Source organism: Labrus mixtus, chromosome 1 (assembly GCF_963584025.1).
Source record: "Labrus mixtus chromosome 1, fLabMix1.1, whole genome shotgun sequence".
In the NCBI taxonomy this organism is placed as follows: Eukaryota; Metazoa; Chordata; class Actinopteri; order Labriformes; family Labridae; genus Labrus; species Labrus mixtus.
This window is the reverse complement of record NC_083612.1, coordinates 9,877,917-10,022,095: the sequence shown is the minus strand read 5'-3', so window position 1 is coordinate 10,022,095 and position 144,179 is coordinate 9,877,917. Positions and strand designations below refer to the sequence as shown.

Below are 144,179 nucleotides of genomic sequence, written 5' to 3'. Positions count from 1 at the left end.
AAAGTTTGACTTAAATGTGGCATTTGTTGGTGCCACAGTTTGTATGATATTAAGGCAATTATTTCTGAAAGTGCTGTGAGGTTAAGCATCATAAAGTTTTAACAGACTGCCCTAAAAGCACGCCACACGAGCGAGCGCCAGCGACAAAATCAGCCTGATTCTATTATTTCCTATTTGAGTGTCCTGACTCCCCGTGAGTGACCACGTGAAGCAGAACAATGCGGAAGCCCCCTTTTCTCTTTTCCTCTCTCCGTCGCTCACAAGAAACCGACAAAGAACGAGGAAGGCGGGGGCTCTACAAGGCACTGGCACTCGCTTTTCTCAGTCAAAAGAGTTTGTTAGCGTGACGTAGAAAGGGGCGATAACGGTATATAAATATTTTCCACATCTCACACACGTTTGAGTGTTGTGATTTTGAGTCATCAGCTCCACAATACAAAGCACCCACACTTCAGTTTGTCCACCTTCAATACAAAAGCACTAGATCGCATGTTGTTTGCAAGAGGCAACTGAAATTCACAGAGCAGAGAATTGTATCTCAGCAGATGCGGTGTGGACAGCGAGCGTGTGATCATGCGGGACGCAACGTCCAGCGCTCGCGTGCTGTTGGGACACGGTGTGAGGGGCTTGACAAGAGAGAAACTGTCTGAAAGTTTTCAAATAGAAGCTAATGTGAGAGTTGAATTATAGGAGGATCATCTCCAGAGCTTTTGGGCACAATTTTGAAGTAAAAAGAATTCAGTCCCCTCATCCATCTCCTCCATATGGATAAGCCTGAATACTTCAACATTTCAGGATCCTTTGTGACAGTCCAACTCCCAGAGCATGCACTTAGAATGAAAGGGTGCTCTTAACATTCATAAAAGTGCACTCACAGTGGACAATCCATCATAATCATGGGGGCATACTGTACATAGCTCAGTGGGCACAGCGGTCTCTTTCTATCTCTGCCGCTGACATTCAAACAAAGCGCCTCCACTCCTCTGCAGGGTCCCGATGAACAACAACAACAACAAATGAATCACAGGCAACAGCAGCCCACTTTGCTCCCTTCACAGCATATAAAATGTCAACGCGCACAACAATCCCTTACAGTGATGGATGGCTTCGAGTCAGAGCTCTGTTCAGAACACAAAGCGGCGACTCCGCCTCGCACTACCTACACGTTTCACACTTCTTTGTAAATGTCACACACAGGTTTCATAAACACACGTGCTTTCATTGTTTGGAAAGTGACCCAAACTAAAAAGGTAACTGCACGCTTTGCAAACAGAAGGCCTTCTCTTTGTAGGATACAGAAAGTTCTGTTGTGATTTAATATTCATATGTTTTCTCTTTTAAATAGTCAAACCCTAACAAAAAGCACAATGAGTTAATAGACTGTAAATATGAATGAACGAAGCCTGAGCGACGTCACCCATCTGTTACTGCAGGGGGCTAAGGAGGCTCATCAGCGGCAGCCGCCATGCTGGAAATGTTGTCCAAGCCGATTCATTGTTTAAGCAATTTGTCAATCTACAAGTACATGAATTATTTCCACAGATATGATGATTTTCTGCTTTTCTTTCTCTGACATGTAAAATGACTATCTTTGGTTCTGTTTCAATTTTAGAGACACCACCTTGAGCTCTAAGAAACTTTAAGTCAACCTAACGACAGGCTGAGAGCTGGAGCTGAGGCGGGTTTTAAGCCTCCTGACAAACCGTTACTTCGCACCCGCTTGTCAATCATGTCAGCTACGTGCCTAACTATGGATAACACGTATCGTTCATGTAATCAAAATCAAATTCTCCCCTGTACAGTGTGTGCCAATGAGGACAATAACTAATCAGACCAGCATTGTTTTTTGTACCAGGCTGTAAACATGTTTATATCTACTGTAAAAAAAAAAAAACAGCTTTTTTTGGCCTTGATGTGTATGTGACTTCTGGGGCTTTTGGAGCCAGCTTCAAACGGACCCTTGACGGACTGCAGGATTTTGCAACACCAGAGGTTGCCGCTTGTATGAGTATCAAAGTTTTATGGAGAGCAACATTTAGTTACTGGTTATCAAAAGACAGGTAGTATCGCTTGCTTTCTGTTTGGTCCATATCCATGGGTGGGATTTTATAAACCATATTTCCTTCATAATGCAGAAAAGCAAAGTTTTAACACAGAACAAAGTAAGCTCTGTTCCCATCTTCAAGACTTGACTGAGCTAAGGTCATTTAAAGAACACCCACATCTATTTTCCACGGGAAGTTATGGACATTAATTTGGTCACTGGATTATTTTTTTGCAGTGTGTGCTGCCCAAATAGCCAATGGACTAAATATGAATGCATTTTCTGCAGGTTCTCATCCCTATGTTCCAAGGGTCCTGTGTTCTCTTGATATAAATTGCTAATGTCATAGATTTGTAAGGGCTACATTTAGATGGATGTTTTCAATGTCTGAGTGTTAAAAAAAAAACAACACAGCCACTGAGGAAAGTCAAGAAAACTGTCAACGCTTTCAAGGAGTAACATCAATAGTTGTTGCAAATTAAATACCTTTAGGTGTCATAAGAAGATATTGAGTGAGAAGATAGAGAACTCGAGGAACAAAGGTATGCCGTCATCTGTCGCTAGAAAGAAACTGTTGATGTTGGTGCCAAGTGAGCCAGAAAATCCCTTTTTCAAACACATTTAACATTCACATGATATCCATCTCATTACTTATCTGAGCTGGTATGCACATTTTGTTACGTTTGGGCTGAGCAAGGATAAGTGTCCCTTCGTTTCTAACCGGTCTTTAAGCTTACATGTGCTGGCTGCGGCTTTGTATTTAAATCACTGTATGAGTGCGGTGTCTATGTTATTGTTGAAGGAATCAAACAGAATGTTTTGCATAGCTTATATTGTATATTGTTCCTAGTTTTGTATCACATGACCTGTCAGGTGACCTCGGGGGTTGTATATATGTGAAGATGTGTCCATTCACTTGTTCATGTCAGATGAAGGGCGAGGGCCCGAGACATTACATGTGATTTTTCCATTAAATTCTATTTAATTGGTGCAGCTTCTGGTGTGCGGACTTAGTACTTTTTCTGTCTTTCGATGTTTTTTCTCCAGCACCCAGTACTTGAACTTTCTCGGGTGTGCGTGCCTTTTTGAAAATTTTGTAAGAAATCATACAAGCACATCTTTCAAAGTTGCAAACTTAAACTAGAACTTAATTTTCCTGTTTGAGAAAAACAAAAATCACTTTTTTTCCAGCTCAAACTATACACCTGACTGTCTAGACTCATGTGTTAGACAGTCGAGAAAAAAAACAAAAAAAATGAAAAGGTCCAATGTTTGACTTCTCTGATGGAAGCCCCTGACTTTTAAAACACTATAACAACTGCAGACCAAATATGTGACATGTGTCAAAAAAAATGTGAAGAGACATTTTTATAATTGGAAAGCAAACTCAAAACAGAAAATTAGACTCTCTTTACCTGGTTGCTTGAATGTGAAGGTTGTTATCACACTTTTGTCAGGCCTGTCTTTTTTGTTTCATTGCAATACCTGCAGGGAAGGGGAAAAAAAAGAAAAGTCAGAGATGGACGGAGGGACATCCAATATGCGTTAAAAGAGAATTATGTTTCGTTTGAGCAATGCTCTTTCTCTCCCCTACATCCCTGTCAACAAAAAATTGTCCAAAACAAAATGGTTTGTTCGTCCTTACTCTTCAAAAATGACAGATGGGAGTGTTTTCTGATCTGTCACCTCAGTCTAAAGGACACCATTATTATCAGAGAAAGCCTTAAAGGGTACAAATGACAGTGAGATTCAGCTCATAACTTGTGTTTAAAACACATTGCACAAAGGAAGTTGAAAATTGTGATAACTGTCAAAATAAATCAGAACTGAATCCTGGATAAAAAAACTGTGTTTTTCCAAATCAGGACAGTCTCCTTTGCTGCCTACTGTCCAACGGCAACATGGAGGAACAAGACACAAGATGACAAAGGTGACGATCTTGCCACAGCTTACTATCCACCAAAAAAACTTAAGTCCATGGGCTAAGCCATTTCTGAAACCGTCGTCAAACACGTCACAACTTGTGACCTCAAAGCTTTTACAACATTTTGACTTATGAGGTCGTGAATAATACGATTGGAGGTCTCATCTTGTAAACGTGGTAAATAAGACGACTGAGCAATTAAACCACCTGTGCGACCGTCTCCACTCTTTACAAGTCAGTCAATGAAACTCTCAGTCCAGCCTTCTTCTACTGGACTTCTTCTCCACTAATTAATGTGTAATACTTCAACTTGAAATGTGCTTGTAATGTTTTTATCAGCAGGAAATTGAGAGACATTTAGTAGGTCAACAGGGCATCGCCCAACACTCTGTAGGAAATTAAAAAAGAAAAAAAAGAAACAGAGGGCTTGAAGTTCTGTAAAAACTAATTTGCACAAAACAAGCACAGACTGCGGGTATGTCACTGGAAAAAAAATGGAGGGTCTTGTATCGTCCACATATAGCTCTTGTAGTCTGGAATGAATGGTGACCTAAGGTTACTTCTCTCATTGATAGTCAGAGCAGTGATATTTAGCTTCAAAGATATTACAGGGCTTTCTAAAGTTTCAGAAAAAACATGCACACACACACACAGATTTTCAGGGAAACCTGTCATGTGTGAGATGATGTGGACGTGAACGGCACACAAAGGTAAGAAGACCTCTGTAGTCTCTGTAACTTCTTTGCAAAAAGAATAAAGAATTTAAATGAGCAAAGCCAGGGGTGGCCCTGACCTTTACAAAATGTATGGACACTGCGCTGGGGCATTCATCATTTTCTAATTAAGTTATGTAGCAAAGGCATATCTTGTGTGCCCAAAGACTGTGGGTCTCTATGAGAAGGAAATTATTACAAAGACATGTTTAATTAATGATAATATGACCCAGGTGTCAGAGCTAATATATCAAAGAGAACGTGCTATAGTCTTCAAATATTCTGAGGCAAAGGATGAGGGGGCATTACCTTAAATATGATGGAAAACTGAGACATTTTTCTTCCACATTTTTTTGTGTAATGTCTAAATTTCCCTGACTGGAGTTAAAGGGATGCAGATTTTGTTATTTAAACGCTCCTGTGGTTTGGAAAATGGTAAGTGAGGGGGGGAGTAGAAACAGTGAAAATCTAGTGGCTCATCGGCGAGTGAAGTGAGTTGATTCACAGGGTCAGGTGTGTGTGGCTGGTTGGCCTTTCTTAAGACGTGTAGGTGTAGGAAGCTTATACATGCTGTTGGGCTCTAAAGCTCTGTGCTGTCTCATTGTCTTACCATCAGAGAGATTCAGAGGTTCTTTCAGTGGTTTCACTTGTTGTGGCGGAGATTGTGTTTCCACAGAAGCACCACTTGAACCTTTCTGTAAACCTTAAAACGTTTTCTAAGATTGTTAGCGCTGGACTAGAGATGGGACCAATCCGATTTTGTATCGGTATCAAGTCCCATATTGATGTAATTTACGTATAGGATATTGGACTGACGGCGCAGATCCACCTCACTGATTAAAAGAGATGGTTGGGCACTTGAAACATTCTCAACTTGCACGGTCTCGCTTTGAAGATATTCGGACTGAACTTACATTTTTTTACATCAAGACGTTCAGACGACTCCTGTATGATAAAAAAGCATTATTCTGACACTTCAGTTTAAAAGGTTTAATTTGAAAACCGTACAGTTGTTGCTGCTGGTTCCCATGGGCGGTTCTAGGCAGGGGCCAACAGGGGCCAGTGCCCCTGTAACACTGAGCTTGGTCCCCCCTGTGGCCACCCCTCCAAAAGGAAGAGCCCCCCTCATAACATACACAGTATTTGACTCAACAACCGGACTCACAATCTAGTATTAAATACTCTTACTGAAACAAATATAAGTCATGGTATTTTATGTTGTGGTATTTAATGATGTGCGCTATTATTTGGCATAATATATATTTAAAAGCGATCATCTTCGTCTATTTTTCAACTGGGTTTAATGTTCCCCTCTGATAAAACAACCGGCCCCAGTTTGGCCCCCTCAGTAAAAGTGGTCTAGAACGACCACTGCTGGTTCCTGTTTGAATGTGAAGCCAGCACAAAGTTCAGATACTTTTATTTGGAAAAGGTTTCATTTTTATGCATTTTTATTTAGTATTAATGTTTGTTGAAATGCAGGTTTACTGCAGCTTTGTGTAGCCTTAAACATTAAACCAACAACCACAATTAACACCATTAGTTATGGTAATAAATCAGTATTGGTATATGTGTATCAGATTGCGATTGGAACTGAAAAAAGGTGGATTGTGCCTCTCTTGGTCTTTTGTGCTCGAGCTTTTTCAGTTTCAGGTCTGTCAACCGTTGCATTTAGTTTAGAGCCGTTTTCAAAATGACACTCCTGAAAATGTCTATATATAGAATTTCCAGAGGACTGCCTCTAAAATCTTCTTGATCTGGTTGTTCACACATGCAGCTCAGAGCGGGAGACTACCCCTATAGGGGGGGGGGGGGTGTGGGGTAAGGCAAGACATGATGTAAAAAGAACGGTAAAAATACGACACGCACAGAGATCGATGGTCATTCACTAATCACAGGGAATTACTGCGCTACCCCCTCCCACTCACTAGAGGTGATATTCAGGATTTTCAGGAATTTTGTGCATGCGTGAACAAGGCTTAGGATAGTTTCCTTGGTCTCCCTGATAAGAGTTTGGTATCTAGTCAGCTACTGGTAGCTGTGGCTGGTTTCTCCTTGCAAAGCGTTTGATAAAAGGAGAATGAATCGTTAATAATATTTAACAACTTAGTTCTGAGCCCGTCTCTGCAGACCCGACTGAAGACGGTGAAGAATGCAATAGTTTGATTGAACAGAGTTAATTCTGATGTGTATTCGTGTGCTGTTTTTGAACAGTTGTTGTGTCTCAGCGGCCGTGTTGAGCACATCTTTATATTTCAAATCCCCTAAAGCAGTGCCTGCATATCAAAAACACCCACATCATGCCCACTCGACTGTCAGAGATTCACACTGCAGTCTGAGAAACAATATTTTATTTTATTGGATTAAGAACTGTGATACCCTTCATTTAAAACACAACATGTAGTAAAATAAGTTTCATATTTACTCAGTGAGTGTTGAAGCAGATAAAACACAAAGAAAGTCACAATCCTCTACTTTTTTTTTTTTTAAGATGACCATCAAATGAGCACACCATTATGCACCACATAATGTGCATGGTACTTCAGAATCTAGAGACTCAAAGACATTGACAAGAGAGCAGGTTATTTCTGCAGTGCTCCAGATCACAGGTGTATGGTATTTGATAGCGCAAACTGACAGACCTGCAGCTCTCTGATTCAGGCAGCAGCTTGTTTACTTCCCCCAATTCCAACACGACAGCAGTTTGAAAACAATTGCCGGTGTTTCATCGCACCAAAATAGCTGTTCAATCACATCTGAAATTACCGGGAAAAGCTTGATTGTTACCTGGCACAGAGTTCTGGTTATCTTTTAAGGTTTTTGCTTGGGTAAATAGATGTTGGGAAATTGAGGGAGGCCCAGAAAAAATCTGCAGGTGCAACCAAACATCATGGAGACAGTGTAGTCGTTTTTGACATTTAACAGATTTCTGACAGAAAACAAAACTTGTCCCTGATGCAGTACAAGCTGTGAATGATAAAACACAGGTTTGCTGGTATAGTGTCACTGAAACTTCACAAAAAAAAGAGCTCTGATTTCATTCCTCAGACAATCCCACCAGACTCATAATTAACCCCAATCAGATGAGTAAAGGACCAGGAGTGGAGAGGGGGGGGGGGGCTTCATTGCTGAGAACAGCCTAGGGATCTTGTTAGACTGAGGTCAGACCGTGTGACCTCTCCTCCACTCAGAGAGCCCTGACTCACAACACAAGTGGCAGATAATGGATAGTACACGTGCCCTACAATCACCTAATTGTGGCTGAAAAAGACCGTAATCACTGTAATGACGCTTCAAGCATGCAGAGAATTATGTAGGGATTGTAAATGAAAGGATCCACAGGATGAGAAAATAAAGATGTGTGCAACCTCCAGGTTGTATTGCAGCTTTTTCTTCTTGATGTTACAAGAGCAGGTAAATGCTGGATGGAACTTGCTTTCACACTTGCCGAAAACTCCTGAAAAACTCCTGACATGTCCAGGAGGAGCTGTATGTGTGAACGCAAACAGACAAACTGCACCCGGAGTTTCTCCTGCCAGACCCCAAGTATTTTTTCCACAGCATCTCCGAGTAAGCTCGGTAATCCACCTCGAGCCAATGGGAGGGAGTGGTGACGTTTAAATATCCTGTGACTGGAGTCATTATCTATACACTCTCTGTTCACACAGCTGCATTCTGTTTCAGTTTGTCAGTATGTTCTTCTCCGCTCATTTGTTGATATTGTGATTCTTCCAAACTACACTTAGCATCTATATAAAAGGCACATATTCTGATTATAGCATCGCAAAGAAGACTCTGTTGCTTCGTCCGCTACTTCTGCATCTTTTTTATGTCAAGAAAAATCAATCAATTTGTTTTGTTCATGCAGTCTCTAAAATAAGTGGTATTTCACTACGAGGAAACCTTCATAACATCATATTATTCCACAAATATATGGATCTTTTTCCAAAATGTCAGATTGAAAAAAAACACATGTTTATACCATAACTATTGTAAGATGGAGATGAGATTTATTTTTGTGAAGTTTTTTTAGATCTTTATTTTTCTCAGGTTGAGATAATATACAATATTTTACTTAATGCTTATTTCATTTATATTTACATTTTTTGCACTATTTACAAGGTTGCCCCTGGTTACGGTTGGATGGGGGTGTGATATGGTTTTAAGACAAGTGAGGTATAACTTGTGTGGGTTCGGTCTGTGTTTTGTGATGCCATGCTAAGGACGGACATTAAAAAGTATGCGAGACGCACAGCAGAAGTTGTCCCCGTGCTTTTACTTACCCACACTTGAAGGTGTTGTAGTTAACGGCAACCAAGGATTAAACTAGTAATAAACATCACCCAGGAAATGCCGTTACACTGTCACAGACTAATACTTGGATTTTTGTATAAACTTAAAAAAAACGGCACAATAGAGCTTACAGAACTGGATGGAGAAGTGGATTGTTGTAGAGCAGCCTTTCCCTGACTTAGGGTTGGGTCGCGGGCCTGTTTTTACTGGGTAGCTGATTGACAGAGCCTACAAATTGACTAATTACTTCTTAAAATAGAATATGAGTTCTGTCTCTCCCCATTCCCTCCTCATGTGACCCTCATCCACCTCATCCACATCTAGAGCCGAGCCATCTGAGTTGTCCACTTCTAGAGGAAGCTTTGTTTTAAACAGTGAAACTTATATTACATTTTTCAAGTTTGGAATCAAAATGAATTCCCCTTCCCCTCCCCCGTCTGCAAGAAAGCACAGCTCTGTGCAGAGTAAATGTGCACATAGCTTTTCTCCACATTCAGATGCATAACAAAAAGAGCAACCAGCGCACAGCAGGACAACTTTCAGGACATGTTTGCAACCGAATATCATGAGCGTTGAATGCTTTGTGAATAAGACGCTGAGACGATGCAGGTAGTGGATTTTTTTGGAGCTATTAGTCCATTCTCAGTAAATCAGGCCCTCAGCCTTTTTTCCCCACTCCTCAGTCTGGCTTTTAGCATCAGCACGTTCCATTTTCTCACAAGCTTGTCACAACCTCTGTATGCCTGCACAAAGGTATCGGTCAGGGGGAATACAGTCGGTTTATAAGAGCTTTTAATGCTGAAAACTATTATCTGTGTCTTCTGGGAAGGAGGCTGATGATTGCAATGAGAAATTTGTAGCAGAAATATCACGAAGGCAAGATGAGGCTAAAGAAGCTTAATCGAGCTGCAGAGATGGTGAAGATTTTCTGTATGTTGATCCCCATGAACATCCCACTTGACATTATTGTGAAGGTGCTTTTATACAGTGAGGGGGGAAAACCCAAAGCGTCGTTGAACTCTAAATGTCTTCATGTGAAAAAAGATATTCCTGTATATCCACAGATTTGAATTAATGGTGAGTGAAACTGGAGTTCTTCAAGGTAAATAGGAAACTTTAACATTAAAGCCTTGGTCCAAGTGCCTGCTTAAGTTCCATAAAGATGCATTTCTCAGACTTGATTTTTGATGTCAGGAGGCGTCAGGTGACAGTGATTGCAGACCCACCCTCACCTGTGAGGATGTGTGCTCAGTCCATTTTGAATTCCAAATCCTATCTGTGTTTGTGTGCCATTGTTTTATGCATGCATGTGACTACCAGTATTGTTCATCTGTGTGTGCAGAATATCAGCCTGGGAAAAAAGAGAGTTTCCTCCCCCTCCCCCTCACCGCTCGGCTCGGCGTCGATGTGGCTCCTGTGAATTATTGTCCTCACTGCTGCATCACAGCTCTTGGCATTGGAAAGGAGGGGTAACGCCGTGCCAATTAGACTGGTAATCTAGCTGACATTTGTATTCACTGCTCCAGGGCCTAGACGGCATCAAGAGCTCAATTTGGTGGGTTTGAGGTGTTGGATGCAGGGAGGTTGATTTACACCTCTGCAAATGAGAGCAAAGCAAAAAGGAAAAAATACCACTAATGATGAAGCCAACATTAATAATACTTTCACACTATAAAAGTGTGGAGGGAGAAAAAGCTGCGAGCCAATAATGCTCTCTCTTCTTCTCTCTGTGATTTGTGATGATGACTCAAGAGAAGGAAACAAGAAAACAATAGGGGGCTGATTTCGTGTTTCCCTCACTTGTTTTCTGCTCCAATCTCTGCACAGCCAATTCGGTTTTCTGAAATAACTTGGAAAATTCCTTCTTAATGAAACAGGAAAGAGAAGTTTCCTTTCATGGATGATCTGACATGTTTTTTGGGAAATGAAGGAAGTCAGGGAATTACATGAGAAGAAATATATTTCTGTACGGTTATATCGTCGCTGTTCTGAAGAGGGATTGTGTTCGAGATAATGTTGAACTGCATTGATGGTGCCTCGTTCCTTCAAATGCAAGCTGCTCACTGGAGCCTGAAAAGTTTCTAGAGTGTGGAACGTATGCTCAATACTTTCTGTTGGCTAAACACACACACAACCACAGCAACAAACGATTAAACAATACAGCTATTAGAGGAGTCATTCCCAATAGCCGATTCAAGGCGTATTTACTTACTTATATTTTCTACACTGTGACTTTTCACCTTCAATATGAATCTCACACACAGGCGTAATCAGGGGGAATGAAGTGATCCCAAGTCTGTGTCGGCTTCAAAGGGAGTAACAGAGGCCTTACAGGGGCGAGACGGGATCTGTGGATCCAGCCCTGTGTGTGTGCATGTCTGACTGTGTGTGTATGTGGAGCTCCTGCTTTGCCGTGCTATCTCGTGCTTCCTGAACGCCGTAAAGCCATTTGAATTCACACCAACATTATGCCACTATGGAATCAATATGAAAGTACAAAGTCGTGGTGACCGCAGGGATTCTTTAAGGCGCTGTTGCAGGGCTTAAGTATTTTTTTATTTACTCAGAAAATGTCTTCAGCAATGTGTTTTTTTTTCCTTTTCTGGTGTTGTGTGTGTGTCACTGATGTGAAGCTGCAGTCTTTTCACATGTTTTACACAGAACTGTGTGACCTGTGTTTAACACGTCAACACTCTTGTGCCCCCCCTAAAAATTCAAATTGCAGAAGAGCTGTTCTTATTCACCTCAGTCATCTGTCTTAATAAAACAGCAGTAGCCACCAAATTGACACAATTTAATCTGTTGTTATCTGGCAGCTAGAGGCTTCACTCTGGTTGACTAAAAGGTTTAATTGCTCATGTATCCAGGGTGTGAATTTGAACACAACAAAAAAATATTTCCTTCTTCCGACTCAAAGGCGGTAAGTTTTTGCAATAATGCTACCACTATACTTTACCATTTTCACCTTTGCAATCATTTTTGTCTTACTGGTATGTATGTTGCTGTTGTTTTATTGTTTGTCTTGATACGCTGATATATTCTTTGAACAACAGTTCAATTGTTCGCAGAAACAACAGCTTAAAGGTTAACACTGCAGAAGGAGACATTTCCTGTCATCATAACGTTCGGTTAATGAATCACTGGACAAATGGAGGCTTTGAAATGATGCCGTTAATGGATTCAATTAAACGAACGACAACTTCAGATGCAGCAGATGGAGGAGATTTGATAATTAAACTTTTCTTAATGAGGCAGCTTTCTTTTACGTTGAAAGTGAAAGAAGTGAAGTTCAGCTCAATGAAAAGAAAAACTTAATTGATGGATCGAGGTAAGAAATGAACCAATTTCATCATTTGTGCTCCAGTAATTTGTTTGAAGGAAGTAATTTATTAAATAACAACAACACCCATATGGCATGCACCAAAAAATATATTTTCAGTTCATAGAAAAAAGGAGGTATTTTTCTATCTAAGTAAAGCATCCTGGGAACTCCTACCAGAAGAGGACATTTCCTCATGCCTCTGAATTCTTAGAGTTACAAACATTTGAACTTAAACAAATCCAAACTCACATCTTAGAAAGTACTACCAAGGTTTGATTTTAAATGTTTTGCTTGTAATTACCACATATCCAGATCCTAAACTGAAATTGTAAAGATGCCATTTAAACTCATTTTCACCTGGCATGTTGTCAGTCTGTAAAACCTCTAGAGTAGCTATGATATGCAGCTCAAAAAACAACGTATTTATCTCGTACTGGTGTCTGTAAAAACCTTCATTTCAGCCTCTGTCTGAAACGGTTAATTTCAGACAGACTCCACTTCTTATCCTGAGTATTATAGGTCAAACAGATGAGAATGGAAAACCTCAATCCCTGATGGGGTTAAATATTCTCAGATGTACAGAAGAATAAATGAGCTACAAGAAAAAAGGAAACGCGTCTTAGCTCCAGAAGTCAAAAGGGGAAAAAAAGGCGGCAAACACAAGTCAAAAGTGATGAGTATTCCAGCACCCGGGGGGCAAAAAGTCATCAAACAGGGAGACGAGCATCAGAAACAAGTGACACAAGCCAAAAAAAGGAAATGAAGATCTCCGCTGAAGCAAAGCCACGGCTGGCACTTTGAAACATGACAATGGCCCTTATGCGCAATGGCACTGATCAACCCCAAGCAGAGGAAGAGAAACCAAATGGATTCACATGTCTCCATCGAAGCCTGATAATGTATCAGCAGATCTCATGAATAAAATAATACAGTCCTAGAATGGGATTCAGAGGATTATCCACATGAATATCAGAGTAAAGAGTTTTGCTCTGCTGTCTGCAACTTCAGATAAAAATAATACAAGATGATGTTGATCAAAACAATAATTAGTTATTTCGTCTGACAGAATAATCTAGCGAGCATGGAGGGTTTCTGTGAGGACGGAAGCTGCCTGCGTTCATGACTAAATTGATTTCAGATGGCAACATGTTCCTCCTTCTTAGGATGCCAGAGTCCACCCTCCCCAGTATTTTTGCAAAATGTAATTTAGTTCACAATATGACACTGATGAAATTGCTTTCTATCTTACAAGATTGCAGCTTGTATAATTGGAATAACATACAAGTGTATCAGATGCTCTCTGTTGCCTGAAGATGTGCATCAGTCCCAGACGGGGGAGTTGGAGCGTCTTCTTTCCTGCAGAGCTCCTCCAGGCCTCCTCCGTCAACAGTCAAGCTTGGGCGGATGGTGGCGGCGGCGGCGGTGCTGGTGGGCAGAACACCACAGTGCTGGTAGGCTACAGCAACAACCCACTCGATAACAACTGGCACAAGATTTCCACACAGAAGGAGCTATTGTAGTCCGGGCCAAGAAACTGGAGCCCACATTCTACTGTGTGAACTGTATCTCTAAAAATGCAGCATGTAGCATGCACAGTTAGCAGAAAAAACATGCCTCAAAGCAATGCAAGAATTCATTATTTTCCTCACGAGTTGTCAAGATTAACCGATATAATGTACAACTCCACACAGTACGAGAAAGGGATGAATACATCGCAAAACTGCAGCTCCAAACTGCATTAGAAATTTGTCAGGAACTTCATGGTTGCAACTTCAACCATCTTTCCAGCAAACTGTCTTGACTTGGAGACCCTTCTAACATTTTTCTTTTTTTTTTTTTTTTTTTTTAAATGTCCCCCATAGTTGGTGCAGCCGTGTCTCCTAGGAAATACATGAATTTGCTACTATTTGCAGAATCAAAGACATTTTTGCAGGGAACACAATGTCCCTTTGATGATATTTTTCTCTAATCACTAAAATGAGGAAATGCTTCTTAGAAGTGTCAAAGACCTTGATACTGAATGTAACAGTAAAACATTCTTCCAAAATATCTGATCTTTCAGAACAAAATCTGCTTCTGACAATTTGTTTTATTCAGCTTTTAATGAACAGCACGTCCTCCAGGAGTCTCAGCCTGTGCTCCCTGTTTCCTCACTTCCCCTTAGTGTACTTGTTGTCCTTGTCCCTCTCTCCCCCTTCCTTTGTTTCCTCTCTCCTGTCTGTGTGAATAGGGAGCTCAGCTTTTCCCTCTCGTGTGGTTGTGTTGTCTGTCCTCTCTTCTGGGTCGTCTTGTTGAAGAGGAGGTCTGCTCAAATGGGGGAGAGGGGAAGCAGTAGTATATTTTTTTTTTTCCAAACCACAATCTTGTCTTTAACAAAAAGTTTGTTTTGATTGGTTTTGTCACAGGGCACAGGAGAGCTTGCAGAAGGAGCAGCATCCACTTCTGTGTCCTCCAAAACAATATCCGGTACAATGCCAGTTCAAGTTGGGATTGTTGTACCCCTGTTATGCCGATCGCCATCAACAGAAACATTGTTACTTACTTTTGAAGAGTACCTCATACAACCCTTCAAATATAACAAAATATCCCTTTAAGGATGAAAAAGTACAAAGGTGGAAGGACAGCTGAGCTTTCATACAGCACCATTATCAGGACGTAAAAAGGACAAATGTCAAACATCTCCAGGAAAGTATAGTTCCTTTCTTCAGCTATTCTCATGTTTTATTTCTTGTGTTTCCTCTTTAATTTGATACTTACAGTACTCTGTGTCTGGTTTCAGATGGTTTGCTTCCTGCCCTCCCGCCTGTGTCTCCAGCATCTGTGATTACCTGATCTAGTTTTCATGTTACAGCTTTCCTAGTGTATTTTGCGATTGAGTATTTCGACCCGTTTCTGTGTTTTTTGGGCTGCCTTTTGCCTACCATTCGGATACCTCTGCTTGTGACTTGGATTCCCGTGTACCGACCTCTCTTCTGATTAAACAGACTTTGTATCCTCACTAAGTGTTTTTGGAGTCATGCATTTGGGTTCTTTTTTTCATGGTTCAGTCTGACAACAAAAGCCAATCGTTTGAGGGAGTCTGTCTCAGTCAATATGACATGTATTGCACGTATCACAATGTGTACACATCGAGGAAGCTTTTTCTACATTTCATTTAGCGGATGCTTTTATCCAAAGCGACGCCCATTAGAGAGTAAGTACAACACAATTAAGGATCTAGAGAGGAGGAAACAACGTCAATAAGTGCAAATGAAAGTCTGATTGGACACAGGTGCTTTCAGGGGAAAAGCGTCTGGATTCTGGACACTGTTGCCCAAAGTGCACAACACAAAGACGACATTTTAGTCCTTTATGCAAAGGTCGCAGGTTTTGACTCCTAGCAATGACCCTTTGATGAATGTGTACGTCACTCTCTCCCTCGTCATTAACAGCTCCATAAACACCTAAAGCATTATGTTTGGAAGGTTTCTCCCATGTTATCAATTCTTTAAATTATGTTATGAATCAGTGTGAAGATGAATACTAATATCTCTTTATGTCTCCACAAAACCATCAGCAACAAGACTGACTATTTCTATATTGCATTAATAACAATAATAATAATAATAATTTATCCTTTATTAATCCCACGAGGGGAAATTCAGTTTTACACTCTGTTTAATGAACATGCTGCCCATAGTGAGCGCTCCAGAGCAGTTTTGGGGTTCGGCATCTCAGCAGTGCTCAGGAAGCGGACTGGCACCTCTCCAGCTACCAGACCAATTTCTGCGGCCCATTATTTAATGCTGTAACCGCTTTCCAGGGGGTATCAGACGAGATGATTTACAGCATGATGAAAATGGCATTTTCTTCATTTATCACAGCAAATATTCTCAATAACTGATACATTGGACTGTTCAAAGTGAGCAACATGATATAATTTTGACAGAAAACAACACCTACATGTGTAAAGGACAAGACCAGCAAAGAGATGAGATGTACCGCTTTGTCCACATCGAGACAAACTAAAAAGTCTCTCATAGGAGGTTTAAATACAAAATACTTCACCTCGTAAATAACCATTTTTCTTTCAATATGCAGTATAGCAACCCAAGGTCTGGGTTGCTATACACTCTGCTATACTCCTCTGCTCATAGCACTCTGTCATCACTGGGTGTACATATTTCAAGTGTTGACATTTCACGTTTCAGCCAGGCTTTGCAGGACAGGAGGGACAATCTACTGCTGCAGTGACACAAGCAGCCACAGATGCCCAATTCATCTGGCCTTTTGTTTGTCCTATACTGAAACGTCCCCATCATTGGATCACCGCCTGAGTCATTTGTTACTGTAGCGTTTTGCCGTGTGAAAAGCACGAAGCGCGACGGCCCATCTGGACCGGGCGCAAATCAAAGAGCCCATAACACGGCAGACAGATGTTGTCCTCTGTCCGCCCACATCCCTCCTATGCTGATGCAGACACATATTTGATTCCATTCACACATTCAGACCATGATGGCAAGAAATAATGTTCCAAAGGCAAGGTTACATTTTACAATGTAATTAGCTCATCACACATCCAGAGCAAACATGTTGATTCCTACAGTTTCCCTTCGGGGTTAAAGCGATCAAATTAAATGCCTTCATAATTAAAACTTCATAGAGGTGAACATAGAGTGTCTTCCTAGAGGTCCTCTACTCCAGTAATCCTTTAAATGGGGACCTTGAGTGGATTTAAGGGGGTCTACAGCCATTTCTTGCATCACTCATCACATCAATAAGTGACAAGTTAACATACAGTATTTATGGCTATTTTGGTCATGGGTTTAATAAGATTAGTGATCATCTTCATACTGCCAATTTCCAAAAAGTCCATGTGCTCTGCGTTCTGTCAGCGCCATGGTTTTTTCCGGAGTACAGCCTGCAGACATACATCATATTTTGAAATGGACAGGATGCTCTGTGCGTTTCCTTGTCGGACTTCCTGTTTGGTTCGATCCATTTTGTCCAGCTTGACCCGTGCTTGCAGCAAGCTCCGTCGAAAATAGACTCACAGCGTATTTGAAACGGAGCAGACAGTGGCGCTGGCAGTGGAAACAGGAGCATTGACTGGAGTGGCAGCGAACAGCGCCAAAGTGCGGGCGCTGTCGGTACGCGGCACACATGGAGTATGTGGAAATTGTCAGTTACTTGTTACATAAGGATTCTAGACGTGGAGAAGTTTGAGAAACAACTGTTGTCTCGGTATGTGAGCAGCTCTTTCTTCCAGCAGTACAACTTTTCTACTCTTAACTTGTAAAAACATATGGTACACAACATCTGTGTATTCCTCGATTGGGAGCTAATTATTTTTCAATCTGTTGGATTTGCGGTTTGACAGCTACTTTCAGGAGTTGTTCCTCTCAGGCAGAGCAGTGTGTCGACGAGGCAGTTTTAATGTGTCACAACTTCCATCTCATTTCAGAAGACGTTGTATGGCCTCCAGCTGAAGGTACAGAGTCGAATGTACCAGGAAGTGTCAGCACTGTTTAAGTCGAGCTGGGTTCAAAGCAGAGCAGGCAACATTGAGTTGACATTTTAAAGCAGCTGCTATCACGGCTTTCCGCCTTACATTCACAAAAGTGTTTAAACGGTAGCAACGTTTCTGTTAAAGGTTATTCCTGAGCACAACATGATGGTTATGGCTTCTGACTGATGCGGGACAGAGTGGGTCCTTTTCGTTAGTTTGTCCTTAAGCCATGTATGCTGCAAAAGAATCTGCACAAAAACTCCAACCCAGGCATGAAATGTTTTTCGAAATATAAAAGTTCATCGAGTTAATAAGCTAAACTAATACCTGTTAAAATGCTGTGTGCATCTGATTGGATGCATTAGGGAGGTTTCCTACTGCCACTGTTTTGGTTCAAAGTTTGTCAGCCCTCTGAGGCCCACTACTGGTCTGGGGCCCCGAGCAGTTTCCTGCCTTGCCTGTTGACAAGCAGCGCCTGTGCTCTCTAAACAGATATCCCTGCCAATGTTACTTATCACATAACTTCTGAAATTTGGTCATCTTGTCCTGGCGGCTGCCATGACAGTCAACATTTTTGTGGTTGCCATTGGAAACACTGGATGTTAACGTCAAAGAACGTTGCATAAGGAAGCGGGAACGGCTACTAAAAGCTGGCGTACATCGTCGGTAAACATATTGTCTCTTCAGGTCGGTTTCGCCCGTACGTCTTGACTTGGAATCGTTGACAACCGGGGGTGGGGGAAGGGGGGATTAGCAGAGAGAATCACTGGATTTGTGGCCAGCCTTGAAGTCATCTTTTGTTTTTGTTTAGATTGAGAGCCCCCTGGTGGTGGAATCTACATACTGTGCCGTTAAGAAAAGGTTTCACTTCTTTGTATTGTATTGTGGCAGTTTCAGTCGTTCTGTGGTTAGAATAACATTGTAGATCTATCGCTATCTGATATTAAAGACCATGTGTGGCCCTTGGTTCAGAGGGTTCTGCAGCGTCATCTCCTCTCCCTGTAGAAAATCCCACAGGTTTAGAGTCGCAGCTGTAATTCCACTTGATCCACCATTGTGTGAATGTGATGAATGCCCTCGCTCACACACATCTTTCACCAGGGCAAGGTCATTGATTTCCCCTGTTCTGTTGTTGCTCCTCGGTGTCTGGCTATAATACCCGAGTGCTAATGCTAAGTTCAGGTAAACACACTTCAGTAAAGCCACAGGGCCTGGGGGACTGGATATTGGATGTTATCTCTCTCAGTCCTCGGCCACACTGTGACAAACGAAGGTTTTTTTCTCTGCTCCAACTATAAAAGTGAGAGCTCTAAGGCTTCCATCAAGACGTGTACAGTGTATTGACTTACTGTACATAATTTGACTTCAAAAAACATGATTTCCCCATTAAAAACCAGGGGTAAGAATAGTTCCTTAGCTGTCCTATATCGCTGCAAATGGCGACTTATTTCTAAATCTGCAGGAGCATCAGTTTTCTCAGGAAGGATGGAGTTGTTTTGGGTTTTTTTAAGTTGGTACATTTGAGGTTACACTGCAATCGATTAAAAAAAGTTTAACGACAAAAAGAAGACAAGCAAATGCAAAAGAAAACAACTGTGTTTTCAAGTGGTTTTTCTACCACGAGATTAATGACGTATAGCGCATAGTGAAGTAATGACCTTGTCTCAGCTAATTTGCTTCCTACACGTCTTCCTCACACTTATTTCATTTTCTCATTGAAAGCTGTGAAAGGACTCAGTACAACTTCAAATACATACACTCACACAAGGTCTGCTCTATAAAACTACACGCACACACGCACACACACACACACACACACACACACACACAAGGTCTGCTATACATGCTGCTGCCTGCTGTGTTTGAGGTGTTATCATAGGAAGTCTCTCCGTTGTGAAGATAACAGAGCCTCTTAAAGGAAGAATGTGCGACTTTTTGCTCCCGTAGGTGTCGGCAACACCGTGATCTAAAGACACTTATGTGACATCCAATCAGTGAGTATGCTCTTCTTCTTTTCTAAAGAAGCTAAAGAAGACTAAAACAGCTTTATACACCAGGCCATCCGGTCCATGTAAACACGGTTCTGACAACACAGCTGACTGGACTCCCACGCGTCACTCATCACACTCATTGTAGACAGTCATGACTCAGAGAGACATTTACAGATGATTACTTCATTTCTGCTCTATTGATGTGGAAAATGTTGTACAATCTGACTTTAAAAAAAATATATAATAAATAAGGCACTAGCATTAAACACTGCAAAAACTCAAATCTGCCCAGGTGTATTTGTCTCATTCATTCCTACTCAAAAATATCCCTTTACAGTTCCTTTAATATAAGAATTTACCCGAAAAGTCCTTATTTCAAGACATTAAAGCATAAAAAGAGGGACTGAGTTGATTGTAATGACAAAAACGGGCAGCCAAAAAAATGACACAATTAAAATTTTCTGTTAAAGTTTCTTGGAATGAGAAGTAATGTCCTAAATGGAGATGTAATGTCTTATTTCTTGACACTTAACAAGTCCATTTTGCTTGCTGCATTGGCAGATTTACTGGTTGCAAGCAAATCATGCCTTATTTGTTCCTGGTAATATCTTTAAATAAGATGTGTATCTGGACTTGGCAGTTAAATTTGGCTTATATCAAGTAATTGGATATTTTTTGACAAGTAATTAGACAAAAGCAGTTGCTGAGATTTGAGTTTTTACTGTGAAAATAATTAAAACTAACCCCTACCCCCCCACCCCCAAGCCATTTGTCCCACATGTAGGTTGTTATGTCCAACTCACCCTGCAGGTGAATGAAGACACATACACTCACCGGCCACTTTATTAGGTACAGCTGTTCATCTGCTTGTTATTGCAAATATCTAATCAGCCTATCACATGTTAGCAACTCAATGCATTTAGGCATGTAGACATGGTCAAGATTATCCTCTGAAGTTCAAACCGAGAACCAGAATGGGGGAAAAAAAGTTGATTCATGTACTCAAATGGCCTCCACAGTCACCAGATCTCAAGCCAATAGAGCAACTTTGTGATGTGGTGGAACGGGAGATTCGTCTCATGGATGTGCAGCCGACAAATCTGCAGCAACTGTGTGATGATATCATGTCAATATTGACCAAAATGTCTAAAGAAATGTGTCCAGCACCTTGTTGAATCTGTGCCACGAAGAATTAAGACGGTTCTGAAGGCAAACGGGGGTCCAACCCGGTACTAGGAAGGTGTACCTAATAAAGTGGCCGATGAGTGTATGTTTGGAAATAGGATTCTTCAAGTTGCCTCTTTTTGCTACAGTAGCCACACCACCCCTACCAACAGCAATAAAAAAAAGAGTCTGACCCCTCACCAAGGCCCAAACGCTGAAACAGTTCACGGAGGACAGGTCCCAATCATAACCATTAACTCCACAGTTCTGAATTCTCATCTCTATAGAAGTAAACATAGAAGACCTGCAGCTTTACAAAAGAGCCTGACTTGTTTGCTTCATGCCTCAAGTGTGTGCGGTGCCATTGTTGAGTCATTTCTTACCACCGATTCAGACCATTGTGTATTAATTAACGTTTGTTTACTTTCAAATACAAGCACTCACAACACACACTGCCAAGGCTTTTCAAGTGCTGACAAAATTGCCAGTTCCAGAGAGGGAAGGTTGTTTTTTTTTTGGCCAAAGCTTTTGATTTTGAAACACTCATTAAAGGATAACATTGTTATTTCCTTTGGCATATTCCCCCCACATCTAACACCCCTGGCTCGGCTGTGTAACTATAAATCATCATTTACTATGAACGAGCACAACCTGTAGTTTATCGGTTTAAACTTCACGTAGCATATATTTATGTGGCGTTTGTTTATTTTAGCTGCAGATGGAAAAAGGGCTGTTGAAAATATACTGAACAATTTATCAAGCTGTTTAAAATATGAAAACACTAGTTTAAGAGGAAGCCTTTTCAAAGTCTCTATAGACACAGTGCTTATTGTTAGAGGGGATGTGCAGTAAGTCTTTGTGTCAAGCACTCAGACTATTATTGTAATCATCAGAGCAAAGAAGAAAGCCTGAGGTGGGACATCTTTTATTTTCTGCAGCTTGTACTCTTTAACAGAACATATTGCTTTAAGATTAACACAGCTGAGACTAAACTCCCCGTGCTGTCAGAAGAAACAGAACAGTTCAAAAACCTCCTCCCAATCTAAATGAAACTGTAAATATAGAAGTGCATATGTAAGTTTGCTGTTAAAGGTAGATCACATCACTCCAGTTGTTGCCTCCTTACACTGGCTACCAGTCAAGCTGAGGATTGATTTTAAAATAATATTGACTGTGTTTAAGGCATTAAATGGACTTGCCCCCTCTTACCTCTCAGAACTCTTGTCCCCATATCAGTCGGTGGGAGATCTTCGGTCATCTGCACAAAACCTTCTGTCACTGCCTGGATCCAGGACAAGGTGCAATGGGGATCATGCTTTTTCCATTTCAGGACCAAAACTGATGAACTCTCTCTCCCACTATTGGTGTTTTTAAAACTCGCCTCAAAACACATTTCAACTCAATTTGCCTTTAATTTTCAATAACCAGTCAAGCACAAAATAAATAGCTCTATTAGTCTTGTGTTACACTGGACTTAATTGTTACCTGTTCTTTCATTTTGATTGTTGTTGTTCTTGTCTGTAACTTTCTAATGCTTTGTTTTTGTGCTGTTCAGCACTTTGGATCAACTATGTTGCGTGTAAAGTGCTATTTAAATAAAGTTGAGTTGAGTATAATGATGTAATGTACCTTTAACAGCTGCCAGCAATCAACTTAAACCTGTATATAAACACAAACATAAAATTTATATATTGACACATCATCATTATTGCTATGTTAAGCCTCGCACTATATTCTAAATTATAGCATCACTTTGCACACTTGACGTCTGAATGACTGCCCACATCAGGTTCTCTGTTGATTGAAAAAGGGGTCGTTGTTTACACACTGATGGGTGCTTCAACTGATGAAAAAACAAACCGAGCTAATAGAAAGGCTTAGCAATAATGAAGCCATGTTCAGCCTGAGGTGTGCCAAAATGTCTCAATTTGATTTAGCATTGATACTCTGCCATAAGTGATTTTATTATATTGTAGCACGCTGATAAATCTGATTAAAACAAAATGTAAGCAGGCTATTGATTTCAAACCTTACAGTAATCGCGTCACATTAAAAGCGTTAATGCGGACGGCCCAAATTATTATTTATTGTTTTATTACCCAGGACCTTTAGACCCCTCCAGGAGCGCTTTGCAAAACAGAAAAGCGCTGGCCGTGTGCTCGGGAGCGCTTCTTTGTGCACTGAGAAGAAAAGCGCTGCACGGCCATCCTGTCTCTATGACAACGGTATGTTGACAACGGCCGATGTATGACCCACATTGCTCCGTTACTTCGTACATCTCTTTTACTTGAGATGGGTTTTACCCCAGCAGACACGGAGCAAAGAGGATGTGGGTACAAGACACAATCCTTATGTGGCAAAAATACAAGAAATAAATTATATTTTGAAAAGAGCACTTTAGTGACGTCAACAGAGCCTTCCTGAAAAGTTTGAAGATTTTCAACTCGAAGCGCTCGGGGCGGCCAACAGGATAATGACGGACAGTGGTGAAAAGTTAGATGATGATGAAGTGTGAAGAATGAAGAGGTGAAACTGACACCAAATCATAGTGGATAAATACATTTTTAAGGGGCTTTTTGTCTTCCTCACTACATCAGATATCAGAATATTTCCTTATGTGATTGTCTTTTCAATGTATAACTTATTGCAGAAGTTGTTGTATTGTGATATTATCTTCATCATGGGCTATGAGTCGTGTATTGTATCATATATAACTTACAGTAACCTACCGTATTGTATCATGAGTTACCCTGCGTTTCACACCTCTCGTGCACTTTCACAAACGTGGCTCTGAATTAGTCAGAGTTAGCTGAGAGGATGTTTTGTTCATCTCTGGTCCTGATTAAAAATGGACAGATGCTACAAAGTCACCTTGCTCCACCTGCTGCCATCATGGTCCATGTGATATAATTACATCATCATAATAACATCATTTTTAAACCAATTGGCACATTCTGTTTCACATCCACTTCAACACGTTTTCACACATGCAGAGTATTTCGGACATGAGGCCATGGAAGAGCCCCTGACGTCAAAGGTAAATATCCACCAAATATTCCAAAAAGTTCACCGTCTGCCCACGAGACTTTATTTAGCCAAGAAAGTCAAAAGCCTCACAGGAACAAATCTGGGCTACTTTAAAAGTAATCATTAAATTTAATGAAGCACCAATGCTTTAAACCAGAGTCATTTTTTTTTAACTTAAGGGTTCACTGTCGCTGCCAGTGATTGTAGCTTTGCCAGTCAATTTCGGGTTGGAAGGGCATCTCATATCATTTAATATAGTTTTGCATGGTGGAGCAATATTTTAATTTGCATTTGGAATAAGGACACCTTCTTCGTTTTTTTTTTATGTATTACTGGAAAATATGAATACATTAGTTATCCAGAAGCATTGCGGTCCCGTGTGACATTTCTGCAGCCGCCTCACAAAAGACAAAGAAGACCGTCTTCAGATCTGCACTGAGTTCAGAAAACAACGACAGAGACGGCACTGACCTCCATAACGGCTCAAACACGGCATGCCGAGCTGGGCACATCTGCACCCTCTGTTCTCGTTTCTAAAGGAGTCTATTTGAGATTTAATATCTTGTTGTCAGCAGAGCAGGTGCAGTCTGTTGAAGAGCGGTATTACACACACACACACACACACACACACACACACACACACACACACACACACACACACACACACACACACACACACACACACACACACACACACACACACACACACACACACACACACACACACACACACACACACACACACACACACACACACACACACACACACACACACACACACACACACACACACACACACACACACACACACACACACACACACACACACACCTCAGATGTCTGTCTCGCTCTATAGTCGGATCAGTAGCAAACACATATTTTTAGATATGCGAGGTCGCTCTGCTTTCTTTAGGTGTCTTTAAGCAGCTCACAGGTGTAACAAAATATGGATGATGGAAGTCGGCCCTCTGGGTATTATGAAATGTTGAACCGGCTGCCTGTGTTAGTCTTTGCAGTACTCTCACTCCAAAAGTACAAAATGTGACAAAGATTCGTTTGATAGTCTTAACAGCTCACTGTCTGCACAATTCTCCACTTTCATGACTGTCACGTTGAGCGGGCCTGTCAATAATGAGAGCTGAAATGAATTACCATCTCATCAGAATCTCATACAGCACAATACAGTTTAAAGAGAGGAAGGAAAGTCCGGGACAGATTGTCAACAGACGTACCAGAAAGAACACAAAGCTGTGGCTCAGTGGTGGAGTCGGTCGTCTCTCAACTCTCAGCTAATTTTTCATTTAATTTAATTTTACCTTTATCTATTCTCAAGAAATCATTGAGGGCAAGCCCTCATTTACAATGACGTCGAGAGACAAAAAAGACAAAAAACAACGAAGACAAATTACATAGATTATAAGACCAGAAGAATAAGCAGTAAGCAGTTAATAAAATTTACACTCATGAGTACAGTGAGCTGTGATCAAGTTTTTAAATTGACTTATGGTAACCATTGTATTGAGTTTGAATGTGTTTTGTATTGTGTTCCAGGTGTGTGCAGCACAAAAGGTGAAGGATGTTTTCCCAAAGTTCGTTTTTACATGTGGAACCGTTAACATCAGCCAGTCACTTTGATCGAGTCTGATCGAGTCTGATCGAGTCTAATACTGACGGTCATTTTACAAAGCCATCAGTGTGTGAATGTGTAAGGTGTGACTTGCGGTGTAAAGCACTATGAGTCATCAGAAGACTAGAAAAGGATCTTTCACTCAGGTGTTTTGGCCTTTACTGCTGACTTTCCAACAATGTTGACTCCTCACTCTGTCGATCTTTAAGTTTCTTTAAGGTTTAGTTAAGGTGGTTAAATTGTCAGGGTAAATCCCTTAAGAGAGGAACATAATACTTGACATTATAAAACAGTTATCTTAGGGAATAAATGAGACAAATAAAAAAGAAATAAGAGGGTCCTCACCAAGGACGAATAACTTCTGCTGTTCAGCGCTATTTGCTTGGACACACAACACATTACCGCCCGAGTGTATATCGTGGCGCTTATGCATGGGTGTTCAATCTCTTTATAATGATCTATTGTTGTTTGTGTAAACATTTCTTCTTGGAGCCGCTTTAACAAACATAATTTCCCAAAAGCCCCGAACCTCCTGATGATAAATACCACCACGCTGTCAGAATGAGGCCAGTCGAGTGGCTGTGGCTATACTCGAGACATGGCTTTAACAACAGCAGGACAAATAACAGAGACGTTCTATCAGACAGCGGCAAAGCTGGAGGGACAACATTAGAGGTGACAGTGGGTAGATGTTATGGATAAAGAATAAACCACAAAGATGTAGCCATTACACATGCTGTCACACCAATACAGCTTTAAGCTAGCTGTAATTAAGTTAATGTACACAACATAATTAATATCAGGAAAAAAAGAGGCCGTGTGACAGACGCTGAACAACAGCTTACCCCCAATCTGCATCACAAAGCTGGTACACAGGTGCCGAATAGTCTCGTGGGTATTTTGTGCGACCCATGTTCAGAGGTTATAGTCGTCGTTGCAGCGGCTGTGGGTTCACGTCCAACCTCGGCCCTTTGTTGCATCTCATCCCCCACTCTCACTCCTCCCAACATTTCCCGTCTCTCTTCAGCTGTCCTGTTCAATAGGCAGAAATGACTTGAAAAATAAAAATCAAAGCTGGCAAACGTACATAAAAATATATGTTCTTGGGTGCAATTTTATAAATAAAGTTCAAATTGAAAATAGGTTTGTCTCCCAGATTTCATATATCCAATTTAAAGTTTAGAGGACTAATAAGATATAATTTTACTCAATTAAATCACAAAATGACCTTACTATATCATCAGACATTAAGGAAACATGTTATGTTGAAGTGCTGGCTTCTCTGACAACAATGCAGCAGTCAGTATGTCCTCCTTCTAAGTTTAGATTCTGCTCCTGAATGCTCTGTAGAAGTAGACAGTTTTACGGCCCTCAGTTGTCAGGCAACGTCAAACCAATACTGCAGGTGTTGCAGCGATGGAAGCAAACTAGTTCAGATATAAATGATTCTACCCGACCTAAAAAGCCTCTGCATTTTCTAATAAGCTCCATGACCAGAAACGTGGTAAAACTAGGATAAATATTGGAGATGCTTTTGAAAAATGGAGAGAGGTCAGAATGCAGAAAGATTTCAAGACTGATGTAGAGCTGGTTAAACACTGAAGCTTCATGTCAACCTGCATGAGCACCGACTCTAGAGGGGAGGCGCCTCTTCAATGTTTTGGATTTGGACTGCGGTGCCTATTTTAGAAAATACATGTCATAGTTATATTGCTCCTTTAAGAGATGGCTGAGCTTGCCGGGGCTTTACTTGACACTGTGCTGTGATCCCATTACTGGCAAAATCAACCATCAACCATTTTTAAGCTGCACTTTTATTAACATCCAAAACTTTAGCAATGACAGTTAATGGTTTAAATTACCTCTGAGTATTGAAGATGGCTGCAGGTTTCCAGCAGGAAGATGAACCTCTGTTGAAACTGTGCTTTGGGCTGCTTCAAATATGGAAAGAGTACAGTATATTTCACTGCATTTCATGTAGGAAGAAAATCAAACATTTAAGAGAACTCAAACTTACTGAACTCAAACTTAAGAGTGTGCTGTTTTTTTAAGCTACACATTTCCACACAGGGCCTCCATTGAGGTAGCTCAAAAAACAGCAGAACAACACATATAAACACCACAAGATGGTTGACTCTTTTTCAATCATCCAATCAGAGTTAAACAAATGACAAAGGAGGCTCCACCTCCAAGACAGACATTTCAAAATAAAACTACATAATAAAATGTAATGGCACATGATGTGAACAAGTTACCAAAAGAAGCAAAACATCCATACACATACATACTGTACACACATACATACACATACATACACATGCATACATAAAATAATTATTATATATATAATATTATTATTGGTATTTTGATTCTGTAATTTGGTGAATCAATTAATAAAAGACAAAACAAATCTAAAGAGGATACTGATCAAAAAGGTCAGTTCAATAAATACTTTTTCAACCATGTGGAAACCTCCTCTAGAGTTAAAGTATGAAGCAAATGCACTAGTGCAGAAAAAAAAAAAAAAAAGTTCCTCAAGTGTCCACTTGAGGCTGGCTGCAAAACCCAAAACAGCCTAGTTCCAAACTTTTACTGGCAGAAATATAAATCTTTGAGCCTGGTAAAAAGGTTTTGGTCTGAATAGCATGTTTTTTTATACAGTAAAAACTGTCTGAGGGGTGAGACAGTTTTCCATAACTTATCCATTTTGATTTTATTAAGAAATATTGATACATTTTTATAATTGGGGGTGGGGCTAAGCTGACTGACAGGAGTGCATGTTTAAGTTGTTTTCCAGGAGACTAAAGGCCCGCCTCAGCTCCATCGCTCTGCCTGTCTCTGTATTGATAGAAAGTTATATTGAGAAAGCATTACCAGTAGTGTGCCTTCACAACCAATGGCTGACATCACTGAGACTAAGTCCAAGTTTTATACAGCCTCTGCTTAATTCACATGGAAAAATATCACTTTAATTTACGGAGCAACTACTTAGAAGCTGATTTCTTCTGACTTCTTTTGCGTTGTAGTTTCCCCACCTCATCCCACCATGGAACAATGATTTGTTTTCCATTGTTGTGAGGATGCGCTGAGTCAGCATCACTGAAACCTGTCTAACTAAGCATATCCTTTGGTAAGTGAATGCCGTAGAGGAATTTCAGTTTGTGTTATTCTTCAGCTTCTTCTCAATATACCCGCTCTGGTGTTCAGTTTTAAATACTTTCACAGATATAAGAGGGGCATATATTTGTCAAAAGCTCTTACAGTGTTCAGTCTGTGATGTCCACTGTATCCCAGGAGTTATATTGTGTGAGTGTGTGAGTGTTCCTATTTACTTCTCTTGCACCTTCCTTCAATATACCCCAACATTTCTACTTTAGCGGCTTATTTTTTACAAAGTTGCCTTAAGATTCCTCAACAGAAGGATATTGCTCTCAGGGATTATTTACTCACAGTTGCTTGCTCACTTAGGGTATTTTAGGCTGGGGTCTTTTCTACCTTTGTGAGGCCTGACTCTTTGGGTCCACATCAGTAAAAGCCAGACCTCAACACTCACCATTAATGCTTGACCTTAGGACTTATATCCCTGCAGCCAGATTTCAAGAATCCTCTGCAAAAACTTGTATAGAAGACCGGAGGCTGTTGCAGACTTGAAGGCCCTTGGTTTCGGCTCTGTGGTGGAAAACATCTGATATTTATGTGGAAGGTGAAGACAAAAAGACCGGGGTTGACATAAGAGGATGGTGTGTAGCCTCCCTTAAATAATAAGTTCCTTTTTAAAAGTCTACTGAAATTGGTCAGGCCTTTTTACCCCTTAGCAGGATAAACACAGCTTAGGTTATCATACCTGCAGGGCTACACTGGATAATGTGATCTTACAGTAGATTAGATAGAGGCAGGAGGTAGCCATGAGAAGTAGGTAACCTTAGAAAAATACCACTTATTTCTATAGCCTCATAATAAATGCTTGGCAGTGGGAGTGCTGAGTGATTCATGGTTATGTAAAAGTGTTGACTTGGTTGTTGTAGAAACCTCAGAAGTCATCCAAGGTTTTCCATTTTCTTTTATTGTCGTTGTTGTTGTTTAGTGGATTAGCCTTGGGTGATCCAATTACTCATAGTATGTGCACATTTACTGAGAAAGATCAAAGACTGTGGTGTCCTTTAAATGAGTTAGTTTCATGATATTTTCAGAAGCTTATGCAGAAATGTCTTTTTTTTTTTTAGACCTTGATTATAAATTACTTTAAGGAGTCGCAGTGACAAACTCAAAGAGAATTATCACCAAACTTAAGCCCATTTTAGAAACTAACTAGTGGGAAAAACTGAATATTTGAGAGCTGAAGTGCCATACATATTCAGCACTTTGATAAGACCAAAGCAGGGGTGTGTCCAGAGGGTGACCAGAGATGGCATGGGCCACCCTTGAAATGTGATTGGCCACTCCAGGTGTCACGCCAAAAAGCCTAGATTGTGATTGGCTAGTGGCCCTGTCAATTTTACACATTAATGTAGCACATTTTGTAAATGAAACGTTGCACATGTGTTGAAAATTTCGATCGAGCGGGTGCACGCATGGTCCATGTTGCGATCTGAATGACGCAATTCTGTTGTGAATACAGCTCCACTTCATCAGTGACATTAGCAGCGGGTAGATTTTCCCAATCTGCGAAGACCACTGCAACGACCAATGTGACCGAACACGACCCAACTATATTTATAAATGTATTCTCCAACCTGCCCCGACCCATCGGGCTCCGACAGGCTTCAGTCGGGAATCCACCCTCTAACATCTTACCCCCCATGCTACTGAAGATTTGCATCTCTGACAGTTGCAACAAAAGTAATAAAGCAGAAGAAATACTTTTGCTCCTGTGTCCAAATGACGCCAAATGGTCCATATTTAAGTAATGTTTCCAGAGTGTCTGTTGTGAATGACGCCCTCGAGTCAAGTGGAAACACTTAACACAACACTGCTTTCAAAATGTGTTTAGACAGGGCAGCATTCTGTTAATTAGGTTTTTTTTAATTAGTGAGCTAATATGTTTAAGGAGCATGAAGTCAAATAAATACACAGATAATCAGCACTTTATTATGTGTAACAGTTATAGAGGATGGATGAGAGGCATTTTGTAATCAAATTTCCTCTTTTTTTTTTCTCCATGTTTTGACAATAAGCCAAAATGAGGTACTCTGAATTGTATCAGTAATGAAAGCATTGTAGAGCATTTCACAATGAGGCAGTTTAAACAGGTACCCTTTAATCATGTCATCATGTCGGTGTCAACATCATTTTTATTTGTCAGCATGATACATCATAAATCATACTTTGCTGGTGCAGTTGATAAGTTTTGTGCTCCACAAGGTCAGCCTCACTTCCTGCCTTATCTCATCAGCTTTCCAGATAAATCATGAAGGGCTTTCTCGTCAGACGAAGACAGGCAGAAATGTGCGATCTGGCTCTTGTGTCTTCCAGCCCAGGGCCAGGAAACTTTTAACTGATGGTGAAGTAAACAAACTGGCTGTCGGGAGGCGAGTGAGCGAGAGTGCCGCGGTCAGAATGATAAATGTCTGAACGTCATCACCTGCAAAAAAGAGACAAAGTGCTCTTGAGCGCATCAAACTTTATACATTTCTCTTCCTCAGAGTTCTCTGATCTTACATTAGCGGGATGGAAAGAGAAGGACAGAGCCGCCTGTACAGATGGCAGCACTTTTCTTTAACTTAACTTTTGAGTTGGAGTGCTTTCAACAGACGGTAAATGATGCTACAGTATGTCTTACAACACTCCTCTGTTTAGTTCGTCCTCTGTTTTCAATTTCCATTTCTAACGTTATTTTCACACTTGCACATAGAATTTCAGAACAGACGGCGCCTGAAATCTTCCTGAGTTACTTGTTCACACATGCACCTCACAGCGGGAAAGCTTTATTGTCGGACGGGTGGAAGGGGAATAATCTCAGGAGGCGGGACATAACATTAAAAGGACGACACGCGGCAAGACAAAGCAACAGAGTCCAACACTGTAATGACAGTCGTTTTTTGCCTTTTTTGAAAATATTCACAGTATCACGTTTCATTATGTGTATGAATTACACACTAGTCACCCCCGCCTGCTCCCTCATGGTGATTTTTACCTGAATGTTTCCTGCTGTGTTCACACATCTACTCACCACTCATTTAGGCGGAAGTGAGCTAAATGAGTGATGGCTGATGGGGAAAATTCCAGTTCGACTTTGTGAGAAAAATTGCCCTATGGCGTTCACACATGCAGCCCACCCAAAGAAAAATGTAAGAACATTTTGAGGAGTTTTGTGCATGTGTGAAAACTTCAGTTCCTTGAGTGCCCACTTGAGGGTGGCTCCAAAAGACCAGGAAGTCCCATACCATCCCATCCCATTAAAACTCCTAAGTTTTGATATGATCTTATGAAGGATACAAGTTATGCTGTGCCTGCTGTGTACTCTGTCGAAAATAGACTTGCAGCGTATTTGAAACAGAGCAGAGAGTGGCAGCAAATGGCGGCGTATAGTGTGCGGCGCTGTCGGACCGTGGCGCGCAAACAGTATGTGGAAAATGGGGTCAGCATCAATCCTTATTGTGGCAGAAGTAGAAGAACCAGGGAGCGCTCATCTTGCTTGTCAGAATGATTCCCCTCTAAAAGAACAATGATACAGTTACAGTAGTTTAATCAATCCAGGAAGCTAGAAAATATCAAAAGATAATGAGAGGGATCATGCAAAGTGAGAGCTTCTGCTCCTCTACAATGACTGTAAAGGATTTCTGAAGCCGAGGATTGTCAGGGAGAAGAATACCGAAGATAATGAGGTGAGAGTTGAATAATTCTGTGCTTGATGTTTATGCTGCAGTCTAGCATAAAAAAAAAAATGAATGGATTCTCAGGAACATTAGAAAGAGAAATCACACACATTACCTCAGCAGTGTGAGGGAGAACTGTTCAGAGTGATAACTGACGTGTGTGTGAGTTGTGATGATTGTCTTTTTACTTCACACTGAGAGATGTGTAACAGCAGGAAAAAAAGGTGTAAAAGGTTCTTTAAATCAACCTGAGAAACCTTCTCTCTGAGCTGCTCCTCTGTCACGCTGACTTTTTCTGAAGCTGCTAAGTTTTAATGGATTGTTTAGAAGCCTATTCACATTTCTAAGTGATGCTTTTTTAGATAAGAAAATGCTGACTGAGACTTTACCTTCATGTGACGTTGAACGCCATGTAAGTGACGATGCTCCTTGCTCTGTCGTTCAGTCTTTCCACCGCTTTGCTCCAGCAGAAATATCTTAAAGAACAACTTGGTCAACTGCTGTGAAATGTTGTGCAGACATATAAGATGTTAGGAGTTTAACCACTGTGGTTATCTTTGAAAATTCTAACCTCTCGTGATGGTGGTAGATGAAAAAATCCAGTTTTTAGTATCATTTAATTTGAATATAACATACTTGCAAAACAAACTGCCATGATGGTCTGCTATTCTATGTGATAAGCACTGATTTGTAAATATTTATACCCTAACAGGCTAAAAATAGATGGCAAACATTCAATTCTTAACCCCAATTTCCATATATCGCATCGGGGTCTGTTAACACTGCGCACTATGCCGCAGTTCACTGCCACTCTCGTCAATTACCGTTTTCACACTTGCAGAAATCTCCTGAAAAACTTTTTTCCCAGAGGAGCCTGTATATGTGACCTCAAATAGCCGATTTCTTATGCTCTGACTTCCCGGAGAGTTTCTCCTGCCAGACTAGATTAGAACAACCCGGACGGGAGGTCAGACAAGGAAACGTATTTTTCATCACTTTATCAACATTGTGTCAAACCAGGCAACGAATTAACAACAAATCATCCTCAGAAAGACAAAGCAACACGTTGTCTGCACGTTTTTAATCTTATGGGTGTGTCCGACAGAGCGCTGACTGACCCCGGCGTCTGAGCACGGTGTATGTGGACATTGATGGTTAGCATATGCATGTCAACATCAGTGTGATGATTCTGTTTGGTTTTGTTGTAGGTTTTTTTTTTGCATTTGTTCTCTCTCTCCCTCTCCTCCTCCTCTTTCTGTTTTCTTACTCCTGCAGGTATGTGAGTGGCAGGAGGTGTGGCTGGCTTCTCCACTCAGCAGCAGACGAGGCACACCTGACTCCTCTCAGCTAGCTATAAAAGCCTGGTCTTCACTAGTCCACTAGTCTGTCAGATAATTCAGTCTTGTTCTGTAGTGTTTTTTGTGCTGTAGATATTTTTTGTTCTTACCTGTGTTTTCTTGTACTCAGGTACTCCGGTGTGCCTCGCTGTTCACCAGTTTCTTCGTCTGAGTTTTCTGTGTCATCTTGAGGAGAACTTTTCTGGCCAGCCAGCTCCCTGCCTCCAGTGCCTGCTCTGTTTGAACATTAAACATTTTTTATTTACATCGTATTACCTGCGTCAGTCTCTGCTTTGGGGTTTGATTTAAACTGAAACCTCAACTCGCCTACAGTGTCTTTGTAATAGTACAACTTCACAAAGCTGCAGGAGGCTGTAGACTCTTTAAATGATCCAAAATCAAATGTTTTAAGTCATTTTTATCGTCAGTCATTTAATTTAATATCTAATGTTACCTTTTTTGCTCTTAAATGGGCAGTCAGCTTTACCAGTGCTACAAATAACTATTTAATAAAATGAAGAGTAAATGTATTTTCCAGATCAGTTGAACTATTTTTTTATTATTTTGCTTTCTTTTTATAACAAAACAACAAAGCTGGATGCCATGAATGCCCAGAGTTTTCTGCATTCTCTCTGCCTCTCAGTTTAGTCGGGGGTTCTTGTCTCTTCTGTGTATAGCCTAATATGCTGTACAAACTGCATGCAAATAGATTTCAATTGCAAATTAGTTTTACATGAAATATGCACCAGCCTTGTGTGCCACAGTCAGCGGTTCATTCAGCAGCACATGGTATGCAACAAGAAATAACACGCCTGCAGGAGCGGTTAAATCTGCTTCTCTTTTTTTTTTTTTCAATTTCCACCCTCTTTGATCATGATTTCGCAGTAAACAACAAACTGAATTCGATTTTTTTTTTTTTCCTCACACCGCCGTGATGCTTTCAGTTGTCGTGCAGCCGAATATAAAATTTGAGTGACAGGTCACGGAGGGGAACAATTGTCTTCACCTAATTTTTTTGTTTTGTTGTTTGTAACGCCGCTCACACAGCAGGGAGTCAGTCTAAACAAGAAGCCAGTCACAATGAAGAAAACAATAACATTTATTTATTGATTCATAGGGTATACATTTCATGATATAATAGCGATATATTGTTATTGGCAAATATACTATAATCCAATTGCATTTCTATACATAAATACAAAATCTGAGGTAGGGCCTCAAAGATTGACGATGGTGAAAATAAATAAATAAATGCATTTCACATATTTGATATATATCTTCTTTTTTTATATCTCACACCGAAATTTAAAAGATATTTTTTTGTATATATATCTAGTCTCTACTTCGAAAGCAATGGATGTCATGAGCTGTTGGAGGCACATATCTATATCCATAGGCAGCAGTACCTCATATTGAACACAGAAATATATGACATTACTCAAGTAATTAGAAATTTAACCTATGCACCCATAGGTCAGGACGATAAAGTGCCAAAAAAGACACGACAGACATAACAATAGGAATACTGGTACCATATGAGACAGACGATAAGCTATTCTGTGGTGTTATTTTGGAGATACATACAATATTCTACCATTAGAGGACATCTATAAGGCCAATGGTTACCTGAAGATGTTGTGTAACGTATTGGCGAACATCAAGGAACACTACATGGGATATGAATGGCAGTATCACAACCTCCTTTTACGCAGATGACACATTCCTTTATTCTCCTAAAGTGAGTTTTTCTGTTTTCACTACAACCCTACTTAAAGTTCTCGTTCTTTGGTTACCTTCACTGCCCAAAGTTCACTTGCAGGCAAAGCGAATTGACAGACACTTCTTCTTCTTCTTCTGCTTTTTTTTTGTTTTTTTTCTCTCCTTCGTCTGTAAGAAGGACGACAGCAAACCCCTCTTGTTTCTTAACATCATGTCCAACTTAAAGCTCCCTAAAGTAAACATGCACGGACTCTTACTGGAGAGAGGGAGACAGAAAGGACAAGGATTACTATAGATGGACATTGAGTTACAGCAACACAAACTGCACATGCAAGCTCTTCAGTGTCATATTTGATGAAACTATGTGGTTTTTTAACCGAACCCGAAGCCTTTTTTCTTTTCCTCAAAACCAAAGCAGAGAAGCCCAGTAGGAAACGGAAACATGAGGACACAACACACCAAAGTTATAGCTATTCATCTGTGGCCCTGCAGAAAGTTATTAAAATCAATCTCAGGGCATAAAAGGCTATTATCATTCAAGTATATTACTACATACTGTCCACGATATCCAACACATGATTTCAAATCCCATCCTGCTAATTCAGCCAGCCCTGCTCTAAAGTGAGTGGTTACCCCAGGATTGACTTTTTGGGGGAAATTTGTTTCACCCAGCTCAAGTTCACACTAGGTGGTCTAAGATCTGGAAACGAGAAAAAAGCAACCACACACCGGCTGAAGGCGTCCTACATTAAAACAAAAAACAGTCCTATAGACCTCCCTCGAGATCGACTCTGAGACTGACCATGCAAACATCTGATCCATAGTTAAGAAGAGTTCAGTAAACTAATAGAGACAAACACACACACACACACACAAGCATACACAGACACACATTGTAATCACGTTTGAACAAATAGAGCTTCAGACTTAACAAAAGCAACACAGAGCAAGCTAGCTATTTAACAGCAGGGGCTTTTTTTGTGCTCATTGATTGATTACGTTATTATTCAAACTGCACAACCTCTTAAATCAGATCTGTGCAACGCTTTTGTGTCAAGATTATGAAAGACATGGCTTAGAGAAATATTCAGGGAGAACGTCTGAGCGACGGTTATTGCATCCACACCTGCAGCGTCCTTTTAAAAACACTTGAGCCGCTCAATGAGTAAATGCCCGCGGTGTTAAAAGCCAATCAGGACTTTGTATCAACATGAAAATGCTTATCCAACTGGTGGAACCGTGGAGCAGACTAATTGCTTCTGAGTGGATACATGGTGTTACTTCGTAGGTAATTAGTTGGCAGTCTGTGAGAGTAAAGGTTGGCTGCCTGTCATGTCACATTTACAGAGGCTGTAAAGTCAGTTGGACTCCCGCTGAGCTGCACCAGACTCTCCTGCAAGCTGCCGTGGTGTTACACGTGGACAGGACTTTGACGCCCCTCTGACTCACTCTACAGGAGCACAAAATGTAAATACAATCTTAATTACAGTACGTTTTTTCGGCTTCTGATGGACTGAACAGTGTAGGCAAGCTGACCAGAGAGACTTTCATTTTCCGCATCAGTGTATTGACAGTGAACAGACTGGCTTGGAAAGGCAGTTCAAGTTCATTATAAAAGGCAAATTTAGATCATCCTTTTTTAAATTAATCTTAACTGACCGTGGTTTTTCTTGTAACTCTTTTTATAAAATGATTCTTGATTTAGCGCTACTCACCGCTGCATGGTCAAACACACTACTCTCATCGCTCTTGCATCCTGTTTTATTGTCATGAAGGGAGCATCTAAGCAGCAGCAGCAGCATGTAAAAAGCAAAGAGCTGCAGCGTCGAAATCATCAGGAAGTTGTTTCTTATCCTCTTGCATCACACTTGCAGACTGCTCCCGGTTATAGTTTTTTTTTTTTTTTTAAGCTTCAGAATGGCTCTATTCTCTTGTTTCCTATGCACTGAATGCGATTATTCCTACAACTACCGGAGTAGTGTGATGGAATCGAGTATACCTGAGACCCTGTTTTTCATGAGGACACACACAGAGAAGCGAGAGGCAAAAGTCTGAAAATGGCAAAGAGGTCTCCGGAGCTCTACCACAAACAACAAGAGACAAAGTACACTTCCTGGAAAAGGAGGAGGCCATTTTTTTTCTTCTAGTCTAATCGTTATCTAATCTCACACGTAGCAGCTGCTCCTAACATTGTGAGGACGCGACAACACACACACGCCTACAAGTTGAAGATTTGTTTGTTTTTTTGAAGAAGTGTACACTTTGTACAATATAATACACAGCTAGCAAACATGTGATTCAGAGAGACATAAAAACACACATACACACTCCCAATCTCTGCCTAGATAGCTCTCCTCAGCTGGAAGCTACAAATAGATGTATATCTGTATATATTTATATATTCTATACAGTAACTTTACCGATGTGATGCACGTTGTAAAGATGGTTTTCACAAAGGCTTGACAAGTTCACAACACATACAGTGATAAATGCACCGTCTAAAATATATATGCACAGGGCGACTATCAGGTCTGGTTTTGGAGATTTGTTGAGGTTAAATGGCCGTGTTATTCCCCGACTGAAGGAAGGCTAATCTACTCTAGTGTGTTTCCTACATTTGGAAATATAGCTACTTTACATTCTAGGCTAACACAATACAGGGAGGACAGGTATACGACTTGATAAATAGACAAAGAGAGAGAGAGAGGGTATCACAAATGGTCCCTCGGATTCAGAGAGGGAAAAATAAGGTTGAGCTTCTATCCTACTGCAGATCCATCCTGACCAGAGTGTATCTATTCAAAGTGGTAATCAGGATGCATTCGCTACTCTACTGGGATGTAGGAGGCAATTGCTGATTTTGTAATCTATTTTTGACAAAGCAAGTGCGACTGAGCAACAGCTAGTGTGAATAATACATATATGTATATATATATATATATATACATACTCCTGGATAGGAACAAAATGTGATGCCAATGCATACTGTGTTGATTTTTTTTTTTTTTCCCGAGGCAGTTGATATTATTTGTATTGCAGATGGAAATTTGTACAGAGATGGAACAAAACACAGATCCCCGCCGAGCTCGTTGAAGCGCTGTTTCTCTGTCGCTCAATTTTCTTTTTGTTTTCCTGTGTCTGCTTCCACCGTAATGATTCATTACCTCTACACACCAAGATGACAGCACACACGCTCACAAAACCACGCACACAGTCACTCACACACACACACACACACACACACACACACACACACACACACACACACACACACACACACACACAGGACTCCATAGGGAGCAGCTACGGTGAGTCTAATATTGCAAGTGCAGTCTGAGCTGTGTCATTTTATGACACAATTTTTCTCTTGGAATAAAGATCCCTGGGAAGGGTTCTGGAGTAATCAGTGGTCATGTGTGGAAGGCGATGATAGCCCATTAACCGAGTACAAAGCAGCAGTGGAGGAGTAGACCTCCACCTGTGAAAACCCACTCCTTCATACGAGAGGAGAGGAAGTGGTAAAGAAAGGGAGCCTGTTTCCATATCCACATTACAGGGAGGAAGACAGGAAGCAAAGAGGGTAAGGAACGGGAAGGAGAAAATGGGATGGTAGGAAGGAGAAAAAGAGGTGAAGGTCTCCTTCCTCGTTGTGCCCCCACCCCCACCCCCCCTGCAGGGGTCGGGTTTGTTGGATCTGGTGCTGCAGAGGCAGCTGCTACTGGTAGGAGCCGAGCTGGAAGTCCTTGGGGGGCAGTTTGAGGCCCAGCGAGTTGGTTCCCAGAGGGTCCATCATGTTCTTGTAGCGTTCTCCACGATGCTTCATCAAGAAGGGACCCCAGTCGGGCTGCGGAGAGCAGACCAGTTTCAGGCGCTGCAGGAGGAGAGGCAACATAAAGGGGGTTAAACACGGCCAGTCAGGATACATCATGTCGTATCTGTGGGAGCCTCGTGGATGCAGCCTTAAAGGTCAAAAGTGAAATCAATAATAGATACCCTAACAACTGCATTCTTTTAATGGAGGCGGTGGCTGTTCTGGTTACCAAAGAAATCTGATTATACGCAAGGCTCAACACATTTTCACACACCAAACATGGCCACTTGCTCGATGGCCCAGAGATAAAGTCGTAAAGTGTAGATAACACTCTAGTGTGACTTTGGCTCTTGCAGGGCTCCTCACTCTAAACTAAACTAACTCTAAACCCAGTTTTGACTTTAATTAAACTTTTGAGCAAACTTTACTGATTATTTTAAGTTTTGTAAAACATCAGTATCATTACAAGAACAAAGTCAGTAGATTGAACTTTTCAGCCAAGATGTGCAATACTGCTCACTGTCACTAATCATATTCTGTAGTGGTAACCAGTGGTGATTCCAGAGTCTGTTGGGGCCCAAGGCAAAAATTAATTGGGGGGGCCCCTCCAACCAGAGTTCATTACCAGTATATCTCCCAGTTTCCTGACGATTACTCGTCTTCCTCTTTCCTTTTTTACTTTCTAGTCTCCTTCGGTGACTATTATCACTATGATAATAATGCATGCCACGCTTAGCAGGGCAACGAGAGGGAGTGCTGTCAGATTACAATTTGTACTCTTTGGTTTTGTTCTGTTTTGTTCCTAATTTGATTTCTGTATCATATTCATGATTGTTGAGACAGTTATTCTGTCTCTTGTATTTCAATGTAAAGCACATTGAGCTTACCTGTAATGAAATGTGCTTTATAAATAAACGTTATATTCAATCGCGCGGCCAAGAAAACCAATCAAACCAATGTGTGGCTTTAATGTATATATCTAAGGGATTCATTCCTGACATCCTCACTTGAGCAAAACGCTGACCCCATACTGACAAATCTCGATTCTCCAGTTATCAAGGCCCCTGCTGGAGAATGTGTGGGGGAATGAGACGCACACTGTGAAGTTTCTTTGGGATTTAAGTGCTACACTTTATTCTATAAATGCACTTCACTTATGCCTTGTGTAAAACTTTTCCGCAATTTCCACAAGGGTACAATTATGTGCATGGCCGGCTGATCTTGCTAGCTTTTTATTCTATTGCCGAGAGTGTCTCACAGTTCAAGTGTTTCTGGTTCTTTTATTCATGTTTTATTGTTAACTAGGTCGTCCATTTTGATAGATTTCTTTGTCATATTTTTGTCACATGTGTGACACTGTCTTGATGTAAAAACTGATTTCAGTACTTTACACTTTGTGATCATATCAAAAGAAAGAACAGTGTTGAGTCTTTTTGCATGTGAAACGTCATCCAAACATATGGGATGTTTGAAGATGTTTTGCAGCATCCACGATGAGTCAAAACTATAAAGATGCTACATTCGTTACAGTCGGGCAAAGATCTGAAGTGAAAGAGAAAATTGGGAGGAAGGTTTGTGATTGAGGCGGCTGTCAGAGCTGCTGAGGGAGCGGAGACGTAAGGAGAGGAAGCCACGATCATCATCATCCATTAATCAGAGTATTTAAAAGAGACCCGCCGGACTCCCAGAAAAATGTCCAAATTAATACTCCGGCAGCAGCCAGCAGCCTGCCTCCCCTGCTAATGAACGAAGGATGAGACTATTGATTTCCCCGACAGCGTGTGTGAGTGTGTGGAGCTGTGTGTGTGTGTGTGTGTGTGTGTGTGTGTGTGTGTGTGTCTGTGTGTGTGTGTGTGTGTGTGTGTCTGTGTGTCTGTGTGTGTGGGCAAAGCAGACAAAAACAAAACATACGTGACACTGTCTCCTCGCAACTTTGTCTCTATTATTACCTCAGAGAGGGTGCCTGGTGCGAGGTACATCTTAATTAAGAACATGATGGGGATCCAGATGACGGAGCAGGTGACCATGAGCCAGCCCATAACCATGGACCAGTTGGGGTAGGTGTAGTCCTCGTACGTCATCACCTTCCACTGGTACAGACTCAGCCCTAGGATGCCCTGCACGGACAGGGGAAACAAGGGAAATGTACGTCATATAAGGGGCTTTCTCTTATACCATCAGGGTCTTCTTCTGCAGTGTCCTTGACAAAGTCCCGTCCATATCCACAGGACTCAGAAACTCAATATGAAGTTTTCAGACTTGCATCATTCATCACTTTCAAATGTGTTTCCTTCTATAGAAGAAAACTGCAGTCATAAGTCAACAATGTTTAATGATGAGCTGTGCGAGGCGGGAACTCAAATTTCTGTTGTAGAGCTAAATCTGTGCACGCTGTAATTTGTCATGTTTTGGAAAGAGGTGCACAAATATTTTTGTAGAAAAGTTATTTTTAAAATGACATAAAATCACTTTTTAAGAAACACAAAAAAAACCGGCTAAATCCATTGTTTCTATTCTAAAGAAACATCTTAGAAGTCCTGTCTCCGAGGCTCTAGTTGCAGTGGGAAAAAAAGAGAGAAAAGAAAATCTACTTCTGGAGTCTTTTTTTTTTTTTTTTTTCATAAGCGGATTCGTAGCACTATTTGTTTGGACCAGAAAATAGAGGCGGTTTTAAAGGTCCCATATTATGCTTTTTATGGTTTTATATGCTCTTTAGTGTGTTTTCCAAGTGTCCTGTGCATGTTTAGGCACATCTATGTGCAAAAATTCATAGTCCGCGGAAGCTTCTCCTACGTCCTCCTGTTAGCTGTAGCATTAGCTGCATACAACGCTCGGTTCTAGCCCCCCTCGATAAAAACTTGTCAGTGCGGCGTCATTGTCAGTGTGAGATCACTGATCTAAGTCCATTGGCTCGTTGTGGCCCAGCAGCTCATGTTGAAATTTCCGAGACGTGTGCTGAGCAACTGACCAATAACGACAGAGCGGATCGGCAGACCAATCAGAGCAGACTTGGCCCACGTGGGGTCTAACAGTGGGGGCTCAGCAGAGTGCAGCTGACGGACTCAGAGCGTAGAGGGAGCAAGGAGGAGCAGTACGTGAAAACAGACACTTTTTTCGGACTTTAGCTATTGTGAACGTACAAAAGTAGTTACATAGATTAAATATACGAACCCCAAAAAGGGCATAATATGGGCTCTTTAAGGCTCCCCCACATGGCTGATTTGCCCCTGGCCCTTCAGTTTGCCAGAGCTATGTTGAAGTGCTGCTTCTCTGACAACAATGCAGCAGCCAGTATGTCCACCTTCTAAGTTTAGATACTGGTCGTGAATGCTCTGGATTTGTTCTGATCAGAGAAGGTAGGCGGTTTTAAGGCACCCCCAAAAGGCTGTTTTGGACACCCCTCGGTTTGCCAGGCAAACACCAAACCAACAGGTGTTGCAGCGAAGGAAGCGGGCAAGCAAACTGGTTCAGGCATTACTCATTATACCCGACCTAAAAATCGTCTGCATGTTTCTAATAAGCTCCACGAGCAAAAACGAGCTCAAAACTAGGATCAATATTGGAGATGCTTTTAAAAAATGGAGAGGTTAGAACACAGAAAGGTTTACAGACCAATGCAGAGCTGGATAAACACTGAAGCTTCAGTGTCCACAACAAGCATCGACTCTAGAGGAAGGGGCGAGAGCTCTCTCCAATGTTTTGAATTATTTGGACTGCAGTACCCATTTTAAACGCTAGGTGTCAGAGTTACATACTGATCCTTTAATGTGATTTTTTTTAAATATTTTTATTTTTATTTTAGTGTTTCTTTTTCCATTTGTTGTGATGCTTTTGATGTCTTGTATGAAGCACTTTGCTGACATGTGCTACAGTAAGAAACTGTCCTTGTCTTACTTGTAAATTTTGTAAAAAAAACAGCTTAAATGGTTGTTTTCCTTCTGCTGCGGCCTGATGTTGCTTCACTATGTCTTTTTTTCCCACAGACTGTACAACAAATGTCTTTCCAATTACCTATATTGAACTGTTAATACGAGGAGAAAGCCGAGTCCACTGTTCCATATAAAGACGAAGATGGCTAACAGAGACCTTCATTTTTACTTTCAGTTCGCTGAATACAAAAAAAAGGGACCTGAGAAGGAGCCCACCTTATCTCTACAGTACATTTGGCTGAGAAAGATTACAAAAAGTGGGGAAAAAGGCAAACAAACAGAGAAAAACAGGCCAACAGAAATGTATTAGCCGGAGGTTGTGCTTCAATGAGCTCCCAGAGGAGAGCTGCAGTCCCTCGAGAGCAGCAGGATGACCAGCCGGCCCGATGCTGCTCCATTTGTCATCGTCACCTCTGTTTCTGGAGCTTCCATTACCATCACTAACGTTAATGCTGGCCAGTTTTCAATACTGTGTGCTCTAATTTACAGCTTCGGGTGCACAGCATGCGGCAATTAAGCATACACCGATTTAACAGAAATGAGTGTTGTGGATGTAAATGTATTTGTGTATTTGCAGCAGCAGTACTTACGTCACACCGACTATTTGGCAGCGACTATTATGAAGAACACAAACAACTGGAAATGGCAGGAAGAAATACTTTTTTCAGTTTTAGTGTAACAAGAGCAATTTCTTTCTGGTTCCTTTCCAACTGCAAATCAATGAACTTGGAAGACAGGAGCGGAAATGGAAACATTATAAGCGACGCATGTCAATGTGTGTCTGGAGAAGAGTGTGTGTCTGTGTGTGTGTGAGAGAGAGAGAGAGAGAGAGAGAGAGAGAGAGAGAGAGAGAGAGAGGATGAGCAGAGCAGAGAAAGTAAACAAACATACCGTCAGAATGGTTGGAGTCACAAAGGCCCAGCAGATCCTCCAGAATCGGTTTGGCTGGAAACCAATCATCATTTCAATGTCCTCGCAAAATCTCTGCAGACCTGCCGAGAGAAAGAGAGGAAATAAAAATAAGAGAAGAGAAATAGAAAGTCAGACGGATGGGACGCAGAGAGTGACCTGGGTTTAATAAGGTGCCTTAAAAAAAAAAAGGACAGGGACTTTAAAGCCATCCTCTTGAGTGAGAGAGAGAGTGTGTGTGTGTGTGTGTGTGTGTGTGTGTGTGTGTGTGTGTGTGTGTGTGTGTGTGTGCATTAGAGAGAGAGCCAGGGAGAGAATATCAGTTTCTGTCGTCCCTGAGAAAAAGCAAAAGAGGGAGCAGATGGCTTCATTCCTCAGCTTTTATTGACGGATAACAGTGAGTGACATGAAGAGGCAGAGTTGCACAATCATTTCAATATGTCACCTGTACTGATGCTCTGACAAACTGGAGGAGAGCTGCTTGCTCTGCTCCTAACAGCCTTCTGACACACACCTGAGCCCGCCGCCTGCATCTGTGACCTATACGTCACAACAGAGACACCTAGTGGGCACTGATGGAACACCATTCAGAAAACAACAGGGGGGGGAATAATTTTCCAACATGACCAACTTCAAATTGATCAAGTAAAGATCAAGTAAAAAACTGTTTTTTTTTTTTACCCTTTTGGTGGAAACAATTTTATTCTGTCAGATGTTTTTTTTCTATAAATGCTGCTGGCCTAAAAAGCTGAAATGTAAATAAATGATCATAAGAGCTCCACTTTTAAGCAGCACTAAATGTGACTAGATCCTGAAAAGAACTAGACTGTCGGTATGTTGTGGGATGTAACAAACATTAAAGCCTCTGGTGGCCATCACAGGACTCTCAAGCCGTCTTCACAAATGCACTCCTTAAAATTTCTAGAGAACTTCAGGAGGACAGCCCCTGAAATCTCCCTGACGAGGTCGTTTACACATGCACCTCACAGCACGAGACCACTGCAGTCTGACATGAAGGGAGCAGGGGGATCTACTGAGGCATCAAGCAATGAGATGAAGTGGCGGTCAAAGCAACAGAGTCCGCTATAAGACGCATTAATTTGAATATTTGCCTTTGTATCATTGCTATGTGTAGTTTGACAGAATAGGCCTATAGCAACAAAGCAGTGACGAACAGCATACTGACAAACAGAAAACATAATGCAGAAGTTTAATTGTGTGCACAGAGATTTGCGTGCATACAGTCTATGGTCGTGCAACGATCGCAGGGAATAACCTCGCTTGAGGTGAATTCTCCTGATTATATCCTGCTGCATTCTCACATCAGCTCACTCAGACGTCATGTGAAAAAAATATGAAGGGGCTGGCAGGAGACACTCTGCATAAAGTTAGAGTGAAAAATGTGGCTGTTTGCGTTCACACATGCAGCTCACCCTGGGCACTTTAGGAGTTTTTCAGGGGTTTTGTGCAAGTGTGAAGGCGCGTTCAGTCTTTTTCAAATCACCCTTACAACCTCTTTTTTTACATGCAGTTGAGGGTCTTCAACATCGAGTGTCATCTCAAACCTCTGAGTGTCAGCTAGGAGTGAGTTGTCAAAAACTGTGACTCTGCACCGATGAAGGCTTCATGGCAATTTGTTACACACCGTTTGTTGTTATGGAAGACACTCCATAATATTAAAACTACCAATAACTACTTTAAATACATTTTATTTTTGTAACGTTTGTGTTCATGGCATTCTGAAGTATTCATATTTGCAGGGACGGTTTGTTAAAACTGAGCAGCTTGGTTATGTGTAGACAACAGTAATGTGTTAGAAAACTGAATGACACCAAGGAATCTTGGGAGTGATTCTTTTCTTAATGAGGACGGGAATAATAAGTCTGACTGTTAATGATGAAGTGTTATTGTTTCCTCCTGAGAGCAGGGTGTTCGTAAAGCTCGTCGCTGTACCCGATCCCAACACCTTGTAAGAAGGATGCTTCATTCAGCTGTCAGTGTGATTTCAAACTGAGTTAATGACATTACATAGACGAAGTGGGATAGTTCTAATTTGAAAAAAAAGGCCCAGTTTCATCTTTACTTACCATAGAGGTAGGAAATCCCGACCAGCTCGAAGATAGCAATGATGACCAGAGAGTAGGAAGCTGCGAATGTGTCGACCAGCTGCAGCATGTACATCCCGCTCTGTCGAACATAAACATACAAAAACAATTCAAGGCTTTATCTTACAATGATACCCATCAACTTTCTCACTGTCCGGATCATAAGAACTGACATGTATGAATCCTATTTTTGGAGCAGTTTTTTTTCCCCTCTGAAGTTTTTTTGCAGGATTTTAATAAGACTCTGTAGTTCCACTCGCTGAGCCTGTCCTCTGAAGGCCACGACTCGCTTTAAAATGCAGAAATCTGTCGGCTTATTTCCAAGAAAAAGTCCAAGGCGAGCAGAATGCTAAAAGCGTCCCTTTGATGTGGTGTCAGTGAGGATAGATGTGTGTTTTTGGGTCAGTGTCGTACCTCTGTGATCATGGGAAATCCCAGGACGAAGAAGCAGGCGCAGCAGCACAGGGTGAACACAGGTTTGTGTTTCCTCAAGTATTTGGGGAACTCGTCGGACACGGAGGTTACGATGGTTTCAATGGTGGCAAACTGGGACACGAATGAGTGAGAGGAAAAAAAAGCAGGAAGACAAATAAGCCAGGAGAGGAGTGGGAAAATATAAAAAAAAAAAAAAAAAGGGGGAGAGAGGACAAGAAGGGATGAAGGAGAGAAAAGTCAGAATTTTTAGTTTGATCACATTTAATATAAGATGTTTAACTACGATTGCAATTTTTTCCTAAAAATATATTGAATTAAATTCTTTAAAGTAACAGATCATCACATTAAATGCTGCAGGTAAACTCAAGGATCAAACCAACAGATGTGTGATTTTACACAACAATTAAAACAGGTATTTTACAATAGTACAGCTCTTATATTCATTCTTAGCTGCAATGAAAATATCCTTTTTCTTAGTGGGTTATATGTTCATTTTTCACCAATATAATGATGCATATATACATGTGCTGCAGACAGCACTGTGAGTATCGTAGACAACGGAGACAGAGCGCACTCTGTTGGACAAATTGTATAATGACAGCACTGAATCATCCAAATTGTTGTTTTCTGCATTACATGATCTGTACAACAAAAGTCATGTCAGCAGTTACAGGAAAACAAAAACACAGATGCTGATATGTCTTTGATATACTAATATCTGCTGATATGTAGAAGTCAGGTTCTGCAGCCGATACTGATTGGAGGTCTCCTCTACAGACACACTGAAAAGTTTCCAATCAGGCCAGTTTGCAGCAGCACTTAACTTCTAACTGAAAAAGGTTTACGATGGTAGAAAAGAACAAGCAGCAAGAGTTCCAGTTTAACTCAGGTAGTTGCAAGTGACCCATATGCAGAGGCCACAGTCCTCGACACACTGGCCTCAGCCCTTTGATGCATGACTACCTCACATTTCCTCTCGCTGCAGCCCGGCAAAAAAAAAAATTAGAAAGGCCTACAAATAATCTTACATTATTCTCTCTCTCAAAAAAGAAGACGAAATAGAGGAGCAGCTGCTCCGGTGTTGTGAGGCATTTGCTTTCAGTGTTGCTTCCTGAGCAGGAAACACATTATTATACATTTTAGATTACAATCAGGAGAGCTGACAGGTGGAGTCTGTGTGGAGATTAGCGAAAGCAACAAGAAGGTAAAAAGGCCTCATAACCCAGGAGGAGAGCAGTAGATGAATATATAAACAAGTAAGGAAGTTTGTGTGCTGTGTTAACGTGTTTGCTGTAGAAACTCGTTAGCAGCGAGCTATCTGCCGCCGCTCCTCTCCTCTCCTCGCCTTCCTCCTGAGCTCCCAAAACTAATTTCCCGTCAACATCCCAAGCCTATTATCGCCCGAGCTGCTTTCTACAACAAAGCCACCATCAGCCCACTCCTCGGAGCCGCCGCTGCCAAAGCAAAGTAACATCATCATTTACTGTTGCTGTTGACTCGTGTCTTAATGTGCCACTGTGCCCTCTGCTCCTCCCGCTCGCCTCAGGAGCATCACGGAGCGCGGCGAGGAGTGAGTGTTTTCATCTGCGTTTGTTTGCCCAGGATTGTACCTGAAGGTGCTCTGGACTCGGAAAGTGTTTGTTCGCCGAAGTAACAGAAGGGGATGAATGAGTGCGGTACCTCACACACAATTAGAGTTTGAGAACAAGTTCTGCACTTAAAAAGCTGCGTTAGCCAAACATAGGCGACTTGAGGGATTCAAAACAACAACAAACTGATATTAAACTAGAAAAAAATGACCTTATATCCAGCTTCACCAGACACCGGGCGAGTTAGTAAGGTTAGATTTCACTAATTTAAAGTCTTTTTTGTGCCTTAAAGAATTAACCTTTTGTCTCTTTTTCGCTCCCCTAACACCATAGCGACATATCTCCATGGTATTTATTAGGTCATTTTGAACTCTAGCTGTGGTCTGTTCCAGGAAGTTGGTGTTTGGTTGGGTTATCAGAGATCTTTGGCATAAAACATCATGTATACTGCTGAAAAACAAGCCTGATGTAATCAGAGTTTACAGGAAAAACCATATAACGAGCTTAAAGGTGCTAAAACGAGAGTTACGTCTGTAACTACGGTTCTATGAATTCTGGATGACCGCCAAGAGCTCTCTGTCACTCGGGATCTCGGCGAGAAGATTCTGTAGGGTCGTCTCACGTGATGACGCAGGATATTTAAGCGACGTCGTGCGTCATCCCAGGTCACATGTGACTTTGTTGATATTAAAGAGAACATATTATCCCCCCTTTTCCACCTTCTCAAACAGTCCCCCTGTGGTCTAAATGAAACATCTGTGCTGTGCTTTGGTCAAAATATAACATGAATCAAGCACCAGAGGAGGTTTGTGACCCTGTATAAACCAGCTATCTCAGAACGCTCCGTTTTGGTGTGTGTGTCTCTTTAAATGCAATGAGCCCCACCCCTGAGTTTTCCCGGTAGACATCACTCCTCTGAAGCAAGAATAATAATGATGAACCTGCGCAAAAGTTTTGTTCAAGGCTGGAGGTGGAGTCCATGGGTGGAGATACCAGGGGAGGTGAGGGTTTTTTTTTTTACCAGAATCCCACTGTGACATCACAAGGAGATCATTTTTCTCTGTGTTGTAAGACTTATGCAGACCACAAACAAAGGACTGGATGGGTTTATTTCACATTTTGTGGGTCGGTAGACACTCAGGTTACCCAAATTTATGCAAATTTATGCGGTGAGGAAGAATGAAATAGAACGGACCGTAGAGTGGTAGGGGACAACATCGAGTGTGACATTTCTCTGTGGCTGTGTCACTTTGAGCGACACCTCGCAGATTATACCATCCTTTTTGATCCATTGTTAACGCACTCATATTTATCATCGCAGCTTTAAAAGTTCATTAAATCAGATTTTACATATATTACTTTTTCTGAAGGAAAATAATCTAGATTGAAATTGAAGGGTTTTTTTTACAAGCAATGGAAGTTGGTGGCTGGATTTTTAGTGTTAGAGATCACATGTAACAGGTGAGAACATGTGAAGATAATACTCCCTCTAAGCCTTTAATGCCAGATGGCCTAGCGGTTATGTCTCATGCCGCATGTACAGAGGTTGTTGTCCTCGTTGCAGCGACTGTGTGTTTGAATCCGACTAGGCCCTTCGCTGCGTGTCATCCCTCACTCTCTCTCTGCTCCAAACATTTCCTGTCTCTCTCCAGCTGTCCTCTCTAATGAAGGCAAAACTAGCCAGAAAAATAACTTGGGAAAAAAAAGTCATAGTTGGGGGGAAAAAAGGCTGAAATCCGCCGTGATGTCTGCAAACACAGTTAGGAACTTTAAAGCTGGAACCTCCTCACTTCAATGTGATGCTCTTAAACTGAACTCAAACTTTGTGTTACATCAGCGTTGTTGTGAGAAAACTTTAAGGTCAACTTCATTTCACTCAATCCAATCACACAGAGCCCCCCTCCCTCTGCTCGAGTACCCGGAGAGCTCGAGCGCTTCAGCTGAAATCAGTCACAGTGGGTGGTGTGTACGGGTAATTATGTTAATTGGGTCAATGCATGCAGCGTTTATACTTAGCTGGATGGTGGAACCAAAGTGAAGTGTCTACTTCACAGCAAACCAAAGTCAAGAGCCTCTTGTTACTTATATAAAGATCGTGAATGTTGTGAAACTTCAAAGTTCAAAAATGGAAACACACTGTGTGCAAACAGATGTTCTCTCCAACACAAACACACAAAGGATAATAGAATTTACTATCATTATTAGAGGGACAAAACCGGACAGTTGCTTCTAAAACACAATCCCTATAGCTCTTTTGTTTCCCCTGACTTTATCATTAAATTAAATGACAATGTGCTTAAGAGAAGCTTGTTGGATGATGATGATGATGATGATGATGCTGTTTACTGTGTCACATTCTTCTTCTTTGTTGAATTTATTGGCCGTTTAAACTATTTTTGCGTCGCTGTGATTTAGTGATAAGGTTGGCTGGGGAAACGCAAGCAAGATCAGGATTTACAGTACCAAACCGTACTAAACCAGACTGAACCAAACCTGACCGCTTGGTGGAAAACGGTGTCTTAAGTTTCACATGTACAGTTTAGTTCAATCTCAATGCTCCAATCACTCTCACTTGTTGCAGCAGCAGGCTGATGTGACGAGACAAATGCTGAGAAAAACACACTTCACACTACCTGCTGAGCATTAAACAGAAGAATTTAGCAACTAGCTGGTGAGGAACCTGGAACATAAAGTAGACAAAGAAACATTTACTATTAAGATTTTGTGAACACCAACCTAGAGTTGAAGTGAGAATAAATCTATAATCTATAAGGATTATAACGTTGCTATGTGTCTGCTGGATGTGTAACTGGGGGTGGTGGGAAAACAAGTGATTGTGGAGTTCTTCTGCCCCCTGGTGGCCAAAATACAATTTAGAAAATTGTCTTGTATTGATTCAGATGAGCAGTTGAGTGTAACTCTGAACCCTTTACATCTATTACAGAGCTGTTAATGGAGGCTCATGTGTTCAGCTGAGCTTAAAAAAAAAGACTGAAAGCAGGACTCAGCTACATGCTAAGCTAACTTCATCCAGAGAACAAAAAGTTCACCTTCCAATGACTCAAATACCTCAGGATGGTTGCTCAGCGTGGTCAAAGTAGATGATGCTCTTGGAAAACATGGGGAGATGTGAAATGATTTTTCCATTATAATAAAGGCCTTTTAAGTATTTTCTTTCCTCATTTTTAGATTTCTGTTAGAGTGTCTGGTTTCCCCCCTCCAACACCTCCTTATTGTCTTAGCTTCTTTATTTGAACAAGTGTCGACAGAAGGCTTTTTTTGATGTAGGAATATTTAGTGTTAGTAGCACTTACTTGTTAATTACTGGACACATTAACTACTTGCAGCATCAGCTCTGTTCATAGTGTGTCTCTTTACTAGAACGATGAAACTCAGCTGATTTGAGTTTAGTTTGTTTGTGGCTGGTTTTGCACCTAACGACACAAGCCATGTTATTAACAACAAAATAAGCTGAAAGGAGTTTTCTAACCCTCCGTTTCATTCTTTTGCCACATTAATATTCTGGACTTAAGTTATCACATGAAGACAAACTTGTGTTTTTATAACTGTGTCACGTTTATCTGTACAAGCCGAGTTCTTTAATGTCGGATTGTCTTTGAAACTAGCGCACACAGAGATGTTAAACCATAAAATGTCCTTTACTTTTTCATCTTCATAATAAGGATATATTATGCACTTAAGACACACACACACATAGACACACACACACACACACACACACACACACACACACACACACACACACACACACAAATTGAAGGAGCAATGGTTACCATGGTATCCAGGCCAAGAGTCAGGAGCATGAGGAAGAAGATGATCGCCCAGAAAGGAGAGAGGGGGAGTCTGGTCAGAGCCTCTGGATACACCACGAATGCAATGCCTGGACCTGAAGCACACACACAAACGATTACACATAAATGAGGAAGCACACACACGCATGCACGCATGCAAACACACACACACACAGACACACACACACACACACACACACACACACACACACACACACACAGACACACACAGACACAGACACACACTGTGTATCCACAGCAGATACAAAGATGTCCAGGTGTGTTTTTCAGTGAGCAGTGTCAAACTGCTGCTGCATGCTGCTGCTTTGGTATCTTACCTTCATCTGCCACCTTCTCTATCGGCACTTTGAGCTCATGTGCCATGAAACCAATGACCGAGAAGATGACAAACCCAGCAAATATACTGGTGGCACTGTTTGTACATGTCACAATAATAGTGTCCCTGCAGAGGGAAAGGAGGAAAGAGAGAAAAAAAACACAGAGGCTGATTACGCATTTACATTCTTCAGTAACTAAAAGACTTTATTTTTTACATATGATAACACACTTTGTTTTGACACAGTCATCACTGGCTTGTGCTAAAAAAAATAGAAGATGCAATGGCGCCCTCTGGTGGCAGAAATACACACTGTGCAAATAAAAGGTCCTATAAAGCATTTGGCACTTGCAGTAATTGTACACAAGGGGGCGCAGTGCTATAACTATTGGGTAATGTTTCTATTTTATAAGATAAAGATAACAGCCATTGGCTTGAAACGTAAGTTGATGCAATGACTTTGCTTTATTTTATATTAATGCAGGGCCGTTGAGTATTTCATGTGTTAAGAATATGTTCATGTGCACTTAAAGAAAGGAGTGTATCTACACTGTAACTGATGAGAAAAGGCTTCTTAAGACTGTAATTGTAGTCAAAGCACTTTTTCTCAAAAAACATATATGAATCGCATCACACAGTATTTTATAGTGTATGAATTTCAGTGTTTCTAGAGAAAGTACCTTCATATAGTTTGAGTTAAGCAAGAGTTTGTTCAATGAAATATATCTCTGATGTTAAACACAATCGATAAGGAGACACTTGAGGTGAGAGACAACAAGAAAAACTGATCAGCAGGCTGCAAAGAGAGACGTTTTATTACTGACATTTTCTATCATACAGAGACATCTGTGGTGACAGTTGGGTTAATTCTGCCAGGAGAGTAGTTTACCTTTTGTGTGTTTACCTGTAGCAGTTATTGTGAAACTTATTGTAGGAGGACAGAGTGATGAGGCCTCCCCAAGCAGCCGACAGAGAGAAGAAGATCTGAGTGGCTGCGTCTTTCCACACCTGACGAGGGGAAAGAGACAGAGCTGCAGGTAAAAGGAAACCCGGTGTGACATACAGTACAGCCCGGCTTAGCTCAACAGGAGGGTGTGACGTACCTTTGCGTCGCACAGTTTCTCCCACTTTGGTGTGATAAAGTAAAGGATGCCATCGAAGGCTCCAGGCAGGGTCACTCCTCTGATCAGCAGGATGACCAGCACCACATAGGGAAATGTGGCTGTGAAATAGACAACCTGAGCAGAAAGGAGACGAGAGGAGGAAAGATGAGGAGATGGCACAAGAATAGTGGGGATTCATGGATATCAGAGGTCTTAACAAAGAATACTATTTAATGAAGCACCTGTTCTTTAACACATTACTCACTCTCTGAACAATATGCATCATTCATTTTTACTTTGTAGATATTTTGTCTCTATAGTCCTAAACTTTATCTAGCTGTTACAAAATTCCATCCATCCATCTTTCATCTGAACCGCTTCTCCCGTTCAGGGTTGTGGCGGGCCGGAGCCAATCCCAGCTGTCACTGGGCGAGAGGTGGGGTACTCCTAACCAGGAACATCCTGGATTTGAGGCAACAGTGCTAACCACTGCACCAGCATGCATCCTGGTAAAATAATATTTCTTAAAGAGTACATTTTGAGTGACTATTTCCTAAATAGATAAACACCTCAGACAGCAACAGCCAACATATAAACTGTTACCAATGTAGGTCTCTAAATATGACCACTGTGCATGTTGCATCTATGTCCAGTAGAGGGCGTCGTATTACAATAATTCAACCTGAATGAATTAAAATGTGTCCTCATGCATTTGGTCAAAAGCATTAATTCATCCCCTCAAGCAAAGGAGAAAATAAGTTCACCAAAATATGCAGATGAAACATGTCACCCAAAAAACATTCTATTTTTAAATGTAGGAAAATAATTATGCAAATATGAAAGCATCCCAATTTGTTGTTCAAAGTAAACAGTCAAATGTAAAACCTCACTGATAAATGAAGGGAAGTGCTGAGAACAGAAGTGTGTGAGCAGATGACATATGTCAGGTTTAAGTCTGAACATTTGTCTGGTTTCAAGGTCACATATTATCTTCATGTTCGACAAGTTTAAATCATACTCAGAGTTTCCCAAAACATGTGAGGTTTGTTCTAAATCCCTCTATTTCAGCCCTTCTCAGAACAGGCTGTTTCTGTGTCTGTAGCTTTAAATGTAAATGAACTGTGTCTGACCACGCCCCCTCTCTGGAAGGACTTGGACAGCTCTGGCTTTCTTGCATCATGTCCTATTGTTTACGGTGAGAAGGCAGACTCAGAGGGCAGAACACACACCTAGCTGTGGGAGTGTCACCCACCTGGGGGAGGGGTTACTGCCCTTTGTGATGTCATGAAGGGAAAATCTCCAAACGGCCTGTTTGAGCAAACATTTTCTGAAAAGTGGAGCAGGCAGAAGGTGGAGAGGATGGACTTTTCTCATAATTGGGGGGTTTGTAGACAGACTAGGGACTCATATTGTTAGAAAACCATTTTGCATAATATGTGATCTTTAATACTTGTTCATTTGCACTGTTAAATGTATGACTCATTGAGTAACCCTGGTGAAGGAGTTTTATTGGTGATTTAGAGATTCTGAAACTAAAATGAATCTTCTGAATGTGCCTTACATTGTCATGTATGAGAAGTTTGTTTTTTTATTAAAAATTTTGAATAAAGAAAGTCATAAAAAAAGTTTGTTTAAAAAAAAATTGGGTCACCACCAGAGATTTAAAGATCAAGATTCTCCAAACATCCCCCCCCCCCCCCCCCCAGATGATTGGTTTACAGGGTCTTTGTGTTGTCTTACCTTTCCTGATGACTTGATTCCTTTGGCTAAAGAGAGGTAGACGATGATCCAGGCCAGACACAGAGCGCCAGCTAGAGGCCAGCGGATGTCTCCTGGATACTCTATTCCTTTAGAGATGTGCAACACGTTATACCTGCAAGGATTCAGACAGAAAAGCTCAATAAAATTAACATAATACATCATGCAAAAGATCCAAGCTAAATTTGTACAATGAAAGTCTTTTAATCATTAAGTCGTAGAAGTCTTTTCTTCTCCATTTAACAATTTCTGTCAGGGCAATGAGATCATCTCAAGCTGTCGCCGACACAAGTGAACATGATACAAGAATTCATATTTAATCAAGTCAAATTATTCCGTCTTGTTTCAGGATCAATTTCTTAAAAAGCACAGAAAATAATACATTCTATTACTTGTAACACTGGAAGATTTTTAAACTTGTTAAGTGAGTTTCATGATAAGAGAGATATCTGTCAACACCACAAGTTTTGTGGATCTTTGTGTGTGTGTGTGAATTTCAAAGGTTTTTTGGTTTTCTATTGGACAAAATATGTAGACAATTAAATACAATGGAATGCCATGAGCATAGTAAACTTGAATTCTTCTTTATTTCTTTTGTAACTGGTTGAACGACCAGGCTTAGGTTGTGTTCTAGTTGTCTCCTTTTCTTTGTTTTTCTCAGTTTTTGTTGTAGTGGTTTTTCTTACTCAAAACTACTCTTATATTACATAAGAACCCCGTCGAACTTGTCTCTGTATGTTTCAAAACTCAATAAAAAAAAGTGTTGTACAAAAAAAAAAAAAAACTTTAATTCTTCTAAAGTCTGGAGTGTGACTCACTTGAAGTACTCCTCACTGGGGCTGACGTAGGTCTTGTTTCCGTCCACAGTCATGTTGAGCAGTTTGCTCAGGTTTCCAACAGCGTTTGCGGACAGACAGAAAGTGGAGTTCTTCACTGAGGTGATGTTTCTGTCCCGCAGGATGCACGTGTCTGTTCCGATCAGAAACCAACACACGTCACGGTGGGAGAGACGGACAGAGAGCTGCTGTGGGGCAGTGCTAACTGTCCGCTCAGGGTTTGAACATTTAAACTTAAAGCAGGAGTGAACACACAGATCTGATGTGGAGGAGAGGATGCTGATTGGAGGGCTGCTTGTGAGGATCCTCAGTGAGAAACATGTTAGATTTTTTTTCTTCCCCCCTCTTGTAGATAAACAGCCAGATATGAATCTATGTGAGCGATTTTACTCTGTAGTTTATTCCATATTCTTGGAAAGGGAAAGATAAGAAAACCTGTTTTTCTGTTGACAATTTTTCAAGACGACAGTTCACGGGGAAAAAAGAAACTTCTTTAACATGATGGACATTGTTTTATTCTGGTTCACTGAATGTAAGATTCACCCTGGTCTATATGTGTGAAACCCAGGTCACAATATATACAACAAATACGTCTAATAATTATGAATCTAAAATGATGTATTATTTGTGACACTGAGAATTAAATGTCTTTCACAGCGTACTTAAATCCTGCAATACTTTATGTTAAATCTTGTGTGATTATGTTGACCAATCAGAGCACTTGTTTGCGTCATGTACAGGAAGCTGTGAAAATGTTTTCACTCAAATTGTATATGTAAAAAAAAAACATGTTAGATGACACTGTGAATGCAAACACGCCCATGTACTATAAGCCATAACTATTATAAAACACATTGAAGGTTATGTGTTTGTTTTATACAAAATTAGAACATTTGCTTCGTTTTTCTATTTGTATGCATGTCTTTAGCATCACGTTTGTAACATTTTCCCACCTTATATAAGCAGACATATGTTGATGTTAATGCATGTTACATAATTCACCGCTTCATGAATCATTTTATTGTAACTTTAAATTGCTGTGTGATGTTATTGTTTTTAGCTGTGTGAATATTTTGTGGCTATTCTTTCATCTGTAAGGCTCAGAGTGGCAGAGAGAGAAAGTGCTGAATGGCCTGCAGTATCGTGTAACAGCCAGCAGGGGTCAGTCTCGCGCTCACTGCAGCACTGCAGCAGCTCAGTCAGTACAGTAAATTTGTCAAGCAAGCAGTTTTTTTGTGCTGAACTTACACAATCGCTAGAGGCAAATATTACACGAAAATGAGCGGAATTTCGATATTTATTCGACGCACATCGACATCTAACACACGCACGCGCATTTTCTCACAGTCCAAACAGGATTTGTATCTGCACTTTCATTAAAAAAAAAAAAAATCAGAGAAAGACAGAGTGCTGCAGCTGGAAATTACAGATTCACAGGATAAAAACGCAATAATGTGCCTCCCTCAAACAAAAGTAGAATCGAAAATATATCTGATATTTGTTTTAATCTGTCACACTGAGGCCTTGCTTGAATTATCATAGGAAAGAAAAATCCCATCACATAGATAAAGTGGAGGGCTCTAAATTTAAAGTGTTTTTGAGGGTGAAAACACCGCAGAGATCACAGGTCAGGATTCATTATACTGCAGGACACCTCAGCTGAGGGAGTCATGACGCATTGCGCAATGTGGAGAGATAGAGAGGGGTACTTCTGGTGTGTGCGTGTAAAAGTGTGTGTGAAGGTGTGTGTGTGTGTGTGTGTGTGTCTTACCTAACAGCAGCATGTCTTTGTCCTTACATTCCACCGTGTTCCACTCATTCCTACAGTTAGCCCATGGCAGTGAGCCCTTCAACGAAGCGAACAGGTAGTACAGTGTCCAGCACATAATAATATTATAGTATATGGCTATCAAGACAGATATTATCAACATGGCAATCCCGCAACCTAAAATAAATAAATGAGACGAAATATATAAATTACTCTTAAGAAAAGTGGAGAACTCGTAATGTTACAAATGAGTTTTTATTATTGATTATTATTCATTACTTGTTTAGTGGTGACAGTTTACCTTGCAGAGCTGGGATGCATTTCCACACTGACACGGGCCCCTGGCTGGCAAACTGGCCCAGAGACACCTCCAGTAAAAAGATTGGGATCCCGGCAATGCCCAACATAGTCAGGTAGGGGATCAAAAAAGCTCCTGCAGGGAAATCAAATAAAGGAGGCTACAGAAGGAAGCTTAAGAGCCGGGAAAAAAGCTTCAAACCAACAGCAATATTTGGATAAATAACTATGACTATGTCTGCTGATAAAAAAAAGAAGCACAAAAAGCGTACAGTAGAGGACAAAATACATACAATTCCTGCCATTATATTACGTTATAATAATGATTATATTAATAGCTATATTTACAACATGATTGCATTACAAGTATATTTTATTCTGGGATTTTTTCTCTTCTTTCTCTGCATTATTTTTATTTTTTTTTCCTCATGAGAATAAATAATAAAAATCCTGTAAAGTCTAAGATTTTTCTTTTCTTATTATTTCGTGGATTATTTGTGACCTGGTTGAAGGCCTATAAGGATAACAGTCAGAGAGAAACATTATGAAACTTTCACTCTAAACGGGGCAAATTGTGATTTTTCTGAAGTGCTTTTTCGTTTGTTTCTGTCACGGTTGGAGTCATAGCCTCGAACGCTTACCTCCACCATTTTGGAAGGCAAGGTAAGGAAACCTCCACACGTTCCCCAGTCCCACCGCATAGCCAACCATGGACAGAATAAAATCCAGTTTATTGGACCAGTTTCCTCTGGCCTTATTCTCATCTCCTCCCTCGTCCTCTTCTTCAGCCTAAGAGGAGAAACACTTCCATGTATTTATTCTCCAAAACACCACACTCTTAGCCTAAAACCATTAGAAATATAATCATTAAAAAAAACACTCATTCACTGAGGATAACAACGACTCTTCAGTCCTCAACAACAATCGTTAAGAATCCGAAAACACATTAATTAACGACAAAAAGAAACCTTGAAATATTTGCGTAATATATGCGTGAGGGAATTAAATACATTTTTCCTGCAGTGTCACTAGGCCTTAATATGAAGGGAATTTGCCTTCATGTTAATTTTCTTCACAGTACAGCTGCGTTTGACTACCAGACTCTAGCACCAGCTGTCCAATGACCAAAGTCTTTATGTAGGCCAAAACTATTCCGACCATTATTGCCACAAAGAAAATGCGTTTCAAATAAAATCCAAAATGTCAGAGATACAAACATGTAAAAAAATATGTTTTGCTGATTGGCCACTATAATAAACATGGCTGCAATTACAAAGATGCGTAATTACAGCTGCACCGCAGGATCTGAACAAATTCATAAACGATGCTGCATGAATATTCAGACACAAAAAGCATCATGCATGGGAATGTGTGTGTGTGTGTGTGTGTGTGTGTGTGTGTGTGTGTGTGTGTGTGTGTGTGTGTGTGTGTGTGTGTGTGTGTGTGTGTGTGTGTAAATGTGTGAGAAAGGAGGGGAGTTCCCTCGCGGGGATTGGAGACAATCCGCAGTCTCATGTAATACGGAGCTGTCCTATCAGCCGGATAACACCTGGGCTTCTGGGCCATACCAAGTGCGTGCGCAGCGAGCAGGGAACACCGAAAATACCGCGAGAGTTTGATTGCCTTTTTCTTCACCCGTTTTGTATCTGTGAGCAAAGAGCAACCAAACAAATAATCTGAAGTCGGTTGATTTCCTCTAATGTAATTCGTTTAGTTCAGGGTTAATATCCCCTCTTGGAATATCTGCAGATGTTAACCACACTCATTATTTAATAACACCTCCGTTTTGTATTCCGAAAATTTAGCTGACATAAGCAGGTTTGAAAGTTTTGTAGGCTCATCAGATTGGTGCAGATGGATCAGGACAGGATGCCGCGCAGAGCTGGGGCGCCAAATTGCTCAGGATCCACCCAAAGTATAGGCTGCTCCCCAATCACGCCACTTCAGCTTGTACACATGTTAGTGCACATTTTATAGCCATTCATTCATCATGTTTAAGCTAAATAAACTGCTGAAAGGTTAATTTTCCAAAATCCTGACTCACACGAAATCAAATAATCAAACAAATTCAGCCACTGTCTATTCGAATAGTTAACAAGTCTTTAACATCCCTATAATGAGCGATCGGTTATGGCCTTGTAATGATCACCTATTTTTTTAGTCTATGCTCAGTAAAGCCTGAAGCCTTCACTGATTCATTTTGGAAGTCATACGGCTAAAATTAAACACTTTTTTTTACGCACAAAACAACCAAACCAGTGACTTCTAAATCTATTTTAAGGAGACACAAATCAATAAATAAAAACTCGATTTCCCTCTCTCACTCCACCACGCATCAACAGCACAGATCTACTACAGCTCTGCATGACGATTACAGCTCCCAAAGGGTTTGCACCTTCCCTGTTTGGAGGCAGCAGGTTAATCCAGTCAGCTTTTCTTTTTTTTCCCATCAACATCCACCCCGCACCTGCCTCCAGCCGCTCCGCTCTCCGTTAAGGAAACGGTTCATTTAGCTGACTTACCCCCGTCACGGTGCCGGGCTGAACAGACGTGTTCCCATCTGTTCCCAGTATGATGGTGGTCTGGCTCATAGCCGTCCAGTTGCCCACGGTGTTGTTCTGCTCCGTGGTGGCCCGGAGCGGGTCGATGTACGGGGCAGACCCCCCGCGGGCAGACCCGGCGGAATCCTTCCTAAAGGCCGAATTTGCAGCCATGGATCCAGGGACGGGTGGCGGGTTATTTTTAAACGTCCCATACGCTTTATTGCTGTCCTGCTCTGCCTGTTTATTTTCCGTGGGACAAAAAGTTTTGCCCTCGTTGCAGGGGGGAGGCGGCTGAGGCGCCGGGTGATGGTGAGGGGAGGGCTGGGCGCACGCAGCACTGTTGTCCGGTTTGTTTGCTGTAAATCCCGCAGCTCCGTCAGGCTGCTGCGTCGGGATGTAGCCGGTGGGATGGCTGGGCGGCTGTTTGGCCATGTTGCTCTGGTCAGAGAAATCCTGGAACATGAAGGGACAGATCAGCAAGAGAAAAAGCTGCAGGACGGCAGAAAGCGAAAAGCTGTGAAGCTGCAGCAACACATCTCTGCTCTGGGACTAAAAAAATCTCAATTCTATTTCTGCAACGTTTTTCTGCAGCATGGTCTGGCTGCTCTATAGTTTCAGCTCACAGTCCACAGAGTGTTTTTTTTTTTCCTGTGTGTGTGCGTGTAAGCGTGTGTGTGTGTGTGTTAGAGGGGAGGGGGTTGCTTTGCTTCTCCGGTTCTCGCTTTCTGCAAGATTCTTTAATTTTACGGCCCATTTCCCCCTCATGTCATTCAGCCACACACATCCACTGATTTTTATGGGCAATAGACAAGCTGCTGCGGGTCTCTCGGTGTAGCTCCGCTCTCCCCGGCAGGCATGCGAGATCGCCGGCGTTAAAGCAGTGAGCGGACCCGGGGCGGGGGAATTACAAATGACTCCCTAAAATGTAGCCTTTAGGGGGAGGGGAAAGAAACCGAAGAGCATCCAGATTCGAAAAAATAGGATGAGCTGTATTTCAAAAATAGCTGTTAATTGATTGATACTTAGTAGTGTTGTAAATTAGACGGGGAACTGCACCTGGTTGTAATCAGTTTTGCTTAAACAGAGAACAAATTGATGTAAAATAGTAGGAATAAGTATGCTGTATCCAACTAAAATATGAAATATTTGCCACGACAAAAATGTAATATCCCGTAATAAATGCTTTTATGAAAGACAACCGGCTTCTGTTTGGAAAAGGGAGAAAATAAAGTTTTAAATACAGGGATGCATTTCAGCACCTCGGACAGCGAAAGTACCTAAACATGCCAAACTGCTGTTCAAAAAGTGTCAAAATAACAAGAATAGAGCTCAGGATAAGTTCATTACACAGATGAAACTGCAGCTGGAAAAGTAAGAAAAAAGTGTGTTGGGACACTCACCATTTTGTGCAGAGCTCTGCTGGCAGGCTGGAAACAGCTGTAAAAAAAAAGAGAGAGGAGGAGAGGACTGGGAGAGGACTGCTTGTATCCGTGCAAAGCACCAAGTGCAAAGCTTTTCTATAGCTCCGTGAGAAAGAGTCGAGTTTGCGTCAGTGCCGAGCAAGGTGCCCTTCGCGTGACATTTTCTTGATAATAGGAGTTTGATAAATCATTGGCCTTGGTTTCGGATTTTTAAAGGGACAACAGGAGCCAAGACGACAGGGGCGCGTGTGTGCGTGCGTGGATTGTGTGCGTTCTGGGTTTACGCACGGTGCATGCGTGAGAACTGGACGGACTCTTTCAAAGCTGATTAATACACTTGTCTCTGGGGAGGTGTTAGATGCTTACACACATGCACCATGCACATACATGGACGCATCCCACACGAGCACATACACACACACTGCTGATTTGGGATAGAAGATTTCTTGGTTTTGGGCTTTTATTGGAGAAGATCTTAAAGGCTACACCAGAGAACACGAGGGTCTAGATAATGTTAACATAGTGCTGAGTCGGTTTTCCCAACTACAGTTGTGTAATTACAGTAGCCGCGCATGGGAGAGATGTTTGTGCAGTAACACAAGATCATTTGATCTATAGAATTGCTACATTTATTTCAGCCATGTAGGCCTGATACATAAACGGGAGTACACCCGTACATCCCAAAACAGTTTGAAGTTTTACAAAGAAAATATAATGCAGGGTTTTCGTAATGCATGTGTTTAGGCGGTGGAAAGTTTTAAAATAATAAAAAAGAAAAGGATGTGCTAAAAATTGTGTGAACTATAAATAGTTTTTCCACTTGATGGGTTTTACGCACAGCGCGCTCCAGGCTCTATACGTTCCTCGTGCGTCAGCGATAGGAGCATTGATCAAGTTTTTTTTTTTTCTTCCAAAATGTGGGCGAGGTCTTTGTAAAGCTACTCATTTGTTAAAGTCGTACGCAAGGAGGTGGCTTCTTTTTTTTGTTGCTTTTTGCTTAAATCACGTGCGTCTGGATGAACTCGAGCCAACCACTGAAGCCTGGACTGGAAGCAGTGACGGCTGAAGGGGGGAATAAAGGCGTCATACTGGAGATTCTAAAACACTGCATTGCGCATAACAGTCTCCAAGTCTCCATTGAAACAGATAATGTATAGCCATGTACTTTGTCTGCTGATTTATCTCAAACTACAGAGACACAAAAGCCTTATTTAACATATTGTTAAAAAAAAGTGTTAATTAGAAACAGTTTTGTCTTTAGGCCTCCATACAGTGGACCGTGATTACACTATGAGGGGTTCAGCTACATTCACACGCACACACAAACACGAGGGAGGTTAATTGATTTCGTATTAAACGTTTAATCTTGACACTTTGTAGCAACATAGAACATTTTTAGCCTAACAAAGCGAAACAGCTGCGGGCCTCTGCTCTGATTGACTGAGTCACGCTGGTTGGACCTCAGACGCTTATCTCAGACCTGACAGGCCAATTACAAATGTAGTCACACACAAAAAAATAACCAGTTAAGCGTGTGCGTTGTTGCTAGGCAACCACGCAGTTTTACAGAAGAAACAATCCTTGTTCCCTAATTGGCCGAGTAGATTCGATAGAGCCCGGATGACAAGCAGTTAGGCCTATTTGAACAATAAAATGAAGAGTGGAGAAAGTCAGTATTTTCAAAATAAAATATTTTATTTAAGTTAAGTTAGCCTGTTATTAAATGTTATCATATTAGCTGAAGCGTAAATTATCGGGCTAGTTTTTGTCATTTAACTGTTCTATCTAACATAGATCAATTGCTTTTCTTAATTCACTTCTCAAACATTTTCAAGTTTTAAAATACTCAAACGAATCCTCCCAAAAAACACCACCAGATGTGTTTTAATAAATTAACCTATTGATTAGGCTTAATTATATCCTTGTTGAAGTAGTTTTTGCATGCTCATTAAAATTGTATTGGCATTTTGAACTTGTTTTAAACCTCAGCAGACTTCTGAGGTGTGTGGAGCTACACTCCCCCCGGTGGGATCAGTGTGGTTCCACCGGGACTCGCGCACAGTCCCACTCGGGGCCGCCCACTTACTATTCACGCCGGGTTTCTCTGCTTGTAAATCTCCGTCGGTTCCAGATAAGAGACTGAAGCAGGAGTATTAGCCGGCGCCTTGACTTTAATTACATTGTCAACAGAGAATAATTGTAATTGATTTCTGCTCGTCTTCCGGAGTCCGCTGAACACAAGGACTACTACCACTGAGCCCCCCACACACACACACACACACACACAGAGAGACCCATATCACGCCAACACATCTAGTGTTGATTCTCACGAGGCTTTTAAATGAGTCAGTCAAAGAAGAAGGGAACATGGTTTGCAGGCCTTTAGACAGAGCTTCATGGTTTTCCATTCCAATAGCGTTTTTATTTCATTTTTTTGCACAAAATATTCTCACTATGGTTTTAGAGAAGACACTCAACAATTACACCAAACGTCATTTATGACCTCGACTACACAGAATATTTGGGGTCTAAAGTTGCGATTTCCTCGTCCTACATGTTTCTTTTGATCTGCTTGATGGGGTTACTAAACCAGCCTCCTCGTGGAGTGGAGTGGAGTGGAGGGGTTTTTCGGTGTCTCCTCGTGCTCGTTAATTACACGAGCTCGAGTAATTAATTGATCACTCCCCCTCCGTCTGCCTGACTGATAAGAAGCCTCATCCAGCTGAAGCGCCTGGAAAGCAGTGATTCAGCGGAGGAGGTCACCCAGAGGCCCACAGCGCCCATCATCCCCATCATCATCATCATGATCAGTCCTGTCTGACACTTGACAAGTGAAGTTCGACTCTGTGAACCCCTGCACAAAAGAAGGCCTTCCTTTTTACTGTATCAAAAAAAAAAATCACGCCTCTTCTTTCTCTCATTTGTTAAAAAATAAAGTAATATTCTGAAAGGCCACTTTATTATTATCTTTCATTTGAGAACAGATCGCCATGGTCCACCCCGAAGAAACACAATATTAGCAACTGGATGTGACAGTTATTTAGACATTGTTATATGTTAAAAAAAAAAAATTCTTAGGGAAAAAGCTGCTTGACATAAAATCAATGCTTATAAAAAAGGGCTGCATTTGATTCACATCCTATGTAGGCCTACCTAAAATGAATAAATGTTTCCTGTGAAACCATTAACGTCATTAATGGGCTTCTTAAAAACACTTTCAAATTCTAAAGTAGGCCTATCGGTCTTTTCTATGAAAAGTTAGAATGCAGCCCATTCTCACTCCCAATGCGTCAAATACTGACGACTGGTTACGGCCCCCTGCGTCACATGAACGCGCACTGGCTACCCTCCTACCCGGCGACAGCGTCCTACTGAAACTAACCACACTTCTTACGCGTTCAAACCCTTGTGTGCCGATTTTTGACGCTCAGAGAAACTACCTTAATTTTACAGTAGAATAAGTCTGCTTGGGACGGAGGTTAGGGGGGATGGATGGAGGAAATGATACGGGATGTTTTTCGCCAGAGGTTTGGGGTAAGGGTCCCATGTGGCACTGTTTGTAACACCCCATGTTATTTTACACTCTACTATATTTATTGCATGGAACATGACGATAACCACGTTTTAGAAAGGAAGAGAACAGACGATGCCCTGTGCTTTTAAGCAGATACTATCTTATAAGACGATACTTTGTAAGCTTATGATAGGGCCTATGATGATTTGACAACCTATGATGATTACGAGTTTCAGTGTCCAGCAGCATTGTGCAGCAGGGAGTCAGCATGTCAGGCTTTCAAAAAAAGGTCCCATCCAGATAGAACAACATATTGAGAAACTGAAAATATACAATAGACTGCATGTTGAAGTGTTGGCAACTCATTAAAGATGCAACTGCAGTCCAGTGAACTGTTTTCTTTCCAGCCAACTTGCAAACATCTTCCCTGTTCTTTCCAGGATATGCCCTTTAACGACGTCAGAAACGCAGAGCAGACTGTAATTCTATAATGGCAGAGAGGACACAGGAGCAGTAGAAATACATCAAAAGCAGTAGCTGTCAAATTACCAATAAGAGCCACTTTCACTGTCTGCTTCCTCTCCTCCTCCTCCCCCTCACAGATGACTACACTTTTTTTTTCCTTTAGAATCCAGGATTTATCATTTCAGGCAGAAAAGGAAGGGGGGAAAGAAATCTTTAATTGTAATCAAAACTGCGGGATGAAGTATGTAAAGAGTCTTCAGTCAGCCCTTTAAAAAAAAAAAAAAAACTTAAAATGTATTTTGCATTGTCCCAGTAATCTCACAGAAGATGAATGAGGCCTGCAGTGAGATCTCACAAAGCTTAAAGAAGGACAATGCAGAGGGGAATGTGGAGGGACATAAAGAGATAGGGTACTTTTTTTTTTTTTTTTTAACAAAGATCTGGCCGTCAGTGTGTCTCAGTGTTTTGATCCGTCAGTGGAATATGAGTCAAAGTGCACGGTAACAGTGGACTCAAAAGGTCAAAGACATTCAGGGTTGACGACTGTGTTTTCAAGTTGTCGATGTTTTGACACCTCGGTGACGCCTGATTGATGTTTCAACAGCATTTATGACTGTATTTCAAAGCGTTGTGTTGTGTTTCACCTTGAAAAACAGAAAATGTAATTCCCTTCAAACACGGATTAAATCCAACCTTGACTTTTAAATTCAGTTCTCACTGGAGGATAATCATCTCACTATACTGTACGCTAAATAAAACACAAGAGAAAAACTGATACAACTGTTCTTTTTATTACAAGGCGCAGAAACAATCTTTACATGAACTAAAATACAGTTTCAATATCCTGCCTATTGTTGTGAATACATTAAGAAACAGGCTTTATTTGCTTGATGCTGCCCTCTGTGGAGGTTGGTGTTACTGCAGGCTGTAGGTCTGCTTCCTGTCTCTGAGGTCAAAAGTGACCAGCAGGGAGCGAGGGTCCTTCTTGTTTTTACGCACTGTGATCTTTCCTCGAAGCTCCTCCCCTAAAAAAAAAGAAAAGAAAAAAAGAAGAGGAGATAAATAACAATGGATCTCTTTTTTTTTTTTTTCCTGGAGAGTGCCTCCCTCCTGCTCTGTAGTGGACGCTGTGATGATGTACGGAGTGAATCAGCTGCTGTGGGGTTAAGTTGGAGGGGAATTTTCTTTTACACACTGTTGTCCATCTCTCTGCAGTGGAGAAATGTGGAGTTTGTAAAAAAAAGAAAAAAAAGGAAAAAGCAAGACTTTGGTTCAGCTGGAAAGAAACTGCAGACGCAAGAGCTTCTCAAAAATGCCAAAAGAGGAATTAAGTAAAAATGAGAGGGGAGTTACAATCAACTAAAAGAAACATGAAGCTTGTGCCTTTAAAAATTATTGATGTGGACTGTGGCACTTCTAACAAAAGTGGGAAATCTAAAAGCCTTGGACCACTGGAGAATAAAACGTCTCGACTAACAGAAATGTCTCTAACACGGCTACTCATTTGATTTCCTTTGATGACCATTTTCTGTGTAGCATGACTGTGACTTACATGCCTTTATATTCTTATAAAAACCATCAAAAGTAGACAGAAAACGGGTACGCAGGTAGCCAAGCGGTTAGTCGTGCGCACCATGTAAACAGGCTTAGACCTCGAGAGCGGTCAGTTTAGTATCTCCGGTATGGCGCCTTTATCCCCCCCCTTCAGTCAGGTTTGAATCTGACCTGTGGCACCTTCCCCACTCTCTCTCTCTCCCTTGTTTCTGACTCTATCCTCTGTCCTGTCTCTAAAATAAAGGCATACAAAGCCCCCCTAAAAATGCAGCATTATACAAGTATTATTAAGCAGTGTTAATTATAATAAACAGAAATGAATAACTGCTATATTATATATATATATTATAAATATTCCTGATGCCCTGCAGCAGCTGAGATCTGCTGATGTCAGGACTCTGCAGTTAGAGCAGAAACATACCACTGCTTATTGAGCTGATGACGTGTGTAACGGTAGTGTGGTTTAATGTATGTCACTAAGAAGGACTTTGTGTGTGTGTGTGTGTGTGTGTGTGTGAGAATGCAGACCTGCAGAAACCACCAGATGGCATCGAGAGGAAGTGCGTTTACAGTACAACGCACGAGCAACCGGAGGGTTGGGAGAAGAGGCTGATGATTATGATGCATAATCACTCTGATTAACTTCACGTTTGACTGCTGGAGGTAAATGAATGTTTATCCACACGGCAAACAAGGATCCTCTCTCACCCCTCTCCAAATACCCCCCCCCCCCACCACACTCACTCCGCCTGCACCTCCTCTCTGTGCTACGCTCTCTTCATCGCTCGAGGTTAGAGGAGGACGAGGAGAAAAATATGCTGACTGTGGTGCTTTTTTCCAGCTACGCTTCCGCCATCACTGCTGTCACGTCTTACTGGTTACCATGCCAACAGCGCTGTCACTGAGTCTTGGCTGCTGGCGCCGCGCTCTGGGTCTGTCGCTCCACTGCAGAGAAGGCAGACGAACGCGGCGTTTACACTGTGTCTCCTTCACGGACAAGCTGACAGAGTTACAAATGAGCGAGAGCTAAACTTTGAAAATCAGATTTCAGATTCAAGATGTTGAATATCAAATCCCTTTTCTAACTGAAGAAATATGAACTCACCTTAGTAAAAAAAAAACACAGCAGGAACATTTTACAAAGACTCAAAGTCTCAAGACTTCATTAACACGTTATGAAAAGGTGTAAATCCACCTCAAGGAATAACCAATTACGAAATATAAAAAATGAAATGTGAGGAGTTTTGTTCAGTCTGAACTCATTAGTGATGCTGTCTGAGCTATACAAGAAAACTGTTCCATCGGCAACACCACTACTAAACCACTGTGGATTTCCTAATGCCTGGTCAGATTCTGAAGAAACAACATACAGCATGCAGGCTTGTTCATACGTCCTACGGCTTATTTCACAGTGAGCAGTCCCTGAATACGGTTAAAAAGAAGAGCGACTGCAAGACTGCGACTTGTTTTGAGAGACTGCACACACACACACACACACACAGGACTGGATTAGCAATGAGATAAGAGGTACTGCACGGTTCTCTGGGCTGTCAAAAACACAAACAAAAGTTCCTACAAGCTGCTTTAAGATTAGTTTTAAAACACACCATTCAATGTAAGGTTGCTAACCTCTCGTTATAGTTCTAGGGAGCTTTGCTGGGGCCAACAAATATCTTCTAGGCAGGATTTATGCCATCCAAAATTAAAAACCACAGCTTTTTTTGGGTTGTAATTATTCACGATGAATCAAAGTGAAAGTTCTAAGAAAGCAGAAATGTTCATTTTCTGACTACCAAGACCTGATAAAGAGGGTTTTTTTTTATTACTGTAGCCAAAAGTTAAAAGTTACTTCCTGGCCGCACTTCATCACCAACTTAATGAACTGGGTCAGTGGTCGACATGTGGATGCTGGCCAACCAAATTGTAACATGAAAGGTCACTAACACACATGCCTGGTTTGTGTTCTCTGTGTGGCTCGACAATTTCCGTTCAGACATGTGGACTGTGTCCACCTGACTCAAAGGACACTGGTTGAGAAGTCGCATTCCCAGTGGAATCAGCCAGTAGCTTCCTTTAGAGCCTTACTTCAGGAATTCAAGTGGTGCTCAATGTCATGCAAAAATAAAGAAAATGCAAACTGTAATTTCAGCTGTAAGTAACCGTGCTTCACTACATGAACTATGGGGCTTGTGCTTCTGTTACTCAAAAATTAAAAGACGAATATTTGAGTACTTGAGCATCTGAATGTCTCGATTTTTGAGTTTATAAAGACAATGATTCCTCCTCTCTTCTTTCACTCATTATACAGGAAACACCAAGGAGTCAGCTAAAAGCAACAGGGCCTGGTGCTCATGGGAGGCTGGAGTCAATCTCAAGTTTGCAAAAGGCTGCTTAAGGTCAAAAGAATAATTGCATGACCTGTGCTGAACTTTTTGTTACAACACAACTAACAGAAAAGACGAGTTGTGGGACTCGAGACCTCTGACCTGCAGCTGTCCAAACAATCCCCGATGCCTCAGGTTAGAGTATTGAAACGAACAAACCGAACCACGGACTGAATATCTGCGCAGCGTCTGTGCGACTACAGCAGCTCGGCTGTAATCAGTCACACCAAACTCCCCATGGAAGTGGGCCTCGGTGCCTTCAGCAAACTGGCCACTCAGATGCTAGGAGAAAGAGTTAACCATGTGTGGAAATGAGCCGGGGAATGGGAGCTGCGATGTCGTACATCAACATGCCAGTGTCATTAAGCACAACCAGGCCTGCAGAAACAGCCTCTCCTCCGCCCCAGCGCAGTCTTTCTCCATGAAATTACACTGGAAATACACGGCTGGTGTTAGTAATTCATTTAAACTGTTGTCATTTTCATTTTCACCATTTAGCTCACGCTTCTACAGCATGTGCAACCCCACCAAGAGAGGGAAGGAGAAGAATGAGCCGAGTGCTTTTCACAGGAAAATGCCTTGATTTTCTTCAATAGAGAAGATTGGTTACTTTGTGTCCCCAATGAAAGGTGAACCAAGTTCATTTCATACGGAGCAATTTCATAGACATGGGTCAGTACTACTGTGCTTGCACAAACATCCCTCTTATAACCAAGACATATAGAACCAACACCGTAGCTCTCGGGGCAAAAAAGCCAGCCGTATTGCCAAGTCGCCTGGGTTTTGGTCAAGAAGTTGGGTTTGAACGCTCTGCAAAAACTACAGCCAATGGCAAGGTGGCATGTATATTCTGTGGCTGCATCAAGTCCATACCAGCAGGTGGTGATAGTCTCTACTTGTCATTTAAAAAGCTAAACCAGAAGATGTAGGACTGTGGGAAAACAAACTATTTTTTCCGATGAAGCATTGACCTCCGCTGATCACTCAACGTACTCAACTGGCCCAACAAGCTGACAAGTGTAATTCTGTGCCAACATATTGCAAAAACTAGGGGCCACAGGATGCCTTTGGATCGCCCAGCATTGGGCGATAATAAACCAAGGATGTTTTGTTCAGGGTCTTTTTGCTAAAATTGTTCAAATCACTTGAGTGCCTTTTTAAAATGTAAGTAAAATACAGTTTAGCTAAGGAAGAGGAGACATGTCGTCAATGAATAATATGAAACTACCAAGCACAGAATGTATTGTCTTTCATAGACAATGTACAGTTTCAGTGTTCTGTCTTCCACTTCAGCCATCTCCGTTACAGAGCAGGTATGCTCCACGTTCACACTGTAGGCAAAAGTGAACCTGAATCTGACTTTGTTGCTCACAGGTAAGTCAGATCAGATTGTTTTAACGAAGGTTTGAACAGTGCAAGTCTCGTGGAATCTGACCTTTTCAAATCATTTGGACCACTTTCATATGTGGCCCTTAATCAGATACAGGTTGGATCTTTTCAAATGCGACCTCAGCCAGAGACCAGGTCAGAATTCCTGTGAATTTGACGTAACTCTTGACTGAGGCTTGAAGCCGTCTCGTGATTTTCTTGGTTTCATATCGGTGAACTATTGTGTGATTTGCAGAACGAGCCGTTTAGCACACTCAGCACTAATCCTGGGAGTACTCCAACATAAATTTACCCCATGATCTGAAACCTTGCCCACATTTCGATTGGGCATACAGTCCATCAGCACATCTGATGGGCTGTATTTCTTAGCCTGTAGACACAGCAGCAGCCCAATGTTCTAAATTACAGCCCTGAAGGATGTGAAACCTGGCTCGACTTCTTGCTGGTGACAGCTCAAGGACCTTCAGAGTTCAACCGGGAGGAGGGTGTTGAGTACAGGAGGAGCTGTTTAAATTAAGCATGGACAGGTGAGGGCGGGGGGGGGGGGGGGGGTAATCATCACACCCTGTACTCGGGACAGAGGATATGAGTCATGAAAGTGGGTGGGAACAAAGACCACCTGACTGTCCAATGAAAGCCCCCAAAATAACAAATGGCCAAGTTTCAGCTCCTCTGAGTGGCCCCTCGGCGCAGGTAACCAGGCCACCGTTTCACCTTCGAGGATCATGGGACTTTCTTGCAACAAAAAAGAAAGTGTGACCTCCTTTTTCTTGTGGACTTCGGGCAGGTAAAGCTGTGTTAAAGGACCCTCCTCTTCAATACTGGAGCTACACAAACACACCAGAGCATGACAAATGATTCGCTGTTTAATTTATTACGCTGCCAGCCGGGAGGATTTGCAGGGATGTTTTGTTCCAGCCTGCTGCGTGCCTTCTCTCTCTCATCCGCAGGCACCTCCCACAGAAGCGCAGTCTCAGAGTTAATTACTGCTGCACTCGTACAAACACATCAAATAGGATTCAGTCTCGGCCGCGATAAATCACCACAGACAGAGTCGGTATTAAAACAAACCACTGCATGTTTGTGCCCGGCCCTCAATGCAGCCGATCAGAGATGAAGGTGCTTCTGAGTCAAAACAGATAATTAGAGGCCATAATGTGTTTGCATGTATGCATTTTGTGTGTGTGTGTGTGTGTGTGTTGTTGTTGTTGTGTGTTTGTGCAAGAGTTTTTCCATCTTCAAGGTGACTTTAGGAAGTTTTCTCTTACAGCCAGAAGGGAGTTTGGTGTAAAAGTATGCAAGTCCTCTTGTGAATTTAAGTGTGTAGAAGGAGCTTTATGTGATTGTGTGTGTGTGTGTGTGTGTGTGTGTGTGTGTGTGTGTGAGTGCGTGTGCATGTGTGTGTCTGTTGTAAAATACACCAAAGGAGCCTAGCAGGAAGCTGCTGAATGCTGTTAAAAACTCCATTTCTGGTTTACGGCCCCTGGAGGAGGCTCTGGGACTGTCAGGGTGCCGAGGTGGAGCGAACACATCAATAACCTGCCACACACACACACACACACACAGACACACACACAGACACACACACACACACACACACACACACACACGCACACGCACACGCACACATTCATTTTGATCTTCTTTTTTTTAAACTTTTTCTTCTCAGTTTTTTCTGTCTGAATAAAAAGCGAACATCCAGATTGAAGGATTTGTATAGCTTGATGTTTGTTTAAGCTTGAGTTTAACCCTGATTAAACCCTGATAGAGCTAAGATTTAACATGTCTATGTTTGTGTGTGTGCGCATGTGAGTTTACACGTGTGTGTATTTTTGTGTGTGTGTGTGTGTGTGTGTGTGTGTGTGTGTGTGTCTTGGCTGATGCTGTGATGTGTCATTTTGCCCCAGAGAAAGCCCCAAGAGCCCAGATGCTCTGCTGACTGTAAAAGCAGCAAAAGGATAAAAAAAGACAGTGTGTGAGAGGGGTAAAAGATAATCTGTTTTGTGTGTGGGTGTGAGTCACATTAAAAATGTTGCAGTACAACACTTGATCCACACCAACAGACTTTCAATTGTATTATATAAGCACAGGACATAAGTCTTGTTGTACCAAGAGACAGCGATGCCCTGCAGAAAAAAAGCATCTTTTCTGCTCCCATTAGACCCTTTAGGGGTCATTTTGTCAAGCGTTCATAAGAGGGTTCATCTTCTTGGGACAATAACTGAGCCTAAGTGTTTGCATATTAAATGTTTATATTAACTGTGTCTTAACTGACATGTTGGCCTAAATGTGCCATAACAATGTTTAGAGGAAAATGTTCAGTGATTGTAAAAGTAAACGAAAGTCAGCTGATTCATCCAGTGAGGGCCATGAATGATGTCGGCAAATATAACTCCATACATCTATAAATCCAGTTTGAACTTGGATACAAAGCCATTGACCAATGGGGAATATCACACAGGTGACAGGTGAAGCTAAATAGGAATAATAATTTTTTACCTGGCCCGGAAAAACTTCACACAAAACATCACAAATTATAAAGAAACCCCCCAAAAATTCACATGAATAAATGAGAAGCATATGGATGATTAATTAAGAAGAATAACCAAAATGAAATGTCTTATTAGGTATTGATCCATCACATGCTGCTGCTACATATTCACTCTACTGGAGGGATGAGGGTGTGTTACTCTTATCAACCAAAGTTGATCCGCTGTGTTCAACCTCGTTCAGATTGCTGGTAGAAGAAAAAAGTAGAAGATTTCTTTCACATGGTTATATTGTCTGAATGGAAGCATCGTAATGTACCGTGTTCCTCTATTCTCGTTTTTGATTCGTCACTGGTCTTTATGTGCATCATACATATACAAACACACACAGGTGTAAGTGTAAAACATTTGACAGTCTGCACCTGATAAGTCAGAATTAAATCTGTCTTTGTTTCTCTACTCGCACACCCCCGCTCTGTGTTAGCATACTGTCGTCCTCAGCTCTCAGACTCAGCTCCATTTATCTGATCCAGAGCAGAGCGCGGAGCCTGCGATAACGTTTGATCTGCGTCAGAGGGTTTGACGCTCTTATCGCCCGGGCGGCTGGTGGCCGGCTGGAGCTGAGCGTGGCTAAGGGGGCCTGCCTGACATGTAGCGCCTCCGTCCCTCTGCAGGTCATTTATTACAGTAAACTCCATCTAATATCTGGTCAGCGAGTGGACAGCCGGTCCCAAGAGGCTCATCCATCCTCACATCAGCCGACACATCCGTGATTCCCATTATGATAAAGCACACAGGAGGCCACAACGTACAGCGGTAATAAACACCGGATCATTCACACGACCCGTGTAACCTCTGACGGATAACAAACAAAAGTCAAAATGAATCTAATGATGTAAATAAGTTTCTCTTCCTGTATTTAGCACCAAGGCTCTCTGATTGAAATCACACAGGCTCAGAGAGAACCTTCTTGACATAAATGAAATACACTGCACACAAAAATAAGTTAGCAGAGGCGAGTAGTAGAAGTCTGCAGGTGTCAAGGCTAAATCCTCGGACCTGGGACCCTTACAGATTGAGGTGGAGGGGCCCACTCAATTAACAAAAGTCCAGAGACTAAAATGAAGTACCCAATCAAATCTGATGAGATCCATGATCAGCACTGACATTGACACAACAGAAAAGTGGAATTTATTTAATTTGTATGATGTTTAGACTAATTAGCATCAAATTACAAATTGGATGGATCAGAGCACAGCGGAGAAAACATGGAGGGTTTCTTCAGTGATGTGAAAGAGAACGTAGCAGCACCCTCTTCTGTGTCCGGGTCTGAATGGTGTGAAAGTATGGCACGTGGCTCATCGCTGGCCGGGGTTGGACTGAACTCTAAAGGCATGTCATGGCAGCTCGCGTCAACAATTAAATAAGCGCTAACAGCATGGAAATCAACTTCAAATGGAGCCCTGAAACATCATGAAGCATTTGATACAGTACTATAGAGTGTGTCAGTTAAACATTTTAGTGTATTTTATTGAGAATTTTTTTTTTTATAAATCTAATGATGAGTGGATTAAAAGTTCTCATTGGTAGGAGAAGAAGTGAGCACAGACCTGAAATTGTTTGCACTCACTGCCGTTGTTTCCTCCTCTCTAGATGCTCGTGTTCTACTTACTCTCTGATGTCTGTCACTTTGGATAACAGCGTCTGCTAAGTGAAGTGTAGAATTGAAGTAAAGAACAGTATGTGTGAATCTCACCTCTTGTAATAGAAGAATGGCTTTTGATACCCTGGTGAGGGTTTGCTTGAAGGTGTGAGACATTCTTCAAAACTTAAATCTGTTTTGTTTTTTCCACACAGTTCAAAGAGCAAACACTTACAATTGGCAAAATGACGTCTATCGTTTGTGCTGCACACACCTGGAACACTTTGCATCACACCTTAAAAATAAAGTTGTTACCAAAGGTCATTCTGAAAACATGATCAAAAACGACACTTTTCATGTATGTAACTTTTATTAGCCGTACTGCTTTCTCTGATTTTTTCCCCCCCGTTACTAAAATGATCTCACTTTTGATTTGTTTGTTTTCTGTTTATTCTGATTTAAATATTCTATGCATGTTGTATAATTATTCAGCTTCATTGCATTACATGAGGACATGTCTTCAATGATAGATCGAGATTAAAATGAGGTCAAATAAACGTCTAAACTGACCTGTTGTAAGTACGTCCATTTTTAAACATCACAAAAAATAAAGCGATACAAGGCGCTCCGACATGTTTGAACATGCGGACAGAAAGTCCGCCATGCCTCATGTAAAGCTACAGGAGGGATAAAACTTTAATCTGCTGAAGCAGCGGTTCTATAAACGTTTCAGTGGTCAGTTACAAAGCGCTCGTCTCGCAACGTGTCATGATTCAGAGGCCTGTGACTGGCTATCAGATGAAGTTTTACATGCTGTCTCTGATGGCTGAATGTGATTTGTTTTGATCCCTCGCTGTCTCTGACGCTGACAGATAACGGGTGTCAACCAGCCTGACTACATCGCCACAGCAGACAGATTACCTGCCGCAGCTCGCTATGACGCACGCCGCGGGTGTAAGGAGAGGAAAAAAGAAGATCACGAGAGAGAGTGTGAACATGCAAAATCCAAACTTAACCATTCTTATAAACTCTTCTACAATATAATATGTAAATGAGAGTTGTCAAAGGAATGATGTTTGATGAAGCAGTGTGATGGTCGCCGTGGTTACTGACCTGCTTTGACAGGGACAGGCCTCTCCAATAGGAAGACAGTCTGTTTCCAGTGCGTCTTTGTGACCTGAGGACCCGTTGAGAACATCACCTGGCCAGATAATGGATGGGTGGGGGGGAACAAACAAACTGTGTCAAGTCGTAGCATTTCACAAAGACAGAAACTACTTTTGAATGACTAAAGACAGAGTCTAATTAAAAAGTTTAAACCCTTGACTATTTCGTAAAATTGGACTTACAGCAAATGATTTTGTGAACATACAAACTTAACAACCTAAAGAAATGAGCCTGATTTGTAATACCGGAATATATAATAGTTAAACAACAAAGTCATCAAAACAAATACCACAGAAAAGTTGACAGTTATAAACCTAAACGCACATTAGGAAGGTCATAAGGTCATGAAATGTTCTTCATTATATTTAAACCTAAGCTTCAATCCACTCAGACAGTTATTACTATATTACAAAGAATCCTAACTGCACTGTATTTATGAAACAGATAACCTCATGTTACATTGTGTTAGCCTTCGCTCCGTGATAGAAATGTGCTGGACCATCCACAGCATGCAGTTCGACTCTCAGGTAAAATAGGAAGTGCAATCAGAAGGCATGTCCGTGCTGCTCACAGAGCTTGGCATCGGCTTTTCCAACCGGCCGGCTCTGCTGGGTAAGTGCTTATATCAGCAGTCGTCTAGGACGCCTGTCGATTGCCAGCGAACGCCTCGGGGAGGAGGAACACGCTAAAGCGTGAACATAATTGAGTTTCCGTTAAATGGCTTGGCTGTTGCCGTTGCTGCTTACCTTGTTGCTGCAGCCTTTGTCAAAGAAAATGTCAAAGTAGCCGACAATTGCCTGCAATGAAATATGAGGGTCGTGTTAGAATGTGACAGTACAATAAACCCCTGGATCTGTTTGACTACGCTGCAACTCTGACATGCAGAGCTGAGAGGGAGGCGGGAGGCAGAACAAGACTCAAGGTTTTAATGACTTTAATAAGACGGAGAGCCGCTGTGTTCAGGAGTAAGGCAGTAAAAACAAACTGCGGACAAAATTTACTGTTCAAATATTTACAGACACCTTTACAACATTTCTGTAAGGTGTCAAGAGGAAACTGAGAAATGCATTTCATTTCACTAGCCATGCTTACCATGTCATTGTTTAGAGTGTGTGTGTGTGTGTGTGTGTGTGTGTGTGTGTGTGTGTGTGTGTGTGTGTGTTCTGGAGAAGTCTGTTGGCCACCCTGTCACAGATACAGTGGGTCTTATTATAACTCTTGTGAAAACTGCATTCCCTCTGCGTCCTCTGAAAACCAGACGGAGTTTCTGTTTTAGGCTGAGTCAACAGCAGCGGCTGTACGCTCCCCTCTCACCTCATCCGCAACACTTGTCACTGGACAAAAGAAATCAATTATGAGGCAGCCCCCCAAACTTCATGGAGGCAATTTTGCTGACAGAGAGAAAAAAAAATGAAGAAAAATCCAGCTTGGTACATGAAATTAGCAAAGGTGACTATTTTTGTTGACAGCACTTTAAAAAACAGTCCGCACAGAGGAGAAATCAGTTATATAAAACTAGTATGAATACATGATCATCTGGATAATCCATTTTTGTGTCGATATGACTTTGTGTCAAATGAGGAAAAAACAAGAAAGTCTCAATTCTTTTCAGTCTTAGATTTGGCCAGAAACGATGGCTTATTTTGTCCTGCAGACTGAAGTCCAATTCCCCAAAACCAGCATGGAAGAGGCAGTCTTTCTTTAAAACTGTGCTGTCTGCTGGGAAGGATTTACAGAGCTCTAAACCCAACAAAGAGAAAATCCAATTCACAAATCTTAAACAAACTGAGGGACAGTCCAGGGCCAGAGTGCCTGTAGGTGACCGTTGTCAGATATGTGAGGTAAGAAACCAACCCCCCCCCCAGGGCTTGTTTTCCTCCCATCTCTCTCCCTACTGGAGGAAGAGAGGCACTCTATCAATCTCAGGCGTGCACTTGTAGTGGCAATGATGCAGAACTAATAGCTTTTAATCCTGACGCAGCTGACAACTTGGAGGCCAGCTCTGTGAGACAAAGAAGAGCCGAATCGATGCAAGAGAGGGAAAGAGGAAAAGAGGAGGACGGGAGAGGGGAAAGGAGGAGGGAGGAAAAGGAATGGGAAACATATAGAGGAAGAGAAAGGAAGTTAAAATGAAGGGAAGGAGCAGGAGAGGGGACAGAGGATCTAATGCTTCCTCTTATACACCGCCTTTTTGTTGATTTGTGTCTCTAAAAAAAAAGCTAAATACATCATCTGTTCACTGCTCAGTTGAAATGCCCAAACTATATTTAACTACGTATTTGTAGGTTTTCCTATATTTGGCAAGGAGGAACTTTTTGTTCATTCAGCAGCTGTATACAGTACGCACAAAGAAACACAGACTTGATAAACACGATGCTGTCAGAAGCTGTGTTCAACACTCTTCCCACACCGAGCCCTCAATCAACCTTTATCGACTCAGACAGGAAGGGGCGGCACCGCTAGCTCGCAGCTAAAACCCGCAGAAAAGAACCCAAAGTGGATAAAAGAGCATGTCAACCCAATGCAATTATGGCTTTTAATGAATGCTACAGAGGCGCTCGGTGCTGAGGTAATTAGGAAATTAGCCGTAATTACTCGTCAGGCAGAGCGGATTCACCTCCCTCAGTCAGAGAGGCAGAGATCATCCTGAACGCGCCGCGCCGATGACAACGCCTCGTAAGCGAGATTGATTGTCACTTCTGCGTTGTGCAACTTTCACACTTCAGCAAGACGGGCAATTTAAAATTTGGGCCAGAGAGTGAAACTTCTGTAGACACAGAGGCAGCGGAGAAGCTCGGTGCCTTGATGCCTCATTAAAATCACATTTGACAGAAAAAGAGGGATTGTAACTGCCTGCTGCATAGAGGATATGAAAGATAAGCAATAAAGATCTCCATGACTCACACACCTGCTATCAACTGCACCGAGAGGATCAGAGAGTTAAATGATTGCTGATTTAAAATGAGCGGGGGGGGGGGGGGGGGGGGGGGGAAGAGAGTTTGTCAAACTACTCAGGCCCCTTTAAAAAAAAACTTAATGACAGCTTTAACAGCATCAAGTAAAACAGTGACAGATTCAAACTTTCTCTCCAGATGGGAACTGAGAACTTCTATCCAACAGAGACAGGACTTTTTTGATCGTCTTTGCTTGTTAAGAATAAAAACATCTGAAAAAAGTGATATTAGCATAACAGTATCGGCTAATTTTATCGCAGATGTGCCGATATTAATAGATTTATTTACCAGCCAAATAGCGCACATACATGCAGAGTTACTTTCCAGTTGAGTGACCATCTTGTCTTCATTATCATCATCTTTTCCACAATTGTTTGATAACTGCATTTGAGGGATCAACGTGATAAATACAAGATCAAAATTAGACCTAAGTTAGATATCTGCTAATATATCGGTATCTGATTTTTTGCCCCTCCCTAATATCGATACCTGTGTCGGCCCCATAAATCCCATATTGGTTGGGCTCGATCAAACAGTACAGTTGTATTTTTGTGTTCGTATGCTTTATTGCTCTCTTTGCACTCCATCTTGTATGAAGTGATGACTAGAATAGAATAGATGTTTATTGCCATTTGCACAGGTACAGGACAGTACAGGTACATTGGAATTTTTGTGCGTTTCTCCCTGAGTCAGCTTCTACAAAAAAAGTTTAAATTATATATAAAATAGAATAGCATTATGAGAAGAAAAAAAAAGAGTAGAAAAGTACAAATAAAATAAAAATAACTACTCCTCTAAACTACCCTGTAAGTGGTACAGATGTTACAAATCCTTAAAGTAGCATCAGTCCATTTTAAGCCACTAGGGAACAGAACGTTTTGCAAATCAAAAGACAAGCGATCAAATCATATGACTTAATCTAAAATGTCAGAAATCATTTGTCTTCTTTTTAACATCTTAGCATTGAGGGGTTATTTTTTGCACCTGATGTCAAATATTTAAAAACAGTGTAATAATAATAAAGGGCCCTTTGCTACTGCACTGACTTTACTAACTATTTGCTGTTTGGTGTTAAGTAATTAAGAATAAAGTAGGCTAACAGAGCTTTTTAGCTTAAAAAAAGTGCTTAAACAAATCAAAACCATATACAGTATGTGCTCTATAACCCAAACAGTTAGTTACAATAGTTTCCCCAAGAGCTCAGGATCACTGCACATTCACCTACACTAAAAAAAAAAAGGTTTAAAATAGGGACAAAAACTCAAAATGGATACAGAGTTTGTTCGATTGTTCTCATTATTGCACAATTAGAACACCCTTTCATATCACACAAAGCTATTTGATTCCTTCTTCAATCCAAAAATATCTCTCGACTCCAGTCATCATTCTCCCACTCAGTGACAGAAACCCTCATTCACGCCTTCATAACCTCGCCTCTGGACGACTGCAACGGAGTCCTGTCTGGAGTAACCAGCAAAAGCCCTGGACAGACTCCAATATGTTCAAAACTCTGCTGCCACAGAGCACGTCACCCACACCATCATCCACCTCCACTGGTTTCCAACTAGATCCCGAATCAAATACAACAACCTCCTCCTCACTTTTGAACCCCTCCATGCCCCTGCCCCTGAGTATCTCCCCGACCTCCTACACCCACTCACCCAAAACCGCCGGTCCTCAGACACTGGCCTGCTGCCCATACCACACGCCAGACTACGCACCTATGGGGACAGAGCCTTCAGCGTCACTTCCCCCTCCCTCTGGAGCACCCCTCCCCTCAGACATCCGCAATGCCCCATGTTTGGACTCATTCAAAAAAAACTTCTCAAACACCATCTGTTCTCCACAGCCTACAACCTCCCTTAACTCTTCCTCTCCAATGGTCTCCCGTCCTCTGCTATACCCGTCTCATTTTCTTCTATGGATCTAAATAATAAAGGTTGCAATATTCATGCTTATGTTCATAAATGATGATCAATTAAAATGTGATTATTTCAACCGCCTCCTCCTTTTAAGTTGTGTCCAATAACTTTTGTAATCCTCGACAGGTCAAAGCCTCTGAAGAAGAAAGGAGTGGGGGGAGTATTATGTGTGCAAGAGAAAGAGCACTACGGAAAAGGAAGGGTTAACTTTTAACATGGAAGCACATATGCACACCCACGCACTAAAAACAGGACAAATCAGAACGAGCGCTTTTCATTTTCATCAGCGTTTAGCCTTGGGCCCCGGCTCTGTCTGTGATAAGTGATGACAGTGGGCTCCATGACGGCCCGTGGAGGAGGCTCCGCAACACTGCAGCTCTCCGGCCCCCATTCTCCGAGAGGAGCAGGGGGAAAATTAATAATTATCATCATGGATAACACCAACAGGGAGCAATTCATCATCGCTCCCCTTTCGCCCCGGCTGTGTGTCAGCGAGCCGCGTGGCCCGGCCAGATACTATTATACAGCGGTGGGGGGATGTGGGCGCGGGGGAAGGGGAAGGGGGGGGTTAAAGGGAGGGAGAGGGAGGGGCACTGAGGGGGAGGGAAGGAGGGGGCGGGAGAGGAGAGGGCTAATGCGCTTTTGATGGGGTTTATCCAGGCGTGGAGGCTTCAAGCACGACCACCTCACGGGCGGGTTGGTGTGAATTCCCCCCCCCCTCCTGCTCCTCCATCTCTGCTCTCAGCCTCTCCACCCGACTGCTGCCACTCCACCCAGGAGCAGGAATCAGTGTTAGCTATAGCACACCTCTGGTCTGTGATTCATGATGCCTCTCAGACAAAAATGACTAACAACTGTACAGGAACAGTGAAAAAAGCTTTACAGAAATGACTTGAGATGGTTGGGATTTTTTTTTTTTTTTGACTCTGGGACTTTAAAGCTCTCAACTGAACTGATTTGATTTTGGGAAATTCAGACAGAAAACGTTTTGTACAGCTTTTCCAGGACACATTAAAAGCCAAGCATCTCATTCAAACTTTTGTGTAATTTTATCGACAAAAGCATGTTCAACACGGCTACAGTAGGTGGCGATATGCCCCCTTTCAGCTAGTTACTATTTGACCTTTAGCAGGTTGACCTATTACGTCACATAGCAAACAATCGACAAACAAGCAGGTGGGAAACAAATTTTTTACTACTTCAATATGTTTTCTTGCACTTATTCACGCAGTTCGAGGTCCAGGTCAAAGCCCGGCATTATCTAGAGGCATTTAGGACCGCGGGAACTATGAACTATTTTTGTTCCTAGAATCCTGTTTAGAGGAACCTTTTGTAGCTCCTGGTACCATGGTGGTGTGAATGCAGACAGAGAAAAAGATCCCATAGTGTGCCGTTATCTGGGAAGAGTTTCTCCACAAAACCTTCCCAGAACTGTTTGGTTTGAAAACACTTTAGGTGTGCTATTTTGACTTACACAATAAATCAACTTTTACTAACTGTATGTAAACGTACTGACCGCCTTTCACTATTAATAAAAGAAGAGAGGCCCCTGAAGCTGTAATCTACATCTCTTCTACTGATGATTTTTTTTTTACTTTTGTTTGGGAAAGAATTCTAGTCTGAGTGTGAGATATTAAACTTTTGTTGCTTTACTGCTATAGTCACTGGTTTCCAAATTCCCACAATGGAGCCAGAGGGAACTTTTTCAGTCACTTTGACGTGTAAATAAAAAATACAGCATGTTGAGTATTTGTTGACAGTCGACTAGAAAGAGCCAGCCGACCTCATTCTTGTTGACTGACAGCTGACACCCCATCTCTGACTGTTATATACTGAAGACAGTGTTAAGAGTTAGAGAGGGTTTTTTCATTACCAATTTCCTTTCTTAATGTGCTGAAAATCGTCCTTGAAGTTGACGAGTGCCTTCCCTGTCAGTCCAGAAGGCCAACCCCCCAAACTCATAATTTAAATTTGATGGAAAGCAGGCCAGAGATGGATTGCAGAGACATTTTTTTTCTCTGTAGCGCTACAGTAGCTACATCAGCAGCAGTGAGACGGCAATGTAAAATTAATTACAGACAGAAACTTGTTCCTTTCTGCCACACCATCAGCATACATCATGAGGAGGGGATAAGGCACTCCAGCTACCTGCTCTACAGTTCAGGTAAATGGATCACGGAGCTGTGGGAGCTCAGGTGCAAGTGTAAATGAAAGTTTCTGCACATATTTATATCTGTATGTGCCTTCACGGCTTAAGGCAGACGTGTTGTATTCAAGGCGCAGAGGATGTGAGATTTTAAAGGAAGGCAAGGGAAGGAGTGTAAAAAAAAAAGGAAAGAGTGAGAGGATTTGTCTTGTGTGTGAACAGCGCAGACGCAGGGGTTGTGCTGTTCATTTAATGCAAGGTTAGGCAGGCTGAGCTGATGAATGGACTGTCGACGGGGGAACAAAAGCAGGCGCTCCATCACAGGGCGAGAGGCGCAGCAGCTCTCCCTCACCGATCCCCGAGCACTGGTCCAGGAGCGGTTTACCCTTCACACATCCTAACCTTAACTACTACTGAGCAGCCGCAGCAGATACTGACTGCAGATCAGTATCTTCATGGTAACAACACCTTGCTCCTGCAGGTCAATAATCCATCTGTAAATCGTGGGACAAGCATGCAGGCTGGAAGCAAGAGGCTTTGAGTTCAAGTGATACCTCCTATGCAGATCGCCTGCATTGCAAAAGCCATAAAAACACAGATAAAACAAGTGTTATTGCTTGGCTGAATGCTAAATCATATATTTTTATGTATGCTTGTGCATATGAGCACTGCAAGTGAGGATGATCAGAAGCGTGAAATAGCACATGAAAGCAGGAAAAAAAAAGTAATCGTCTCTCTAAACACCTATAAAAAAATATAATGAAAATGGAAAAGTACACCTCCATACTATATGATCCAATCATTTGTTTTGAGGCAGTGTACCCCTAACATGACTGGACTTACATCCCAGAGATAGAAACGGGATGTTTTCAATTACAGAGCAGAAAAAGACAGGAAAAATGAGAGGATGTTTACAAATTCCCATTAAATTCTCCGGCCTCACCCAGGGAGCGCAGGCCAGATAATAACCACATATTGATTAACCATTAAACCAATACACCAGACAGTGCAGTAACACTGCAGCACAACACAAAACTGCTCCAAACACAATGAGCTTTTTCTACAGACGGACAGACCACTTCTCACGGTGCAGGGTGTCAGAGGGCTGCAGCATTCAGGCCGTTCAGGAGAATCCCAGAGAGGAAGGTGGAAGTCCAGGGGAAGATGGGGTGTGGGGGTTATGGAGGTGGCTGCCGGCAGCTCACCAAATAGAATCGTAAACCACTGTCCATGCTTTGGTGCCTGTGGCTGACCCTCACTGAGGACACACTTTGTGTTGCAGTCATTGGTCATGCTGACCTACAGCACAGCTCAAAGGCTCTGTCAGGTTGTTTTTTTTTAGAAGAGTCAAGCGATGTCTTACCTAGGAATAATTATATAATTTAAAAAATGGGATGAAACATTCATTTCTGATGACAGTGAGTCATTGAGAGTGATTGTGATGTTGAACAGAGATACATCAATGTGGCAGGGGTTAAAATTCTGTTAAAGGCTGAATATTGTGTCCTGATATTCTTTTAAATTGCACTTTTCAATTTTTAGGTAATTGAAGACTTAAGGTGCCCCTCCCCCACTGTCTTCTGATTGGCCAGCTCTCTGGAAGCCTTCATGGGGGGCTGAACACTGCAGGGCTACCAGGGGAGGTTTCACAGCTTACGTAGAGGCTTGAAACCGCCTAGTGAAATTATCGGTTTAAAATTCGGGGACTATCGTGTGACTGGGATTATTCCAACATACGTTAACCTCGTCATCTGAGACTTTGCCCACGTTTAGTTTTGGAATCCAGCATTGCAACACTAAATGTGAGTATTTAAATGGGGATCAGCATTACACAGTGTCCTAACAGAACGTGAGTGTTATACGCTGGCTGTCCACGCTGCATCCGTTCAATATTTCAGTCTCTGCTCTGTGAATTTGAGTTTCCCCTTGCAAACAATATGACGTCTAGTGCTCTTGTATGCAAGGTATAATGAACTACAGGAGTAGTAGGGGAAAGACGTTGCGCTGCGTCATGCTTTCTCGTGTCGCATGCTGTTAGGACAGGCTGCTCAACTTTAAAATAGTCACTGATGGAAAGTTTGCGCACTAACTGACTCTGCTACATAAATAAATACACATTTGTCTAGTTTTACAGAAAATGGAAATACTCCGCATCTTGAAATTTGACATGTTGTGGTGGCAAACACAACCATGTGGAGTTTATATCGTCAAAATTCACAATTCTACATTTATCTTTTTACTTGGCTGGATTTCATTTCCTGCTACAGAGCTTTTACTACACTACTATCTGCACGGAAATGTATTCCAACTAAAGTCACATGGTGAAATGAGGTATTAAAAAACAGGCATACCTTAACCTGCAGTTAGTCCAGTATATAACTGCTAAAAACCTTTTATTGAAAAGTCAACAGCGACCACTCCTTCCAAAAACAAACCTGTGGTTTCTCTGGATAATTCAGAGACTCGACAGAATCTGCTTCAACAGCTCTGAAGTGTAAAAGGAGCTTCGTGTGACTTGCTTAAGGGCTCACAGAAAAGAAGAAGATACATCTAGGACAGAGCTATCCTTTAATGCCTCTTGTGGGTTTTGCTCCCAAACAGTTCAAAGACTTGAGCCTTGAGGTCTCAAACAATCAGCTGAGTGATTGTAACAGCTCTTTACAAAGTTGTTCAATTTACTTCCCACTGACTCTGAGAAAGGGTGCCCCAGTTGTAAAGAATGAAACATAAGGAATAACCTTTAACCCACAGAGAAAATCCAGTCTCAGTACAGGGTCTCGGGGGGTGAGAGGTGTGTTGTTGTTGTGTGAGTGTTTGGATATTTTTTGACACAGTGACGGGTCAAGCAGGCTGTGGACATTCACCATGTTGTGTGACATGTCATACAGAGTCACATTAGCCTCTCTGCTCTGATTCGTTTGGAAACTCTATTAAATATCCGACTGACGGACATCCTCTTAAATATAGAAACCTCATCCATCAACGTGAAGTGACGGATGTTTGTACTGCCTCGTTCCTTTCCCGCATCATGTCTGTGATAAATGACGGGTGGAGACGGTGGATGTGCAAACTTTTTCATTCAAGTTATTTTGTGTGTGTCGCCTCTGGTTACCACAAAAACACAACTGGAAAGAAAACAATGTTGGAAGAGAAATTATTTTAGCATGTTTAAGTACAATGGATCTTAGGGGTGATTAAAGAATGATGGTGATGGGGTGATAGATAATCTTCCGATTAAAAACGATTAAAGCTGTACATTTACAATAACATTCAACAGTATTCTCAGGACTTACAAAGTCCTTCATTAACAAGACTTTTACAAGAATGATACGACTATCAGGAGGACTATTGGACTAACAATAATTCTTTAAGAAGAGGTACAGTTTGAGTTAAGTATTATTTCATATCATCCTTGTTGCTAAGATACCAGCTCTTCTAAAAGAGTAAAGTCTCGTTGATAAATAATTTGAGGTTTTATCCAAAATAACTTCTTACTTTTTTCCTCAAGAACTTTTGACTTTGTAATCTCTCTGATTATTTTCCTGTAAAATAAAAAAAAAAAGTAATCTCAGAGATTCACTGAATAATACCTCCTCTTGGCTTTTTTAACAAGAATTTCCCTACTATGTCATCATTTTAAGTAGATTTCCTTCAGAATAATTTTATGCATTTCAGGTTTCAGCAACACTATATTCACACATGTAAGCCGGAGTGCCACCAGGTAACATGGTTTAATCCTGATTTGTTTAATATTTTGTTTATTTTAGTGTTTATAATTAATTTCCTGTTTTATTTTGTAGTGTTCTTCCCTCTTTGTTGTTTGTGTTTTATGTGTTCATATTCCTGCTTTAAGTTTCTAGTGCTTCTTATTTTATGTTCTCATTTGTTTCTCTTTTCCCTGTGTGTGCATTTCCCGAGTCTTGTCTTTAGTGTTTCCTGTTTTATTTTGTAAGGTATTACCCTCGTGTGTCTCTACGTCCTGTGTGTATTGTAATTGTTACAACCTTGAGTTTTCACTGTGTCTTTAGTGTTTCCTGTTTTATTTTGTAGTTCTTGCATTCTGGATGTCTTCCTGTTAGAAGGGAATAGTGTTCATATGTGTGTACTCACCGTACAGTCTGTGGTGTTCGTTATCTTCAAGCAGAAATCTGATGTGAACTCCAGTTCAGACAGACACACTTTGTTACAGTCAATCGTCTGTGGAAAGTAACAAACACACACACATTTAGAAAAAAAGATAAACAGTGATGACAATAGGAACTGTGCTCAAGCACATAAAAAAAAAGACAAAACATAAAAACAAAGATGGAGCCTCAGGTCACTGTTTTTGTGGCAGTTGTGCTGTCTAGTGCTAGTTCTGACCTTTTTCTGTTTGTAATTGAATCGAATACCCCAACATATTACATTTTGGGCTCTTACAGCTTGATTTTGGCTCTTTATGCACGACAGCTAACGACATGGTAGCAAACAGACTATCTTAACTATTAAAACAATTAGTCTGACACATTACAGTAAACGGTAGGGATGTTGATAAATTGATTCAAAGGTGTCAAGATTTACATCGGTACTCCTAAAAATGAAGGTGTGTTCTTGGAGGTGTGGAAGCATGTTGGCTTCCCTAAGAAATGAAAGAGGTGAGAAGAAAACAGACGAGACACAAACTGTGAGCAAATATTGCAAGAAGACAGAGAACTACACAAAGAGCACAACCAACATGATGCAGCATTTAATCCGACACCACAATGAGAAGCTACAATCACCTCCCCTTGTTGGGATAAAATAAACATTAAAAGGCCAAACCACACTGACAAGTTGGTTTGCAGCCACTAAAGGAATCTTTTTCACTTCAGTCTCATTTAGTAAAATAAATCGTGAGAGAATCGTATCCTGAGCTGAGTGAATCGTTACATTCCTAGAAAACATGTTTAAAGCATCATCAAATGATTTAAGATGACCAAACCTCCAGTTAAAATTTCACATCTGTTCACACTAAGAAAAAAAAAACCTCATCTGAGATGCAGGGATTTATAATTCCATGAAAGGGCTCTCAATTTTACGGAATAGCAGCCAGCCTTAATGGAATGTTATTGGATCGTATCAACGGGAGGCAATAGATGAGAGTCCGTGTAATTTGGGCAGAGGGTGCTGTCTATTTGTCACTGGAGGGGAGAAACTATCGATTAGAGGATTCAAATTCCATTATATCAAGTTCTGCCCTCATTCATCACATCCACAGATGGGTGGAGGACATGTAAGGCCTACTTAGCAAACAGGCCAACCAGCCCAGAAACAGATTGCAGTCTGAGAGACGAGACAGAAGAAAATTTAAACACACAGAGAGATTCAGAAGAGGTATCAGTGCTCTTAGATGTTTGGACTCTGCGCGTGTGTGTGTGTGTGTGTGTGTGTGTGTGCGTGCGTGTTGGTTTTATCTGCGTGTACTGTGTGTGTTCTCCCATCAGCCCAGTAAAAACCGCTCTATCCACAGGGGGCTGAGAGTAATGAAGTTTCCTAAAGAGGAACTTAAACAAGGATTAGACAGATCAATCACCCAGCTCTACAGCATCAGCGCACACACACACACACACACACACACACACCTTCAGGGCCCTATCTCTCTCTGCACAGCTAACTCCTGCTCTCATTGGCTGTCTGCAGCCTAACAGCTTGGACCCCACAAACTCTATTTTTCCCATTTGTAGCTTGAAGAACCTTTTGAATTAGGATCAGACTGACATATTGATTTGTCGATACGTCCAGTCCACACAAATGTGTTTGATATCAGGTAGTTGGTGTAATGCATGACAAAATGGAGGTTACACTCTGATTACTGCTATTGAAAAAAAAAATGTAGGAGTGTGTGCACTAAAGGTTTAGTCTTGGTGTAACTTTTGCCTTTATTTGATAGGACATTCGATAGCAGGAAATCTGGGATCAGAACAGCGACTAGCTAGAGTTCTTCTGTTGTTCACGTGTTTTTGAAAAGTGCTCTATAAATAAAGGTTTCTGTTATTATTAGTGTAAATGTCACAGTACATCACCTTTGAGCCTGTTTACCTGTATGACTGTAGGTTCAGAGATGAGTGTGTCTGCTTTCAACACTTCCACCACCGCCTCAGGTACCACAGCCTTCTTCATGCACGACATGTTGAAGCCGTACACATCATCCCAGAATGCAATGCGGCCTTGGTGCTTCTCCGTGTCTCCGACTGCTGCCAGACTGATGTTACAAAGGTCGGGATAGACTGATGGAGGAAAAGGAAACGAGGACTAGTCATAAGAATTATACATAAGAAGTCCTATGACATCATCACAGTAACCGATGTTTTTTACGAGTCAAAAGTAGAACAAAAGGCTCGAGAGTCCAGCCAAGAAGTTGAAAGTGGAATTAAGTGGGAGTCAGTCAATTAGCAGATAGAAGACGAGCACAGCAACATCAACAACGAAAGCCTTCATCACCAACGGCCAATTGTAGTATCGTTGGTGGAAATGCACTGGCAGCTTCCTTTTAACAAAATCCACATTTTTCTTTTTGCCGTTGGGTTGACTAATGCATTGAGGTTATGGAGCAAAGACCAGGAACAGTAGGTTTTCCATTACAGCGTTTTCACAGATAGCAAAGACCTAAAGCATTGAAGCACTTTCCGTGATTGTCCCCACTCCAACTTTAATCACTTGGTGCGAGTTGGGGTATTCAGGGCATGGAAAGGGAATAAAAAAAGGTTATATTGTCTATTATTAAAACTACTTCAGGGGGTTGCCGGTATCCTATTGGCTAGTGTGCGCACCCCATGCATGGAGGCTAATGGTCCTCCAAGCATGCGGTCCAGGTTCAAATCTGACCTCTGGCTACTTTCCTGAATGTCATTCCCCACTCTCCCTCTATCTCCCTGGTTTCTGACTCTATCCACTGTCCTATGTCTAAAAAAAGGCAAAAATAAACCTTTAAAAAAATTACTTTGAAGTGTTATTTTAAGCTCATATGGTTGAATAATGTTACATTACATTGAACCAAAATGTGTTACTTTAACCTCTTAACAATGAACTACACATCCAAAAGAAATACGTGCACCAAACAAATGCATCACTCCCATTATTTTTTGGGGTCACTGCATTTTAACAAATCAGTGTCACTGCTCAGCTATTCGAAGGCTGTCTGGTCATCAATGAGTGCATAACATCAGGAGGCTGTCTGGCTCTAAAGCAAATATCATTAATCACAACTAAAGGAAAAGGATTGTTGCAAATGTGTGTCTCGTAAAACCTTCTTCCTCAGTGCAGAAACGTGCTTAATATCAATGGCTGGAAAACCATTAAAAAAAATGTAATCACAGAACGCCTCAACATCTTGTGGGTGTGGAGCGCTGCATCAATTTCATGAGGCTGATTTAATGACTAAATCCATCACATGTACAAAAAACATGGCCTGATGACCACTTTGTCCTACTTTCATACTCTTACACGATGTAAAAAAAGGATGAAATGAGGACAGTTAGACTTAATAATAAGTGTTGTTTCAATCTCTCAATGTCACATTAGCGTGAATATAAAAGCCTCAACTCCTCAGTAAAGGCTTTCAGAAATGCCGAGATCAGACTTCACGTTATAAGAACGGTTAAAGCCCGATCTGGGAGATGTAAGGTTTCAGGACCCGTCACTCCCGGAAACTGATCATTTTATCTTGTGTAGTGTGTCTGTTTATATGTTTTCTTCATGTTTGATTTATTTTCTGCCTCATACGATGTGTTCCATCATGTCCATGATGTTGACCAATGAGAGCACAGAGAGCCCTGCATGTGAAAAAGTCACAAGCGTTAACAAACACAATGGCGATTGGAACAAAGAGCGATGAAATTGATGCCTCGCGATGGAACTATGAGAATAGGGAAAAGTTTTTCGGCCTCTGGAAACAGCAGGTTTTTTTTCTTTCCCGTAGTTGTCCGGTCCTGCCTCTCCTCCTTCCTTTTTTAAGCCGATTGTGATGACCGGTCAAGTACCACCATGTAGTCCGTCATGTCTGTCGGTCAAGTCAAGGTACAAATATATGGCTCGGTGATTGCCTGATCTTACACAGTGACCATTGTTACAGACAAAAGAAAGTGTCTGACCTGGGCATAACCTAGTTACAGTTTTTGTCAAAACTGCAGCTAAGCTGATCTATTTTTTAAAATCTATATTGTGGTATCTATCTATTTTTTTGTAAATTTTTTCTTTTTCTTTTTTTAATTTAAATGGTACTGTGTTCACTTTTTGTTTGCAATCTTTGCTCTTTGCTGCTGTAGCAATGTTAATTTCCCCGTTGTGGGATAAATAAAGGATTATCTTATCTTACAGAGATTTGTTCTCTTTAAGCTTCCAGAGAATCATCTTTTCAAGCATGCTTGGCTGAAACATGCTCATAAGTCTCTACACCAAGAGTACACACAATATGTAGAAATGATCTCGTTGAGGTCGTCATGGCAGCCATGTTTTCATCTCTTGAATACTAGCAACCTTAAAAAGCAACATCTTTAGGCATTTCACTGGCAATCAAAGTTAAATGAGTCAACTTCCTCTGCAGCGCAAAATTCCATTACACCAGAGGAGATAAAAAATGGCCACCTCATTTTCTTCTTCAAGCAGACAAGAACAAAACAGACTTCCATTATCTCATTGTTCATTATGCCTGTTATTACCTCAGGTAAAACATGCTAAATGAGGACACGGAGCCCACTTAATAATGTTGATTGAGCTCCCTCTCTCTGACTTCCCATCAGCAGTGATAACTATGCAGTGGTTGAGGTCGTAAAAAAACAAAAAAAAATGATGGGATTCTGTGCTTAAAAGATACTCATTACTTGAGCAGGAGTGGATTTAAAAACATTTGTTAAATGATGTGTTTTGGAATCATTTTTGCCAGAGGCCAAAACATTTCAACACGAGGTGTCATGGTTGACAGTGTCTCGACTCTTTATTGTCTTAGACAAACGATTGTTTATGAAATCACAATGGCTTTTTTTTTAGTCAGACAAGCTTTTGATTTGAAGAAGACGGGACGTGTCGGTCAGTCGCTCAAGACGTGTAATCCATACATTCATTTTTCAGAGCTCTGAAGACGGAGTTTAAGCAGTGATTATTGATTTTCCCCGTATTACATAACACTGTCTGTTGAATGAACATTACCCATGTCTCAAAATGAGCATTAAACGTGAGCCTTAATGTGTCTTCTCATTGTCTTTTCACATCTGAATAGCTTCCTTTGTATGGTTAATATGCATGGTGATTAAGACGGAGCTGAGATGCTTGCAGCCCTGAGTATCCCTACTGTGAAGTAACATTAGCCCACACAAAGGCCCAAGGCCCAAACCAGACTTACAATACACTCGTGAGGATATATAAAACTTGTTTTTTTTACATGCATGTTACAGCCACAATAAGTTACGCAAGAAGATGTCCCCATATGAGACGCTCATGATATGAGAGTTAGGAAGAAATATCTACAAAGCTGACAGTAATCCCAAACATATCTGACAATAACTTTGACAGGGAAATCATTTAGGCAAGGCCAGCTCCCACATGTCTACAATACATTAATGCACTGCATGTATAGTATTAATTATAGAGTATAAGATCAAATAATTCTTCACAATAGCAGCCATTAATGAGAGCAACAACAATAGTTGATGAATACCCTAACCCTAACCCAAAGACAGAAAGTTGTAAGCATTAGCAGTTAAAAGTAGCAACAGCTAGATACAGCAAGCTTTCCTCCAATGGAGAAACAACCAGAGTAAATAAATCCGGCAAAGGGTACGAGCACAAAACTGCATACGAGTATTTAGCAGCAGCAGCAGTCGATCAATGTGTTGGCGTTAGACTCAACAGTAGAAAGCACAACAAACTGTTCGCAGCAATGGTAATAAATATCTAAAGAAATCAGTTTGACTTTGCAAACAGCTAGCAGCAGCAGTAATGCTTGGAAGCAGAATGGCTTTACCCAGCCCACCTGCTAACCAGCAGATATAAAGCAACTAGTTAGGAAATTAAAGATGTAACAGTCATCTAAATAGAAGCTTTGTCGGAGTGTCTGGATCCCATAACCCTGCATAAATAAACACGGTGGACTTTAATAAGCTGACTCAATACATTGTCAAGCTACTGAAGGAGCAGGTTTGTTCCTTCTTAATTCCAGCATCAGGTGTGGGCGTGATCCTTTTGTTGTAGTAGCATCCAAAGTTGGACAATGTATTTCCATATGTTACAGCTTACTTGATGTTAGCAGAATAAGGCCCTGCGTCCATTCACAGCACTTTTTCAATCAACTTAGTTTTAGAGCGCTTCTCACTGGCACTTTTTGTCGCTGGGTTAAGAACGTTAACTTCTACCTATTCGCTATACCACCAATCCAAAAACCACCTGTCCCTACATTAGCAGCAGTTCTACACCTGGAAGTCGGACCCTCGAAAAGACGAGTAAGATTAGTTTCTCCTCCTCCATTGTTGTCGACAAAGCTGATATCAGAAGTCCCGCTCACTTCTTGAATGATTCTGATTCTGATTGGTCGGAGAGGGAGAAGTTGCACTAATGAGCGCCGGGCTGTTCGCTGAGGGAATCTCTGCACTGGACCCTGAGTGTTGAACTACATCGGTCACAGATACGGTAATAGTTTGAGAAGTTTTGATGAATGCATTGACGCTATTTCATGGCAAAAACATGGGAATGATAAACTACTTATCACTTTTGTCAGAACACAAGTTCCAATAGGAAGAAAGGGTGGAAAGGGGGGATTGCAGGGATACATAAATTGTACTAAGAGAACAACCTCCCATCAGCATGTATTCTCCACCAGTGACCAAATTACAAACTTTTTACAGCCATGTTTCATAGTTTTAAAAATAGAAGCCTTCAGGTGTTGTATTTATTTTGCCTGGCATGTTGCGTTCGTGCTCAGTCTCACGTAACCTTCGACACATAGGACCATAAAATGTGTGTATGGATGGTGACAGCGCAGTGACGGGCAACTCATGGCCCCTCATTATGAGCCGGAGCCTGGTCGTGACCCTGTGAGTGTCACCATACCTAATGACTGCGCACGCACATATTTACACACACACACACACATACACACTCAAACAGCAGATTTGTCACTCCATTTTACTCTGATTACTGAACTGAGTGAGTAATTTATGCCGGCCAGGTAAGAGAAGGGGGGGGGGGGGGGGGGCCTGCTGATTGAGCAGAATCGGGACAGGCCCGTCTGAGAGACAAACTGAAAAAGAAATGGAGACGGAGAGATGGATAGGTGAAGGAAGCAGGGGGTGCTGTGATGTGGATGGAGAGGGAGAAAGATGAAGAGGAAGAAGAGAAGGGGGGGGGGGGTACATGGGCGTCCCCAGATTCATGGCTTTGACATCTGCGTCCTTCTCGACTCGCTGCTCCCAGCCCGTTTGTCAAGCCCCCCCACCTCCTTCTCTTGCTCTCTCCATCTCCCCCCATTGGTCGTCTGTGAAAAAGGGAAAGTCAATGTGGGAGGGGGCATGGAAGAAAAAAGATCCCTTCTCCCTGGACACTGCACAGTGCCAGGCAAGCGGGGACACATTTAAGGATGAAGGGGAGGTTAATGTAGTGGGGAGAATGAGGGAGCTGCTGTAACTCTGTACTAATGTAGCTTAAACACACATACGGCTGCAGTGCTGCAGGGCTGGCTAAGAACTCAACACATGTGCACACACTCTCTAAATCTGAGAATGAACTTTAGAATAGAGGCTGATGAATCATTGAATGTATTTGGATCAGTCAATAAATTAAAGAGTGAAGGGACATCCTTTGGTTCCTGTTATTGCATCAATGCACGGTCTGGTTGTGCTGACATGCTGAAGTATTTGCTCTGCAGATTTTCACACAAAAACCGCCTTGGGGATGTTTACCTCTGAACACAAACAGCACCGAGGGGCCTCCCCTCAAAGTGCTGACACAGTGAACAAATCTATTTGCAGTGCCTTTGCACGACACAGACTGAATAAGGCAGAGAAATAAGAGAAATTTTTGCAATAATATCAGAAATTTTACTGAACAAAATGTGTGATTTTCAATAAAACAGCTTGTCTGTCTCTATATTCTTATAATTGCCGAGTGAATAACCAAAAACATGAAACCTGACAATCTAGGGTTGTCATGATTATAGAATTTTAAACTGTGATATAATACTAGTAAAGATTAAATTATATTGATCTCTGTTTTTATAACACAAAGTCCTCAGCCGCTAATATTGGGAACTTTCTTGTTTTCTAAAACCAAAATTAGCAAGAGAACTCGTACACCCTGTCTACATTGCACAAATACGTTGGCAATGCTTTTGAAATTCCCAAAATAGAGAGCGACTTTTTAAAGCTTCAGTGATACTATCATTTATTAAAATAACAGAGAATGTGACACGTGGAATTGAGCAATATCCAACATTTAATTAACATTTAATAACTGTCTCAAAGTCATTTTGTCAGGCTTTACTTTATCAGGACAAAACTACACACATCACTTTGGATAAAAGCATCTGCTAAATGAACTGTAGAATTGTAAAAGTATTTTGCTGATACCGTTTAAAAATACTGTGTACACACCAAATCAATTATGAACTGCGGTTGGATTAGAGCCATCAAATTAAAAATGAACCTTTTCTACTCCAATGAAAACTGTGTGGGATCAGCTGATCATGGTTTATATACTAAGACACTAAACTAATAAAAACAAGCTTCCCTAGAATGAGTTATTATTTTTACAAAAAAGAATCTATCACAGCATCATCAGGTAGGGAAACCATTGGTTGAAGGCAATGCTGCCAGACTTTTGTTCTGCATTCTGGATGTTTTTATTTAAACTTCATCCTGGTAATGCACCAGTATTAGATCCAGTGATTTCAGCTCGTGTCGAGAGCGTCAGGCTTAAAGGCTCATGACGAGACATACGGCGTCCTCTGACCTGTCACTTTCTGCCTCACTCAGGTCAAACCTTCGCCTGTCCAATCTCCCTCACCATCAAATCTGTCTCTATAGGTTCAGCCACGCTGGTTGTCCATCAGTGTGTGTATGTGTGTGTATGTGTGTGAGAGAGTGAGTGTGTGTTTGTTTGAGTGTGTGACCTCTCCCTGGTGTCCCAAAGAGCCACTAAAGGCAGTGTGGTGGAACAGTTCCTTAGCTGGGTCACATTCGGCACAAGCCATTAAATCTGGTCAGTGGAAGAGCTGGAACAACCCAGGAGACCAACACACACACACACACACACACACACACCATCGCACACACACACACACACCATCGCACACACACACACAAAGGCTTAGCCCTTAAGGAAATGGTCTTCACACACATATCCTGATGTTGTTTATGTACAGCCTCAGTGTTTGGACTTTTAGACTAGAATATTATTCTTTGTATATTTTATAGATGTTTTTAAGCATGTTATACATTTAAGAGAGTGTTGAAGTGTTTGCTTGTTTTTGTATGTACATGTGTACAATTGGACAAATCCTCTGGGAAATACATGACAGATACTCCAATCATTTCCAGATGTGTTTCCTGTACTAACCACAGGGGGCCAGCATGATCACTCTGTCCCTGCTGATGGATGAAAATCAGAGCTGATCTGACCTCGGTTTCAGACTGCACCGGCCCACTCACACTCTTCAGTGGGAGGGGAATCAGACCTGACTGTAATTTAACAACAACAACAACAACAAATCCAAAGGTGTTACCAAATATAATAATTTTATTAAAAGTTTAAATGTAAGAAAATGTACATCGGAAACTGCTTTCCTGCTGAAAAGCTTACCAACCACATTTGAGAGTATCCCAACTGTGTGAGTGCTGCGCTTCACGTGCGCCTCACTACGCTTGTTATGAAGCCGCAGGTCTGACATTGAATAGCTATCAGCTGACAATTAAACAGCAGCAGGTTGGGAGGATGCTGGGCCTAACCTTAATTTAGCCTGCTCAGTCTTCTCAGTGTTCAAAGAGGCATTTTGGTAACACTTCAGTTTGAAGTCAGCTACTGCAAGCCAAGTGAAATAAGTGTTGGTGAGTCTGTATTGGCCACAGTGCTGTTGATAGATGGGATTTTTGTTTATTGCGGCCCTGAGCCTCTGATTCTGGTTAGCTTAGTTGTGTTGAGGAGCACAACAGAGCAGAGTAGTGCAGCCTACTTAAAAAAAAAAAAATACAAAAAGAAAAAGATCACGCCTGAAGATGGTGAAAGGTGGGTTTGGCTGTCTATACCACTATACAGTAGTTTTAACAAAGCAAAGCCACGCCCCCTGACACTCCTCCCCACCTTTTTCTGCCACTTTGATTGATTTTCAAACATGTGTAGGTCACTGAAGCAGCCTGGTTTGCAGTGTTGAGTCACTAGCTGTTTTCACATACTCATTCCTGCTCATTTTTTTAAAAAAAAGGAAATTTCAGGCAAGTGGCCCCCCTGAAATCTTCCTGATCTGGCTGTTGATACATGTCTCTCACAGCGGGACACTATCAGTGTGGGATGGGAGGGAGGGGGGGGTCTCAGGAGGAAGACTTGACGTAAAAAAAAAAAACGATGCATTCTCCTTGAAAGTCCTTCATTTTTTTCATTTTCGTTTTTTTTTTTGTAAATGTAGTATAGTTGGGAGAGTGGTTGACCTACCTGAGCCTGTGTCAGCCAGGTAGAGGTCTCTTGCGTACAGGACAGAGTCCAACATGGACTCAAACAGTAAGAAGTAGCCCTGCAGAGAGAAGAGAGGAACACACACATTATCAACCCCCCCTGTGTCTTCTGGAGAAAGTTCACGGTGGATAAGGACAAAAGCAGCGTCTCCTGGTTTCCTGACAGTTCAAGGCAGGTAATAAAGGCGTGTAAGGAGAGGAGCGCAGAACCGTAGGAAATTTCAATTATCTTTTAATTTAACATCACAACCGTGGAAATCTGAATTAAGCATGACTGTGAATCTAGAGAAAGTGCCCACGTGGTCCGCCTCTCAGCATCCAAAGGTTTGACCCTGGGATAACCTCGTGTTCTGCTCCAGTAGACGGCACATTAACCGTGGTATTATTCCATTAATGCTGAAATTGAGTTTTGTCCACATCGTGTTGGCTTCGTCCTGAGTGGCAGATACTGCTGACAAATGGCTTTTTCTACCTCCTACCCCTCCAACCGGCAGAACGACCAATCAGATAAGCCTGAGTTGCAGCACTGGCCTCTTCCATATGGCGTTTCAGCACACAACATTTGGGCTGTTCCAAACATATGGGAGGGCTTATCTCCATCTGGGACATGGAGGCGGAGCTAAATCTGTACCTGAAGGTTTTACTGTAAGTGATGAACCATCAGAAATATGACACAACACTGACAGGGTCCACATCACAAACCACTATCAGGGCTTTCAGATTTGTGTTTCAGGGACCGAAGGAGATGATCAAAAGCACAACCCCTTTATCAAATAACACAGAAATAACACAGAGTATTTCATCTAAGAGTTAATCCAGTTATAGTTTGTCTTCTAACTTTACACGATTATTGAATGAACAGGTTTGGTCAAACATTTGGTGATCACCCTTCATTCGTTTATATACTGTATGTGGTTGCTTGTTCACAACCTGACTAATCCTCTAACTGCAACTTAGCAGCTGTGGGGCGGCTGTGGCTCAGTTGGTAGAGTCGGTCATCTCTCAACCGGAGGGTCGGGGGTTCGATCCCCAGCTCCCGCAGCAACATGCAAGATGTGTCCTTGGGCAAGACACTTAACCCTGAATCGCTCCCACTGCTTCGTCTGCGGCGTACGAGTATAAATGGGGTTAGTTTTTTTCTGATGGTAACTTTCCATAGCAGCCTCTGCCATCAGTGTGTGAATGTGCAGGTGTGACCTGCGGTGTTAAAGTGTTTTGAGTAGTCAGAAGACTAGAGAAGCGATTTACAAGCTCAAGTCCAAATCACAGCATCTTATTCGATCAATGCATTGTGACAGTTTTAAAAAGGAAAGAAAAAACATATATAAACTAATTGGAAGAAAAATTAAAAATACATTCATAGTGAAAAACTTGGAACTTTTTGTCAATAGACATGACTACAGGAAGGACCCGAGTCATAAAAGTGGAACAAAAAAAATAAAGACTTTTCCTTTTTTCCTAAATTTTGACAGAGAAGCAATTGAAGACATTTAATGAGAGAGGGAGAAAATAAGTCCATAAAGTGCTCTCTGTTATGTTTTAGAGTCCAATATATCGTCTCTCGCTTTAGTGCAGAGAAAGAAGGACAAGGAGAGGTGAGGGCCAGGGGAGAAGATAAAAGACTGAATGAAAGGACGAGTGTATGATGAAGAGAAAGTGTAGAGGGGGAGGAGAGGAGGAGTGATATAGACAGAATGCAGTGGCCGGCGGAATAGTAATGCACCGAGATAAGCGCCTTATTATTCAAATAAAGACAACCTTTGAGGGGGAGGGAGCAGAGACGAGCAGGCGGGAGACAAACAGGAGAAGCAGCCCTGATTTATAACTCTAACTCCAAAATCCTCACCATCTTTGTCATGGGCCTGAGCTGATAGTGATGACAGCGATGGAGCTGATATAACCGACTCATCCTCTACGGGAAACATTCTATCTATTTTTGGGACCGGTCTCGAACCAAAACCAAAAGTCAGGCCCGCGGATCGCCTGGTGCTGACTGCTGGGGTCCAGCTGATGTCCTTACCGGTTATAGCAGGTCGTTTTAAAAAAAAAAAAAACAACCCTCACACAGAGGCCTTGTAATTTAGATCCCAATTTCACGGGACACTGCTCCACTTGAAGGAAAGAGGATGTGAGAGAGGGAGAGATGCCTGCAAGCGGAGTCACACCTTACTTTTATCATCAGCAATGCTCCAGGATTATTGCCGCCCCCCCCCACTGATGCCTCTCATGTTCTCACAGCTGCATGTACAACAGCCCTCTAATTTATACATCATCTGCAATGTTAATTACCAAACAGGAAACATCCAACGCTACATGAAAAATCTAACAATAGCAATAACTGTGTCACTCCTGAACTGCATGAGGACATCTCGTGCTGTTAGTCATCTCAGAGAGAGTTCAATCCAAACTGGATGATACAGCAGTCTGGGTCTGTGACTAGGGCTGGAAATCTTTGAGGTGTCTCACGATTGGATTTCGATTCTTGGGGTCACGCTTCGATTCAAAACGATTCTGGATCCATGGATTCAAAGTCTATTTATGAATTAGTACATACTTCAGGATCTACTCTGGTGGAATTTCTTGCTGCTCTATTTTGGCATTCTACTGAGTTAAAGAGCTAGCCTTAGCACTTAGCAGCGACTGACTGATTAGCCCCCCCAACAAAAACAAACAAACAAGAAAAAGCAATTTTTGGAAGTTATGAATCGATTTTAAGTCTTAGAAGAGAAGAATCTTGTTTTTTACATGAACCGATATTGTTCCCCACCTCTATCAGTGACAGTGCTCAGGTGTTGAGGATCAGGAAATAGACAGCTGGATGTCAGTGTGAGGTTTCAGTCACGTCTGCTTTGGGGCATAGAAAAGATCATGTTGCAAAGTTAGACTGTTAACTATAATGATTCATCCTTGAGGCCAGTCACTGTTCATATTTTTATTTTGAGAATACAAAGTTCAAATGTAGTATCAAGCGTCTCAGGAAAGACATTTTAATGTTAACTTTAAATCTTATTCCATCACTTTAAATTATTAACCATTATATATACCGCTCGTCCCGTTCAGGGTCACGGTGGGCTGATCTCCGCTGCCATTGGGCGAGAGGCGGGGTACAACCTGGACTGTTTGCCTGACAATCACAGGGCTGACATATGGACACAGACAACCAGCCACACTCACATTCACACCTACGGGCAAATTTAGAGTCACCAGTTAACCTAAGGAGCATGTCTTTGGACTGTGGGAGGAAGCCGGAGCACCCAGAGAGAACCAACACATGCACAGGGAGAACATGCAAACTCCACACAGAGAATCCAACAGGGATCGAACCAGGAACCTTCTCGCTGGCAACAGCGGTAACCACTGCACACCAATGTGCGCAGCCCCTACATGGATCCACATTGATTAAAAATTAAAAGGGGAAAACTACACCAAGACAAAAAACAGACAACAGCTGCCTGATTTTCTCTTTCAAGTGCCTTCAATTTGTCTTCATAAAACTGAATCAAAGTAAAAACAAGATTCTCTAAGCCATTTATCTGTCTTTTGTCTCGGTGACAAAAACTGGGCTGAGGTTGTGTTGGTGTGAGGAAACAGCTGAGTTTACTGTCAGGCAGCCAGGCTGGTGCAGGAGATGCACTGCAGTATAGGCGCTGTGCATTTCCATAAAAGAGACTAATGAAATCCTAATGAGAATGGGATGGAGCAGCTTATACACATTAACAAAATTAGCATATAAAACACATTGCCCTGAGTGGGTTCACACACACACACACACACACACACACACACACACACACACACACACACACATACATACTTTTGCACTGATACAGCAAATACACTTTAACAACTGTATTACTTCTGTCAAGGATTTTTAGCTTTTTCTAGAAGTTGACACAAACGCTGTTAAGATGGTGTATTCCTCATTAAACCTACAGAGATGTTGAACAACTCTAGAAATCTGTCTTTAGTTTCTGGAAGCTGAGTGGGAGAGAAAAAAGGATTTTCTGTGTTACAATTTACAGATTTTCATGTGAAACAACCCCCGGGAGACTTGGCGTCCGTCAGAAATAGGCACCACGAGGCGTTTTGGTACAAAATCTGCATCAGCAGTTTACACTCTCCTCCGCCCTCCAGTGCCTCCTCTCTCTTTCTGCATTCTACATACGTCTTCCTCAATTACTGCAGATCATCATCACCTCCGGTCCCAGGAGGGGCCGAGGCAAAATAAAGGGGAAGACGGTGTGTGTGTGTGTGTGTGTGTGTGCTTGAACGTGTGTCTCTCTCAATGTGTGTGTGTGTAGCAGTACTTCCACGCTTCACTGAATACTCAAGGCAGCAGCACCTTTACATCAACAAGCCTCCTCTATGAACAGATAAAATAAATTAGCATAAATATATCATGCACATTCATGTAATGGATTTTTGGTGTGTTGACGCTCCATGAGTGTTTATTGTGTATGTTCCAGTATCAGCCCTATTTACATTTACAGGCATGCAAATAAGAAGATGTAGTGTAAGATAGTGTAACAGCAGCGTAATTTGCAGTACAGCTACAAGGTTATTAGAAGCACGAGACGCTCTTTGGAAATCAATGATGAGAACATCTTGTTTTTTTAGAAGACGTTACCACATTTCTACAGTATCATATTTAATGAAGTATGCAAATGATTTTAGGGCATAAAAGGAATGTGGGATGATATCACATAGTTTAAGATTCAGCGTGTTTTAGAGATTATATATCAATTTTGTCTATATTGGTTAGACAAAATTGCAGTGACTCACAGATATATCAGAACTAGGGATGGAACGATTCACACAGCCCACGATACGATTCATGATACGATTCTCACAAGATTTATTTTACTAAATGAGACTGAAGACAAACTATGAGTGAAAAAGACTCCTTTAGGGGCTGTAAACCTGCTTGTCAGTGTGATTTGGCCTTCTAATGTTTCTTTTCTCTCTACAAGGGGAGGTGATTGGAGCGTCTCATTGTGGTGTGGATTAAATGCTGCATCATGTTGGTTGTGCTCTTTGTGTAGTTCTCTGTCTTCTTGTAATATTTGCTCACAGTTTTTGTCTCGTCTGTTATCTTCCCACCTCTTTCATTTTCTGTCTTGGGGAAGACAAACTGCTTCCACGCCTCCGATTTAAAAGACGGCGGTGCGTCCTCAATTTCTAAATCTTGCTCTACAGCTGCTGACGCTCACCATATTATTGCGATTTTTTTTCAGAGTACCGATGTGAATCTTGACATCTTTGAATCGATTTATCACAATTTTACGATTCATCTTTACATCCCTAATCAGTACTGGCATGTATAAAGACTTTTTTTTTTTTTTTTACAAAAACAAGCAGGAAATAAATGTTTTGGATTATTGAGAAATTGCAACATCATTTTCAGACAGCAGCCTTCTGAAAATCTTCCAACAGTCAAGTCATGCAAACTGGAAACAAGATCTACATAGAAAAGGTTCCAGCTGAAAATGTTATGACATATTAGTTATATGGATTTTTTTTTTCCAGGCTGAATGCGAAAACATCTTAAGCATGTCATTTGCCCAAATTTGAAAAAATTAAATGAACAGATAACAGAGCAATAGCTGTAAGATAGCTCCAAACCTCGTCACCAACAGACTGCTTTCTTCCCAATAGTAACTAAGCTCAGCTGTCATCGCGTCTTTGTACATTCATATTGATTCCATGATGTTGTAATATTGCTGTCCCAGTCCATGAATGCACATTGCATTTCCGCGTCCTAGAAATGCATCTAATCACATTCAGTCAATACCACAGACATTACATGCAATATTGTGACCCTTGAAGAGAAAAAATCTCCTCTGTGTGATCTTGTGCACTCCAAAAGTCAACGACCCAATGAGAGCACATCTGAGTTCAGTTATGGATGGTTCAAGCCAAGGTGCCCAGTAAAAACTATTGGAAAAAAAAAAATCAATGAGCACAACATAATCAAATGTGATGATATCTGATAGAGATGTGATTAATTCCTGAAACTTGAACTTACTGTTTGAATTTAGGTTAAGGCAAAATCTTTATTTTCTTTGGCTCCTCCAAGCTGGAGGATAAACATAAAAGAGCGTTTGCCTTTGAGTGTCTTTGAAATATAAAAACTTAGAGCTGCTCATTCACACATAACCTATAAAAATCCTGCTGTACTTGTCTTTGTCGGGGTACTTGTCCAACCATTCAAAGGCTGTTATTAAATGTATCATTCAGAGAGAACAAGGAGGCCATTTTTCTCCACAAAAAAAAAGCATTTGAGCAATGCAGGGTTATGGGTTTGAGTTTATGAGGATGTCTGTTTGAGGGATACATCCAGCCGTCAGGTTCTTGTTCTGCATGTAACATTTATTCAACTCAGTGAACAGTGTCCCTATTTCTACAGATGTTTGCACAGATGAAAGAAATGCAGCACTGGCTTTTAGATACATTCAATATATGGTAGTGTATTGAATTGCTTTATGAGTCTTTATATACTACATTGAATGGCTGCCTATATGGACATATGTCTGTGCTTCAGTAAAGACGAGGAGGAAGAAAATGGGCTCGCGTGTTGGTGAAGTTGTTGAAATAGAAAACAGACGAGTATTTCTGGATTGTAATGACTCATTTGATTATTTGAGCTGTGATATGGACGAAATACTTCACTCTCAGGCCAAGAGGAAACATGTTCTGATGCTTAAAGGAATAAAATCTGGATGTTAATAAGTTTAAGGACGTCTGCATCTTTAAAAACATAAGAAACTATACATACGGTATCCTAAAAAGCAAATCATTAAATACTGAAAATGTTGGGCAAACTCTGAAATGTTTTCATTATCAGACATGAGAGAAACTTTCGTCATTGTGCGTAGGGCTGGGAAATTAATCGAAACCGACATCCAGAACCTCTAACCGACATACTCTTGCCCTGTCGATTATTTTCAGAGTCATGTGACGACATGTCAAATCCGCGACACTGACACAATGTCCGTCGTTTGGACACATTTTGTCTTTAGGGAAGACGACACCGAACAAAAAGAAGTCAAATGTAAACACAGTAGAAAATAAATAACTTGCATTTCTTGCAAACGGTTTTTCTGCAGTTTTAGAGAAGTTCATTTCTACTTTAAAACTATAATGTGTTGTTTTCATTTCAAGCGATGCTTTGATTTCAATAAGATATATTCAATAAATAACCACAAAATAGTAAATCAGATATGACCTCTTTCATTAGGAAAAATATCCCAGCTTTAATAGTTGAGCATATTTACATTAGAGACCATGTCAGTGAACTATGACGGCAAAAAACAAGAACAAAATAATCGTTCATAAATCGCAATAGAGGTAAAATTATGAACTTGTCATGATATTGATTTGAGGTCTTATCGCCCAGCCCTTACTGTGGGAGTCTTACACCAAAAGAAGTCATGAAACAAACGGTGCATCTCTAATTGAAATGTATAAGTTTTGTCAAATCCATTTAAATTGCCTATATTTGTATGAATCTACAATTCTATTGGAAGGTATTGTTAAATCCCTCATAACCAGCATCACATTGATTTACTTCCTCATTTACTGAACTGTGTCGGGATATTTCATCATTTTTTGTGAAAGTCTATCAGAATTGAAAATGTTTGAGGATAATAAATATCAACTGACCTGAATGAAACCACATAAAGTAGGTCAAATATCGCCTTTTGGAATAATTCCAAGATGCTTTTTGTTTCACTGTTTGTGGCTGAAAACTACTTCCTGAAGGTCTTTTGGAAGTAAGAAGAGCCAATAAATCCTCATTAGAGCATGGACACACCTGTGGCTCTGGCACTGTGTGTGTGTGTGTGTGTGTGTGTGTTTATGTGAGGACACAAGCATCTATTTGTGTGTGTGTTTGTTTTTGTGTGTGAGTGACAGTCAGTCAGGCTGAAGGACAGGATGACTGATGACTCGCACACTCCTTTTGGGCAGTTGAGTCTCCGAGCACTGATAATGAGGCTAAAGAGGAAGAGCTGCCATTAATCGACTTAACACACCCCCACCCCCACCCCCACCCCACACAATGATACAGGACTTTGTGTGAGCCAGTGGTTCTTGTTTCGTAGTCAAACTATGTTCTTCTCAAGGTATATCAGGGACACAGGTGCAAAAAAAGAAACTCTTTGATGCCTACTGAACTTTCTCTGTTGCTGGCGACCCATTGGACAATCCAGGAGTGTTTCTCCAAGGTTAGTCACCACGTACTTGAATAAGCTCATATTTCAGGGACACCAGCCTTTTGCCTCTGAACACAAACTATTAACAAAACACATGTTTGAAACAAGACCAGCATCTGCAATAAATGCCTACAGATGTTTTCAACTGTGAGTCAAATTCAGTGTTTTCTGTTTTTCTCAGTTGGAGTTTGATTGATCCTCAACAGCTAAGATCATGGATTGTGAGGGCAACTTCACACAAAGACCAAATACATCTGACAAGATGCAGGATAGGTTTTTGTTTTGTCTATACTTCTATAGATTACACAAAAAGCAGCAATGGGAAGGAGTTTCTATGGCGACTACCGAGGCACAACAAAGTGGTAGAACAAAGGAGAAATGAAGTTCTGGTTTACACTCTGTTTACACACATAGGCATGAAATACACTAATGCATTTATGGAGAGATGTCAGAGTGCGGCTGCTACACACTGCTACACAGGGAGCGGGCAAGAGCTATTGGGGGTTTCAGTGCCTTGCACAAGGGCACCCCGGCAGTACTTGGGAAGTGGCCTGGCAACTCACTAGCTACCAGACCAACTTCACTATTTTGGTCTGCACCTGGACTTTATCCGGCGACCCTCCAACCCAAGTCCTTACCAAGGGGTCCAGGACTTTATCAGATAAGTATAGCATGTTTCCCCAGACACTTGATGATATTGACACAAGATCAAGTAAACAAATGTAGGAGTTTGTTACTACAAGCTGAACTTTCAGCGTAGGCCCCTCGTCCACCTGGCGCTCTTTATCCGGGCAGAAAAGCGCTGGCTGTGCGCTCAGGAGTTCTCGCATGAAGCTTTTGTGTGCTGAATTTAAAAGCGCTGCACATCTGTCCTGTCTCTATGACAACAGTCTGTTGACAACGGTTACTGTGTGACCGATACAGCTCTGTTTATGCAAGTTTATTATTTTAGATTGTTTATTGCCCGATCAGACACGGAGCAAAGACGATGTGGGAAAAGAGTGCCGGTTACTTAAACAGAGCCTTTCTGAAAAGTTGAAAAAGATTTTCAACTCGAAGCGGCCGGAGTAACCGCACAAAAAAGGCGGAGCGCCTAGAAAAAGGCTCTGCGCTTTTAGTCCGGGCTACCGCCTGCTGCTGCAAACGCTCTCTACTCATTTAAAACAACTGAAAAAGATGGTGAAGCAAAGAAAAAAAACAAAAGGTGGTCACAGGGCCATACTCTGGACACAGACCAGTTTAAACAACATTTATATCTCTTTGATAGCATAAAACTGTTTGTATTGAACAGAGTCTAGGACGAGTCTTCCCTTAATGCATACTCTAATATTATGTGACAAAAGTTTGTGAAAGCATTTCTCCTCTGTCCATCAACTCTCATGTCCATATTTGTATGTCTGTGCCATTAAGCACCATGCAGCTAGAAGGCCCATCCCTTGTGATGGATCTCAGAGTGACAATCTTTATTTAGCCTCTGGGAAACTGAGCTCTCCTCCACCCCGTCAGCCCCCCCAGCCCCTTATCTGCTCTGTTTGTTTTTCCGTGTGCTGAGAGAGAGAACCGATCAATGTAGTGAGTTATGAAATGACAGTGGTGCTGCTGAAGGCAGTCTCTCAAACTCTGCCACAACAGACAGACTCTCATTTGCCCCCTTCTACCTCCTCCTCCTCCTCCACCACCACCACCACCACCACCACTGATACACCACATGATCCATCACTCATCTCTGTCTATTAGCCCTGTAACCACTGTCTGTCCGACCAGCCCAACGACTCTGACAGCAGGACTTCACTGATACAATCCTTTGTTTCTCTTCCATTACAGCCTTGATTGACAGGTCGGTCACTTGTTACTTTAGGATAAAACTTACAAAGTTATCTCTATGAAGCACCGACTGGTGGATTCATTGATAATTTAAGTAACACTCCTGCTCTTTAATCATCATTTCTGCAATCAGTTGTTTATGACATCACTGATTTTGGTGCTAACATGCAATTACATGCTGGTGGTCAATCAAACACCACCAGTAAGACGGTGAGTAATATAGTAGTCAGAACTTTTCTACACGTACTCTTTGTAGAGCATAATGTTATTCATTTCTTATAGTGCTTTCACACTTGCAAAAAACTCCTGAAAAACTCCTGAAGTTTTCAGGGTGAGCTGTATGTGTGAACACAAACAGCTGAATTTTTCACTCTGACTTTATCTGGAGTTTCTCCTGCCAGCCCTGTGGTATTTTTGCTGCATTACATTGTCTGTTCTTCTCCCCTCTTTTGTTGATTATATGATTCTGTCAAACTACACGTAGCATCGAAATAAATGCAGATATTCTCTCTACTGCGTCGTATAGCGGACTCTGTTGCATCATCCGCCACTTCCATGTCATTCTTTTTCTGTCATGATTTGTCTCAGGATGCTGGCCTGCTATCCCACAGGGATGGTCCCCCTCTGTTAGGTGCATGTGTGAACAACCAAATCAGGAGGATTTCAGAGGCAGGCCTCCAGAAATTCTCTAGAATTTTTTTACGAGTGCATATGTGAAAACTGCCAATGTCTGGATTTCATGCCAGCAGCTCAATAACAATTGGATGGTTATTTTGTGAAAAAAGTTCTTGCATGTCATATGATTTACTTTTATATTTGAAGCATTTTCATGAATGGTTTGATGGGCAGAATGATTGAATGTTAAAATAATTGGAGGGGAACATATATTTTCTCAATGAGCACCCAAAATAAGAGTTTCATTTTCGATAACACATGCGGTCGGATTATGAATCTCTTTAAAGGAAAGCTAGACACCAAAAAAGTATTCAAACTTGTATCCTTCCATGTAAATCTTCTTTCTAAACTTACAGTATTTATTTTTACATTTTCATAAAAAAATCTAAGATGGTTTTCTTTTCTCTCTTAAAAACTGAATGATTCATTAAGACATGAAAGGTCAAACTTTTTCACTTAAAACCGGGGGGGGGGGGGGGGGGGGGGGTCAAGACATCTGAGGGGAGAAATAAAAGTAAAATATTACACGCTACAGTGAAGACTTTCCAGAATGTCTCTCAGATAAGAGGATACTACCTGGCTGTAAGACGAAGCCATTAAAGTTTAATACAGTCTACAGTCATTTACACTGGGCAGGAAGTCTCCTCCTCTGACAACTGTCATTTCTCCATTTTATTCGGGCAGTTTGGAGGGAAGATTTGGAGGTCCTGGCCACTGTGAGAAATGTCTGCCATTGCTGCCGTGATGAGAAGTGACTGGAGAGTTCTTAGATTTATTAGCGCTCTGTGAGCTGGTGTCATCAGAGATTACGCCCCCTATCCTTCACCGTTCCACCGACACGTCAACCATCGAATTTCAATTTCCCTTGCCGAGAGGATGGGAAGGCTCTGGCTGGCGACCCCTGCTCGTGACCCTGGGGTTTGACGATGGATGGGGGAGGTGGAGGGGGGACAGATACGGGATGCTCATGAATTAGGGATGACTTCAGCGGTGCGTTCAACTTTGGCCGTCCTGCCTGTATCGCCACAGAGAATCTCCCTGATAAATGGGCATCAAGGCGAAGGAAGACTGCTCTTCCTGGTTAGATATTCAGAGAAACTCATGGTCGAGTTCAGCCCTGTTTAAGCCATGTTTAAAACATGCACCTTGGATTCAGCACGCTCATTGGCTGGTTTAGGACCAATCTAAGTTTACACCGGGCTTTTACATTTAAGGTCTATTCATGTGTAAGCGTTTCAGGAGTTCTACATTTGGTTTGAAGATACGACTCACATGTTAAGACATATTGGCCCCAAGTAAAAGGAGTGAATATATATTCTGAAAACAAGAAGTTTGGTTAAATGGTTCAAATATCCCTCTGATGGCAAAGAAAGACGAAATACAATCAATCTGTTATATTGATGCTTGGTCGGGGCTCAATCAATGAACTGGTACTCTTTAAAGGGAGTCAAACTCAGTGCAGTGCTATCCTGTTATAGTTTTTTTTGGTTTGCTTTTGTATGTATTGGATGTAAAGTGTAATAAATGCTTTTTGGTAAGAGCTCTAATAAACACTGGTGAGGCTGTTGTTACATTAAAAGAGATCAATTATGCTGATCCATATTTAATACATACTGCTACAATGTTGGATGTCTATACTAAACCTCTGTAAAGTTTTTTTTTTAAACACAAGACACACAGTTGTTGGTGTAATCTCAGGACGTGGTTTTCCTGCTTCTCTGAACGAGATGTTACAAGAACTTTGCGAGACTTGACCAGAACGTCAGGAACCTGATGTCATTTCTGGCCGACGTATTAGAGCAAAGCATGGAGTGAAGTTGTAGGACACGCCCACCGGGAAGCTCACTCACATTTCCCTACGACTGCAAACAGAGCTCGCTTATCAGAGGAAAATGGAAACGTAGGGATGCAGGTCTGAGAGAGACAGCAGCTGAAATTAACCGTTTGAGGCAGAGGCTGAAATGAAGGATTTTACTGACGCCAGTATCAGATCAATAAGGACGCTTTTGAGCTACATATCTCGACCTTCCGGTTGAGAGACAACCGAATCTTTGATTTCACGTAGAGCACAACAGAACATTTTGGTGGACGTTGCAACATGCTGAGCAAACTTTTGAGATGGAGCAGAACTTTTTCTTTCACTACTCCTTCATTCCAACAATCAAATCACTCCAGTATGTAAACATGTACTCACCATCCATTCTGAGATGATTATGTCCACCTTCTCCACAGGGAGGTTGATGTCTTCTATCCGGCCTTTTATCAGGGTGATCTTATCCTCCAGTTTGTTGGATCTGTTGGCAACATGCAAGAGTCAGAGGACTTATAAACACAGCTCATGTCCATTTTTTTCTCACCTATAGATCCAGCAGACGAGTGGTTTAAGAGTTGGCTTTGTGGTTTTGCAATAGTGTGCAGTCACTGTCCACAAAGGGGGATTACTACAAAGTGCAAACCCTAACCTTTTCATGGAAGTCTGTCATATTTATAAGATGATGAATCGATTTGTTTTGCAGCAGAACAACTTCTTCACACAACATTTGACTGTTATCAACTTTACGGTTAATGTAGCGACTTCGTCTGCAATATTTGCAGACTATGACATACAACAGAAAGAGAGCAATATGATGAACGCTGATATTGCTTTGAAATCTTTATTCAGGTCCCCTGCTGATGTAAGTCTTTCAGGAAATGCATATTGTTTAGCTACTAAATGCTCTGTCTGCTGATTTTTATGCTTGGCACAGAGCATACTACTAAGATTCTGAAAAACTAAGTCATCTAAAAACTGCTGAATTCTGCAGGTAGAAATTAGGTGGACGAAAACTGTGATAGTCAGGGGTCTGGGGACAGAGTCCCTAGAGGTGGGACTCTGCACCAATGAAGTCTGATAACCACTCCAGGGGGCACCCAATTATCCTGAACTATGATTGGCTATCCTCCAGTCAGAGCACGGACCTTTTGTGAACGGACTGTCGGCTGATGTCTAAGAAGTGTTTTATAGATGTTCCCGCAATTTACTGTAGAAAATGTTCTGCGTCATAATTGTATTGTAGATTTCTCATTCTGCAAATCAACAAATTATTTATTTAAACAAAAAAACCTGCAGGATACTGTATTGCACGTGGATCAGGACAGCCCCTGGCCAAAGTGTGGCACTAAGAGGACATTTTTGACAGGACAGGTCTAAGATGAATCAGCATATTTACAGGAGGGACAAAAAAAAATAAAAAAAGAGTGCTTTTTAGCACAGTGGGTGTGTCACAGTGAACAGGAGCGGGAGGGGCAAAGCGAGCGGAGTGTGCACTTGTCTCTCCAAAAATTTATAAATTAATAAATATGGGCCGATTGACCGTTAATATGCCTGGTTGTGATGACTAGGTATAACTCATGTGGGAAATGCTGGATGGTCGTTACCTTTGTAATATTTATTATATATAGTAAGTTATTGCAGAAAGCAGCTTGATGTTTTGAGGCCCCCACACACGATGAGGCCCCCCTGTGTGTTCTGCATGTAGGAAGAGGCAGGCATACACTTGATTGTAGTTGACACAAGCAGCCACCAATTTACTACAGTTTCCCCATTTTAGTCCTTTTCTTTTTTTGGGACCAAAGTCAGAGAAGTTTGGAAAATAGTGAGAGCTAACCTGATCAGTAAAGCTGCAGGGTGTAAAATAAAAATGCTCCAAAAAGTTGAGGGGGAGCTGCAGGGCTTAACAAGACCTTGCAGGTTCATCACTAGAGAGTCTGAAATTGGGACGATGTGGGCATGTTGACATCGCTGACAATGCTCTGAAGTCACTGAAGCTAGAGTTACAAGTCAAGAACATCAGTCACATTATTACGGACAACCTTTAAGAAATGGTTTTCGAGGTATACTGATTTTGAGATCTGTGAAACATTCTATTTCCAAACATTTTTCGTCAACTTTTCCAATCCGTCATGATATGTAGGTATGAACCAGGTTCTTGTCCATGTACAGTATATTTCCGGTCGTTTCTGCAACGTGTACGGCCTGTGAAAGTGGGTAGACTGTAGCTGTGGGCCTGCAGAGGTGTCAGGCTCAGGTAAGGACTGTAAGATCAGTGCTGCTGTTTAAATGATCCCTCCTTTCAGACCGGCCAGTCCGGGTATCAATCTCTGTGAATATTCCATTATCATGACAGCTAATGTTACCGAGGACAGAACAATTACTCACAGCAGCCCAGAGTGCATTTCAGTGGCAGCGATCCTTATCTTGAACTGTCTCTCCCCTCTCTGCTGCTGTGCTGCCGCTGCTATCACCTCCTCCCAGAATCCAACACCTACCCCCCGCCCCCCACACAAAACCCCCCTTACGCCCCGCTCATCCACCTCCCCCACCTTTCACAAGAGGGAAACACTGTAATCTCATTATTGGGGTAATTTAGAGGACAATGTCAGGACTCTAGGGAGAGAGAGTCAGTATATGTGTGCCTTTGTAGGCGTGTGAGTGCTTATGTGTGTGTGTGTGTGTGCATGTGTGAGGGCTGGGGGGGGGGGGGGTGGAGAGAGAGGTTGCTCATTCACGTCACCAAAACCAGTATTTTTAGATAATTGTTGTCTTTAAAATGAATTGGAAATTGTTTTTATCCTCGTTTTCAGGGAAGTGTTTCCCCTACCATCATATTACCCCCCCCCCCCTTGAAGATCAAGTAAAAAAAAAAAATCCTTCAAGTGTTTGTGTCGTCGTGTCGTCGTGTCGGTGTCCCGCCCCCCCCATCAGTTCATCATCATGAAAATCATTAAGGGTGTAGGTGTTCGTAAAACAGCTGGGTCTTTTTATGAAAACTGCAAAGGGACCCTGCCGATCAAATGGAGTTTGTTAGTTCGTTCCACCACCAGGGGGCGACAGAGGAGAAGAGTCTAGTTAGACACTTAAGACCCGTGTCCACCTAGCGTTTTTTCTTGGCTGAAAAGCGCTGTGGGCTCAGGAGTGTTTGCATGAAGCAACGGCCTCTCTATGACCGACACTGCTCTGTTACTTTAGAGCGCTGGTGACGTCAACAGCGGCTTCCTGAAGAGTTGAAGGATTTTCAACATGAACGCTCGGAGGGGCCGCTGAAAAGACGCTGGGCGTTGCGGTTTCTCTCCAAGCGGCCGCTTTCTGCTGTAAACGCTCTCTCCTCGTTGGAAACAACTAGGTGGACACTAGGTGGACACGGGGGCCTCAGGGTCTTGTTGTGTAATCTGTCACTCTTTCAAACTTTCACATTTTACTCATCTTTGTCAAATTATCTTTTCCTTTCATCGCTTTGTTGTCACAGTCCAAAGCGTTCTATTGGACAATCCATCAATTCCAGCCATTTAAAAAAAAGAAAAAAGAAAAAAGAAAGCTATTTGGACATCATCCATTAAGGAAGTGACTGTGAAGGAAAGAAGTCTCATCCAGCTTTTCATTTAAACTTCGGCGACGGTGAGGAAACAGGAGATGGATGCTGCTGCTTAACCAACAGGAGCCAATTTAATTACAATCCTGATATTAACATCACGAGGAAGTGATGGACGCACAAAGGCCAGCAGCAGAGCGGCATGCACACACACTGAGGAATAAGAGCCGTCGACTCACAACCAAAGCAAACGATTGATTCAAAGCGACCCAGGAGCTTAGTTTGAGTGTGTATAACAGTGTAGGATCAGGAGTGGGGGTGTTATATATCTTTCTGTAGCTGAATCTTCTGGTGAACCTGCCATGCAGCTTGCATGCCAACGCTCCCCGACAGCGAGTCAGTGGGCTGTAAAATTAAACGTCCTTTTCCTTCAGCAAACCCTGATGTTTTGCTTATACGACACTATCTTACATAACCGTAATAATGGCAGTCATTATGGCCCCTAACTCAAAAATGCATTTCAGAGGCGGGGGTGTGATGGAGGAAGTGGTCACAGGTAGACGAAGGGGACAGTGGAAGCTCTGGTGGAGGTAAATGACTGCACTGTGGAGAAACAGCTTCTCCAGAACTGGAAACACAGTAACTGAAATTGGACAGAGGAGTTTATTAAAAATACCAACGGGGGGTCATCTACATGTTTGAGAATGAGTGTGTGTGTGTGTGTGTGTGTGTGTGTGTGTGTGTGTGTGTCACTTTGTGACTTCAGGCCTCGGACTGAAGCTAGCGCAGCGGAGAAGAGGCGAGGGGTGAATGATTCAGACTGCAGGAGTAAATTATGTGCGTTATGGCCACAGCGCTGACAGCAGCTCTATTGAAGTCAACCAGCTGCAACAAATAAAAAGGTTGCTAGAGGTCACACAGACCTCTAGTCCCAGAATCCTCTGCTGCGCAATAAGTGAAGACGGCCCGTGTTCTCTTTCTACTGTTGAAACTAGGGATGTGAATCTTTCAAGATCTCACGATTTGATTCAAAATCGATGTTTTTATTGAAACTGATTCATGATTTATTTCAGGATTTACTACACTCTGCTGTGAACCATGAAACTACCAATTATCTGACATTTAAAATCACAATAAAATGTGTTCAAGATATTAAAGATTTAACATTTTTATCAGCTGGTTGCAATACTGCAAATACACAGAGGAAAACCTAAAACAAAGATTACATTGATTTATGCTTAACTTGCTTTATTTTTGAAACAATGACATGATCATAAATCTAAAGCCTTTAATAGATGATGCTGTTGTAGATCAACAGATCTGTGAAATGAAACAGACGGTGGATCCTGCTTTTTTACGTCGTGTGTGTGTCTGCTGTTGTTGGCTGTTAGTTATTTCTCTTATTTCCACTCCAGGCGATGGTGTAAGATGTGAGCTTGGGCATTTAAATTGTTCTCAAAGTACTTTGATTTTCATTTTGCAGAACTTTTATAGTGATATGTTTGGCTTCCTCTTAGAATCTAAAGTGCACCCTGAAGACGGGACAAGGTGAATGTCTTAATGGTACAAAATATAGCAGTATGTTACTATGTGGGACGCAGCCATCCATTATCAACACTGAGAGCTGGCTGGTGTTAGCAGCTGAACTGTCGAAACAGGACCGACACACCACATGCTGCATCACAGCACCAAGGAAGCTACTGAGGGTGCACAGAAGAGAATGTCACTAGTGGGTTTGACGTGCTCAAACTACCTGCTGGTGAACATTTTTAAAGGAAAGTATGTTTTCGATGCTTGGATGAATTGAACAGTTCAGAATTATAGAAATGAAAAATTGCAATTCTGACGTGAAAATTAATTTTTTCCCACACTCCTACTGGAAACCTCTATGACTTGCAAGTGAGCTCAACTTACCGGACTATGTCCATGGCCTGATAGATGATTTCTGATTGGTCCACTGCTATGACCTTCTTGGCCCCAGATTTGGCGGCAAACATGGACAATATGCACGTTCCACAGCCAACGTCGAGCACCACCTGAAGGAGAGGTGGAGGACGGGGGGGCGGTGAGACAAAGGGTTATTAATCCAGGACTCACAAATACAAACAGCTCAGGATATGAATGTACAATTTCAATATTTTAAGAAAACTGCCACAGGGAAAAAAAATATTCTCAGCCCACATAGCTCTCAGTTATACAATTCATTTCTAATAAAGTTTAGATTTAATCTTGTAGTGGCTCTTCCATAGTTTGGCAGTTTTAATGCTTTAAAGAGGAGCCACATACATTACACTGTTAAAGCTTTATTCATCTCAATGCATGACTTTTCAGAGACAGACTTTCTTTGGATGCAGCATTTGTCATATCGACTTTTTTCTTGGGTTTGCTTTCTTTAAAAAATCCATGTTTCAGGATCTAGAATCAGTGGGTGAAGAGCAGTTCAATGACATGTTACCTTGCCGTATAAAATACTACAAGAAGGAAAAAGTATGGGGACAAAAAAACAAGCAATAACTTTCATGAAGCCTTGAGTACTGGATGGAAATTACTTTGAAGGATGGTCCAATCTTCAACTTGCCAGAGACCTCCAGCTGCTTCTTTATCAAATACAATCTCGTGGGTTAAGCCATTCAAATTGATGTTTTTGTCACGCTGGGCTTCCCCAAGTCCTCATCATCTTCACTTATTTAAGTGCTTCCGAATCCTCGGGACACTCAAGAAACTTTTCCACTCAGGCTTTTGTTGCTGTCGACTGAGTTTTTAATCACCTCTATTTCAGGTTCCCATAGGTTGCAGTTAATTTGTTCATCTTCGCCCCCCGACTGGTGTTAAATGACCGTGGCACAGCTGCAATGACTATACGCCCCAGCTATATGTAACACTGTTTATGTGCCTCTCTATTTAAGGCCACTTTAACGTCTTTGTTAGTATCCCGCTGCCTTTATGGGTTCACAGAGGGTCGCCCAACATGCTGCTGACTCAGCTCCGTGCTCCCATCTCAATCTCTTTCGGCTGCCCTACCGTCTTACTGAAACAAGAATATCCGCTTTGTTCTCTGTCTGACGCTCCCTGTAGAAGGTGACACTTCCCCTCTCTGCTGAATGTTTCGCCCTGACAGGGATAATGTACGTTCCCATCAACACAGCCTGCCACCCTCCTCTGCAGCCTCATCCCACCACTAACCAGCAGCCGCCCATATAATGGATGGTCATGATCCAGGCCGCTGCTTCCTGCAACTAAAGGCAATGGAAAGGAAATGGGTGGGGGTGAGTTGGAAGGGTTTTTGGGGAGATGGGGTGGAGGTGGAGGAGGGGGGGGGTTGTTATGGGTTCGGTTGGTGGATTGCATGTGTCTCTTATCAGCACCCAGCAGTCGACATTCGAGGTGCTAATAAAGTCGCGCTGTGTTTTAAATCACACGCCATCGCCTTATTAATGCGTTTCCTGCAAAATGCAACACGCCTAGTTTCTCTTAATGGACTCGGTTCTCCTGCACATGCTGCATGCACACACACGTCCATGCACATGTTTGCATTCAGTCAACTGGCTCACCTTGTCTTTGAACACTTCAGGGTTGCGGTACATGAAGTCGCGGTAGCTCTCTGTGCGCACTTTGTCCTGCAGAGAGAACAAACAAACATAAACAACTCAAATATTGATTTGGCAAAAGAGAAAATAATGAAACATGAGGAAGTGTATGAAGAGTATTTCAATGTGCTGCAAGGTGTCTTTGTGTTTACGACCTTATGTAGGACATCAGTGTCCCACAAGTTCTATGACTGTGTGTATTTGGACACAACTGCTGATACGTGACTTTGAAGTTCACACTTATAATCGCCCCTCTTGGGGAAAAATAAAACCCTTAAAGCGAGGCATATGAGGTTTTCATTCAAAAACAGCAGATCAAGAAACACAGCGTAGGGAACAATGTGTGTTGTAAATTAATGTAAAGAGGTGCCCCGATGTTTTTTATCCCAGAAGAGGTCAAGTCAGGATTCACTAATGAACCTGCCAATCAATTCCACCCTCATCCCCTCCTTTCTGTAGAGAAAGCTACAGAGTCTGTTACAATGACAGTAACATGAACAGTTGTAAGATGTAAGATGTAGTGAAGTTGAGGACTTTCAATACTTGATTTGAACTGAACCTAGACCTCCTGAATGATATTTACACAAAAGAAGCTTTTTAATAAATCTTTAGTGATGTGAACACAAAGACCGCAGAGACTCGTTGATAGTCGAATACATTCACACACCTACCTACAACACTCAAACAAGCTCTGATATTTGAATATACTTAACACAAGGTGTAGTGACTATCCAATAGGGCTGGGAATCTTTGGGTTTCTTATGATAAAGAGCTGGCTTTAGCACTTAGCAGGGAGTGACCGATTAGCCCAAAAAAAAATATATATATTTTTGGAAGTTATGAATCGATTTAAAATCTCAGAAGATAAGAGTCTCGATTTTTACATAAAGCTATTTTTCCCCCCACCTTTACTATCCAATGTCCACATTTCTAAATCATATTTTTAGTCAGCTGCATAGGTGTAAGAGCTCAAGTAAACTTGCTTTTGAACCATGCGTATGCGTAGACAACCGGCTGCGTCGTGAACGTAAATGTATCTCCTACCTGAAGGCAGAAGCTCAAATTCACCAAACAGAGGATGTGGAGGACACTGTAAGATGTCTCGGGCCTTAGCTGCAGCTCACTACTGAGGCAACTAGTGCTTCCTGGCAAAGAAAATATCTGATACTAAAAGTATTGACGTGACAAAAAAGGAAGAGGGTTTTTTTTTTTTCAGACTAATGCTACAAGTCAAAAGTGTTTTAAATTTAAAAAGGAGTGATATACACCCGACTGCAGAACTCAGGAACCATACACCACACATACTGTACTCTCTCTCTCTCTCTCACACACACACACACACACACATACACATACACACACAAACAAACACACATAAACACAGTGCATCATACATCTGACCTGTATAAAACTTGACTACTTTCTACTGCAAAGCCCCTCGCACGTGCTCTCCGCCCCTCCAGAGACTCTGATGGAGTTTACAGCTTGACGCACACACATGACGCAAAACTTAACAGTGCCAACCTCCAATCAGGACGGCCGACAGAAATATATCTAAGCACTGCGGAAAGTAGAACAGGAAGGGAGGAGACAAAGCGGACCCCCCCCCCCCCCCCCTCCACCATCTCACACACACTCACACACACACACACGCACACACACACGCACACACACACACACGCACCAACCTCTTTGGGCTTGCTGACACTTTGAGGTTTCAGAGCTTGAGGAGTGTAAAAATTAATTTCCACGTTTCGAGCACGCTGCTGTCTCACATGAGGGCTCAGCGCTTTATTGCTGATTTGACACTTTAGAGAAAATGTCTTGTCGTCGGATCAGTGTGTGTATAAAGACAATCATTTTCATGTACGTGCTACAGCGAAATCCTTCAGCCAAGACTTGCGCTGATGAACTGGTTTTTGCTCTGCTGTGACACCTAGACCCCGCGGGAATGACTCATGAGACTTTGATGAGACCTGCATGTCGTGTGTGTGCGCGTGTGTGCGTTTGCACATCTCAGACCTTCAGCATCTCCTCGTGGATGCTGTGATGCCCGTAGGAGCTGAAGTAGGCCTCGTCTTCGTCCTCTCGGAGCTCGGCCACGGTGCCCAGGTTGCCGGATTTGCCCGTCCCTGCGTTCAGCACCAAACCCTGAGCCAGCAGCCTGAGAGAACATCGAAGAGATCTGTTTTAAACTTCTAATATTAGAACACGGGACAAAAGCAGCAACCAGAAAACACAAAAGCACACACAACCTTCATGCAGGACAAAGCAGTAAATGGAGTAGATGGGAGGCATTTATCTTTCTAACACTCTTCCAACAACCCCCCCATCCCAACCCCCCCCAACCTCACTCTTTCTGTAATTTTCCTTTATTGCCCCCCCCCCCCTTCCTTCCACCCCTCCTCACTTTAACCTCCATGCTGCAGTGGAATTTTCCCTTCCCTCTTTTATCTTTCCCCTTCCTCCGAACTTCTTCCACAAGGTACTCTAGTAGTTGATGTTTCTGCAAAACCGTGTTCACTGTGTCCCCCTGCTGGCTGCAGGAGGACAGTGCAGGACTAAACTCACACTTCAAGCTCTCATGAACAGATGAACAAAAAAAGATTGATCTAAGAAAGGGAAGATAGAAATGAACAGCACTACCTTGGTATTAAAAGAAAAACATGAAAGATGTGACTGACTTGAGTTTGTGAAGGTCATCCATGGCTCGGGCCAGCGCCTCCTCCGAGCGACGAGCTCTCTCCTCAGCGGCCTGTGCCCTCTGCAGCGCTGCATTATGGGACTCTCCCCCAGAAGACGGGCACGTAGACAGGACTGACCCCCCAACACTACAGAGCTCCTCAGGGTCTGCCAGAAACACAGAAAAGGGGATTATAATCTAAAATGTAAAACATGTATAAACTGAACATATATAAAAAAAAACGTTATTGTCAAAGATTTAAAATACAACACAATCATTCACATTTTGTGTCTTCTGTCACTTACCTTCAGGTTACTTTTTTTTATTCCAAGATATAAATGATGTCACAGTAATAAAAAAAAGTGCAGTGCTTTCAAATGGACACATCGGAGAAGACGCAAATAGACGGATTTCTCCTGCCAGGTCAATGCTGCAAAATATCAGGCTGGGTGCTGAATTACGTCTGTCACTCTTAGAGTTCTTTGGGTTTAACTTGGGCTTTTTTGCATCTACATGTAAAACTAAATCCTGCTGAAAACTAAATTGCATTTAAATATAGTGGGAAATAAAAAATCCTAAAGACCGTTTTATAAATAGCTAAATCTGGAAGAGAGAAACGGCAACACAAGAAAAAAAGATGCCTGTATTTTATGTATGACACAATAATTAAATAAAAAACTTAAAACAACAACAGAAAACATGTGAGGGCAGAGTAATGTTTGGGGGGGGGGGGGGGGGGGGGGGGGGGGGGGGCTGCATACTGAACCTTCCACACTTTTTACGAGAGCTAAGACCATGAGGAAAAAAATGAAACAAGCACCCCCCTGATAAATGAGAGTAACTGGATATATGTATGTGGGTGAGTTCCAAGAGCGGCTCTGTTAATCAACCTGCACCTACACCTATACTGAACCTCCATCTGTGCTTTCAGGTGATGAGGTGTTTCTGTACCTGTCTGCAGCAGGAGGTCATCCTGTAGGACAGGTCGCAGGAAGTCCTCACTCTCCCAGGGTAAGGGAGCGTCCGGTAGCCCCGTAAGACTGGATGCGTCGCATTTCTTGAAAACACAGATTTTTTTAAAACAAAAGAACAACAACATTAATTTATTTCCCCGTTTTAAAGGAAGAATGTGCAACATTTTACACGGAAATTTAGCAGAAATCAAATGTCTCTCTGAGTCATGACTGTCTACAATAAGTGAGAAGCTCCAGTCCCCCCAGTTGTGTTGTTGTCAGAGCCGTGTTTACATCATGTTTACATGGACAGGACGGCCTTGAGTATAAAGCTGTTTTAGTCAAGGACTAGAGAAAAGAAGAATATAACATACTCACTGCTTATTTGGATGTCACATAAGTGTTTTTTAGATCTCGGTCATTCTTTGTAAATGTATGTGCAATATGAAGCTATGAGGTAACTGAAGTGTGCTAACATTAGCCTGCTAACACAACAATGCAGGACACAGGTGATTACAGCTCGAGCAAAGGATAATTTTGTGGAGAGGGTTGGAGGTGTGTCTCTGGAGGAGAGCGGAGGCTTCAGAATAGAGGAGCTGTCGTCAAACAGCAGTTTGTTTTGGTTGCATGCTGGTGCTCAAGGGCGACATCTACTGGATCAAAAAGTTGCACATTCTTCCTTTAAAGTTGAGCTACAATATTTGACTCTTTGTGCAGCCATAAGAACAGGGTATATGACAAACTAAAGTGAATGTAAAATGTACACAATTGAACCTCGTTTGTAGAGGAGCGTACTTACAGTGGATCGTATGAAGTTGATCATCTTAATGTAACCGTAGTCATCCAAACCTAATGAGGAAAAGAACAAAGACTTAGGTAGAAGACTTAGGTTCAGGTTCTTCATAAGAGACACACAGAGAACATGTGTGTGTACTTACTGTGTCGTCTTATCACTTCTACCAGGTCGACTTGGTGCTCAGCTGTGCAGTGCTGCAGGGTGGCAGGCACAGAGCTCAGCAACCTGAAAGACAGACATGAAAATGTGTTTCAATATGATGTCCAAAAAAATTATACACGTTCACCATTTGATCTTTAAAAAACAAACAAAACATTATCTGGAAACCACACTCGATTTTAACAAAGAAGGAAACCTTAGATATTTCACCCTCTTAAGACATTTGTAGCTGAGTTTTAATCTGAAATGTCTCTCTTGTTACTCTCTGTTATACTCTGTTGTTTTTGATTCAGGGAGGGTAGAGTGGGACGTCTCTAAACCGGAAGGTTCAAACCCAAAATCCTGCAGTCACATGTCAAATTGTAATTGTGCCAGACATTGAATCCCAAATTGCTCATTCTGCTGTGTCAGCGGTGTGTGTGAGTGTACATGAAAAGATTAGTTAGTCCTGGTGAAAACTTCCTTTGCAGCCTCTGCCATCAGATTGTGAATGTGTAGGTGTGACCTGCGGTTTAAAAACGCACTTTAAGTAGTCAGAAGACTAGAAAACTGCTTTACAAGCTCAAGAGTCCACTTACTCCAGGGAGTGATACATTTGATTCAAATTTGACTTATTGAAACAGCATCAGATATAGGCCTAGTATTATCTATTAATGATTATATAAAAAACAAGACAACATTGAGCATGAATACTAGAATACGATTTTTGCTTGGCCACTACCCATACACTAAAGTCTTTATTGTTGTGTCACAGTTAAATAAAACAATACATGTGTAGTTAGATTTCAAGTGGTTTTCTACGACTTAAATTCCTCAAAAATAAACGTGACGACAGCAGTGCATGTTAGGGGAAACCCTGAGACATCCTCCAACTTCAAAAAAGTAAAAGTAAGATCCTGTACATTATTGTATTGACTGGACAAGAGGCATTACATGAGTGACAATAAAGGAGAACAACTTCACTGGGATTTGTCACAATATGTATCACTCCTCTTAATTTACATTTACAGCTGACAGTGTTTTTTTTTATTCATTTACCAACCTCAGAATCACAACTGACTCTAATTTCCCTGGTTTCCTGATCAAATTAATTCATCTTTTTTTTTTTTTTGTCAATTTTATTTCATTAAAAAAAACAATAAAGTTAAGAAAAAACAAACAAACATAAAATCTCAAATTTTGAATGAAAAGGAGCAGAAAGAAGAATAATCTTATAATATCTGCCCCTCTAATCACTCATATCGTAACTGCTCTATGGTAACCATGGACACGAACAGAGCAGCAAGAGTGCAGTAAGATGGAATGTTTGGGTTACCTGGCAACAGTCTGGTTAAAGTTAAATTGTGAAAGTAGTTGAGTAGGTGGAGTTAAAAGAAATCATCTGTTGTTAATTTTTACTACTATGTGATAATATTGTATAACAAATGTACACAAAATAACAAAAATAACAAATGCTTGTATAACTGTAGCAGGCGGCCCCGAGACACCACTCACCTGTCGCAGAACAAACAGGTAACAGGCTGACTGCCCTCCTCCTCCTCCTCCATCCACTTCCACTGCTCTTCTTCATCATCAATGTCTTCATCATCGCCGTCAGAAAGCTCGGGCATCTCCTCTGCAGCTCCATCAAAGCCTGTCAACGTCAAATATCATTATAACTTCATGTAAAAGCTTGGGAGCCTCACGGTTTGTTTAACCTTTTCTAAAATAGCGTGTTACTTTTGTTGAAAAAAAACGTTGCATTAGCGTGACTGTCGTTACAAATGGACTAAGGGCTGTGCGACGTAACTTACGTCAACATTCATAAACTGCTTACATTTGCTTTACAGATTGTTACAAGCGAAAGGCGCTACAGTTACAGTTTGGGGGTTTAAATGTACTATTTAGCAAACTCACGTGGGTCTGTGTTTTCTGCCATGATGCCGCCTTGGTTACAGTAGACTTCCTGGTGACGTATGATGACGTAAAGCAGGGCCGTGCAGAATTGAAGGCAGTTCCAAATTACCACCACAAGATGTCGCCAACGTGCACTTTATCAAGAGGTTTTAATATTCTATTTAAATTAATGTATTAATGCATTGCTTTATCTAAATTTTTTTTTTGCTGGAGGATTTTAGATTTGAGGATGTCTAGAAGTATATTTTTAATTTTTTTTTAAAGAAGGTAATTTCTTCAAAAATTTAATTTTCTGAATACAGATCTTTGGCTAAGATTATAAGTAATTTAATGACATATTATAGCTATGATAGCTTTGTTCAAAACAGATCATTTTGATTAATTATAGCTTCTATAACAAAGCATTTTTTTAAGATCTTACTGTTTCAAATCAAAAATATTGTCACTAGAATTTGTGTATTATATATATTGTCTACACATTGAAAAAAAACCGAAGCTCAAGTGTTTCCAACATACATTTACATAAAGGAAATATTATGTTATGTATATACTATGTTTGAAATATATTCACAAATAACAGAGTTTACAGGGTAGTATCTATCTAAGCCTGTAATTGTAAAGAGCAATTCTGTAATCTCAAGAAATTCAATATAGCCCTTCGGACTACCTTGAATTCACTTCAAAACGATAGCACCGATTTCAGCGAAAATGTCTTTAGTCCCAAATCTAAAAACCCTTTTTGTTCTCTTTCACTGCTGTACTTCTGGCAAGCAAACAATTTATGATACACAGTTTCCAAATTCCCACTAGAGTATAATCCATCCCGATGTTTGCCTAAAAATATTTAAACATTTTTCTCGGCCACAGTGTCCGCAATATGATCATAACAACTTCATCTTTCCTGTTAATCCCAACAACATGTAACCTTCCCCCTTGCACAGATTCTTGCAAAGAAAAATATGATCTTTATATAGATAGATTTATAAATAGATCTTCCCTCCACTCCTTTTGCCATTAGTTACCGGTACATATTTTTTAATACTAAAACTGCCTTTGCTTTTGACGCATGGATATAGTTTTAACCAGGTTTACGGTCTGTGGTTTCGGCGCGCTTTTTCTTAAGCCCGGAAGACAAAAAGTCAGGCGGAACCAATCATCTGTCAGGTAAAGCTACAGAACCCATCCGCGGTAATTTGACTATGATTAAGCTTTCTAGGTATTTCTATGAATAGACATCATTAAGGGCCTATAAACCCAGTTTTGCATGCTCTCTCACATGTGTTTTGTTGCTAGTCGGATTGTAATGAACGTAGCGCACGAGAGGGAATTTTGACCGGATGTATTTTATTGCTGGCTACAAATGGCGCGGCCCCATTTGTTTTATCGTGGTCATGTGACAGGCGAGTGGTGCCTGGTTAAATACAACCATGTGAGACCAGAAAAAAATCTAAATTGATGATAAAGTTGCCAATTGCTACTTTACAAGAGAACCTGCTTACAGGACAGGTTGGTTGACATTTTGTTTTTACCATAATGGTGCAATAAAAGAGAAAAATGCTGAAAAAGTTTCTGTAAGACCATTCTTACGGAATAAACCAAAACAGATGTTTACTCACCGATGATTTCTGATCAATTCTTTGTAGGAATCAATGTGGCAATGCAAGTGGAAACAAAAATCTTGGCAAAATGAATGTTTTTATTGAAAGTCACACACAAGGGGTAAAGGACATTATTTAACAGCTATTGCATTAACTATGATATTGTCATGAATTCTCTAAACCTGAAAAAAGTGGCACAAGCAATATTGATGTTTGCTAAGGCAGCATTATAACTCCAGATTGATCTGTTTCTGGAGTACTTTGGACAACACTGTCGTCGTCTTCTGCTGCTGCTGGTGGTTGTTGCTTGGGTGTAGAGGCTGTGTTTGGTATGTCTGACTTTTGCTTAACTTCGTCCTCCAGGTTTGAGGTTTGAGCTTCAGGCTCTGCATCTTGGATCTTTGTCTGCATTGGTGGGGCAGACTTGGTGCTTAACTTTTGAGTGGTTGAAGGAACATCTGTTGAATTAAAACCGGCGGCGTTGAAACTTGGGGGAAGGGTTGTCTCTGTAGATGCTTTTTGACTTTCTAGTGAATGATTATGAGCGGGAAGATCGTATTCAACAAGTCTTTGGAAAGGTTTGAACTTGCCTTGGATGGAGCTTTGGGCTCTGTTTGGTGCAGGATGCCAGTTGCCTAGTTGCCGTTCTTGTGATGCTATAACCCCAATACCAACCCCAACATCTGCTAAGTGAGGTCTGTAACTGTTGTGATTCTGTTGAGATGAATTACCTGTTCCCAAGAATTTGCTGCTTAAAACAGAGTCGTCATGGGGCTGTGGTTTTTCAGAACCAGGCTTGAGACGTCGATTATGGGCGTATCCTCTTGCTTGAGGCATCACATCACTGCTATAGCGCCTTGGAATCCATGTTGGATAAGATATCTGTTTGTCAACTTTACCCTCTAAGTTGCTTCCATGAGAATAACCCTTCACAATTGAGTCAGACTTTTCTATGGTTTTAAATCCTTTTCGCAGCATGTTTGTTCTAAAACTCTTAACATAAGCAGGTTGATATCCACTCACTTTAGCCATGGAAGAAAGATGATTTATCTCTGGGGTGAAGGGACGCAGGTTGGTTCTGGATGGGTTAAGATGACCTACGTGAGACATAGACTTCAGAATTGACATGTCTTTTCTCTTCTTGGGATCAGGACCTATGGGAGTCCTGTCGACCAGAACAGGTGAGAAACCTCCTGGACGCTTGGCTCTGGCATGATCTGGTGCATACGTGGCATTTGTTTGAACCCTCTTGGCATCAGGAAGTGGTAATGCTTTGTGTTTTGGATCATTGAGACTTTGCGTAGGATAAGAATGATGCCTTTGTATTTCTGGTGATTTAGAGCCATTAATATCATCTTCAGGATAGTAAATGTTGCCACTTGGTGCTCGATCAGCTAAAGATATTCTGCTTGCAGGCTCTTCACTCCAATTTTTGTCATTGTGGACACCGATAAGGGCCTGTCGCGCCAGGATACGGACATAACCTATAGAAACAAAACACAGAAATTCTGTAAAACTCTTTCTATACAGCAGGCAGCCGATCTTCAGTTACATTAAAAGTGTATTGCAGTAAAAATCGCATTAAATTAGTACCTCTCTGGGTATTCCAGCAATTTACATCACCAAGCACAAGCCAGAAACACAGGACAAGCACCCTACAAGGTAAATGGCAACATGTTAAAATCCACTTCTTCCAACAACTGATTAGATTAATTTACACAGCAGCAATCAAAGATAAAACTCAACAAGACAAATTACCTGAAACAATCCATCGTGATCTTCCTCTGCAACTGACCTCTTTGGAACTAGTACCACAAGTCTGCTTAAGCCCTTATTTAAAAACGCAGATGAACTCAGCTGTCCCTTGTTTTGGACTAATTGTTGCATGACCATGATGGCAGCAACACCCAAAGCTGCAGTAATGCTGCATTCAAGTGCTGCTCGGGTGGTCAGAGTTTTCCGAGTTGGGATGTCCTTCTTCCCGACTTCAGTGTGTTCACGTGCTTTCAGTCCGGAAAGAGTAGGAATGTTGTAACGACAGCAGAAAACAGCATTTATGCAACTAAGAAGATCTGGGGAGTGGTTACAAGTTATATTTGAGCAAAAAGTTGATGTGCAATACGTGAATTAATAAGAAATATGTTAAAACTAACAAACATATTTTGCTCCCCCCCCCCTCTGTTGTTCAGACTTGAGCAGGTGTTCATATGCATTTTACAACTCGGAAACTATTTTTTCCATTGTACAACACCACATGAATGCACCATAAGAAGAAGAGGCTGTATGTTCTTCCCCAAACAATGTCAGTTTGAGGTCATTTCTCCTGTAACATGTCTTCTTGGGAGCTAAATTGTGTTGTTTCTGTGTGTGATGAAATTAGCAGTACCAATAATAAGATCATTAGTAAGATACTGAGGAGCTATGTTTGTTTTGAATGGACTATGTTAAAGTAGAAAATATTTAGTATGAACAAATATTTCTCAAAGGAACCATCAGTCAGTTTGAAAGACATAAAAGAAATATGCTAAATAATATTCTCATCCCCCTCAAAAATATTATATTAATACAATACATAAAGAAAAAGGGAAAGGAGTGTTCACCTGTAAAGTATGGGAATTGAATCTCTACGCTGAAGTGTGCATGTATGTGTGATCAAACTCATTAACTTGAGAAAAAGAATACCCTGGAATGATTTCTATCTGAACAATTTAACCAAACACAACATTTCAGTTTCTCCTTTAACATCTTTCTAAAAGAGGGCTTTCTTTCTGCAGACATTCTGATTTGTCACATGCGGTATTATGAATCAGAATCAGAAATACTTTATTAATCTCAGGGGGAAATTCGGTAAGCTGTGCAGGTGTAACAAAAATATTTCTGACTGAGAATCTCTTCTTGAGATATTACAACTTTAATACCAGGACAATGAAACCAGAAATGTAATCCAGCCATTATTCATTTTCTTTTCCGACTGTGACTTGTCATGATCACCTGGTATCACAAAGGTCCATCAGAAGGGAGCATCATCTATTTCAGTAGTACAAATATTGCTACAGAAAGCACAGTGTTTTGATTATGCTTTCTATGCAAACATATTTAAATTCCTTGTTTTAATGCGGAATTCAACTAAACAAATAAGCAGGTTCATAAATGTAATTGAATATTCCAATATTTTTTCAGCAGCTTAAACATTAACATAAGACTATAAAACTCTTGTTGCCTGGTCTTTGGTAACCTGTAACAATATGTCAGGTGCATGGTACAGTGAAGGTGGTAGTAAGGTGTGAAAACCCATTCAGTCACAAGAGGGCGCTGCTGCATAAAGGAAATCAAGCGAGTTTATTTTAAATTCCAAGTGTTTTCAATGGAGAAATGAAATACATCAAAACAACAAGAATCCAGAGAAGACAAACATTCAGTGATTGAAGCAGAAAAAAACAGCTATTGTAAATTTGAATTTAGCATGCTGAATTCAACACATTTTCTGTGGTGATTTACATGATGCTCTGGATATTTGACATAGCTAACACAATCTTAGGATATTGTTTCAATTTGGTTTCAAGAACATGTTTGGTCTTTGACCAAAAAAAAACATAGCACCAAAATAGCATCAATGGTTTTAAAAATTCATTATCACAAAACAACTGAGACACATTGGCTGTGGAACATTTTCTAGGTCCAACATGTAACTTCAGAAACATGTAAGTAAAACATCAGCAGCAGCGTTAATTTGAAACTGCTCCCTTCATTACATTCTCACAACTCTGTAAATTATAGTCATGTGTATGTCCTATGCATGGCATTATATCTGCTTTGTCAGATAGGAAATGAATAAACATGAACATTACTTGCAAAATGCGGTATCACAGCACAGATTTTGTCTTTAGCTCTTAATATAACATAAATTGCAGATTTAGTAAAGCACATATTGACACAATATACCATTGATAGTGATACATTTAAATAGGTTTTTCTCAAACACAGTTAAATATCTATATTATTTTATAGAAGCGTAGAAATGTTACATAATGAATCTAGTATAGATTCAATAAAAGCATTTCCTTTAAGGCAGTTTAGTGCAATGTTTGAGAGCACACATGGTGATCATGAAAAAAGTCGGCAACAGTTCCCTGAAAAAATACAACAACTCCATTCAAAACCAAAGAGATTAAACTTGAACACAGAATAAATATGAAAACTTTAGCAGATTGTAAACAGTTCAGTTCTAGACAACCTTTGATTTTCTGACAGGTTCAGAAATCTTGAATGAATGTTAAATGATCATGTGAGTATATGAACTTGTATTTGCAGAGTCGTCTCTGTAGCTGCTTAAATTACCTGAAATGAAAAAATATAACTATATTAACATTTGGTTGACAGAGTTACAACAGAATGGCATTCTGAGAACTACAACCATTCAGTTTTTCTCTCTGATTAAACATGGAGTAGAGTGACCATTTCATTGGAAAACTTTGAGGCTGACGTACAAGGGTGTGTTAAAAAAAAAACCTTGTTTTAGAGAATGAATATACATATATGATATATATTTATCAAGGGACAGTGTGCAATGACACTGATCATTTATGCAAAGAAAAATGAAAACATGGTTGCACCAGATTTAGCAAGTCTCTTATTTCCATCTGTTGTCCCACATAAAAGTGACGCAAGACAAACAATAAAGAAACACACCTGACAACACTACATAATAAAATGCTATAAACACTATGGAACAATGTATATCCTGCTCGGTACCAACATTTGAATATTGCAAAGGCGTAATCGGCAGACAAAGTGACCCCCCCCTCTGTGACGTCGTTGGAGGTAGTGATAGTTGTGTTACAGCGACAAGACTGGATCAGCAGAGCCAGCGTGGGAGAACTGCGGTGTGTGTGTGTGCGTGTGTGTGCGTGTGTGTGTGTGTGTGTGTGTGTGGAGCTCCAGTTGTGACATCAATGCCATAATGCAATGTGAATTTACAGACTGGGACACCAAAATGACTCTGTTGTGGAATCAATATGAATGTCTCGAGGCGTAATGACAGTGAAGCTTTGTTATGGTGTTTTTTGGGCTTAAGATTTCAGGCTGCTGTCGGCTACATTTACAGGACATGGGCATTACATTTAACATACAAAGACCAAAAAAACAACAACTAAGACCTTAGAGTTTAATTAGAGTTGTGCAGGTAGTTACCATTCCTTTGTTTTATCAACTGCCACACTAGTTAAACATGCATTAATCATCAGAGTTGGTGTCATTGAGTTCAATATGGGCATATTACATATCAGGGAACAGTTCTACAACACCCAGTGTTTATCAGCTACTACTTTGTCTCACCTAAGTGTATTTCTTGCTCTCTCTTATTTCTCTGCACTCTTTCCCACAGCCGTGATGTCTTTGTGCTCCAGGATCTCCGCCTTCTGCTCCGGTTGAAGCAGAGTGTTTGACACCATAGCTTTGGCCACCACTTCGATTTGGATGGCCATGGACGTGGAGCACACAGACGTGAAGCCGCTCAAGAATTTCCTGGCCAGCCACTCGGTAGGCCGACTCTCCTGCCTGTCGACCAACAGAACCCTGTTGGAGAAAAAGCACAGAGGTATTGACAGTATGAAGACTGTATTGGCTTTCATCAGATCATTAGAAATCAATCTACCGCCTTATGAACAGATCTGACGTTATTTTACTTTCTTCACGGGAGAAATTTACAACGTTGATTCTAAATGTGACGGACCAGATTTCTTTAGTTGAGTACTATTAGTACGTTGTTTTGTGTAAATCATTTTTTGATTTGTGCAATCACGTGTACTATGATCCTAACCACAGTAAAAAGTTAACCATGTAAAGATTTAACATTTTGGTACATGGGAGTTTCACACTAAAATCTTATAATCCCTCCATAATCCTGTCTGGATTAACTCTGCTGGTTCTACTGGTTTTGCCTAGTGTTGTAGTCAAGACCACACCAACAGACTGAGACATACACGTTACCAGAGTGCTCCGAGACGGAGACAAGACCAAGACATTTAGGGATTGAGACCGAGTCAAGACCAAGACCAAGGCAGGGCGAGACGAGACAAGACCAAGACCATAAACATCATCTGAAAATCATCATGCTGTGTTCAGGGGGCGTGTCACTCACTCAGACCGTAACACCGGGAAGGTTGCTGCCAGTCTTAATTTAAAATCCAGAGTCCGCCCAGTCTGAGACCGAGACAAGATCGAGTAAAAATGCTTTCGACCCTGAGACGAGACCAAGTCCTTCAAACAGGGGCCTCAAGATCGATTTTGAGAACTACAACACCAGTTTTGCCCTTCAACAGGTTTCCAGATGAAAGTGTCCTTTTCTTTTCTTTTTTTTATAAGCTTTCCTGATTCCTAATCCTGAAAAACACAAATACCAGGAAATAGTTTGAACAGATCCTCTTTAAAGTCACACTCTTTCAGGTCAGATCATTCTGAATACAACAACCTCAGGTCAACAAAGTGGGTCAGTTCAGCAGCTAATTTTACAATGTTACATTAATGATTAATGAGTCTGGATTCTACACCACACTGACACAAACAAGCACAGTCTGGCTATCTATGGCCACTGCAGGTGCATTTTTAGAACTAATCTTATCATCAATCCATTTGGCGTACTTAATTACTGATAGTATTTATTGTGTAGTATTCTAAATCAAAATGCTGCATATTCTTCTTGTACTTGCTTTAAAGCTTCACTGTAATCAATCTTTTCTGGGTTTCTTTTTTGACATAATAGCTCTTTGCTTGCTCTTAAGAAAAGAGAAAAAGGTACACTGCTTCAGCTAAATCTCAACTAGTCACCAAGTTTTTAAAACCAAATATTAATGTAAAGTATCCATCACCAGCCATTAATTTAGATAATAACTTTCATGCTTGGATATTGCTGACACCACAAGCCGTTATTGATAAATGCTCAGCCTCCCTATGGATACAAACCACCAGAATAAACTATCACATCCACATTCCAATGTGCGTCGGGGTCGTTTCCTGTCGATCTTTGAAATAACAATAATAAGTCTCAAGCCGGAAAGGAGGAATCACAATATGAACTAAAGAGCGGAGAACAACATACTGATGAACAGAAAACGTAATGCAGCCGTTTAATTACATGTGTAGCGGTCTTAGGCAGACAGTCAATGCACTGAAACCAGTCACAGTATATAAACCTCACTCCCCCCTCCCATTGGCTCAAGCCGAATTCTCCTCAGAATATCCTGCGGCGTTCTCACTTCAGCCCACTCAGACTTGCAACGGAAAAAATACGTCTGGGGTCTGGCAGTTTGCGTTCACACATACAGCTCAGCCTGGAAATATCAGGAGATTTTCAGGAGTTTTCTGCAAGTGTGATGGTCCTATAACAAACTTACTGCAGTTCAGTGCAAGAGGAGGCTTGTTTTCAGGCATGTCTGAAGAAATATTTATACTATAGAAAACCTCTATTCCAAAATAAGTTTTCTTTTTTTTAAGTTTGGGGACAATTTATTTTGTGTCTTAAAGTAACAATGGCGAATGTCAAGCAAATTCGTGAACGAGGTGAATGAGATAACTCACCCTGGTCGATAAACGGAATATCGGTCAAAACCCAGTGCTTCAATTTCTGCTTCCACTTGACCCTGAAGGAAAAGAATCAGTTTCACATTTATCTATCAGTGACCGTCCATGTTGTCATTAAATATTACACAACAGTAAGGAGTGCAGTATGTCATAAACAATAGATAATATATATAAAATACCTTGACTTTAAGGTAGAGGAAGCTGCTTTTTTTATCAGCTCCTCTGGAGGACTGAAGGTGGAACTGAGAGCATCCTCCTGCCTTTGCGAGCTCGGCTGATTTTACAGTGTAGTCGTGATCAACACGGATGAATCCTTCCTGAAATAAAGAAGGAAAGTGATGGAAAATGTCAAAATTCACGTGGTCAGGATCAAAATATTCAGCTTCCTCTTGAGAACAAATAATCAACGTTCTTACAATTATAGAAATAGTCCATCCACATTGTAATTCCAAACTGCTCTCATGATCATTTTGTACAAAAAAAAAACACAAAATGTGATTAGAGATCTTTGATAAGGAACCCCTTTATTAGACGCCATATCAGAAGTCCGTGCTTTTTAAGAGTTGTGGTCAAGCTGGGTCAAGAGCAGCATATTTTACAATCTGCCAAACTTGACAGAGCTCAGACGGCCAAGCTTCTGTGTAAATTGCTATTTCTGAATCCTATGGGAAAACAAATCTTACCAATTCTATCCAGTCAGTTTCTGCTTCTTACTGGCCTACGTCTAAAGCTTTACCAATATTGTTGGGATAAGACAATATTTGCAAATGCATTGGCTAAACTGATTATTCAGACCAGCTCAACGGGAAATGTGAGTAGCCGACAAGATAAAGAAATTGCTGAGTCATTTCTACATCGCTCAACTCCATCTAATCCAAACAGATATTTTAAACTTTGTTGTTTTGTATCGCCCTACAACATTGAAATCTTAATAAATACACCATAAAAAAAATTGCATTAGGTTTATAAATCTGATCTTACAGCTCCTGATTTTGCCTTGGTTGTTCCCAGGCAGCAGTATCCAACATCATGGCCCTGGAAGGCGGCAGCATAATCATCAAGCTTCTCAAAGTCCACCACCTCTTGTACCTGGAGAGATAAATTAAAAGACCACAGCCAGTATCAAGTCAAATGTCACTGAAGCAACAATGAATCACAGGTAAATCGAGAGTAACCCTCTCTCACCAATTGTTCATTGGCTTTGCCCTCAAAGGTGAGCTGTCTCCTTCCGATGAGAGTGATCTTGGAGAAGATGTTTCGCTCCAGCAGCTCTTGAACCAGCACCTTTCCAGTTTCCCCAGAGGCGCCGAGGATGAAGCAGCTTTGATTTTGCTGCCTGAAGTTTTCCTCCAGAGTCTTTATGTCCTCAGCCATGCTGTGTGCAAAAAAAAACCAAAAAACAACAGGTGTCTTTAGCCCAGGCAATGCTAAAATCAGACAGGTGAGAGATGAGATGAGATGAGATTCAACTTTATTGTCATTACACATATACAAGTATAGAGTAACGAAATGAGGTTTGACATCTCACCAGAAGTGCAAATAAGCAGAAAGTGCAAGAATCTGTGCTATGTACAGTAATTACAAAATTTACAGATGTAGACTAGAAAAAAGTGAATTATTGGGTATATATGGCTGGATTAATGGGATGCTATAAATATAAATAAATGCTATAAATATAAGTATATTCTTCAGATTATAATATAAAGATTAAGGTGCAGTGAGCATGCTATACTAGTTTACAGGTAATATACAGAATATGTGTTTGTATGCAGGCAATAAATACAATTATGTACCAGGCTGTGATCACCTGGTTTACAGATGTTATGCAAACGTGACATTCAGTACGGTTATATTCAGGGATTACTTTTGTGTTATTGCAGTCTTTGCCATATGCAGCAGTATGTTTACATTTGCTTCCCTACAAAGCATACACCGGTGTTTTAAAGATTTAGGATCATAAAAGCGAACATTACATGACGATGGTTAATATTTTCGCATTTAGCTTCGTCACATTTTGTAAAGATAAGATATCAGTTAAATTAAAGTATGAATGTTGCCGAGCACGGAAATGACCTCCGCTGTTATTTAGTCCTACCTGATGTATTTATCCGTCTCAGGGTCGTCGAAATACGTCAAAACGGCGGCAATGACAACAATGAAGACAGTAAAGAACCCTGTCAGTTTTCCAAGGGTGGTACACAGCTGTTTCATAACAGGAATGGCTTGCAGAAACGTCTGATTACTATCTTGCTGGGACACTTCCTGGTTACTTCGTCTCTATGGACAGCGCTCACTTCCTGTTTCGGGATGGATCCGGGACGGGGACTGTTTCCTTGACAACGCTTAGTCTGACAGACGAAAAAAAAATTAAGGGCAAAACGTTTATTTTTGTACTTAAATGTATTTGATAAGACATGGTTGTAACCCGTACAGCACCAAAGAGACGTCGCGTTTAGATTTCCTCAAGCCCGTCTCATCCTCTGTTTCCACGGCACACAGAGCTTAATTTACTGCGCATGCGCAGTTTATATTTGGAGCCCATGAGAGAATCCCTACAATATTCAGGATATTTATTTCTTAACCTGAACAACACAAGGAGTCCATCTGTTCAACTAAATTACTTTATTTTGAGCTACCCTGTAGTGATCTGTTAATCTAGTTTATTAGAGGTTTTATATTAATCTTCTTATTGCTAGTTAAAGCTGCAGAATGAATATTTTATAGCAAATGAAGACTGTTCATTCTAAAACTATAGAAACGTTTTAATGTACGCATCTAAACTTTTTTTTCCCTCCTGCCACGCTCAAATACATATTGTTAAGCCAAAATGTTAATAGCTATGAATGGAACACATTCCTAAGAGAAGGCATGCTTTATTTGTTAATTTGTAAACATTTTGTAAATACTTACATGCAAAAGTCCTGTGCTCATCATTAGACTTGAAGAAGCAGAGCGGAATTTTCTGGCACAACTGCACCAACTAACAAGGGGAATGAAGAGTGAAAGGCTTGAAGCATTTTGACCTGTGTACTTTAAAGTAAAAAGTATCAAAGTAGTAAAAATCAATCTTATTCATTGTTGTTGCTCAGTTCGTCTCTATCGTTCTCCCTCTCCCTTCATCTCCCTCTATGCCACTTCCCAAGCCCATCACAGTTTTAGCAGATGGATGTTCAACATGAGTCTGGTTTTGGTCAAGGTTTCTGCCTCTTAAAGGTAGTTTCTTGCTTGCCACTGTAACTTTGCTAAATGCTGCTTAGTGCTCATGATGGATTAATGTTTGGTCTTTGTAGATAATGAGTATACGGTCTTTTACCTGCTCTTTTGTAAAGTGTCTTGAGATGATAGTTGTTATATACTGGCACTAAATTGATTGATTGATTGATTGATTGATTGATCGATAGTTGCATGAAAAATACATATAAAATATAGAAAGTTAAGGTACCAATTATGCAGAACGGCCCATATAGTATATCGTATACATCTATCATAAAATTAGAATTACATCATCACAAATGGTACTGCTTCAAGGCTGTACTAGTCACAGAACAAAAAGTGGAGCTGCAAATTGATGGATATCCAGTTCTGACTCCAAACTAAAAAAAGGCCATGGATACTGGCCATTTTAAAGACTGAGTCCTTCTTTTAAAGGTTGGTCCTCTGCTTTTAAAACACCTCCTTTAGACTCAACAAACCCTTATTGACAATTTACCTGTGACAACCCACAGGTTGACCAACAAATAGCTTTTGATATACATTTCTGTAAAGGCAAATGTTTAGCTTTAAATTAAACCTTATCTGTCCCAATAAGTTTAAAAGTTTTTCCAGAATGACACCATTTGTATGTAATTTGCTCAGAAAAGAAAAAAAAAGTCTTTGCCTTTTGTCAGACCTTCAGGGGGTTTCATTAGCCAAAACCTCCACACAAAGAAAGCAAGTCCAGTCACATGCAATGAATTCATCAACACCCCATGTTTTTAACACCCTGCCACTTGGAACACAAGGCATCGACCCAATTTAATAGAATATGATGGAGCCAGGGATGATCCTGTAAAGATGTCAGCAGTAAGAGACAGAAAGAAAAGAGGGCGAGGTGGAGAGAAGAGGTCTTAAACTGGCACTCTGCTGAAATGAAATGTCGCCTCTTTGTTCCTTAGCCGCGGGTGCTAATTGGGCCAAGCTGTGGGGAGGAAAGCTGCTGCTGGGCTCCTGTCTGTCGCACCTGTTGAGTCATTGTCTCTCACATTGATCAGACAGGAAGTTGGAGTAAGAAGGCTTATGCCTCCGTGGGTGCGTGGCAGAAACGTGGTTCAATTTGCTTTTAGAGCTCCGCTGCTGGAGGTGGAAATACCAATGGTGGTCAATGGGTTTTTCCATTGATTAGCTCGCACTAAAGGACGTATGGATCATAAAGAGTGGGTTTGTTCACCTTCTTTAAGCCTCGGTCACAGCTTCTCCTGCGTTTCCTCAGGATTGCATAATATGTTTGATGCCCCTGTCACTGCTAATCTGCCACACTTCACCTGAAGTCCTATTCAGACAGGATTAGCTTTTAGAGCATTGGATTGATGAATGACTGATGTAGTAATGCATTGATTTAGGTCTTTGAAGTCTATATTTCCCATCTGTACTGACAAACACTGATGTGTTTTTGTAAGATTTCAACTGCAGATGTAAACAAAAAGTCAGGAAGCCCAACACTGACAATGCTCTTTAACATTTGCACAATATGCTAAAGGAAGGATAATTCAAATATATTTAGGCATCTTAATGGACAATCCCTGTAGAGAGCTTTGCACGATTACAGAATTAACAACACCAGAAATCTACCATGTAGGCCTACTGCAGTCAGGAACTCCCAAACAATTATCCTGCCTTATAGGCGGCCGTAGCTGAGTCAGCAGGGACTTGGGTTGGGACCCAGAGGGTTCAGGTCCCAGTACAGACCAGGATATAGAAGTTGGTCTGGTAGCTGGAGAGGTTCCAGGGCACTTCCCGAGCCCTGTTGATGTGCCTTTGAGCAAGGCACTGAACCCTCAACCGCTCTGGTGCACTCCCTGCACATCAGTGTGTAGCAGCTCCACTCTGACATCTCTCCACTAATACATGTCCACAGATCCTATTTGTGCATGTGTGTATGTCGGGCCTATGTGTGTGAGAAGCATGTCTCTCAATGTGTGAGTGTAAACCAGATGTTTATAAAAAGGATTGTAGGCTGGGTCACAGGGTTTAGGGATTGATACTTTCTTGATATTTATAACTAACTGGAATCAAGGATGTGAACCATGAATGTGATGCTCCGTCTTCATTTATTTTCTAAAGACAGATGCAACTGCTTCCAAATTTGTACTTTATCCCAACTCTTTCTGACCTTTATTTTCTCATAATGTAGCTTTTGTATAAAATGCATGACAAAGCAGATTTAACACGATTTAGATGACGCCTACAAATGGCTTGTTTGAAAACCACATTGACTCTTTCTTGAATGATGGTTAATGTTCCAATTCATATTTTTTGTCATCAAAGAGTTTCAAAGTATTTTTTAGTACACAATCAACGACACAGAGGGATTCATTAAATTAAAATATTCAGTCCATTAGCAGACTGTTGGCAGAAGTGTTGAACCAATTTGAGTTGGCTATAACAACTCAAATTTACAAATATATACACACATCTGTATTTTATTTCTGACGCATAGGAAAACTGTTTTAAGACTGTAAAGATGCTCATTTTCAGGCAGCAGTTGAGACCTCTGACACTTCAAAATGTTCATTGAAGACATTTGATTGCAGCCTCTGGCATTGAGCAATATGTGAGGAGTCACAACTAATTAGATCCAGTTATTCAGCGTCATATGTGGACACATGGGGGGTCCCATAGCTTATACGTAGCTGTTATGTTCATTCGCCCCATGTACAGAGGCTGCGGCGCTGGGTTCAAATCCAAACTCCACCCTTTGCTCGCTCTCTCCTCCCAACACTTCCTGTCTCTCATCACCTGTGAATGAAACCTGTCGATGAAGGCAAAAATGTTCCAAAAATATCCTGAACAAAAAATGGATTGGATTTTAATTTCCTTTTTAGCAAATGATGAAAGATTTAAAATAACTTATATAAACGATGAAATGAGAGAAAACAATCTTAATCATAAATGGATGTTCTATATCATACTTAATTGTTCCTGCTTTGCTACACGTACTTTTACCTTTATCACTGGCATTGTAGCTATGAATCTTATTCATTGTTGTTCCATCTCATTCTTTCTGCATCTCCTTCTGTCCCCTCTCAGCCCCGTCACACTTTAGACAGATGGCTTCATCATGAGTCTGTTTCTGCTCCAGTTTTCTGCCTCTTAAAGGACGTTTTGTCCTGCTTTGCTAAATGTTGCTTAGTGCTCATGGTGGATTAATGTCAGGTCTTTGTAAATAATATAACAGAGAGTGCCTATACCTGCTCTTTTTGTGTAGTGTCTTGAGATAACATTTGTTTTGAATTGGCGCTATACAAGTAATGATCGATTGATTGATTTAAAAAGGCAGATGGTGAAAACATTTCAATTACGGATGAAACTACAGAAAATATTCATAAAACAGTTCTGAATGGGATCTGAAGAATATTTCCACAATAACAATATATAGCCTATCATGCAAGTTTCTGATCCAAATGATATATATATAAATTTAGTATTTCCTGAAGCTGATTTAAAAAATTACTGCTATGACAGATAAGATAGAAAAATCATCTTCATTTTTGATTTATTTAACCAGGTTTGTCCCATTGAGATAACAACTTATTTATATGGAGACCTGGCAAATCTATACAAATGGGACTTCAAGCCTATTTCTATGTCTAAAAAAAAACACATGTAGATGCATGCATCAAACACACACACACACCCACACAGACACACACACACACTCATGCTGTACACAAACCCAGCTTAAAGCTTAGGCCCCCGGTTCCACAGACTCTGGAGTGTGATGCTAATGATGGAAATTAATGGAGCCTGACAGCACAATCTGCTGCCCATTGTCTCCCAATAAACAGCTTTACAGTCCACATGAGGCACAGAGGGGACGGAGGTTTAATCTGAGAGCGGAGCCAGTGAGAGCAGGAGACACACAGGGTGGAGGGTCAGACCTCAGGGGGACAACACTGATCCTGAAGTGGGGATTAGCTCAATTAGAGAGGCACTGTCTGATCAAGATGCAGGGTTCAATGGTACCTATGATGTGTGTGTGTGTGTGTGTGTGTGTGTGTGTGTGTGTGTGTGTGTGTGTGTGTGTGTGTGTGTGTGTGTGTGTGTGTGTGTGTGTGTGTGTGTGTGTGTGTGTGTGTGTGTGTGTGTGTGTGTGTGTGTGTGTGTGTGTGTGTGTGTGTGTGTGTGTGTGTGTGTGTGTGTGTGTGTGTGTGTGTGTTATGAGTGATCCCCCATCATTAGAGGCGACTGTTGCCGTCATGTGTTGCTGTGTCTGTTGATGCAGCTGGTGTGAACAATAGTCAAGATGATGCCTTTTGCCTTGCCGTGACCCTCTGCACAGATATCCATTTATTGTCGTACGTATCAATGGTAATTAATCTGCAATGTGTTTTATCGTCCAAATGATGACAGTTCCATGAATATTTCAGTGTGTTTGTATAGTTAACTTGTTACTGCTCAGTTTCATCAGCAAAAATCAACATGATTATTTAGTTCCACTTGTTCTATTTTGGTAATTTCCTCCATGTTTCACAAATAAAACAACTTTTATTTTCGTTTTTCAGCATGTTAGAGCAGCCACTGTTATGATTTTGTATTTTCAGAGTTTAGATTTCTGAACTTGTTTTAGTAGCTGTGGTTTTCCATGTGTGTTATCTTACTGTTTACTAGTTTAGTCTTTAGTGTTCTTATTTTGTATTTTCCTATACTTGTGTTTCTCTGTTCTAGTGTGTGTTGTTACATTCATGAGTTCTCTGTGTCTTCAGTGTTTCTTGATTTATTTTGTAGTTCTTGCCCCCAGTGGTTCTTGTCTTGTATTTTTTCTTGTATTTTTCCCTCCCGTCATGATCGCCATCATCTTCACCTGTGTCGTTTGTCTTACCTGTGTTTGAGTACCCCATGTCTGTTTATAGTCTCAGTGTTCCCTCTTGTTGTCAGTTCATCATCATACGTCAGTCTATGTTGGTCATCGTTTTTCCAGTTTCTCCTTGTGATTCCTCGCAGCTTCCTGTGATTATTTTTAGTTCGACTTTTTGAGAAGTAAGCCTTGTTTTTGACTTTAGTCTTTTTGTTTAATAAATAATTTCTTTGTTTCTGCAATTTGGTCCACCTCCTAGGTTTTTCCTGAACTGTGACAGCCACTCCTTTAAAGGGTTAGTGTTCAACCCAATGCCTACATAATGTTGTGTGTGAGATGAATTTGCTGGTGTGTACACCTCAATGAAGTGTTGGCAGAAAGCAGACCCTTATTTTTGTACACAAATTGACTGAACAAAACACATGTTTTCCCCATTGTTTTAGATAATTTCACACGACTTCTGACCTTGATACATCTCAATATGCAACAATGAAATGAACACAATTAAGGAAGTTTCTAAAGTACCCATGGTAGGACTGAATAGATATATTTTTTTAAACTATAAGGGGATTTTTGCAACCCGTTATGTGCTTTTTATCACCAGATTTTCATCAATTTTTTTGTATGTGTCTAATATACATAAAAAACAAAGCCCCTGTTTCTATTTAAACACAGAACAATATCAACTAACCTTTAAATAGTGCACACAGTACTTTATATTTGTACTTTATAATATCTATGTTCTTTCCAGTTCAAATGAACATGGAGATGCATTTTAAAGGGAAAAACCAAAAGTTGTTTAAGGTTTTAAAAGGCCACACCAGCTGTCAGATCCTCTGATCATCTGTTAAAAAAAAAAGTGGCACAGTAAAGTCCCTCCACAGTGGGACAGAGGCTCAGAGTCTTCCTCAGGTCTCGGCTTTGTTACGGGCTCAGACTCGAGGCTCAGACCTTCACAATATGCTTGAAGCCGAAGCCGAGTATCAGCGGTGCTCAGAGCGGCTTTCCTGCTCAAAGAGCCGCGGCTAAGCAGCAATGAGACCTGCTCTGCCTTCTCTGAGGAACAATGCGGTCATTAAAGGAGCAAACAGATTATCAGTGTTTTACAATAGAGGGTCCTAAAGAGGGGTCTGGGGGACCTGACAGCTCCCAGCAGGTAGAGATAAGACTACACTTGCACATCTGGCCAACCTGCTGCTAACGGATACGTCTGCCACACTCTCTCTCTCTCTCTCTATCTATCTCTCTCTCTCTCTATCTCTCTCTCTCTCTCTCTCTCTCTGCCTTTCTCATTTTAGTCCATTGTTTCTAAATGACTCCGATTTGTCTTCATCAGCTGTACCTATAATACTGGAATATAAACGTCACTATTTAGAATCTAGCTGGTTCAAAAATATGAATGGAAACTTGTAAAGTGATGTTGCTACCAGAACAACTTCCATATTTTGGTCCACACCGGGACTTGAACCGGCGACCCTCAGGTTCTTGTCTATGACCATGCCCAGGTACTTTAAGCAGTCAGCATCACTGTCCAATATAATGTTTCCTGTTGTTGAACATGATTTAGCCTACAACGACGAATTATAAAACTTTATTTATATATTTTTTAACAGAAGGAAACCGAGTCTTCATGCATCACCAGCAGCAAACAGACAGAAGTTAAAATCATTCTGAGGTGAGTGACAGAAGGTTCTGGGTTTCAGATTTTCTTGAACCAGTCAGAATGAATCAAATGTCCGTGACATAAAAACCCATTTTAATCACCTCTAGTCGCCTACAAGTGTCTGTGCAAATATTTGTGCTCAACACTGTAGTGTACGCAACAACCAAGTCATTTATTAGAAGAGCAAAGTGCACACTGATATCCGTGCACATGGCAACCGCTTTAAGAGAGCATCCTGGTGGAAGCAACACTTTATACCTGATCTATCCAGTGTTACTAAATAAAAAGAGTTACTTTAGTTGGCCAATGAGAGTCATACCACAAGAAATGCTTCCTATTTCTAAAGTTCAGAAATCATACCATTCACATTAAAGATGAGCATTCAATCCTAACATGAAGAGTGAAATGAAGAACCTTTAATTAGACAATTTAACACTCTGGACAAACGGGAGAACGTCACACCTTCAAATACTTTTATTTGTAAACAACTTTTTATTGAGTTGGCAGCGTGTATACATACAAATATACATTCTCAAAGTAGTTAAACAGAAAGTTCATTCAATAGAGAGTTAACCATAATCGTAGTGGCAACAGTCAATCATCAAAATAAATAAATAACTTAACTTGCAAATGTGAAAGTAGTTTGAACCTTTAAATACTAAAATGAAGATTATTGTACCAGTGGGAAGTTTTCCTTGGACTTCACTGAGCTCTGATGCAGTTACAAAATATCAAAGTACG

The 144,179-nt window shown here is 41.2% G+C and overlaps 4 protein-coding genes across 6 annotated transcripts; all 4 read right to left on the bottom strand.

The window, feature by feature from the left end:
• Positions 1 to 34,831: 34,831 nt before the first annotated feature.
• Positions 34,832 to 62,418, bottom strand: slc6a5 (solute carrier family 6 member 5). 2 transcript variants are annotated; one of them, XM_061060974.1, is made up of 16 exons: positions 62,097 to 62,418; positions 60,676 to 61,149; positions 58,795 to 58,942; positions 58,158 to 58,289; positions 57,860 to 58,033; positions 56,071 to 56,221; positions 55,235 to 55,367; positions 53,495 to 53,629; positions 53,296 to 53,399; positions 52,393 to 52,517; positions 52,037 to 52,149; positions 46,633 to 46,764; positions 46,201 to 46,300; positions 44,096 to 44,196; positions 41,225 to 41,392; positions 34,832 to 39,335 (listed from the first exon to the last, which is right to left on the bottom strand). In XM_061060974.1, exons 1-16 carry the CDS (start codon positions 62,097 to 62,099, stop codon positions 39,180 to 39,182), a joined length of 2,349 nt encoding a protein of 782 aa, XP_060916957.1. In that variant the 5' UTR covers positions 62,100 to 62,418; the 3' UTR covers positions 34,832 to 39,179. The 2 variants fall into 2 exon arrangements, with proteins under 2 accessions (XP_060916957.1, XP_060916871.1); XM_061060888.1 differs by lacking the exon at positions 62,097 to 62,418 and having other exon boundaries at positions 60,676 to 61,158.
• Positions 62,419 to 66,870: 4,452 nt separating this feature from the next.
• prmt3 (protein arginine methyltransferase 3) lies at positions 66,871 to 124,637 on the bottom strand. Its single transcript, XM_061060758.1, has 16 exons — positions 124,547 to 124,637; positions 124,145 to 124,283; positions 122,634 to 122,716; positions 122,495 to 122,544; positions 121,694 to 121,799; positions 120,744 to 120,909; positions 120,082 to 120,223; positions 118,024 to 118,089; positions 116,387 to 116,508; positions 111,319 to 111,418; positions 98,393 to 98,471; positions 89,801 to 89,988; positions 87,854 to 87,940; positions 77,468 to 77,518; positions 76,668 to 76,755; positions 66,871 to 67,121 (listed from the first exon to the last, which is right to left on the bottom strand). The coding sequence occupies exons 1-16, from the start codon at positions 124,566 to 124,568 to the stop codon at positions 67,012 to 67,014; spliced, it is 1,599 nt and encodes a 532-aa protein (XP_060916741.1). The 5' UTR covers positions 124,569 to 124,637; the 3' UTR covers positions 66,871 to 67,011.
• Positions 124,638 to 126,229: 1,592 nt separating this feature from the next.
• On the bottom strand, positions 126,230 to 128,052 carry LOC132992146 (uncharacterized). Its single transcript, XM_061061340.1, has 3 exons — positions 127,903 to 128,052; positions 127,738 to 127,799; positions 126,230 to 127,628 (listed from the first exon to the last, which is right to left on the bottom strand). Exons 1-3 carry the CDS (start codon positions 127,914 to 127,916, stop codon positions 126,361 to 126,363), a joined length of 1,344 nt encoding a protein of 447 aa, XP_060917323.1. The 5' UTR covers positions 127,917 to 128,052; the 3' UTR covers positions 126,230 to 126,360.
• Positions 128,053 to 129,464: 1,412 nt separating this feature from the next.
• Positions 129,465 to 135,999, bottom strand: htatip2 (HIV-1 Tat interactive protein 2). Of its 2 annotated transcripts, none has more exons than XR_009676257.1 (7): positions 135,818 to 135,999; positions 134,908 to 135,097; positions 134,704 to 134,811; positions 133,902 to 134,039; positions 133,720 to 133,781; positions 131,280 to 131,718; positions 129,465 to 130,948 (listed from the first exon to the last, which is right to left on the bottom strand). XR_009676257.1 is itself a non-coding variant. In XM_061060634.1 (7 exons), the coding sequence occupies exons 1-6, from the start codon at positions 135,931 to 135,933 to the stop codon at positions 131,502 to 131,504; spliced, it is 831 nt and encodes a 276-aa protein (XP_060916617.1). In that variant the 5' UTR covers positions 135,934 to 135,999; the 3' UTR covers positions 129,465 to 130,482; positions 131,479 to 131,501. The 2 variants fall into 2 exon arrangements, 1 of the variants encoding a protein (XP_060916617.1); XM_061060634.1 differs by having other exon boundaries at positions 129,465 to 130,482; positions 131,479 to 131,718.
• Positions 136,000 to 144,179: the final 8,180 nt, after the last annotated feature.

Bases quoted from the DNA above. Each gene is read 5' to 3' on its own strand.
- htatip2 (XM_061060634.1), bottom strand. From the start codon at position 135,933: ATGAAACAGCTGTGTACCACCCTTGGAAAACTGACAGGGTTCTTTACT. The intron at 134,040-134,703 runs GTAAGATCAGAT...TCTTTATTTCAG, and splicing joins CCAAGGCAAAATCAGGAGCT to GAAGGATTCATCCGTGTTGA. The intron at 131,719-133,719 runs GTGAGTTATCTC...TTTCTCCAACAG, and splicing joins TATTCCGTTTATCGACCAGG to GGTTCTGTTGGTCGACAGGC.
- LOC132992146 (XM_061061340.1), bottom strand. The intron at 127,629-127,737 runs GTACTAATTTAA...TTGTTTCTATAG, and splicing joins TTGCTGGAATACCCAGAGAG to GTTATGTCCGTATCCTGGCG.
- prmt3 (XM_061060758.1), bottom strand. From the start codon at position 124,568: ATGGCAGAAAACACAGACCCAC. The intron at 124,284-124,546 runs GTGAGTTTGCTA...TGACGTTGACAG, and splicing joins GGCAGAAAACACAGACCCAC to GCTTTGATGGAGCTGCAGAG. The intron at 87,941-89,800 runs GTAAACAGGCTC...TACTTTCCACAG, and splicing joins CTGAACCTACAGTCATACAG to ACGATTGACTGTAACAAAGT.
- slc6a5 (XM_061060888.1), bottom strand. From the start codon at position 61,158: ATGTTCCAGGATTTCTCTGACCAGAGCAACATGGCCAAACAGCCGCCC. The intron at 58,943-60,675 runs GTAAGTCAGCTA...TTCTCCTCTTAG, and splicing joins AGCCCGGCACCGTGACGGGG to GCTGAAGAAGAGGACGAGGG. The intron at 53,630-55,234 runs GTAAGACAACAC...CTTTCTGCTCAG, and splicing joins GAATCAAGTCATCAGGAAAG to GTTGTCTATTTCACAGCCAC.